Source organism: Uloborus diversus, chromosome 6, assembly GCF_026930045.1.
Source record: "Uloborus diversus isolate 005 chromosome 6, Udiv.v.3.1, whole genome shotgun sequence".
Taxonomy (NCBI): domain Eukaryota; kingdom Metazoa; phylum Arthropoda; class Arachnida; order Araneae; family Uloboridae; genus Uloborus; species Uloborus diversus.
Genome location: NC_072736.1, coordinates 161,518,611 through 161,659,801, shown reverse-complemented (window position 1 = coordinate 161,659,801; position 141,191 = coordinate 161,518,611). Strand labels below are relative to the sequence as shown.

The 141,191-nt window shown below is 33.1% G+C and overlaps 1 protein-coding gene across 1 annotated transcript; it reads right to left on the bottom strand.

The window, feature by feature from the left end:
• Positions 1 to 27,240: 27,240 nt before the first annotated feature.
• Positions 27,241 to 119,342, bottom strand: LOC129224431 (CREB-regulated transcription coactivator 1-like). The gene is made up of 14 exons (XM_054858885.1): positions 119,213 to 119,342; positions 108,655 to 108,756; positions 89,707 to 89,832; positions 88,140 to 88,201; positions 84,512 to 84,603; positions 82,352 to 82,413; positions 77,798 to 77,856; positions 73,761 to 73,996; positions 71,165 to 71,403; positions 62,664 to 62,822; positions 57,881 to 58,090; positions 46,913 to 47,255; positions 34,132 to 34,182; positions 27,241 to 27,470 (listed from the first exon to the last, which is right to left on the bottom strand). The coding sequence occupies exons 1-14, from the start codon at positions 119,321 to 119,323 to the stop codon at positions 27,241 to 27,243; spliced, it is 2,082 nt and encodes a 693-aa protein (XP_054714860.1). The 5' UTR covers positions 119,324 to 119,342.
• Positions 119,343 to 141,191: the final 21,849 nt, after the last annotated feature.

Here is a 141,191-nt window from a genome sequence, read left to right as displayed (position 1 = left end):
TTAACAATGATTTCCCCCCAAAAAGGGAGCAAAAGACCCTTTTAGAAACACCCGAATGCAACCAAAAGAGGAGGTGCACAACTAGACCCCACTAGGAGTCTACGTACCAAATTTCAACTTCCTAGGACATACCGTTCTTGAGTTATGCGACATACATACGCACATACGCGCATACATACATACGTACATACAGATGTCATGAGAAAACTCGTTGTAATTAATTCGTGGATCGTCAAAATGGGTATTTCGGGTGTCTATACGTTCCTAGGCATATATCCACTTGTGGTCGGGTTGAAAAATAATCTCAACATTCATTCGGGGGCGAGCAAAATGGAAATTAAGTAATGCTTCAACAGTATCCGTCCACATTGCGTTCAAACACTTAATGCATAAAATGTAAACGATTGCACTACAATTCATTAATTATTTTTGAAAGTTAATATTTAAACTACTACTTCGTTTCATTGCTTATGAAATTAATTTGCAACGTTTATCCCCAATTAGGTGCCTTATTCCTGTTCGATTTGATGTTTTTCATATCCCCCAAGCAGTTTCAGAAATTTTTCGTACCCAAAGTCGTAGGTTCCTTCATGGGGGGGGGGGGGAGAGCAATCATTCGGGGGGCTCTTCCCATCCCCTAAAATGGTTTTCTGTGTCCGTCCCTAGATCCATCTCTACCAATTAAACGAGCTGATGTGTGCATCACATGACTTCCTTTTACGCCAATTTAATGATAATAGCGCCTTGGAGTAAGAAAGGAAACGCTAAATATTTTCACCTATAGTTTCTTGCGAACCGAAGCAAAAAAAAAAAAACGTTTTACACAGATTTATTTCCCCATTATTGGCAATTTTAATGTGATTCAGAGGTTAACTCTTTAAATGTCACCAACATTGGCCGAATTAAAACCAGATTTAAAAATTTAAAAAAAAAAAAAATCGCCAAGTTTTTTGCCAAGTTGGTGACTAAACTTGGCGGCCAAAAGCTTGGCGATATATCGCCAAGTGTTTGACAAATTATAACACCACTTGAGTTAGCATTGAATTTAACAATGATTTCCCCCTAAAAAGGTGCAAAAGACCCCCCTTAGGAACATCCGAATGCAATTAAAAGGGAAGGTGCACAACTAGAATCCAATAGGAGTCTACGTAGCAAATTTCAACTTTCTAGGACATACCGTTTTTTAATTATGCGAGATACATACGTACATACGCACATACATACGTACATACGGTCGTCACGAGAAAACTCATTGTAATTAAATCAGGGATCGTCAAAATGGACATTTCGGGTGTCTGTACGTTCCTGGGCATATATCCACGTGTGGTCGGGTCGAAAAAAAAACTCAACATTCATTCGGGGGTGAGCAAAATGGAAATTAAGGCCGATTTTTGAGTGAAAATTTTTTTCGCGAATACAATACTTCCTTTTTTTTAAAAGGAAGTAAAAAACAATCAGTTAAATTGGCTCACCCAGTTGTATGGATGCAACAGCTCGGGGTTATGGAGTCGGAGTAGGACTGACTTTGGGGTGTTGAAGTCGGAGTCGAGAATCGAAGGTTTAAAGTTCCACGAGTCGGAATCGGAGTCAGTCATTTCCCCTCAAAGTCCGGAACTCTGCCAGTGCTTATGTCCGCCTAGTCGGAAACTAGGGCCCCGAGCCTTTGAGGGGTGGGGGGGGGGCGACACTGACGCAAAAGGAAAGAAAAAAGAAAGGAAGAAGGGAAGGAAAAAAAAAGAAAGGAAAAAAGAAAAGAGGCGGGGAACTCGGAATAAGAGAACACGTAAAGATTAAGTAAAATGTACTCTTTTTTTTTCTGTTGTGGCACTTAAAATAGAGTTAATTGTTTTTCTAGTAAGCAGTTTTGATTCTTTTCTTCCCCTCCCCCTCCCTTTTTTTCTTTTTTCTCTTCCTTTTCTTTACCTCTTTTCTATTAAATTTCTTCACTTTTTTTGGGGGGGGGGGCGGGAGGGGCCCGGTGACACAACTGGCAAGGGTTGACAACCTTGGCTCTCTACGGCCCTGGTCGGAGGTACTAAAACTTTCGGAGTCGGCCATTTTTCCTTCGACTCCGCAGCTCTAGCAACAACTACGGACGAGCAAACAAATAAACAAAAATCGTACTGTACTGCATGTTAACCTCTTAATTTTCAAAGCCAGTTAATACAAAAGAAAATTCATGAATGTAGTTGCCACGGCTTGTCCCTCGATACCTCAAATTCAATCTTTAAAATCAAAGAATAAAAGAGAACTTTACAGCAAACGCCTTTTTTGGATCCATTCTATTTCTTTGTTTTCAACATATCAAGCACTTCTCAGGAAACACTGCTAATTGATCTTAGTTAAAGTTTGTTATCGGGGAAAAGTTTCTTTTTACCATGGAGCACACAATTTATTTAATTAACTCAGCTCATAGTATTTACATACTGTACACGCTTTTTGGATTCTGAGTTGCTAATTATGTACTTAAAAGAAATTGCATTTGGTTCTTTGTTCTCTCAAGTATGTAAACATAATATTCCCTTGATTTTCTTTAAAAAGAGTTTTAAAGAGGAATATTTATTTTGTCTCCTTGCTGAACTCCTGAATGTTTAAAAAAAAAACTAATTTGTTTCTGGCTAATTAAGTTTTTCGCAATCAAGGATTTCAGCCAAGTTTTAAAACATTGTTTTTCATATTTTTGAAAAATTTCTTTTTCTCATTAGGAATTTCTATGTTTTTCAGTTAAAAACTCCGCATATCTAAAAATTAGTTATGCGTAAATTTCACACTATTCTTTCTTTTTATTATTATTTTTTTTAAATTTATTTATTTTATTTTATTTTATTTATTTATTTATTTTTAAGCAATCTTGATTGCTTATTGTTCTCACTTGACCGTCCTTGACGTTGTGGTTCCTTTTTCAGCTTGGACCAAGGGTCTCTGCAGCACCACCGCCTACCGGCCTTTGCAGGGGCGGCGTTAATACAGACTCACAGTGTGAGTGTATCTCTCACACATACACACATATACATACACGCCTACGTGCATACACACAAGTATACGCACACACACACAAGCATACACATGCACGCACGCACCTCCACACACACGCGCACACCACTTACACACGTAACCTTCCAGGAAAAGAGGCAGGTTTGGGGGGACAAGAGCCGTTTCTAGAAACAATAACTCCAATGAGTAGGGTCCTGTCGCAGCTCGTGATTGCGAAAAACAATTTGAATTCAAAATTTCAGAATTTAAATTAAGTTTAAATAGTTTTTTTTTTTTTTTTTTCACTTGACCGTTGAATGACTTCCGTCCTTTGATTTTATTTTTCTGTGCTTACAATGCAGGCGTCAATTTGCGCCTCGAAATCGAATCTTTATACATAAATGGCTACTTCTGTATGTACGTATGTCCGGGGTATTTTTCAAAACTACTGGACCGATTATAACCACTTTTTCACCATAGATAGCTACATTATCAGGGAGCAACTTAGGTTATAATTTATTCCTAAAAAACTTAGTTTAAAAACATTATGATGGAAAATAGTAAATGTCATGTAATTTCCCCATTAAATGATTAAATATAAAACCCATTGTTACAAAAATTCGTTGCGTTACTACAGCAATATTAAAAGTAATCATAATGAAAATTTTGAATCACGGCTTCTCTGGAGCAAGCATGACTTATTGCTTTCTTAGGATTTTTATCCTCATCTATATACATAAATGGCTACTTCTGTATGTATGTCCGGGGTAAACTTCAAAGCTACTGGACCGATTTTAAACTTTTTTTCACCATAGATAGCTATATATATTATCAGGGAGCAACTTAGGCTATAATTTATTACTAAAAACATAGTTTAAAAAAGTTATTATGGAAAACAGTAAATTTCATGTTTCATGTAATTACCTCCATTAAATGATTAAATATAAAACCCATTGATACAAAAATTCGTTGCCTAACAACAGCAAAAGTAATCATAATGAACATTTTGAATTAATTCTTCTCCGGAGCAAACATGAGTTTAAAGTCATTTAAACATTTGGAAACTACTTTTTGCACTTACGGAAACATAGTAGAGAGTTTTTTTTTTCTTTTTTCGTTTTGTGTGTGTGTACTATTTAATTAAATAAAGCGCACGTTTTTTTTAGTGATCTTTGTTTTTGTTAGTTCATATTTTGAAAATTCTTCAAATTTGTAAATGCTTGAATTCGTGCTTTCGTTTCTAAATGAATACTCGTTCGTTCTTTATACTTATTGCTATTTTAATTTTATGAGTAAGGAAGAAGCTCGATTTTTAATCACGTCAAAGCGGTGTGTTTTGAGTTCTTTCAATTAAAACAAAAAACGAAAGAAAGTAGCGATTTGTTTCTCACAACTATTACTGATCCAGGCACCGCCCGGTATTTTTGCTAGCTATTTATAAACTACCTTCTCGACTCTACACAATCCTTTTTACGCGAAAATGGTATCCAGCGCACAATGTCCAGTCCCTGGCATTCATTTGAATTTTGACGACATGAATTCTCAAATTATTGATGAGATAAAATCTATTAGTAGAAACATGAAGCTCAACGAGTAGGGTTCCATCGCAATTCATGATTGCGAAAAACATAATTTGAGAATTCAAGATCTCAAAATTCAAACTAATTTTCTTTTTTTTATACATAAATGTCATACACTGCTTAATTGTTACATTAAAAGCTCTACTTTTGTGCATGAAGTAATCGTCAAAAAATAAATTATCTATGCAGGCATAAATGTAAGCAATTGTAATTTTAAAAACAAGTTTCATTTTAAAGCCGAATTTATTTAACCTTATCTGATCGTTTAATATCAATTTAGCGTGGCTTACGCTCAAGGAATGTAACAGGGATCACAAAACGCACCCCTGCAACACAACTTTTTTAATGTGTTAAAACAAAAGCATTTTTAGGTTAAACTTTCTTTTTTTCGTACTAGGAACTAAGCAGCAGCGTACTAAGCCACAAATGAGTACCGGGAAAAAGCACTTGACCGGCGCCCAGTCCTATTTTCGTAACTCTTCCCCCCCCCCCCCCATACACCAAAAGCTGAACTAAATTAAATTTACCTAACTTCCTATTAGAGGAGTAGATAATCTTCAGCGCCCTGGGACAACTAAAGCTTTTGCGCCCCCTCCCATTTGTCGAAGCGAGAAAAAGTTTTTATTCCCATTACAGCTTTTATTTTACAAGTAACACAGTCTACAAACTAGTATGTTGTGGCCATCACGAAACTTTCTTCTATATATATATATATATATATATATATATATATATATATATATATATATATATATATATATATATATATATATATTCTGATCCCTCCCCATGCTTGATGAGGAAGCAATATTCCCAACAAAAACAAAATTACACATACAAAAACTTGACGACCATCCCAATGTCTGAATTATTGCAAAAGCAAAGCAAAGAGCGAAAATTGAGTTATTTTTAAAGCCTTGCTTGAATTAATTACAAATATTTTATTTGTTAACAAACATAAGATGGCAACAGTTAAAAATTTTAAATCATTGAGATAATATTTCCTATCATTTCCATACAATTAAAATCACGAGAAATACGCAGACGACAATCTATTACGATTTATCTTTCTTATTGTTGCATTAATAAAGCTATTTTTATTGGCCAAAAAAAAAAAAAAAAAATCAACACCTCTTGACTCAACGTTAAATCCCGGTTATCACAAATTTGCCATTTCAACTGCGCTTGCGCGCGGACTTAGCTGATTTCAAAACTCTTGCTCAAACTAATTAAAAACATTTTAAATTTGTTAATAAATATGAGAAGACAACAGATAAAAATTAGAAATTACAATGCTTTCTTTGATTTAGTTTTTACATATCGGTAAAGATTGAGTTTTGCGTCTTAATTAATAATGGATTCGGAATCTGATTTTTCTATCAAACAAAGACCCTTTTCAGGGCCAAATTTTTAACTTCAGAAGAGCGTACTCGAATTGCAGCATCACTTCCAATACAAAGTCGAACCCTCAACCTAAATACAAATGTATGATACTAAGCAGTTTACATATAACGTAAAACATCCGCAAAAGACGGATATCTGTACTAATATTCCAATCATTTTTGAAGTACACAACGTGTTTTACGTTTACGTTAAATAAATATTGCCAAACCAATAAATATTGAAGTGTCATTTTTCTCTTTTCTTTATAAAGATTATCAGTTGTTCATATCCGTAGTTTCATATAATGTATCCCGAAATCGCTGTGAAAATATTCTAATCGCATTCATTATTTTGTTGGGACTCTAGCTCAGCCTAAATATAAACAAGCAACACGAAATCTTAAAACAGGAAGCCCAAAAAGCAAAGTCCGTGCGCAAGCGCAGTTAAAATGGCAAATTTGTGATAACCGGGATTTAACGTCTAGTCACCTCTTGGAGCGATTGGTGTCAAAATTGAACCGAAGTGAACCATATGGATTCACATATACTCCAAATTTCAACCAGAACGTAGCATTACTTCTTGAGATAGGACACTCACAATGGAAAAAAAGAACGGGTGATTGCGCTACCCGCTTTTTACTTTCTTCTATATCTAATATATAGAAGAAAGTATTGGATTCGTGCAAATTTTCGAATTTCGAATTTTGACGGATTCGAACGTTTTGAGGTGTGCTAAGTCCATTTCGACCATTTTTGGAAAATGTCTGTCTGTCTGTGTGTGTGTGTGTGTGTGTGTGTGTCACGTCTGTGTGTGACCAGTTTTTTGTGGCCGCTCTACAACAAAAACTACCGCATGAAATCGAACGAAATTTAGTACACATATGTGCCCTATGTGAACTTGTGCCCATTAGTTTTTGGCACGAATTCCTCCAAGGGGGGTGGAGCAATGGGACGTTTTTCGAGTTACGCGTGCTTGCTATTCCTCAGGAAGTAACTGGCGGAATCAAACAAAATTTGGTCCATATGTTGGTATTAACAGGAACAGGTGCTGATTCAATTTTGGTGTCAATAACTCAAACGGGGGTTGAGCTATAGAACGTTTTTGTCGTCAATTGTGACTGCTGTATCTCAAGAAATAATGAACGGAATAAAAGAAAAATTTATCGGCAAGTAGCCCTTAGTGGGTATAAGAACTGATTTTATTTTTGTGTCAACAGCTAAAAAGGGGGGTAGCGCAATCACCCGTTCTTTTTTTCCATTTTGAGTGCCCTATCTCAAGAAGTAATGCTACGTTCTGGTTGAAATTTGGAATATATGTGAATCCATATGTAAACAGGCTTTGGTTCAATTTTGACGCCGATCGCTCCAAGAGGTGTTGATTTTTTTTTTTTTTTTTTTTTTTTGCGAATAAAAATATTTTTATTAATGCAACAATAAGAAAGATAAATCGTAATAGATTGTCGTCTGCGTATTTCTCGTGATTTTAATTGTATGGAAATGATAGGAAATATTATCTCAATGATTTAAAAATTTTAACTGTTGCCATCGTATGTTTGTTAACAAATAAAATATTTGTAATTAATTCAAGCAAGGCTTTTAAAATAACTTTCAATTTTCGCTCTTTGCTTTGCTTTTGCAATAATTCAGACATTGGGATAGTCGTCAAGTTTTTGCATGTGTAATTTTGTTTTTGTTGGGAATATTGCTTCCTCGTCAAGCATGGGGAGGGATCAGAAAAAGAAAAATATAGAAGAAAGTTTCGTGATGGCCACAACATACTAGTTAGCTGTTGACACCAAAATAAAATCAGCTCTTATACCCACTAAGGGCTACTTGCCGATAAATTTTTCTTTCATTCCGTTCATTATTTCTTGAGATACAGCAGTCACAATTGACGACAAAAAACGTTCTATAGCTCAACCCCCGTTTGAGTTATTGACACCAAAATTGAATCAGCACCTGTTCCTGTTAAGGGCAACATATGGACCAAATTTTGTTTGATTCCGCCAGTTACTTTCTCAGGAATAGCAAGCACGCGCAACTCAAAAAACGTCCCATTGCTCCAACCCCCTTGGAGGAATTCGCGCCAAAAACCAATGGGCACAAGTTCACATAGCGGCACACATGTGTACCAAATTTCGTTCGATTTCATGCGGTAGTTTTTGCTGTAGAGCGGCCACAAAAAACTGGTCACACACAGACGTGACACACATACACACACTTACAGACAGACAGACATTTTCCAAAAATAGTCGAAATGGACTCAGTACACTTCAAAACGTTCGAATCCGTCAAAATTCGAAATTCAAAAATTTGCACGAATCCAATACTTTCTTCTATATATTAGATATAGAAGAAAGTAAAAAGAACTTTTTTTTTGTTACATGTAGAAAAATACCTGATGATCTTAGTGTAAAATGCTGCGCTGAATTCAAATATGCAAACAGTTTTTCTCCATCACCCACAGATTTTTTGTAACATTTGACTTAAATTTTGAAAGAAATGCGCATATTCACATGCCTGATTAATACAAAAATGATGATCAAAAACTTAGCTATTGTTCATTTCTTTCTGTATTTGGTATCAGAAACATCCCTCTTAAGTGTCTAGCATTCATCAGCAAGAATTTATTCACTTGGACGATGGGGGGGGGGGGGGGGGGTCCTCCAAAAACACGTTTATTTAGCTTTACACTAAAAATACATAGAAAAATTCTGGTTTTAAGTATTCAAATTCAGCACCATTGTTGCAAAGTCTCTACAAAGTTTTTAAAAGTCTGATTTAATATAAAAAGCCTGTAGAATAACAGGTCGTCTTTTTTTTTTTTTTTTTTTTAATTTAAATTCTTCTTGCCGTTGCTTTCCCATTTGCAGAGGAGAAAACAGTATTGTGTTAAAACCAAGCAGTTCATAAAATTTATTTAATTCAATTTTTGGCCAGAAATAATTGACCCATGATATGTATTGTACAAAAATCTTATCTAAAAAAAACTTAAAATCTCCATATGTTTCTTTCATTTTGACTGAGTATGCTTGTCATACCGAAGGCAACGTGTTCTCAATCATGCAATAGTACAACTTTTAAACTAGTTTCGAAAAGTACCAAGCCTCATCTGTTCAATATTAAAATACGAACATATCCATTATAGAGTCAATACTATAACAGCATTCTAAAACATTTTCTTTAGAGTAAAAATCTATAAGTTCGGTATGTTCGCATTACATAAAATGATTCAATTCATTTAGACTAGAGTATATCACGAAAACGGGTGCCATTAAGACTGACCACCATGTTACCCCTGCAGTACTAGCAAACCTGACTATCTCTCTCCACATTTCTAGCCTTAATGACAAGATTTTAATTGTTAATTATAAATTTTTAATCATTACGTGATACAGGAAAACACGGGAAAAAATCACTTAAAACCTATGATTACACAAAAACTGTGGGTGATGGAAAAATTTTGATTGGATATTTGGAATCAGCGTCTAAAACTGCCCTAGAAACATGTTTCATGTAACAAAATCTTTGTTTAATTAATGAAGAAAAAAAAAATAACTTACTTTCTTTGAGTAACTCCTTACGTAGTAAAGTCAAAAATTACACTTCCTTATACAGTACCTCAGTATCAAAAAGCACTTCGACAGGTGTTGACATCAATGGAAGAATTACAGAAAATCAATATTCATGATCTTACTCTCTTTTAACCCTAATCCAAAGGTCTCCTACGGCCCGCGGGCCAAATCCGGCCAGTGAGCAGATTTTTCCCGGCCTGTGGGAAGCTTACGAAAATGATTTTTTTTAAAAAAAAGGTTTTATTTGATAAAAAAATTCTTTTAAGTGCTAAAGAAAACAAAGCCCATAAAATCTCAAAAATCATTTCTGAGCACACTCGTAGCCAGGGGAGGTAGGGAGAGGCAACTAAACTTCTCTAGAGGAGATTGAAAGTCACCACAGATCGTTTGAAAAAAGCATTTTCGGGGAGCTTCAATTTTAAAAAAAAAAATATGGAGGAACAGTTGACCTGCCCTTTTCACCCTCATTTGACCAAAATTGGCTTAAAATGGTGCTTTGAGGATTTTAATTTCAAACCACTTCGAAGAGAGCCACCATCTCCTTCCCGAACGTCTCAACAAATATATAGTGTTACAAATTCTGTAAATAGTAATTATTGTAGGAACGTAACCTGTAAATAGTTTCCCGTAATGAATATACAACCCCTTTTCATATGGCTAAAGTATACGATCCCTATTTCCTTTTTGTTCATTGATAAAATTTGATAACGATCTACTACTTTACAGAAGCGTGTGGAATATTTGAGAAATTTCTTTTCGGTGTCTATATAAGCCGTTAGCGATGGATAAACAGGGGAGTTTCGATTGATATTTCGAACTGGGAGAGCATTTTTGCTCTGTTTATTGCGAGGCATTTCGCTGTGTTGTTTTCGTATTTGGAAGTAAATACGTGTGTAAACGTTGAGTTTACGGTGTTGTGTGATAATTGCTTAATTGCTGATGAATAATTTAGCAGTTGTTGAAGATCTTTCCTGTACATAGTGTAAATAAATTTCCTGTGTTTTTATCAAGAACTGTGTCTTCATTGCAAGAAAGTGGAAGTCGCACCGAATCCGTTACAATAGCTTAAAATTGCGCTTTTGAAACTTCACTCTTAAAAAAAATGGTACAGTTCCTGACTTATGACCATTCTTCTAAGATCAACAAAGATATCCCGACATATGTTTTTAGGACTTCATTTACAAAAAGTTTCCGAAGAAAGCATCTGAACCATCCTTATTTCTTTAACATCACAAGTGACCAAAGATTGTCAAAAATTGCGTTTTTAAAACTAATTTGTAAGCGGAAAAAATTTTGACCTCGCCAAAGATAACCTTAAATTGACTTTATTTTTGAAAAAAAAAAAAAAAAATGGAGAGAGAGAGAATCGCAACCCCTATTTCTCCTAATTTTACTAAGATTGCGTAAAAATGTGAATTTTAAAAATCCCTCCGGGAGTAGATTCTGAAACTTCTACCCCCCTCCTCTCCTAATCTAACGCCACCAATGATGGATTAAAACTGCGTTTTTAAGACTTCGATTTGATAAATTTTCGGTGGATATCACTTGCTTCCCCCGCTTCGGTTCTTCTTCTGATTCAAAGACAGCCTACAATTTTCAAGGACTTGTAGCTTTTGGCATCTATCTTTTCTTCAAAGCATTAAATTGTACATAAACAATTTCTCTGCGTTAAACATACCTTAAATTTTATAATTCACTCACTTTTTTATAAAATAAATGTTAATGTGGGAAACTGAAGCAAGATTTGTAAGGGTGGCAGATAAAAACCGCCACCTTGTTGTGTCTTGCCTTGCCCCTTCCTTAAATCTTAGTTACGCCCATGTTACTGAGCGCTCGTTCAAAAAAAGTCGTGGGTGTATGAGGGGGGGGGGTAACTAAACCATCTGAACTGAAGTATTGGTCCGCCTCGCCTCCAAAAATTTGCAATGTAGCCCTTGAGTTAAAAAGGTTGGAGACCCCTGCTCTAATCCCTACTCCTCAGTTTTTTCAAAATTTAATATTCAGTTTATAAACTAAGTATTCAACTAACTTTTTTTTTTATAGTGAGTGGAAGGGAGGGGGGGGGGGGCTTTCTCAAGTTTTTCTAGTAATTTTATTTTCAGTTATGCAGTTTTATTTGCTTTAGAGCAAATGATTTTTTTCTTTCATTAAAGAACTGATTGACAGTATTGTATCTGCATTTACTTCGAATGTGAACCATTTGCTAGCAGCATCAAGATGATACGAGGTTCATTTATTTCTTTACTTCAACTTTGAATTCACACAACAGATTAATTAATGTAATATTTTCTTTTGAGCATACTTAGAATTTAATAACAGCAATAATAAACAATTTTTTCTCATTAACTTAAATTTTACATTTAAAATTAGTTTTTGACAAGACAGTTTTAAACATGGCTTAAACCGGGGCCCAATTTCCCAATAGGCCGAAGAGGCAGCTGTCTAGGGCGGCAAAATTTTCAGGGGTGGCAAGTTTTGCTTTAACCATTTTTTTAATGATTTTTTTTATTCTTGAAAGTAAAATATTAGCATTCTTTCATTTTTCACAGAAATTTTTTTTCTTATAATCTTATAATGATTACTTTCACGCATCTTACAAAAATCAAATGTTTTTCGACCATGGTCATTGATCAGCGTAAAATAGTAAGTGAAGACGAAAAGTGGGTGTCGATTTCAGAAAGTGTCGTTGCGTTTATCCAGAAGTCGCAACAAGATTGGAAATTGAGTAAGATTTTAGGTGCAATATGTACTGAAGTTTATTCAGTACTGGTTTCATCAGTGATTGACGTTTATTCTCTTTTTTACATTATTAATACTTAAAAATTGTTTTTTGTTAGTATTAATGCAGGCAATTGAAAAGGAGAGGAGCGAAAAAGGATGAATGACTTTAAATGAAGGAAACATGCCCCCCAAACTAAACACCGAAGAACAAAAAAGTCTTCAAAAATTTTTGAACGTGATATATTTTTTTTTAATGGGCAGTTTTCAAACAGGGTCATGAACACCCTAAACAGTCGACAATATATTATCTGTTCATATTGTGTTCAAACACTTCATGAATAAAATGCAAACGATTCGAGTAAGCTTTTCAACTCATTATTTTTAGAAGTAAATATTTTACTTTTTTTTATGTATTATGAAAATAATTAGTAACATTTATGCCCTATTAGGTGCCTTACTCCTGGCCGATTTGGTGCTTTTTATTGTCACCCAAGCAGTTTCAGAAAAGTTTCGCACCCCAAACCATAGGTGGAGAGTGGAGGTCATCCTTCAGCACGACCACCCACTTAAATGGTAGTCCGTATCCGCTCTTGGTCATGTCGTAGAGTGCGCTATTGAAATTTTTAGGGGAGGAGTTGTTTTGAGAGGTATTTTCTCTTTTCTTGGGGGGGGGGGGGCACCCTTGGAGGAGGTAAAGGTAAAAAGAATTTCAATGATTCAACTTGAGATCCTTCCTTTTCTTCTGGATGAATTAAAACATGAAACTTCTTATATTGTGTCCAAGACTTTCTAGCCGCGTTTTCACGAGACTTTTGCTCCTTTTATTTCCCCGTTCCAACTCTGAAAAAAAAAACGGATAGAAAATACACCGATCACATGAGGGCCATTTCCATAGACACTTTCGACCCCGGAAAAAACCTGCTTTTCACCGCATTCCGCTTATTTGCGGGGTATATGTGGAATTTTTCTCCTCCTGCTTCCTTCTGAAGTGAAGGCGGAGTTTTTACCCAGAATGCATTACGCGAAATGGAGATTCGGCAGAGTAGTATTTTGAAAACTTTCTTATTTTCAAGCAAACTAGAAAAAAGAAAAGAAATAGAATGAAGGGGAAGAAGCTGACCAATTAGTAGAAATTAAAGTTTTTTCCAACGTCATTATTTTTTCCTTATTAAAATCACTTTGTCAGACGCGTTCCCCCCCCCCCCCTCTTCAGTAGTAAATATTTTTGAACCTCTTTTTACATGGAAATGGGGAATTTTTCAATCCGTTTTTTTTGTGGAGCCGGAGCAGAGATTTACGGGGTCGAAAAGTGTGTTGTGAACGCGGCTATGCAAAAAGAACTTGTACCCTGCATCAGAGAAAACGGATTTACCAGCATCCTTCACGGTTATACCCAGCTAGTAAACAAACTCGGTTTGCGAAGTGCATTCTGGGTAAAAACCCTGCTTTGACTCCAGTCTATATATAGCAGGAGGAAGAAAGATCCACATTTACCTGGCAAATTACGGGAACATGGTTAAAAGCAAGTTTTTCCCTGGTAGAAAAGGTCCATATGTACGCGGCTTCGGAGAGTAACTGGGTATGAAAAAACTCGACTTTATGATCGTTGACTAGGGAATGAAATCAAGTTCACTTTTACCCCAGAGACTATGGGGTAGATAGAAACACCCCATTTAACTCCCCCATGATGTAGGTAGATAATTGCACCATACGCAATCAGTTTAGAAGCATATAAAGTTCTACACCAAAGTCACATGCAAACCTCTGAACCTTCGAATGCAATCTGATATTTTAAAAAAAAAATTTAATTATGCACAAAACTTATGTAAAATACACACCAAAATGTAGTCGACATCAAAATTTAATCTTGAGAAAAAAATAAGAGGAATGAAAAACTAATTGTTCCCTTAGGCTTAGAAGGCTAAAAATGTACAGTCTTGAGCAAAGAAGAGACCGAGGGGACATGATTCAGTTCTTTAAATTTATTAAAATGAAAGATGTTACGGGGCTGAAGTTTAGCACTGAAAACAGGACAAGGGGTCATTGTTTTAAGCTATTTAAATCTCAGGCTAACGTGGATATTAGGAAAAATTGTTATTTTAGCAGGGTAGTGGAACCTTGGAACAGCTTACCGGAAGAGGTGGTAATGAGCACGGGAGTAGATAGTTTTAAGAGGGCCATTGATCTTTACTGGGGATTGTAAATTGACTAGGACCAGTCTAGCTGGGTCCAGAGCCTGTTGCTGGTCGTCACTTTTGTATTTGTATTTTCATTTATGGGGAAAATAGAAACACCTATATTTCGCAGATTGAATATAGCTGGGAAGGTGAAACTCACAAATAAATGGCTCAAGTAACCTTCAACATGGCGAGTAAAACAAATTGAAACGAGTTTCTTAGCATTCTTATATTTTTAGAAAATGTAGGATCACTAAACCTTAAAAAGCAACTTTTTTCAGTGTCATCTTCAAATAATGATGCCTATACAGTTGCTTGGAAACTGATAAAATCCTGATAATATATATGCTACGTCTGGGTGCAATACGGCTACAAGAAATTAACGCTCATAATTTTATCGACATTATACCAGGGAGGATAAAAGCAATAATCAACAAAATTTTGGTTCGTGGTTAGTAATAGTAATAATTAAGAAAACTTACTTTATGAAAATTGCTATCTCAAAAATGAACCCTTTGAAAAACGAGCTGATGTGTGCATCACATGACTTCCTTTTACTCCAATTTAATGTTATTTCCCCATTATCGGCAAATTTAATGTGATTCAATAGTTAACTCTCTAAATATCACCAACAGTGGCCAAATTAAAACCAGATTTTTTAAAAAAAATCGCCAAGTTGGCGACAAAACTTGGCGATCAAAAGACTGGCGATATATATCGCCAAGTGTCCGCCAAATTATAACACCACTTGAGTTTGAATCGAAATTACCAATGATTTCCCCCAAAAAGGTGCAAAAGATCCCTTTAGAAACACCCGAATGCAACCAAAAGGGGAGGTGCACAACTAGACCCCACTAGGGGTCTATGTACCAAATTTCAGCTTTCTAGAACTTGCCGTTCTTGAGTTATGCGACATACATACGCACATACAGACGTGACGAGAAAACTCATTGTAATTAACTCGGGAATCGTCAAAATGGATATTTCGCGTGTCTATACGTTCTTAGGCACTTATCCGCGTGTGATCGAGTCGAAAAATAAAACTCAACATTCATTCGTGGGTGAGCAAAATGGAAATTAAGGTCAATTTTTGAGTGAAAATTTTTTTGCGAATACAATACTTCCTTTTTACTTTCTTCTATATCTAATATATAGAAGAAAGTATTGGATTCGTGCAAATTTTCGAATTTCGAAGGATTCGAACGTTTTGAGGTGTGCTGAGTCCATTTCGACTATTTTTGGAAAATGTCTGTCTGTCTGTGTGTGTGTCACGTCTGTGTGTGACCAGTTTTTTGTGGCTGCTCTACAGCAAAAACTACCGCATGAAATTGAACGAAATTTGGTACACATATGTGCCCCTATGTGAACTTGTGCCCATTGGTTTTTGGCGCGAATTCCTCCAAGGGGGGTGGTGCAATGGGACGTTTTTTGAGTTACGCGTGCTTGCTATTCCTCAGGAAGTAACTGGCGGAATCAAACAAAATTTGGTCCATATGTTGCCCCTAACAGGAGCAGGTGCTGATTCAATTTTGGTGTCAATAGCTCAAACGGAGGTTGAGTTATAGAACGTTTTTTGTCGTCAATTGTGACTGCTGTATCTCAAGAAATAATGAACGGAATGAAAGAAAAATTTATCGGCAAGTAGCCCTTAGTGGGTATAGGAGTTGATTTTATTTTAGTGTCAACAGCTAAAAAGGGGGTAGCGCAATCGCCCGTTCTTTCTTTCCATTGTGAGTGCCCTTTCTCGAGAAGTAATACTACGTTCTGGTTGAAATTTGGAATATATGTTAATCCATATGTAAACAGGCTTTGGTTCAATTTTGACGCCAATCGCTCCAAGAGGTGTTGATTTTTTTTTTTTTTTTTTTGCGAATAAAAATAGCTTTATTAATGCAACAATTAGAAAGATAAATCGTAATAGATTGTCGTCTACGTATTTCTCGTGATTTTATTACTTTCTTCTATATCTAATATATAGAAGAAAGTATTGGATTCGTGCAAATTTTCGAATTTCGAATTGTGACGGATTCGAACGTTTTGAGGTGTGCTGAGTCCATTTCGACCATTTTTGGAAAATGTCTGTCTGTCTGTATGTGTGTGTGTATGTGTGTGTGTATGTGTGTCACGTCTGTGTGTGACCAGTTTTTTGTGGCCGCTCTACAACAAAAACTACCGCATGAAATCGAACGAAATTTGGTACACATATGTGCCCCTATGTGAACTTGTGCCCATTAGTTTTTGGCGCGAATTCCTCCAAGGGGGGTGGAGCAATGGGACGTTTTTCGAGTTACGCGTGCTTGCTATTACTCAGGAAGTAACTGGCGGAATCAAATAAAATTTGGTCCATATGTTGGTATTAACAGGAACAGGTGCTGATTCAGTTTTAGTGTCAATAACTCAAACGGGGGTTGAGCTATAGAACGTTTTTTGTCGTCAATTGTGACTGCTGTATCTCAAGAAATAATGAACGGAATGAAAGAAAAATTTATCGGCAAGTAGCCCTTAGTGGGTATAAAAACTGATTTTATTTTTGTGTCAACAGCTAAAAAGGGGGTAGCGCAATCACCCGTTCTTTTTTTCCATTTTGAGTGCCCTATCTCAAGAAGTAATGCTACGTTCTGGTTGAAATTTGGAATATATGTGAATCCATATGTAAACAGGCTTTGGTTCTATTTTGACGCCAATCGCTCCAAGAGGTGTTGATTTTTTTTTTTTTTTTTTTTTTTTTTTTTTTTTGCGAATAAAAATATTTTTATTAATGCAACAATAAGAAAGATAAATCGTAATAGATTGTCGTCTGCGTATTTCTCGTGATTTTAATTGTATGGAAATGGTAGGAAATATTATCTCAATGATTTAAAGTTTTTAACTGTTGCCATCTTATGTTTGTTAACAAATAAAATATTTGTAATTCATTCAAGCAAGGCTTTTAAAATAACTTTCAGTTTTCGCTCTTTGCTTTGCTTTTGCAATAATTCAGACATTGGGATGGTCGTCTAGTTTTTGCATGTGTAATTTTGTTTTTGTTAGGAATATTGCATATTGTCAAGCATAAGGAGGGATCAAAAAAAAAAAAAAAATATATATATAGAAGAAAGTTTCGTGATGGCCACAACATACTAGTTTGTAAAAGGAAATAAAAAAAAGAATCAGTTTTTTATTCATTTTAGTCACTATGTCACTAAAATAATAGCCGATAACTTTATGACTCCAAAATTGTCCTTTCTGACTACATATTGGCTAAAATAGTCACTTTTTTAGCTGCCAGTGACAGCCCTTAAGATAAGAATTAAAGTAATTCGACACTCACAAAATGCCCTTGAAATCCAAAATCGTATCTTTAAAAACTGAATCTAACAACCAAACGGCACAACCTTGAGGGTCACGGATTTGGACAAAATTCTAGATATAGGTTCATTCTCGCTATATATGAGCTCAGGTACAGCGGTTTGACTGCATAGGCCCTAGTTTGGCTGCAACAAGAGTGCAAAGTGGATAGTTTGGTCCCAGAAATGCAATGGCGTTTCCATTGGAATTTCAGACTTCCACGCAATGTTCGTTCTCCCAACACATTTGGACTCTTTTGTTAGTACAACGAGTAGAAGGGAGAGCACCTATTTATTTATTGGCATCATTTAAGTTACTGGATAAGTCAAAACATTTTTTTATATTTTTTATGTGTCATGTGCAATAAATCGGAGTTTTTTTCTCCACTTCCATTTTTTTGCTTATCATTGTGGAATATCTTTGACAGCAGACGATAAATATCCAGTTTAACTAAATGTTATTCGCAACTCCAACGAACTATAGGGGGCACTGAAGTCACTGTCTAATGGCGGAATGGGAAACTAAAACAAACGCACATGGTAACGAAGAAAATGCTAAAAGTGTTGTGATTTTTGTTCGTACGTATGATTTTTTCGCTTTATTCTTTTTAAATTAATTTTCAAAGTCTTGTGGATATTCTGGCCCACGTAGAAAGAAATGAGAATTCAAGAAGCATTACTAAACGTCAAACATTAATGCAAAGTACGTAGTTCATAGTTCTAAGCAGCCATTTTCACGATGTTGAATTCGATATTTATCAATTCTTGATAAAACTAAATAATAATTGTGGCCTGACAAGAATAACAATTAATGCTAGAAAATTTAATATGACATTACAAATTATTACCAAAAGAAGATGATACTTCTTTGCTTTGCTTTGGCTAGCACTTGTTTTCCATTTGTAGCTGAGTTATTTCTCTTGAATTCCCGAATCGGTTCATTTAAAAATTTTCTGTTTCGATTTTTCTAATTTCTGAGTTACGATTTAATTGTGTCATGTTATGCAAATCATCAACAAAATTCTCACGGATATATGGTGGTAGTTTTCTTTTCAGTTGATTGACCATTATTTCCTTTCACTTATCAAATTCTGTAATCTTACTACCATTTTATTCCACTCATGATAAAAATAAAAAATGGTTTAACTAAAAACGCGAAATCTCGCCAAGGCTACTTTGCTCGCACTATACTAAAACTATAACCCTAAACAAATTTGGCGAAACCTTTCAGCTGAGAATAAAAGGAATAAAGTAAATTCTTTCTCGGTTATTCATTTTGTTCTACGATAATATATTCAAGAAAATATTTTGCATACTGTCCATTCCAACTAAATGCTGCTGTAAAATATGGTAAGTTTAATTAATTTAAGATAAAAAAAACCCATATTCTTACGAATTCATACAAAACAATAAAATTTTTTACCTTGTATAACGTTATCCAAGTTTGTTAATCCAGTATTTTCGCTTTTGCCAATTATTAAGGAAATAATGAAAACTAACATTATTTTGAGAAGCTCGAGAATACTACTAAGTGACGAATTAATTTCTGTAGCTGAAAGCAAACTAAGACACATCGATTGCGTTAATAAATACTCAGAACAAACTGCCTGTGTTTACGTCAACAGACACACGTGGAACGCTTCATTTGCAGTTTTGTAAATCACCGCAAGGTAGCGTATTCGAGCGCTGGAGTTCCGAATTAGAAAAACGATAAATACTTTGTATTAGCAGACGATTAATATTCAACGAAAACAATTAGTTTCATTTGTAAACGATAAATATCCTGTAACTATGTTATTTTGGCAATCACGTTTTTGAATTTAAAAGTAGTATCCAATTTAAATTTGAGAACTAGTTATTAAAAACTAGTTTGCAAAGTAATTAATTCAAAAATAAGTGCATGCAAATGATTCGCATTGGAGTACAATTGCGGAAAAAGGAGTAAAAATAGTTAATTCTAAAGGAAACTCCATTGCATTTCTAGGTTCAAATTATCAACTTTGAACCCCCGTTGCCGCCGAACTAGGGCCTATGCAGTCAAACCGCTATACCTGTGTTCATACCTAGTGGGAATTGACCTATATTTAGAATTTTGTCCAAATCCGTGACCCTCAAGTTCGTGCTGTTTGGTAGTAAGACAAAAAATAAATACATTCATAGTTCAAGTTATTTTATGAAAGTAACCTAATAAATGATGACAGAAAATACAGCAGTTTTAACAAAATAAAATTGTTTTATTAACATAGTGATATATTTCCATTGTTTTCACACATGTAACAGTTCCATTAATAGTAAAGTATTTTGAAGAATTATAAATTTCATTGATGATTTTTAAAAGATTGGTTAAAAGTCTTCATTAGTATAACAAGAAAATATATTTAAAATTCAATTGCATAATATACTATATGAATAAAAACAAAACATGATTGTATATTTAAAAATAATTTCTACACAAACAAATTCAAAGCAATATAATTTAATGATCAGAAATAAAATTAGGACTCGTGGTTTAAAAACTTACTTTAATAAATCAATGTACAAATTCAAATACGTTTTATACATTTCAATCAACATAATGTATTTTTATACCTTCTGATTCAAGCGTGTCTTCATTTTCAAACTAATTTAGCTCTCATGTTCAAATGCATATGAAATCATAGTAAAGTATAATAAAAACTTTAATCACTATTTACAAAGAAGTGAGACTTAAAAATAATGATAAATAATCCATGTTATCCAATTAACTTCTGAAAATGTCTTGTTAAATGCACTCTATTAGAAAAAGGTAAACACGGAGAAGAAATTCTTTTTCTAGTACAGAAAGCAAATTACATGCAAAATATTTATAGATGATAAAAATTTATCATATAACATTTTCATTAGTTTGGAACAAAATTATTTTCATACATACATCTTTCTTTCAGAATAACATATGACCTTGGATTTCTATCATTGTTTTCATGTATGACTTGGTTGATAAAGAATACGCTATCAGTATCTGAATAAGGGTAAAAGACTTTTGCTTTTTGCTTTTCAGTATGTCACCCTGGCATTTCTTAATTATCTTTGAATAAGGGTTGAAAGATTTTTGTCTTTTGCTTTTCAGTATGTGACCCTGGCATTTCTTAATTATCTTTGAATAAGGGTTGAAAGATTTTTGTCTTTTGCTTTTCACTATGTGACCCTCGGATTTCTTCATTATCTTTGAATAAGGGTTTAAAGGTTTTTCTGTTCGTAAGGTCCCTTGCATTTCATAATGAATAAATTTATCCCCTTTTCCAGTATTCTAAAACCAGTTTTTTGTTCAATTTAATTTTAGAACAGATTACTTTTTATTATATGTATCTGCCTGGGAAGTAAAAGACAAATTCAATTTGTTCATTTTGAAATAATTAAAAAAAAAAAAAATCAAAACTGCTCAAACTCAAATGTCCTAAGAATAATAAATATATTTTAATTTTGAAATCCTTTAAAAGACAATGTAGCAGAAAAAAATTATTTGTTTTTCCAAGGACACTGATATTTTGTTTTTGTGCCACAGTACTCTTTACTTACAAGATATAGATATATTACTTGATACTTCAAACACCTTGCAAGTTTCAAATACATTTTAGAACTGGAGTGAAAAATGTAAATAGGGAATATCACAAAAAATAGGGAATAGGGAACAATTGTGCAACCAGAGCTTTTGTCAGGGAGTGGTTTGGTTTGCAACAACTTTATACATGAACATACCCGAACTACTCATCATGGCTCGTGCCCAACTGTTTTGGAAGGGGCGAGGGTGATTATAAAAAAAAACTATCTTCAAGCGTTCACGATAATATGTCCTCTATTGGACAATTTTTTCATTTAAAATTATAATCAAACCACAAAAACAGCAAAATTGCTATCTGAATTAGTAATTTGTTTAAGTCTTTAAAATTTCAACAAATGAAATGATACTATCGCTCAAAAATGTTACGATTCTAAAATATTTTGAATTATTATTCCATTTCAATTTAAACTAACAATAACCCATTTCTAGAACATATATTAAGTCCTTAATGAATTTTTTATATCAGTAAAATTATTGAGGAAAAAGAATTATTATTATTATTTTCATGAGGAACTTTCCCAATGCATTGCTGCGGACACATGATATTGATTTTTTTTAATGGAATTATTTTCCTTTCTCTTTTCCAGAAAATACCTGTTGATATCTACTATCCTTCGAAGAAAAATTCATAAGATGATTATGATGCACAAAATTTATTTTTCATTGTTACAATAGACCCTTATTTTACACGGGTTTATTTTACACAGATTTGATCATACACGATTTAAGATCTCACATCTTTATTTTGTTTTATGGGGATGAGTTTTGACTTTATGGGCGAGTTTTGATTTTACAATGAAGTGGCACAGCAAACAGAAAGTTTTCCCTTCTTCAAAACCCAAACTTTTGAAATGCCTGACATCATGCAATAAACAATATTTTGGCATGCTAAAGTCAGTTTAGGTCACTACAGACTTTCTTTTCTTTCTTGTGATTAGTTATAGTGACGTGAGAAATCATGGATGCATTAATGCTGTGCCAAGAATGACACTGAAAAATGACTGCCAACAGACAGACTATCATAACCATTTTTTTTTGAAATAGTAAGTTTTTTCATGTTTTATTTATGCACCTCCGGCAAAAATATCGAAACAATTACACATTCAGTTTATTAGGTATTTATATATCACAAGACTAAAGAGTTTTTTTTATCTCTAGAACGTAACCCCTATTTTAACACTAATATAAGGTCTTAATTTACGTTATTTTGAATTATGCGGCATTTTCGAGGTTCATAACTCCCTCCTAAAACAAAAGCTACTGTATTCAGGGAAAAATAAGGATGTTTTACTGTCTCCCTCAAAGTGAAATCATATGCAAGTCCTTTTTGTTATATACACATAGAATGATTAATTGCAGTATGGAATAGAAGAATAAAAACTAAATTATTAAATTTTATTTTTTGGAACAACAAGGATTGCAGGTGAAATGAGGGATCATCTTCACCAAAATAATTTTACAGGGATTTTTATTTTTCTTTTCTTCAACATTTTTTATATAAAGCAGACGTGTTTGTGATCAAAAAATTTTGGGTTGCCGTTCCTGAAAGTTTTGGGCCGACAACACATTCTAAAGCTAAAAAAATTATTTTGAGAAAAAAAAACTTTTAAACTTTTTATTTTCCCCAATGATTTTTGTATGCATATTTGAAGAGTTTTTATGGGGGGGGGGGTTAGCTCCCTTATAGTTTCCGAAAATTTCAGTCTTCAGAAAATTTTACTTGAGTCCACTATCACTCCAGATATAAAGGGGTTTTTTCAAAAACTGTGAGATTTTCATTAGAAATCGGGAGGTCTTGAGCAGTGCTGAAAATTCAGGAAACTCCCGTAAGAACCAGCACAGTTGGCGAGTATGTCCTACTACTTAAAAAAAAATATCTTTCAAACTTCAAATCACGTTTTAAATGCAAGGGACTTTACCCAGGGCCGGATTTGGAAGTGTGGAGGCCTCTAATCAGGGTTCGAAAATATCATCATATTTTCGAAAATATCCGATACTTTGATATATATATCCGAATATTTTGATATATAATTATATATCCGATATTTTCCATCAGCACTTTAATAGTAAATACATCCTGAAGTTACTGCTATTTATTTTTTTATATTACTATTATTATAATTTATAGAGTAGAAAAAACGTAAAATTTGCTGACCCGTGAAAGTTAGGAAATTTTGTAAAAATTTTATTGTGGGGGCCCCTTTGTTGTGGAGGCCCCGGGGCAGTAGCCCCGCCTGCCTTCCCTTAAATCCGGACCTGACTTTACCGCAGAAAAACTTCTTAATGATCTTCAAACTTTGATCAAAATTTTACACCACAGACTATATCAGAGAGCTTCAAATGGCATAATAAGACTATATCATTGAATTCATAGATACTTGTCTACTTATTGTTTTACATCTTTCAAAGGAAAAAAACAACCATTAAGACATTCGTGACTCTTTTCATAACTTGAAAAGATCGACTAATAATAAAATTGTAGGAACAAGTTTGCGGTAATGAAGCATTTTACAAGCTTTTCTTAAAATTTCGAGCACTCTGCTGAAGCATATTACTAGACTAGAGAAAGTTCAAGAGTTTAGTGTTCAATAATAATATTGAAAAAGAAGGACTGTACGAACATTTTGTTTGCCACAAACATCCCCATTTCTTAATACTCGCCATTTTGATTTTAATTTTCAGAAGAAAAAGACTCGAAAGCAGCAATATTAGAAGGAATAAACAACGTTCAAGCGCCAAAATTGCATCTTAAGAAGAGCAGTCATAAAAATTATTTAATATGAAAGAATGAAGAAACTATATAAAAGACTGGAAGGACATCCATCTATGTAAAAGCACATCTACAATTAAGAGAAAAAAAAAATTACAAATTTGGCACATGGAACACTGATAGCTTTTAACACACAAAGTTAACATTTGATATGTGATATATCTTTCAGATGTCAAAACACCTATTTTTAACATATGGCAGAAGAGCTTGAAAATAATAAGAAGTTCAAAAGTTTCGCTTGAATTTTGTATTTAAAAATTGAATGATGTGCTTTGTTATCTTATTGTTTTAAATTGTGGGACAATTTTAATAGAAAGCATATTAATAGTTGACTTTAATCTGTGAAACTTACAACAAAAAAAATTTAATGTACAAAATTCTAAAACATATATAGTAAAAATATTTATATATATAATATATTCTAACTATCCTGAAAAGAAGCAGTGGATCATATTGAAAAATTCGAATACTGATGCCATCGTAAGCTTAAAAATGTATAGCTCTGAGATTAAATTTACATTCAAAATAGAAAAGCAGTTCAAATGCATATTATTCAAAAATGTGAGACTAAGAATTATCTCTGAGTTAAATAAAAATTGGGAGGAATATTCAAAAGAAAAAAAAAACTGTCCTTAAATGCTGACATAAAGTTTTTAAAATTGTAATGCTGCTCAGAATAAAATGAATGTTTTCGAACTTGGAACAAAAATTTGAAGCTATGTATTTGCAAGCAGGTATGTTCCTTTTTATATTTCTGTTAAAGTATTTCAGATTTTAAAGAAATGATAAATAAATAATAAAAATAAAACATTGGTTTCAAAACAAAAAGGTTATAATATAATAATATCAGCAATATTACTGCTGACTGGTAATTTTTCTTCCAAATTAAAATTTAAAAAAAGTAAAAGTTTACGGCTACAAGTTAACTACGCCTTACATAGCTTTGGAGTACAAATAAACTGCATATTAAAAATTTGCATTTCAATTTTGGTATTGATTGTGCTTTGTGCAACAGTCAGAATAAAAAGGCACTTCTTACAGGGGTTCCCACAGCGGCATGTTTCTTTTCTGGGGGAGGGTTTTTTTTTTGGGGGGGGGGGAGTTGCATTATTTTTGGAGGGATGGGCACCCCTGCTTCTTATGTTAACTTTTTAGCAATGCCATGTAGTGAGAGGCAACAAATGTAGAATTCTGAGCAAAAGGAAGCAAAAAGAATAATGACAAGATTTAAACTAAATAAATTAATGCATCAATTTTGCATCTGAAGTCCTCATGAATAAACAAAAAAAAAAAAAAAAAAAAAACTTTTTAAAAAATAACCTTAAGATTCCTTTTTTTTCTTTCTTCATTCATGCATTTTTGTAGGCTGCATGAAAAGTCCACCTGACTTTCAATGATTCCCAAAAGGTTTTCAACTATAGTTTACAAATCAAAGGCTGTTTGGTTTTATACATACAGAGATAATTTTTAATCTCTAACTAATATACGAGGCGTGTTTTTAAAGTGAGGTCCGTTTTGAAATAAAGAAAGAACGAGTACAGATAGAGCAAAGAAATTTATTGCACAAAAATCTACCACCCTTACGCTATTTTTTGACATTGCTCCCGTGATTTTCCAAGCATTTGTCATAGTGTGGTACAGGTTTTTGTACACATTCGTACAAAGTTTCCGCCTGTGTAGTCACAACCATGAGGACTCTTACAGGGATTTTACTGGAACGTTTTTGAACATCCTCTGGTCCAGTCTTGCATAATATAGACGAACGGCGTTCACAGAAAAAATGTTTTTCAACTTGCTAACGTCGATTTAAAAAATTTTTTTTTTTTTTTAGGGAATTTTTAAGAAAATCCCAGTTTATTTCTGTTAAAGCATTTCTCCAAAAGCCTCTTAAAGCACATGTGTAAAAAAATAATGGTTTTGGCAGTTTTCTTCAGTTGGTGAGAAATAAGCAAACTATATGTTATTGTAAAAAAAAAAATTAAATGATTTAAAGCACTTTTTTTTGTCTCTTTCATGTTTGAATATAAATTTAATTTTTCATTCAAGGGTGAGTTAGGCAAAATAATTATTTGCAGAAAATTCTCCAGTTAGGATTTGTGTTCGCAGAAAGCTTTTCATTTTATCTAAGTCTGCTCTGGTCTGCCCCACCCCGTTCGCAGGAACTTTCATTTGTTTCGGCATCTAAAGTCTTTCCTAGGTGGTCTGTGGCGCAACAGCAATAATGAGCTCAGAGAACATGTTACCCCATGGTCAACTATACAGGCGGCAATATTCTACGAATAGGTATACAAAAGCCAGTACCACGCTATGACAAATGCTTGAAAAATCACGGGAGCAATGTCGAAATATAGCTTAAGGGCGATAGATTTTCGTGCAATAAATTTCTTTGCTCTATCTGTACTCGTTCTTTTTTTATTTCAAAACGGAACTTACTTTAAAAACGTCCCTCGTATGACTTAAAAACTAATTCAAAATTAATTTTTATTCAATTCAAATATGACTCGACAAATTTAAAATGAGTTTTAACAATGAATTACAGTACTGATATCACAAAATCATGCTAGAACACAAAAACTTAAATGAGCAAATAGAAATGTTAATGTCTTATAAACAAAACTCCAAAAAACACCAACACTATAACAGAATGGGGTATGACATGCATAATTACAGTATGTTATCCAAATTTCTCTCGAAATGGTATGAATTTGTACACATGAATTCAATATACACAATGATTTGAGGCCATTTTATGGTATTCAGAATCGTAGAGTAATACTGGAGCAAACTGCGGGTTCGTCATCCCCTCGATCGCACCATCCACGGATATGTACAGGTGCCACGACTTGGCAATTGGCTTCAGTAGTTTTACTCAACTCAATCAACAACAACATCGCACTCTATGAGTGGTAAAGATTCTGTACAAACCACAGCAAATAGTAAGGAGGTTAGGTCACTTTGTTTTGTTTCAATAGTAGAAATGCGTTTTCAAAATGAGATGGAAATGTCCGGATATTACATTGTAATATAACAGCAGAACAATGAGTGAAAAAGGTGAATGGTAAACACGACTCGCAAAGCTTTCTGCGAGATTTAAAAAAGTACCGATCTCGCACCCTCCCTCGAGAAGACGTTCCATCACTATGATCCTTCCAGATGAAACGAGTCTTCCGCGGAAGGGTCGCTGACCACCGGGATGTCCGGTTCCGTCAGTATTTGCAATCCGTCAAAGTCAATGGGGCCCAAGCCGGCCCTCAGGGCTTCCTCTGGGGTGAAAAAGTCAGAATCGAAAGAGCCACACATGTTCGATATTGCACATCCTAGTTCTTTTGCAAAGTCCTGTCTTAAGATGGGTTCATCCCCACTCGGTGCTGAAACAAACCGAGAAAGAAGTGTGAGAAAGTAACAACCGAAGGCAATTTTTTTTTCTTCCCCTTATATGTAACCAAACTCACTATAACAATCAGGCACTCGCAACTGTTCATGCACCTATTTAAAAGAAAAACGAGCTGTTGTCATCACATGACTCGACTCCAATTTAATGGTAATAGTGCCCCGGAGTAAGCAAAGAAACACTTTAAAGATTTTCACCCCGAGTTTGTTGCAAACCGAAGCAAAGAAAACGTTTTATACACATAAATTTTCCCAATACTGGCAGTTTTAATTTGATTCAATGGTCTACTCTTTAAATATGGCCAAATTGAAACCAGATTAAAAATTAAAAAAAAAAACTCCAAATTTGTCGCCCAGTTGGCGACAAAACTTGGCGACTAAAAGCTTAGCGATATTTTGCCAAGCGTTTGCCAAATTATAACACCACTGGAGTTTGCATTGAAATTAACAATGATTTCCCCCCAAAAAGGGGCAAAAGCCCCCTTTGGAAACACCCAATTGCAACCAAAAGGGGAGGTGGACATAACCTTTTGGACATAACCTTTTTGAGTTATGCGAGATACATACGCACATACACACATACGTACGGAGATCACAAGAAAACTCGCTGTAATTAACTCGGGGATCGTCAAAATGGATACTTCGGGTGTCTATACGTTCTTAAGCATATATCCTTGTGTGGTAGGGTTGAAAAAAAAAACTGAATATTCATTCCAGGGGTGAGCAAAATGGAAATTAAGGCCGATATTTGAGTGAATTCTTTTTTTTTTTGCGAATAGAATACTTCCTTTTTTGTAAAAGGAAGTAAAAAACGTTATTATACCTTTTACGCAATTGATAGTTGCAGGGGCACAGTTGAAAAAAGATCAAAGTCCACCACACAACAATTTTCATTATTATGTTTTTTAAGTTTGAAGACTACATTCATGCCCATAAGATCCAATTTTTTACCTGCTATAACTCAGTGACCATAATCTTTCCTAAATGCTATTACAATTAAAAACTGCCTATGGTAACTCATCAGTTCTTGCAGTAACCAGAGTAAGGCAGAAAAAAAAAGGACCTATAGTTGGGGCAAATCTAACCTGACAGCGTCCTAATGCTGTGATTAGGATCTACATAGCTAGGTTAGGTTTGCCCCAACTATAGATCATTCTGGCCTATGGTCCTTCAATTCCTGTATTTGCAATCAGGACCAACAGGAGGCCATGTCAGCCAAGTCCGAAATCAGGGACAAACCCTTGGGGGAAAACCTGACTCAGAGTGGGGCAAGTTTTATCGGGGGGGGGGGCAACGAACAAACTGACTCTCAGTGGCCCTGTTTGCAATTATTTTCATTAATATAATTTAAAGTAAAAACTTCTGCATGAAAAATTAGGAGAAGCACATATAGTGCAGCTCTGGTTAGTTGAGCTGTGACCTTGACTATGTTTACCTGTTTTAGGGGAGTTTAGTGAAAAATAGACATGTGATTGGCTTGGATTTTAGTGGGAATATTTTTGAAAAACTACTAAGAAAGTTTCTCAACTCAACTTAGCGTCAATTACCCCTCCCTATTTTCCGAAACAGAGCTAAATATTGTCAGAGTCGGAGCTCAACTTCTCAGAGCCTCACAATACATAAATGTCTGTTCAACTTGTTAAAACACAAATGAAATGGGTTATTGAGATTAAATAAAACAGCATTAAAAGTATGGTTGACAAGATATAAGTCAAAAATGTATACCAATATGTCAACATTGAAAAACTTCAGCAAATATATTTTTCAGTACACATTTCAGACAGAAATATGATTTATTTTAAGCAGTATGTTACCGACCCATAGTCAGGGCTAAGGCCACCCTGAGGCAGCCTGTCCCTGGATGGGATAAACCGTGCTGTCAGAAAAATTGCAGGTAAGATTTATATTGATTCGTAACGATAAAGACCGTTGAATTTTCAAAAGAAAATTGTCTTCACACTTTTGTCTCGCAGTCCTCATGTTAGGTTCCTTTAAGCTCAACAGTTTGCACACTCAGTTCTTTGCACTTAAATTTTATTGATAGGCTGCTAACTGTTGATGTCTGAGATGAGGATGAAGATACAGTCGGACCCCGATTTAGCGAACTTCTATTTAACGAATTTCGCGAATTCTTCTTTTTCCACGACTAAAATGAAAGTAAAAACCCCATATACCGAACAATAAACCTCATGATAAATTAATTTCAGAGCCAAAAAAAAAATTTTTTTTTTTGTTAATTTGAGTTAGGAAATATTGGATTGTTTTCTAAATGTTACATCCATATTATCCGAAGCAGAGGAAGACTTTTTTTTTTTCGGAATCAGCAATTTTTGACGGGCGAAGAGGCAACCAACGAATAGTGATTCTGATGAAGAAAGCAATAGTGAAACTCCCATGAAAACTTACTTTTTCAAATGCTTTACATGGCCTGGAAACTAAAAACATATCTCATGCAGCAGGCTATAAATGACACAGTATTTTCTTTTCTCCATAAAGTAAAAAGAGAATATTTCGACTCAAGTATCAAGGAAATTGTCAAACATCTATTAGTACTCAATACTTGAAAAATTCAAGTTAATTAGTGAATATTGAGTTGCGGAATGCGGAACAAAAAGTGTTAACTTTCTAATGATATGGATATTTTTGCATAGTTGCTTATTAGGGGGATTTAGATAAGATAAGTGCATTTTTTGACCAAAAATTTTCACACCCCGATATTACGAAAACCCACGATTTAGCGAATAAAAGTTTTGGCCCCCATCAATTCGTTAAATCAGGGTCCAACAGTACTAGTGCTGTTTGATCCAGAGATCGGGGAATGCTTCCTTGAAAGCGGTGTCACTTGCCATACTGATGAAGGTCATTCAAGCTCCTTGGCTTGCATCCCCTCAAGTAGCCAGAGCCCGATCATCTTGACATTGGACATGGGGCACATTTCTATTTCAGGGCACCTCTAGGGCCCGACTAAGATTTTTTAAGACACTGGGCACGAAATTCATTTTATGAACCCCTCCCCCCATTCCGGCTTTTTTTATATGTTGAAAAGCAATAAAATATTTCGAAACTTGTGTTTTTACACAACCATACTAAATTTGGTGGTACCACAATATAATGCATACATTTAAAAAGTAGAAAAGATATAGTAGTATAAGATAAATATATAAAATGTGGTTAAACTTTGCCTGTTGCAGTAAAACATAAATACCAAAATTATTTATGTTAATAGTAAATACAGACTAAATTTGGAGTGGTTTTCTGATTTGCAAAGACATTTTGAAGGGGAATTTTTATCAACAAATAGATTTTTTTCCTTGTTTCGGCATTTGCAAAACTATCAATGATATCATTGTACTCTAGATTCTGAGTGAAATCATTATTTTTAATTAGCATGATAAATTAAGGGGATCTTGGGCCCCCTGAAATCTAAGAGGAGGGGCCTGTGCCCCACATGCCCCTGCGGTAATCAGGCTCTGCAAGTAGCCAATGAGCAGGGAGAGAGTGATGTACGAATCAGATGGGATCATAAGGTATGACCTTGTGCTGAAGTTGTGCCGTTCTACAGGCATGGTGGCATCTGTTTGCAAGGTCAGGACACCCATAGAGGCAGGGGTTCGAAAATATCAAAAATATCCGATATTTTGATATATATATCCGATATTTTCAATCAGCACAAACTAAAGCCTTCAAAATAGTAAATGTATCCTCAAATCACCCTTTATTTTCTTATATTGTTATTACAATATGTAGACTTAAAATTAAAGTTTCTTTCATTATTTATACCTAATATTTCATTTAACATTTTAATCAATTTTAATGGAGTTAATTGAGCATTAGCTGTTTTACTCATTTTTCTTGTGTTAGCTACTTTTACACAGTTGTATGATTCAGAAATTTAAAAAAAAAAAAGCATTTGCCAGTGCACAGCCATAAGACATTCTTTTTTTGACCAATGTTTAATATTTAACTAGGCACTTTTAATATGAATTAAAATTTTGCCATGAAATGATTACAGAAAAAAGAAAGAAAAAAATCTTTATTACTTTGTTTTGTAAATGACAAAAAGCAATAACTTTCTGAAGGAATTTTATTTATTTTCTTCTATGAATATTTTTTTTCTGCAATCTTATTTCATCAGTTTTTCGACAACATAAAGTTCGAAGCAGATTTCAAATATTTGCAAGTTTAAAAACATATATATATTTAACACAAACTGATACAATAAATTTGTTCAGTTCTAGTAGACAATCTGGTTTTAAGAAGAACCAGAGCATTTAAGTATAATTTGCAATAAAAATTGAGCTGCTTTTCTGAGAAAAGCAGCTTTGTGTTTCTATGTGATTTTAAAACATTTTATGTTTTCTAAGAAAATATAACTAGTAATTGGTGTTGTCTTTTTATGTTTTCTAAGAAAATACAACTAGTAAACTGCATTTAAAGCCATTAAAAAATCAATTCTTCCATTGTTTTTCCAATTTTTACATAAAAAAGACTGGATTTTTTTTCGATTGCATCAAAATTTCCGGAAATTTCGCATATTTAGACATGGGAATGTGAACAGAAAACGTAAAAATAAGATTACTTAGCTCAGTGGTGGTATATAAGTGGGACCACATCAGTAAAGGAAGAGCTGTTTTGAGGCATATAAACTGTGCCAGTGTGGTCTCAATTAAACTATCAAAAATTGTTTTAACAAACTTATTTCAGTAATAATAATGTAAAAGGTGTGCATACGTGAGAAACAATTTTCAGAGTTAGGATCAGGTTGTGAAACTGAATGCTAAACTTTTACATGTTTGCATTCTTCTTTGATGCTCTTTCTTCTTTATTTTTAAAAGAATATTTAAGGCCATCAAAATTTCTTTCATGTCATAACAAAAAGGTTGTAAAAATCTTGACATATGTAGAATGGTTATACATTTTACCTAGTTACAGGGTTCATACTCAATTTGAATAAAAAATTTCCATGACTTTTCCAAGACTTTTTCAGGACTTCATAAAATTTTTCATAACCTTGTTACACAGAGAAAATAGTACTATTTAATGTAAAACTCTTGACAATTTCTGGAAATGGGCATTAGAAAAACTGTTACGTGAGTACCATTACCTCATTGAAGCACTTACTAGTGACTGAAAAAATATCAGTGCATGCTTCAGAAATTAATAAATTATTCTTATTTGTCTTTATCATATAAATTCAAGCAAAATAAAAATATAGTTAATGCAATACAACTGATGTTTAAATGTCTAATAAATGTTTAATAAATAGGACCGAATAGTAATGAATGGGACAAAAATTGAATAAGTCATTACTAAGTTTCCAATAATAAACTTACTTCATAAAAACATTGTCCTTTGGTGGCATTAGTGCATCTAATCACCCATGTAACTTGACAGTATATGCTTTCATCAAAGTAAAGTCACGTTTTTCAGTAAATTCATTTTTCTAAACCAAATATTTCAGCTGGCCACAAGGATCAGTTTTGCGAGCTGCATGTTGGGCACCACTGTTTTAAAGTATTAGAATTCCCCTATTTCTATGTTCTATTGCCTGACTAAAGTCTTCATTTTCTAAAACCTTCAACATATTAAGATAAAACTCTGGTAAATTTAATAATGATTTTTTTACAAGTAGTTGAAACGAACTCTGATGCAATTGAATTACACTTTTTGAGAGGGCGTGACAAAATCAAGAATATGCAAGTCCACTACTACAGAATACAAAATATAAGAAGTGCTGAAAATAATGGTTAATTCAAAATTAGTGACGCCCCAGTAGTAAAATCACATTACAAAAAAAGGGGAGCGGCTGTTACTGAAGCAGATGAAATTGGATTTCAAAACTCGGATTTGTTTTTGAGATCGTTCAATTTATATGCAATATTACTAAATCACTCAATATTTCTAGCGCTCTTTTAGCTATTGTTATTTTCTTACTACCCAAGACATTTTTCCATGACTTAAAATAAATTTCCATGACTTTTAATGAAAATATCAATTTTCCATGACTTTTCCAGGTCTGAAACTTGTTTATTTTTTTTTCCATGACTTTCCAGGATTTCCATGACCCGTACGAACCCTGCTAGTAAGGATAGAGACCCAGTTGCTCAGATTTATCTGAGCATTTAAAACCGATAAACCGAGCAATTGGTAGGTGCGGGTGGTTTCTGAGGGTGTCAAGTGTTAACTTTACAGTTCTTTAAAGATTCCCAATCACTAACCATAAAATAAACTACTCAACACTTTAAATTATAATTCGGTAAATCAAAAGGATGTTCACACATGCAAATTAGTAGCTGATAAAACTCAAAACACTAGCATTTCCAAAAAACAGAACAATGCCAGACACTGCATTAAAACTGGATTACTATGAAGCATTATATATTTTGCAGCATATTCACAAACACACATCTCTTTGCAAAAAACCATAAGACGAATACACTACACAAATTCAACTTTAGGTTCACATCACTGGTAATAAAATTAATATATTTGCATGACAAAATCAAGCTACAAGACAGGAACTAGGCAACTGAATCAATGCACAATTTGATACTACATAAGCAGATTAAGTTTTGCTCATTCTAGTACATCTACTAGTGCAGTGTCTTTTCTGCCAAGAGGGAAATAAAATAAACTCACAAGCCTCATGTCTTCCGCTCATTTCAAAGTCAGGACTGCTAGCAAGTTCTCCTGAAAAGCAAGGGATTAAAGAACGTTTGTCTATAAATAAAACTTTTGAAATGTGCCTTTTTTTTTCTACTATTGCTAACACTTCCACTTTTCAAATGTTTCATGGCTTTGTATTATCATCTACAAACAAAATTTTGCTTCAATGGAGAATTGTTTTTCCTACCTTAATTATTGGATTATAAAATTATTCACTGATTTAGTATTTCCCTTAATTTTTAGAAATTCCGAACAAAAATGGTCCCGCGCAAAACAAATGCATATTTTACTCTTCAGAAAAAACAAGTCATAAATAAAATGAGTGTAACAAAATAGTTTGTAAAGAATTTGACTTTTCCCAGCAACGTTTCAGAATGTGAAAGACATAATTTTGCACTGTATCACTCAAAGTCATTTTTGATTTACTCATACTGTTTATTAGATGTCACGTCAGGCAAAAAAAAATTGTATCAATAAGAAAAAAAGAGCAACATTTTCCCCTTTACTAATGGAAAATTTCGACATGAAGTTCCATACTTCTTTTACATTTTTGTTTTACACATGGGAGCATCTTCCATTGAATAAGATAACAATCCCTTTTTGCCACTTTAATTGAGATTGATGATCACTAACAATTCAAAAATTTAATCTATTAAATGCAAAAATAAGAAGTAGCAGCAAACAAATATGAGTGAATAATAATAATGAGCAATCATTCCATTTAATATGTTTTTCTTCACTATACCTAAAACTAACTCCTAGTCACAAACTATATACTGCTCAAAAAAATTAAGGGATCAAGCAAAAAAAGTGAAGAAACCTTTGCTTGGTAGCCTAGGACGGGCATAAAATGAAGACTACATTTGTAACAAAATGCAATACAGTAAAAAAGAAGCACAAAACATTTGTACAGGAGCTTTAATTCTTCAGAATGGAGAAATTAGCACAAAATGATGCTTCAACTTGAAGCCTTGAATCAAGGCAACAATGCATTTACATGTAAATGACAAAAAAAACGTTTTTAGCAGAACATTGTTTGGCAGAAATACAGAATTACTGCAAAAGCACTTATTTTTGCGAGTCGAAACTTTCACAAAAATGAAGGTATCGGTGATCTTGTGAGCTGGAAATTTCCCCAAGTTTTATATGCACAGAAACTAAAGTTGAAAAATACTCCACATAAAAATAGTTTGTGTGGCATAAATTTTCGGCATTACTATGGGCTCGTGAAAATTAAAGGCTAGCAAAAATAAGTGCTTTTACAGTACAGAACATGTGGTCTTCTTGAATTGCTAAGATTGCCACACACCTACGATGAAATGGATGCAATGAGGCTATTGCTCAGATCTTTGGGATACTGTTCCACCCTTGAAGAAGTAGATCTCCAAGAGACCTTGGTCTTGCGGTAATGTGTTGTCGATCCCATTGAGATCAGGACCGCATGCTGGACACTCCCTACCCTGTACTGTTTCAGCTTCAAGAAAGTTCTCCACAAGACAAGCTGTACGATGTCTGATGTACCATGCCTAAGCAGAAAGGAATCACTAATTGTTGCAGTGTGTGATACAATCTCTCAGAGTCTTGTACCTTTAGGCCATCCAGACGCCAGTCCGAATGACAGGTTGGTCCATACATCCGTCTATGCTGATTAAAATGCATTCCATCAAACCACTCTGTCTGTAATGTGAACTTTACCGAACAAGGATAGGGTTATTCCAAGTGTCCCTTTCTCAACATACCAAAACAATATACCAAATCTGGACTCTTCAGTAAGCAGCACTTGATTCCAATCACTTTGCGTCTATGTTCGATGTTCAGTAGCCCCCCTTCAAAGGTCTGCAGAGTGTCTCTGTCCACAGATCATTGGACAACGTTAATACTGATGAAGCCTATTGCAAATTGTTTGGTTTCAGATCTTTCGCCTTGTTGCCAAGAGAGACCGTCTTCACCGCTGGATAGCATTAGTTGTTAACTCCTGACGAGCTATTAAAAGGATATATCTGTCATCATTTGCTGTGGTAGCACGTGGATGACCTTATCATGGTCCAGGCTTCACATTTAGTTTCTTAAAATCCATTCCACAGTCCCCCAAATGGCAATTCTTGCCCCTCCAATATCATATGCTACACTTTTTTACGTTTGCTCGAATTCCAGACTTCCACAAATATGGCAAGCAGGGCCGTATGCAAGGGGGTGGTATATAAGGTTCAAACCCCCTCCGAAATTTTTCATCCAAAGAAATGCTTTCCATTATTTATTCTATTTATTTATTTATATTTTGATGAAAAAAATAATATTGTTGTTATTATTATTATTTCAATTTTATTCATGAAATGAAATTAGTATGACTGAAAAAAATGTACAAACTCATTGTGTGTTTATGGTAGTTATTGAGAAAGTCATTTATTATGTAACAATATGGCATTTTGTAAGAACATCCTCTTCCTCCATTTAGATAATCTATTGTAACAAAAATCAATAGAATACACATTGAAACCAAATTTGATAGACCATATAATGTGTTTGGTAAAACCCCCTCCGAAACAAAAGCCTGGTTACGGCGCTGATGCCAAGCCATGGGTTTCGGTAAATCATGTTGTTGTGACATTTTCCAGCAACCTTTTCTTTGAAATGAAGACGACTGGTTGAATTTGACCGCTGAGATAGTAAAAAACAAGGCTTTTGTACTTAAATCCATTTTTCTGGATTTTGACTTCAGGAATGTTGAGTCTACGGTATAATTACTCGCATAGTTTCGTTAACACAGTGCCTTCCCTAATTTTTTTGAGCAGAATACAGGGTATTCCGTTTTAACCTGCAAGACCTTTATTTTTGCAACCGTTAGTCCTAGATGTATACTTCCAACTGCAAAAATGTTCAAAATCAAATGCAGGGTTAAGATATTGAAAATTTGAAACAAAAATAAAAATCAGTCAAAAAATACAAAATTTAACTTTTTATACTGGCCCCAGGTCCCCCAACTCATGTTTTGGGAAATAATCTCCATTGAAAAATAATTCCAACAAAAAAAGTTTGAAATTAATACGACCAATATTCACCGAGATATGAAATGCAGCGTTTTGTGACTTAGACCACTTTTCACTTGCCATCAATAACACCTTTTGGGGGGAAATATAGCGGTTAACAAGTGTTTAAAATGATATGTGTGTATAGAGCGTGGTTTTTCAAATTGTTCGAGGTTTTGTAGTGTGTTTTTGTGTATCACGGCATAACATTTGCATTTTTTGGAACAGCAATGAAAAATATAATTACCTTGTTTTTCTTATTTTGATGACCTGTCATTCTTTGGAAAGGGCGATATGTTCCAATCTCTTCTTCTGTATGGTCCCTTAAAACTTTGAATTGGAATATCTCCTAGAGTTTTGATCGCACAAATGTCAAGTTTTTTGGGTCAGGAAAAGTTTTCAATGGAGATTATTTCTCTGAATATTAGTTAGGGGACCTGGGGCCTGTATACAAAGTTAACATTTGTATTTTTTGACTCATTTTTATTTTCACTTCAAACTTTCAATGTCTTAACTCTGCATCTGATTTTGAACATTTTTGCAATTGGAAGTATAAATCTAGGACTAACAGTTGCAAAAATAAAGGTCTTGCAGGTTAAAATGGAACACCCTGTATAATGAATTTAACCATACAAAAATTTATCACAGATAGAAGAATACTCATTCTGACATTTCAAAATAACCAATTGCTCACATCTAGCTCATGGCAAAGTTGAAACATGACAGTTAACATAGGAAAAGTTCATTTATAATCCATTATTCACCCATAAAATTAATGAAATTGACTTTTATCTTTTGTTGATTAAATGCCAGTCACAAGTTTTCCTCCTCTTTTACTGTCCGTTCTCGAAAGCAAAGACTACCACTCAGGACAGATTCCATTTCAAAAAGGGGCGATAGGTTGAGGATGGGCACTTACCGCTCGCACTTGCTGTCTTTGAACACGTTATTTTGAACCTTTTACTTCCGGGTTTCCCTCCCTATTTTGATAAAATCACAGCAGACCTGACGCATGCGCAAATTGGCGCTAAGTCGCGGCTTAGGAAAACAAACAGTAGTAGTAAACCCTTAACATTAGTAGGAGTTCCTTTAACAAATAAAGAAGAAAAAAAAGATACTTTTCTCATCTTTCTTTTACATGTGAGAAATATGTCCTTGAATAGCTGTAGAAACTTATTTTCATGGTAGCAACAAATGAGGTAGAGAATTCAATACCTGGTTTCACACATACACTATACTACAGATCAGTTTGTTGTTTCAAAAAAAAAAAAATCATACAATAACTGTACACACATACAAAATTAATTTTGCATGGTTTGTTATAAGATGATCCTCAGTAAAATTCCTAGAATTAACTTCTTAAAATTATAATCTTAATTTTCTTCAAATTTCTAAATCTATTCATTAATTTGAACAGCTTTCATGTAGCTATTGATTAAATGCAAAAATAGGTTGAAAATGAGCAGTGTATTCGTCTTGGAAGCATATAAAACAAAATTAAAATGTTTTTACACACAACTGTCTCAGTTCATAAAGTGTAGGAGAAAAAGAATAGAGAATAAACACTTAAGCAGCGCAATTTCATTTTCAAAAATTCATAACATCATTAAGTACTTGGCACATGACAATAAAATATAAGTTTAATTTGTATAAACAATTATTTTTTAAAAATTGGGAGAACTTTTATGGTTCTGCATCAAATATTTTGGGATTTGAAATGAAAATAAGTGTAACATCCCCCCCTCCATTAGTGGACAAACCTAGCATTTTCCAATTTTATATTTTTTAGAAATTTGTAGTGGGAAAATGCAACTGCCAATTGAGGCAGTGAGAAGCAAGGGTATGTAAAAAGACATTTTCAAGTTCTGAGTAAAATGTGTTTAAAGTTTCGGTCCTAGGCATGGCGTTGCCACAGAGGGGGCGGGGAGGGGCAACTGCCACTCCCTAGGCAAGAACCTCAGACTCCCACGCTCTTTCCAAATGTTACCCAAGATAATTTAAAATTGCAATTTCAGGACATCAATTTCAAAAAATTTCCTGGGGGCTTCCTACATAACCCCTTTTCTTCCCTCATCTGACCAAAAATAGCATAAAATGTTTTTTTAGGGAGAGAGGAAGGCTTGCTTTCTATTTCCGAGGTCCATACCACAGGGAGGGGGGAAACTAAAAACCACTACCGTATATACTCACGTATTAGCCGATCTCCCGTATAAGTCAAACCCCCCCCCCTACTATTAGGAGAATGGGGGGAAAATCGAAAACCTGCATATAAGTCGACGCCCTGCTTTCAGAAAAAATTGGAAACGTTTTGCCACTAATTTTTAATATAATTGTTGTAAAAAATGGGAAAATAAAATGCAATGAACATTGTTATGCTTGATAACGTCCGACTATTATTCCTTTTCACCGAAAGGGTTCACTTTTGCGATTGAGATTTTTGCACAGGGTTCGATTTTGCTGTTACGATTTTTGTTACTTATTGCTTTTATTTTGAATAAATATCAATAAAATTTGGCACAGTAGCCATATCATACATTATTTTTCAAAAAAGGAGCATTAATTCGCAATTATTTCGAATTCCCGCACTTTTTGCGTAATCGTCCGTTTACTGTAATTATTGAGTCTTGATTTCACAATCAGACCATGTTTAATAATCGCAAATTGTGTAAGCATTTACTTCTATAGCATCTGCTTAAAAGAGTTGGACTAAAATTGGGAAAATGTTCCCGTTTTCGGGCGTTTTTTTTTTTTTTTTCCAAGATTTGATTGGGAAAAATTTTCGGAAGTTTTGCCTCGCGTATAAGATGACCCCCTGACTTTTAACCTCATTTTTTGTATTAAATTTCTCGACTTATATGCGAGTATATATGGCATCTTGTTGTGCCTGTGCTTGCTCCTCCCTAATGAAAACCCAGGCTCCCCCACCAGGGCTACTAGTACTCTCTCCTGCCCCAAAACAGAGATGAGGTTCACCAACTATTCGTACTCGTTAACTCCAAATTTTAAATTTCAACACTTACATCCCTTTGCTTCTCACTGCCTCAATTAATCTAAGAAAAAAAACTTAGAAACCTAATTCTTTTTTAAAATATATGAGCTTTTTATTCACTGGGGAGGTATTCTTTCACTGGTTCTCCTACACATCAAAACTTCTGTGGGAAATCATTCCTATACCAGAGTTTCCCAAACTGTGGTCCGCAGACCCCCGGGGGTCCGCGGTGCTATCCAGCTAAAACGTTAAATATAACTGAGATAGAAGGACGAGTAGCGATATTTTAATTCAAAAAGAAATCGCATTTATGAGGAATAAAAAGTTCTTGGTTAAGTACATGCAGGAAGCATACAGCTCAACTCCCCCATCAGAACTCTTGGAAGTAAACACACTACACATTAATTTTGGGTACATGACGTAGTTCATATTGTTACAAAACTATACGAGGGGGGACCCAAAAATAACCGGATTTTTGTTCTAAAATATTTATATATTAGTTTATTCACAAAATTTCTTTAGTCTCCTTCAAAGTGTTCACCCTTAGATGCAATACGCTTGTTAATTCTTTTTTTCCACTGTTAGAAGCTCCCCTGGAACTCTTTAACTTTGACCATGTCCAGTGCCCGTTGCGAAGCAGTTTTTATAGCCTCATCAAAACGGTTCACTTTCAGAATTTTTTTCATCCTCGGGAATAGAAAAAGATCACAGGGGGCTAGGTCTGGCGAATACGGAGGTCGAGGAACGACTAGCCACCCCTGAGAGGCCAAGTAGCGGTTAATAGGGAAGGCTGTGTGTACGGAAGCGTTATCATGGTGTAGGAACCATTCTTCCGATCGCCCGCGCGAGCTCCAACTGACTTTTGTTCCTTTTAAAGTTTCGTCAATCGTAAAACGACGACTCTCATGGATTTTTTTCAACCTTTTCATCATTTCGAGATGTTGAAGGGCGCTCAGAGCGAGCATGATCTTCAATATTCATGCTACCTCGTTTAAAGCACCTAAACCACTCGAAAACTTGTGTACGGCTCATAGCATCGTTCTTGAAGCTTGTTGAAACATTTGGTAAGCTATTCCGTTGCCGACTTTTCAAGCAGGAAGCAAAATTTCAAGCTTACAGCTTGTTCTTTTAAATCTGCCATAACGAGTTCGCAGACGGAAAGCAACAACACCTGAGAAAACCAACACCACGATCAAACATTATCAACTTCACTGACGCCACTAGCACAGCTGGTTTGTGAAGGTCTCTACTTGAGCCATCTAGCTGGAGAACACTCTACTATATCTAGGATTGACATCGCACCATTAGTCCGCTTTCTTTTGGGTCCCCCCTCGTATTAAGTAAAATGCAAACATTAAGGCTCATTTTTAGTTTCCGGGGACTGGTGACAGACAGTGAGCAGACTATAATTGAGGCAAACTTAAGCAGGCAGCATTGTGAAGGCTACGCATATCCTAATCACAGCTGCCAGGGCAGGTTTGCCCGAACCATAGTTAATAATTAAAATCCTAATAAGCCATAAAAATACAACTCATATGAAAAATTAACACACTTAAACTAGGCTAACAGTGTTTTGTTCACTGACTTCAAAAGTTCATTTTTATAAGCAAACTTGTTGTAAGAATTTGGTGATAACATTTTTATTCCTAATTGAATTTCAAATATAATTTTACTTCCATAACTCAATATAATAATGTAAGAAATGAAAAACAGACAAGAGCTCTGAAACATATACAGAACAATGAATAAATAAATTTAAAGGGAAAAAAGTGTAAAAATGTATTAGAAAAAATGGATTTAACTGTTGCAAATCATTTTTTCTTGTGCAAACCAGGGGGTCCGCAAAGTTCGGAATTTTTCCAAAAGGGGTCAGCGGAGGTCTGAAGTTTGGGAACCTCTGTCCTATACAATTGTTACCGAAACCACTACTCATGATAGAAGTCCTGACGCTTAAATTTGTGACGCATGCATAATAACATTAAAATACATCTAACCAAGAGCTACCCAACTGCTTGATGTTTCTTTAGGCAGACAACTTTCATATGTTGCTTTTATCATTACTATTATTAGTACTAAACACATAAATAAACACAGTCACACAAAGTTAAAAGCCATGCCCTGCTTAATTCTGAAAGTACTCTTTGATTTCTATGGTGGAAAAGAAAATACAATTTTGTGTTAAACTGAAAGTTATGAATTGAATCATTTATGTTAAATCAGACTTAGGACAAATCACTTAAAGGGGATGAGGATTTCTGCGGACGGACAGCGTAGTTACACCAACTTTTGTCCTCATTGCCCAGATGACATCCTACTGTCTCGTCAACACATCTTCAGCTGTCCAGCAATCCAGGCCAAACTTTTTAACATCGGCTTAGAAGACCCAGTGGACCTACTCTATACAGATAAGGCTGTCGAAGTTGCAAAGGCTGTCTACGACAGCTTCGGAGCCATTATAAATGCACATTATCATAGACACAGCATCATCATCATCAGACACTTAATAACTTTTTTTTTTCAATTAATAGAGAATAGAGAGAAAAAAACGACAGGTAAGTAAAAAGAGCAATGATTTAAAAAAACAAGATTTTGTTTTAATCAACCCTTCTATGCATGATGATACATAAATGAATCTACCATTTTTTTACATTGAATTTAGCATTGATGAAATTGAAAGTATGATAACTGAGGAAAATAATTGTTACCTGTTATTTTCCCCAGTGCAATATCAGTGTAGCATCAATGTAGATTCATTAAGATAAAAATCATCTCTGAAAACCGTCTGTTCTGTGAGGTTTACAACACTTAATTCAGAGCAAAATTAAAAAACATGCTTTTTTTTTTTCAATTAAAAGAGAATAGGGAGAAAAAAACGACACCTTGGTAAAAAACAGGGAAAAAGACGACACATTGGTAAAAAAAAATTGGTATGATCATTGGAAAAAAGCACTGTAATTTGTTATTTTCCCCAGTGCAATCTCAGTGTAGCATCAATATAGATTCATTAAGATAAAAATCAGCCCTGAAAACAGTCTGTGTTGTGAGGTAGGTTACAATACTTAATTCAGTATAAAATTAAATTATGCATTTTTTTTTTCAATTAAAAGAGAATAGGGGGGGGGGGGGGAACGATACCTTGGTAGAAAACAGGGAAAAAGATGACATGTTGGTAAAAAAGCAACTACAGTGAAGCACCGTTTATACGTTTTTGAAGGGACTGTATGAAAAAAGCGTACAAATGAAAAAATGTATAATAGGTATAGCTTAAGGTGTATTAGACTCTGCAGGGACCAATTTTAAAAACGTATAATTGATAAAAACGTATAAAAGAGAAACGTATAAACGGTGCTTCACTGTATTTATAAAAATAATAGATTTTGTTTCAATCAACACTTTACTGCACAGAGATGCATAAAAGAATCATACAATTTCTTTTTTACTGAATTTAGCGTTGATGAAACTGATAGACCATAAATGGGGAAAATAACAGGTTACACATCAATGTGGATTTATTAAGCTAAAAATCAGCCCTGAATCCGGTCTGTTTGGTGATGTTTGCAATGCTGAATTCAGTACAAAATGATGTGATTCATTAAGCCTAACCAATCATTGAAGGGATGAAGATGGATTTTCCCTCCTAATGATGAACACAACACCTCTTGCAATACAAAAATATTACAGGTATGCAAATTATATGTCAACGGCAGTGTTGAAGCATGCATAACAAATGAGAAAAACAGTTCAGATTGTGGTCCCTCAACGAGAAGTTTCGTCAGAGTAAAGCAACATAATTATACGATGAAATTATTCAAAAAGAAATTGTGGCACATATTGTACCATAAATCCCCCCTATAATAATACTAATATCAAAGTATGATTTGAAATGCATAAATTAAAAGCAGGGAAAAAACATGAGAGGTCTAAAAAATTATCCATTACGAATTAAATTTTGCCGAAATTTTATGAATCATACAATTTACACGGAAATGAATTAAATGGATAAAATATGAAATCATCACATTATCTACCAATACATAGGACTCTCAAGATTAACTGATAAAATTCTGCACACGGGAAAAAGATTCTTTATTTACTATCAAAAGCACGGTTTACTGACTTTTTATTGAGAGAACAGAATACCAACAGAACAGCAGAAACTGCAAACAGTATTGTTCCATCCTACTCAAATGCCACCATTATAAACAATTCCCAAGCCTGAAAATTTGCCAAAATTATTGCAAACGAGCAGTGGCACCCCCCCCCTCATTTTTTTTTATTCATTCCGTAGCTGGGGGGGGGACAAACCCTTTCCCCCCGAAATGTTTGTCTCAAAAAAAAGGAGAGAGAGAAAGAAAGAAAAGAGAAGAGAAAGAAAAGAGAAGAGAAAAAAGAAGAGAAAAAAAAAGAGAAGAAAAAGAAAAAAATCAAAACGACTTTTTTCTAAATAATAATGGTCAAAAATTCACTTCGCTCCCCCCCCCTTGTGCCATTGAAAATCAGCTCCATGAGTGACCCTCAAGCGTAAAGACGCCTCATTCCTCACTCTGCTGCGACATTTTTTGATAATTGAGTGAAATCTTACACTTCGCTTTAGAAATGAGATTGATTTGTTAAATCCGCGTATAGGTAGCCTTTTTTTGTCATAGATTCTGCAAATCGTTAAATATGTTTAATTTTATGAGCGGCACAGTGGGAATATTACATACAGTTGAATCTGTATACTTCGAATTTCACAGGAAGGAAAAAAAATGAGATAAAGAAGTTTTAAGATACGAGGGCTTTAAAAAACTTTATAGAAATTTGGAATACGATGGTGAAAATTTGAAATCCATACTAAGGACAATATGGGCTCTTGATCAAAATTACCCCGTATTAATTTTGTTAGGTCTGAATTCTATTTTTACATTATTAAGGGGAGTCAGAACCCCGTATACTGTCAGTGTTAATTTGCACAGGTTTTCTAAAAATCTATTAAAAATACAATTAAGAAATTTTTTCTTTACCTTAAGTAGACTCTTTTCTCTATACTGAAGTAAAATTTTACAGAAAGAAAGCTTAATTTTTTTTTTTTTTTAAATTCTAATGTGTAAGTCAATGTCACGTTTAGTATGGTGCCGGACTAGAGCGACGTGGATGACAGAATGGCGAAATGTCGTGTTCTCAGATGAATCCCGTTTCTGTTTATCCAGTGATAGTCGCCGCATATGTGTGTGGCGTCCACGTGGAAACAGATCTAAACTGGCAGTAACTGGAACGTCCCACTGCACGACAACGTGGCATAATGGTTTGGGGCGCAGTTGCGCACAATTCCATATCACCTCTCGTTCGTATTCAGGGCACTATGATGCCCCAACGATACTTGGATAATGTACTGCGGCCGGTGGCAATCGCTTACCTTCAAGGGCTACCTAATGCAATTTTTCAGCAGGATAACGCCCGACCCACACAGTGCTCGCACCTGCCAACATGCTCTCCAAGGCACACAGATGCTTCCCTGGCCACCCTATTCTCCTGACCTGTCACCAATGTGTGGGATGTGATTGGACGCCGTTTTGCAGACTCTGTCCCTGCCTCGTTCAGAAGACGAACTGTGGCAAATGGTTGTAAGGGAATGGAGAGCCATCCCTCTGGACACCATCCGCCCCCTTATTGACTCTATGCCTAGACGTGTTTCTTGGTGTATCTCTGTCGCGGTGGTCCTACATCCTACTGAGCCGACGCCGTTCTCGCTCTGTATTCTGCCTATCATTTTGAAATTAAGATCATTTGTCATTCCTTGCTGTCTCTGTCTTTTTTTTTCAAATTTCATCCCTTTCTGACCACTCCTTCTTGGTGTTGCATTTTCAATGTCGAGCAGTGTATATATTTTTGCCGTAGTGGTATTCACCAGTTTATGTTTTATATTTTTCATCTTTTACTCTTATTTTCATGCATAATCATTTTTTCTAAGATATTGTTTTTTCCTCAAGGTTATTGTAAAGCTAGCTAATTATGGGTATAAAATACTGATATTGCGCTCTTGACACTTCATTTGATATTTTCAAGTACATTTTTAATTGCATTTAAATTCTTCATGAAAAAATTAAAATTTTTTCTTTGTTTCACAAATCATAAGTTAAAACAATTTACCCCTCTATTTCAAGAAGATTTAGCTCTGATATAAATGTTTCTCAAAGAACTCGTGGATCTAGCTGCAGTGTTCTGAACTAGGATACATTTTAACTGAACCAATGAATATGATTTCAGTATCATGCGCACACTTTCTGCAACTGAATTATGTGCAGAAAAAGAGTTAAAACAAGTTTTTCTATTGCTAAAAAGGCAATAACAAATTCGGGTAAAATTGCTATAATAGTAATCAAAAAGAACAAGTAATTAATACAAATTTCATATTACAATGTCAGAGAGAGAAAAATGATTTTGCTACAGGAAAAAGTTTTTGTGGTAGAAAAGGGGAAAACAAAACTTTGTAAAGAGATGAGAAAAGTAGAAATTAAGTACCAGAAAAGTGTGAAGAATAGGGGGAAATGTACCAGTTCGATACTGGCCGATAATTATAGTCATAGATACTTTTTTTAAATATTTGAAACTGTATTCGCAAACACAAAAACATCACATTTCAAAAGAGGAAGAAAAAAAAAAATATATATATATATATATATACATAATTTGGCAATCAAAAGACAACACTGGAAAAATATTAGCACTAAATGAAAACTGAGCATCGGAAATCACTTACCAGTTAGTATTATATCTGGAATACTAGTTGGTGTTTGAGGTGTCTGTGGTGTAGTTTGATGACTCGAAATGACTGAGGGTTTAGTGTACAAAGTTGGAGACTGTAACTGAGGATCTGAACTAAGAGACGCTATTGAATACAGCATAGCATTGTCCATGTCTTGAACAGTATTGATCCCAGATGAAATCTGATTGGAAAATGGGAGTCCTCCTGTTTGACTTAAGAGCGAGATGTCATTGTCGGTAGGGGGGCCTATGCCCCCACCACTGTCCACAGTCGCAAGAAACATTGCAGTGTTATTCTGGGAGCCTACATTGTTTGAGTTGGAGCAATTATCAGACATCTGTATAAAATAAGAAATTTATTAATAAAACATGAGTGGTGGACGTTGGCCACAATTATTAATGAATAAGTATCACAGAATACAACAATTAGAATACAGTAGAGTCTTGAAAGTTCGAGGTTCAGTTTAATTCTAGGTGCTTTATATTCTCATTTACATTTTTTAGTTCCAAACAAATGATTTTCATAAAAATCTGAAATTTTTTTCCTGCCGTTACACTTATTTAACTAGATACAGTAATTAATAAAAAAGTCATTGAGAGGTTGTTGTCAACGACACTCCTTAAGTGGCACGATATACGTGTAGTCATTAGTGTTCACTCTAGGAAAAAAAAGGGCAAGGTGCTGACCTTTGAAAGGGGCACTTTTTTAAAAAAGGGCACTATTTCAACGCGGTGTCCCCCCTCCCCCCACCCAAGACCAATGATGCACCACTCAAAAAGTACTGAGCGCCCTCCCCCCCCCCCCCCCCAAAAAAAAAAATTGAGAGGAGAAATAACACTTAAAACACCTTGCAAAAATTCAAACAGTCTAGTCTGCACCCATGATCACTCCCCCCCCCCCCTCTTGATCGCCGTCACCACTCACTTTAGTATTAAATATGATTTCATCCAGAAAATGCACTTGTCTGCAGAATAGAGTTAGCTCACCCCCGCCCCCCACACACACAAATGCCAACTAAGCTAAGCACATTTTCCACACTCCATAGGAACATTTAGCTAATGCTAAAACTTGGCTTTGGGTGTTTTTCAACACTTTTCAGGCCATAATTTTAACTACCTATAAGAGTAAAAAAAAATTCTAGGCATTTCAAAACCCTTTGAATTTCAATTTAAGGAGAACACTGTTTAATTACTGATCTCCTCTTTCTACCAAAGAAAGTGCCTAGTAATGTGCATTGTGCGATTGAGTATTTTAGTAGACATCAAAATCGTGATGAGTGTAAATTCTCCTTTTTTAAATATACTACACTTCAAATAGAATAATTAACTTAAAATACTGTGTGCAGTGCTTCAAAATGCAGTGGTAGCAAGTTGCAAAACTAAAAAGACTTTATTTGAGCTCTATTTCCTAGTCTTGGTGTTGTTCAAATTCATAACACAAATGTGTTGGCAGATGTATGCGCTCCTAAATGCAATACATAAGCAGCTTGGGCCAAGCTAAGATTTTTATCTCAGACAATTTTTGTGAAAATTTAATATATCGGCATTTTAATTTTGTGATTTTTTTAAAAATCAATTGTATAATATTTATGAAGGAAAAAGAAACAGTGCAAGATCATTTTAGTTAGAAAAAAGCACAAGTATGTCAAAACTATGGTTTTTATTGTGTCAATAAGTGTTTTAAATAATTTGTTATATGAATCATATAGAAAGATAATAAAAATTCTTAGCAAAAAGAAAAGAATTGAATGAACGCCCAGTCAATGCGATATTTTTCCATTTCAAACGGTTTTTAGGGGGGGCTGGGGATGGGGGTTAAAAATCTAAGATATTGAAAAAATACCCTTGCATTTTAGCCCAGTAAGCTTTGTACTATGTTCTTCTTAGGAAACAATCAGAAAGTTAACTTTAAAGAAACAGATGTGAAAAGATTGCTATCCAATCACTAGCAATGCGCTAAAATTAGCTAGGCCTAATTTCCACGTGCAAACGAAAAACGAACACAAAGAGCTGAAATTTTAGGAAAATGTACTATTCCCTCTCATTGTTGATTCTCAGAAGATCAAGAATGGGAAGGAATGAAACAAAGATCTCTCCCTTCCCAGAGGACCCTACTCCTTCCCACAACCTTTCAAATACCCACCCTCAGTAGAAGGAAGAACATGCCTTTGTTGCCTACTGATAAGCCTGTTTGAATTCTGAGAATCTCATCCCCTCTTTGCCTAGGTATTTGCTTCCCCTTTTGTTTATGGGGCCGTTTTCAGGGTGAAATTCTGGGAACAAGGATAAGACATGAGCGTTTTTGCAGACGATCGCTGGACAAATAAAATTGCCCCGATATCGCGGCAGGTCGAAAAGATGGTTGAGGCATCTTTTTAAAAACACAGGGTGCAATTTCTTATTTTTGAAAAGGGCGGGGCGCATTTCGCGATCTCAAAGAAGGGCAGGGCGCATTCTGCTGATATGGAAAAGGGCAGGGCGCTGCGCCCTTCAAAAACGGCCTAGCGGGAACACTAGTAGTCATCGACTGCACAATATGAACTAACGAAATGCCTTGAAGATGATAACTTGATGTGTGAAAGTAACATTGATTTGCCGCAAAGAACATGTAAACATGCCTTTTGGAATATTAGAATACCTGATGATAGTCAAAAAGGAAGGTTCAAAACATGACGCCTCACGAGTAATGTATACGAAAGACGAAGCAGAAACCTTCTACAACTAACCAATTTTGTGGTATGCAAGATACATATACTCGCAAAAACACAGATACAAACGTTATGACAAAACTCATTAAAATGGATTCGGGGAGCTATTCGGTCAAAATATATGTTTGGTTGCCTACAAATTTGCTCTGGTAAATACGTACATACAGACGTCGTGGAAAAAAGTCCAAATTCGTTTAGAGGTAATTAAAAACGAAATTTATGTTGAAATTTCAGTGATAATTTTTCACAACAACAATACTGCTTTTCTTTGTATAAGGAAGTAAAAGGGGCTACTCCTTATGTCATTGGAAAAGTGTAAAAAATTAATCTGGAAGAATGTTCCGGATAATCCGAGTTTTCAGTAATCCGAGGTGACATGAGCCCCAATTACCTCACATTTTCGAGACTCTTAATGCATGAGGGCCATTTCAAGGAAAAGGTAATTTTGTCACACACATGATGCTTCATCTATTTCATTGATTCCCAACTGGCGGTTTGCGAACCACCAGGGGTTCGTTAGGTGCAAGAAGGGGGTTCGCGAAAATAATACTCTAATGGCGGCTTTTTCTGTAGCTTTTTATCGAATAATCTTATTTCATAAAAACTTGATAATACCAGGGCTACTAGTACTATCTCTTGCCCTAAAACAGGGGAGAGTTTCACCTACCATTTACCTCAAAATTCTTTATTTTGTCACTTACATCCCTTTGCTTCTCACACCCTAATATGCGGACGGATGAAATATCTTTCACTAACTTTTAATGAGTCTTTTCTGAACAGTTTGAATCAAAATATCAGTAGAAAACTATCAATAAATACATTATTTTCTTCAGAAAAAGTACCACAGCGAAACTTATCACAGTATAAAGTACGCAGTAAAAAAATTGTTATGGAAGAAAATGACCCAATATGATTTGGCATTATATCTTAATCTAGCAAAGGAATTCCTTTTATTTGTGCAGTAAAATACTATTGTATCAAGAGAGAATCAAAAATATTTTTGTTTGAAAAAATTACTTTTTTGGGCACTAATTAGAGCAAAAAGCATAACCTTTTACAAAATTATTTTTCAAAGAAAAAAGGAAAAAAATGCTTTCATTACTTGTTATGAGTTTTTGAGCAACTGAAAACAAAAAATGTTATCCAAAATTTGTTTTTTTTTTTTTTTTTTTTTTAAATTATTGTTATTAATTTTAAACTATTACTGACTACAAGGGGTTCGCCAGATTCTGCAATATGTTGAAAGGAGTTCGTTAGAGGAAAAAGGTTGGGAACCACTAATCTATTTCATTGAATATAATAATTTAAAAGGGTAATGAACAAAATTTTGTTGCTTAAGAAGTCGCAAAAGTATTTGTGATTTCCAAAGCAAAACATTTCTTCGTTTAACCTATTACTTTTTAATGAAATCTATGAAGTGTCACGTGCAGGACAAAATGGCTACTTTACGTGGAATGACCCATAAAAGTTTTAATAAGCTAATTTAAAAAAAATTTTAAACCCAAATCCATAATATATATCATATAAATCTTTTCGGAGTTATGATTTTGCAACTATTTTTCTAATTAATATTGTCTATTTTATGGCATCCTTCAAGTTCTTTGATTCCTGTCATCTAAATCAGAGAGTGCCATCTTTTGGTGGAACAATCATGAGGTGGAATGGTTGAATTTTTAAGCTGAGAACCATCCCCAGCATACTTGATGGTGGTTTGAGTGTACAGAATTTTAATTAATTTTTTATTTATTTATTTATTTATTTTTAGACAGCCCAGAGGTACAAATGATATTGTTTTTCAGGCAATGAGTAGTTGCCGAAAAACAATAACACGTGAAAGGGACAATTAAGCAGGGAAAATGGATGCATCTATTAGTTTACAGGGGTGGTAGTTTGTTTGTTACAGATGCGTTATTTTCCCTCTTAATTATTTACAGCAGTGTTGTAAAAAAGACAATTTGCTCACGACAATATTTCTGAAAATATTAACTTTTTTCGGTCTATATTCTCGTTAAAAAAATTGATTTTTTTATTTACAACATAATTTGAAGCTTACTATTTTGCTTTTTCTTTTATGGACAAAAGGAAGACATTTTATTTTCTTCTTGTTGTTTCCAAAGAAACTCATTTTGTTTCTCCTCATTTTCAGCTTAGAGAATGCAATAAGTCAATGAGGCACTAGTGACATTACAATACAGATAGAGTTGTCTTAACTTGGCTGCTTGCTAGATTCCAAATCTTTCATGGCTGGACTGTATGTGTGAATTTGTATGATGTTTTTTCACGAACCTGCTTTTACGAGCACTGGGATATAACAAGCAAATATTGCAGTCCCTTTGCACTCATTATGGGAGAGTTTGACTCAATAATACAGTAGAGCATCAAAAATCCAAACTAATTGGAATCGTAGGGAGTTCAGGTCTTCAAATTGTTCAGATTTTCAAAAATAACCAAAAAATACCACTTAGGGAAATAATATACCATTTAAATAAATAAAGTGGTTACACCTTAGGTATGTACATAACATACAATACAATGGACTTTTGGCACTCGGATTTTTAACGTTCTACTGTACAATTTTTAAAAACATAAACATAAATTAAGTTCCAAAAACTACCCATTGAATAAATTTTTTGCCGCTTGAAAGCATGTAAAAGATGAGCAAAGCAATATTTTCTGTAACTGTTGTTCAGAATGCATCAAAATAGCAACCATAGCATAGCATAAAAAATACATATTAAAGTAAACTAAAACTTCCTTAGTTTTAATCTTCTTACGTTATTATTATTTTACTTTTATTTATTTTGCAAGAAATGGCTATAATAAATTAATTCTACCAATCTGAAAACCAAATTATGAATTTGATACAATATCCCTGACTGAGCTTTTACTATTCATCTAGAAATAAAATTAAAAAGACAACACAATCCTGAAATTTACTTCCGAATTCAAATGAGATTATAAATTTGCTTTCATTTTGTATGAGAATTTTTTCAATTTGACTCTGAAACCAGAGCAATAAAATATTTTTAATCATAATTATAACAAAATTAAAACAAAAAATCAAAACAAGATTACATGCATTACATTTTACATAATACAGGTGCATAACAACATTAAAAGTAACACAAAAGTGTAACACAACAGAATATCAAAACCAGAAAGGAGAAAGGAAAGTAGAAAAAGAATACAGAATAAAGTAAGGAAATAAAGGATTTTCAAGCAAAAGGAAAGGATGCATGGGGAAAAAGCTAAATACTTTGTATTTCTCAAACCAAGTAACAGCAGTAGCATAAAACTTTATATTTACTTCTCTTGTAAACTTTTAAAAATATAAAGCGCTCTAAAATAAAACTAACTAAAAAGGGCTTTTGAATAAACATGCTATTTGAACGTAAGAATATAACCTATAGTCTAGTCAATGAATGGTTTGAAAAAACAAAAAAACATGTAGTTTTGAAAATTGGCACACACGTACAAGAAGGGCTCCTGATGAACACACTAAAAGTCCCCGGTGGTAGGGGGGAGCTCGCAGCGCCACCTAGGATTTTATATATATATATATATATATATATATAAGTGTGATTTTTCAGTTTTCGTCTAATATCTCAAAAACTATTCACTTGCGAACAAAATTGTTTTTTGATGAACTAAAGAACGTAAAATTATCTTTAAAAAGCTTTTTTTATTTATTATTATAGCTATAATAGTTTCTGAGATATTAAAATTCAAAGTTTGCAAATTTGTGAAATATTGACCATTTTTTTACTTTTCTAATTTTGGAGCCTCCTCAGTGATTCATTTGATGTGATTAATTTCTCTTTTCAGTCTGAAGTAGTAAAGGTCATTATGGTGATTTGATTTATTGAAACTGGAAAGCAGGTGATGGTACTTTAAGTGCCCGGTGGTAGGGAAGGGCACATGGTAGGGAAGCACATCCATTTTGAAATTAAAGTGCGTGTTTTCAGTTTTTGTCTTATATCGCAAAAACTATTTGCTTGCCAATAAAATTGTTATTTGATGAATTAAAGAACGTACAATTATCTTTAAAAAGCTTTTTTTACTTTCATTGTATCTATAATAGTTGACGAGAAATTAAATTTCAAAATTAGTGAATTTTCGGAAAACTGACCATATTTTCGCTCTTTTCTATTTTTGGAGCCCTTAGAGATTTATTTGATGTGATTCTTTCATCTTTTTGGTCTGAAGTAGTGCAGGTTATTAGGAGGATTTTATTTATTGAAGTTAGAGGGCAGGCCGGGGAGGCGAGTAATGCAGAAAGACAAAAATATGTGCAGGTGTTCTTTTCATTCATTTTTTTCCTTCCACCATAGCCCAGCAAACAAAGACTAAAAATGAGGGTAAAAAATAAACGTTTAGTTATAAAAATTGGCACACATGAACAAAAGTCCCCGGAGATAGAGGGGTTTTGAGGGGAGCTCGTGCCGCTATCTTAGAATTCCGTTTTTTTCGGTTTATCTAGGATTCCGTTTTTTCAGCTTTCGTCTTATGTCTCACAATCTTCTTTCTTGAGAGCAAAATCATCATCTGCTAAATTAAAGAGCACAAATTTACCTTTAAAAATGTGTTTTTGTTTTTTGTTATAACTGTAATAGGTGGAGAGACAATGTTTCCAAATTCGTGAGATTTTGAAAACTATTGAATTTTTCCCTTTTTTCATTTTCGGGAATCTGCGAAAGACATATAGTCTCTTGTTTTTAAATAAATGGATTCTTTTATGTCATTTACGTCAACTAATACCCAAAAATGCATGTAAGAAACAAACGTGTACCCTTGTGCGATAAGGATAAATGATAAAAAATTCAAACATGCAAAAAGGGCATCTTCTTCCTTCGTTGAACTACATTTCGGAAGCGTTCTCCAGGCCCCTTTCTACTCTAGATCAGGTAGCAGAGGCGAGCCAAACATTTTTCTTGGCCGTGCATGGGGATGTTTTAAATGCAACTTCTCTGGATAAACACAGGTTTATATCTTTCCAGAGACGGAAAAACCACATTTTGCATCCTTGTCTCCAGGTGACGATGGCAAAAAAATTTCATATGCTATGAGTATACTGACACATCTAATAAAAGTGGTTGGGAAGACCACTACCAGCTGATCTTTGGGATGAAAAAAGCACTTCGGTGAAACCCACTTCATGTCATTCTGCTCCTTACTCCATTCTCTCCGGATATTTCGTTCATAACGAAAGAAAGGATGTATCACAAGATGTGGCTGCAGAATATTAAGTGTAAACTGTAGCATTGCTTGCATAAAATGCCGGGATTAAATAAAAACTGACCTTAACGGTTTATCACCAAATAACACCGCCTTAACAATCTGGGGAAGACGATGCCCTTTTTGCATGTTTGAACTTTTTATCATTTATCCTTATATTTATCCAAGGGTTATTATTTATCCAAGGGTACACGTTTATTTCTTACATGCGTAGAGGTCTTTTTGGGTATTAGTTGACGTAAATGACATAACAGAATCCATTCATTTAAAAACAAGTGACTAATATGTCTTTCGCAGATTCCCAAAAATGAAAAAGGGAAAAAGTTCATAGTTTTCAAAGTCTCACAAGTTTGGAAACATTGTCTCTGCACCTATTACAGTTATAACAAAAACAAAAACACATTTTTAAAGGTAATTTTGTGCTCTTTAATCTAGCAGATGATGATTTTGCTCTCAAGAAAAAAGATTGTGAGACATAAGACGAAAGCTGAAAAAACGGAATCCTAGATAAACCGAAAAAACGGAATTCTAACATAGCGGCACGAGCTCCCCTCAAAACCCCTCTATCTCCGGAGACTTTTAGTATGTCTGTTAGGAGACCTTTTTGTTCATGTGTGCCAATTTTTATAACTAAACGTTTATTTTTTACCCTCATTTTGGGTCTTTGTTTGCTGGGCTATGGTGGAAGGGAAAAAATGAATGAAAAGAACACCTGCACATATTTTTGTCTTTCAGCATTACTCGCCTCCTTCCTCCCCCACCTGCCCTCCAATTTCAAGAAATAAAATCCTCCTAATAACCTGCACTACTTCAGACCGAAAAGAGGAAAGAATCGCATCAAATAAATCCTCGAAGGGCTCCAAAAATAGAAGAGAGCGAAAAAATGGTCAGTTTTCCGAAAATTCACTAACTTTGAAATTTAATTTCTCGTCAACTATTATAGATACAATGAAAGTAAAAAAGCTTTTTAAAGATAATTGTACATTCTTCAATTCATCAAATAACAATTTTGCTGGCAAGTAAATAGTTTTTGAGATGTAAGACGAAAACTGAAAACACGCACTTTAATTTCAAAATGGATGTGCGAGCCCCTTTCCTACCACCGGGCACTTAAAGTACCCTCACCTGCTTTCCAGTTTCAATAAATCAAATCACCATAATGACCGTTACTACTTCAGACTGAAAAGGGAAATTAATCACATCAAATTAATCACTGAAGAGGCTCCAAAATTAGAAAAATGGTCAATATTTCAAAAATTCACAAACTTTGAATTTAATATCTCAGAAACTATTATAGCTACAATAAAAAATAAAAAAAGCTTTTTAAAGATAATTTTACGTTCTTTAATTCATCAAATAACAACTTTGTTCGCAAGTGAATAGTTTTTGAGATATAAGACGAAAACTGAAAAAAAACCCCCTAAAATCCAAGGTGGCGCTACGAGCTTCCCCCCCCCTACCACCGAGGACTTTTAGCATGTTCATCAGGAGCCATTCCTGTACGTGTCTGCTAATTTTCAAAACTCCTTTTTTTTTTGTTTTTTTCACCCTTATTTTGGCCTTTGTTTACTAGACTACTACATATTTTAAAGGCCATTCGGGAAAATTTGCCTAACTTAAAAAACGGAAGGATTACCGCAATGGCAAATGATTTTGGTTTAAGAATCCCGTACAATTGTAGTAGAAGTATTGCCTACCTTTGCCAAATTGAAAATAATACTTTTGGCTCAAATGAGATTAAATAGATATTATGAACTATTAAATCATTCATTAAAGCTCTTTATTCATTTTTTATTCTTATTTATTTATTTTTTTCATGTTAAATAAAATTATGTTCCCTCTATAAAACCAAAAAAATAAATATAGAGCCATCTTACTGCTTCCTCTTTCTTGCTTAAAAGAAGTATCATAGAATTAAAATATTGAACATCTAAAAATAAAATAAAAATCTAACATTCACAGTTAAAAATTTTCATGGCAAAAATTGTACTTCTTTAAAACATGATTTTCTATTAAAATATTCATACATTTTATTATTGTTAAATATATTTTTTTTTTTAAATTTTCAATACAACATGACTAAAAGCTATTGTTTTTAATTGTTCTATCGTCATATAGTGCCGAAAAAAATCCATTGATATTAAAATGACTCGCTTTTTAACCCCCGACACACAAAGGACAGGGGGTTATAAGTTTGACGTGTCTGTGTATCTGTGTGTCTGTCTGTGGCACTCTAGCGCCTAAACGGATGGACCGATTTTGAAAAACTTTTTTTTGTTTGAAAAGGAGAGTTGCTCGAGAGTGTTCTTAGCTAGGTTGCATCTTTGAATGACATTGATTAACGAAGATATTAATTAAAAACCTCTAAAAGGTTTTACGTGATTTTTGCAGTGAAAACACATTTAAAAAATTTAAAATTTAATACCAAATAAAGAGAATTTTTTTCTGTGTCTGATAGAATGTGTTTGGAACTTCCATGTTGCATAGAATTCGAATTATAACTTTTTTTAAAGCAGATTTTGATAACGGCTAAGCCTTTATTCATGAGATTGATAACCGAATTCATTGTTGGACGACAAGGAAATAAAACGCATTGATTTAAAATTTTTATCTGCTGCCAGTTTCTATTTGTTAGCAAATAAAATACTTGAAACTGATTTTTAACAGTACAAGGCTTATAAAAGGACTTTCAATTTTCCCTCTTGGTTCTACAGTTGCGACTAAGTCGGGGGGGGGGGGGGTGAAATTTTTAATTTAAGACGATCACTTGTTGTCAAGAAAAGATAAAAAAGCTAAATAAAGCTTATTTTGAAAACAATCATTTCATTTATGAAAACTAATAATGATAAAATAAATTGAAGTTCCAGATTCCCAAATTTCTCTTACAGTTCCTTTACCCTCCTAATTTTTCTAAGACCGAAAACGTAGCTACGCTATCTGGGCATGCAAGGCAAGAGGTTAGTCAGAAGGCTTAGAGAAGTTACCATGAAGAAGCATTCACACAGTTGTAGGTCACCCACCATCTTGAACTGTTCGAGTTGGTGCTGAAGCGCATTGGTTTGTTGGTGTTGCATATAGTAACTGGATTCGTTAAAAGAGCTGTTACTCAGAGTCGTGTTCGAACCCAGGCCGGGAGAGCTTGAAGGAGAAATGCTGTGGGAGACCGGGGACGTCGGAGCACTGCAAGAGTGGTCAGCGGGACTCGTACTTCGGTATGAACCTAATGGAATCTGTAACAAGAATGTGTCAGTTAAGTTTGTTGCACTTTCATACCTGCCAACATTCAAAGAAAAAAATCCAGTAGATTTTTTCATTGTAGCGCAATATCGCTTTTTTCCATGTTATTGAGGGGAAAATAGGGATTTTTTTATTATCTCTTAAAGTGCAATCATATGCAAGTTCCTTGAGTCATATACACAGAGTTAAATTAATGAAAATATTAAATGGAAGAATAAAAGTTAAAGTAATACTTTTTGAATGAAAAGTTATTTAGGGGAAAAAAAGAATTTCAATTATCTGTAAAAATTTAATCATAGACAAGTTTTTTCAGGTCTTCAACAAGATTTAATTTACTTTTTTCGGCCCAAAGTGCCCGATAATAGCGGTCGTTTTATGTACAAGAAGAAATGTTGTAATTAAGCAACATAGGCTTAGCGATGAGTGCGCGAAGCGAGATCACAAACGTAAACAAGGACTGATGTTGCCAGATTCCAATGTGCTAAAGTTTGAAATTGAGTAGGAAACTTTCAAACCATGGAGTAAAAGCGCTAAAACGATGTAAAAATTTATTTTAAAGGGGTTTATTTTTTTCATTTTCGAGAAAATCCCTAAATGGAGGGATTTTTTTTAGAGATTAATAAAAACCGGGAGATTTTCAATAAAAATCGGGAGACCGGGAGAAATGTCAAAAATCCGGGAGTCTCCCGGAAAATCCAGTAGAGTTGGCAGGTATGCACTTTGAAATTCTTTTCATGTAGAAGAATAATCAATACCATATTTTCCTGCGGATTATCTGTTGAAAAGTGTAAAATTAATGAGGTTGAGGACAGGTAACGATTTACACACTTGGGTGCCCCGGGGCACTGACAAATATGGTGCCCCCCCCCCCCCCAAAAAAAATATGAAGATAATTTTTGGATATTATTTTGATAGAAAGAAAACTCTAAAATAAATTCCTGATTTTCATGTAAGAAATTTTTTTACAGTCGCAGATGGAGAAACTATGATGGTTAAGGTAAATCATAATGTGCTTTCTGCGTTCCTTTGTTTTCTTGTAGTAAATTCATCTATAATGTCCTTATAACCAAGTTTTGCGGTCAAACCTCCTTCTATTGATAATAGAGCTAATGAAGATAATTTACTATCAGAAATGAGAGTACGCAAAGGACACTTCAATAGCGAAAATGATCGTTCTCCACTACAATTGGAGATTGGCAAAAGTATACATTTAAAAAATTTATGGATTTTTTTAAACTTTTCGGTGACTGAACTTTCTTTTCCGATGATTGAACTAATATGAATAAATTCATCAGGAAAAGATTCCCCCAAATCACAGGAATAAGATTTTTGAAGATCTTTTGCACTTTCTCGAATATTTTGCTTGTCGCATTCAAACAAGCAAGATAATTTCCTTAATATGCCACCATAGGCTGACATTCTGAATTTCAGTTTTGTAATCAAATTATAACAGATTACATAAAAACAGGAAACCTTGAAACTTTGCTTAGAGTCTAATATGACTTCTTCACATTGTCCATCATAAAACTGTTTTGGAGTTTTTTTCTGTCTTTTTGCTACAAAAAAAAAACAATGATGACAGAAACTTGGTGCCCCCTTTACTTTGGTGCCCCGGGCCCCGAATGCCCCGCCGTAAATCAGTCCCTGGTTGTGGATTATAGGGTTTTGCTGATTATCTATGCTTTTTCTTTTCTCAGCATCAAAGCACTGAACCTCCATTTGCAGCAGGATTCACCAATGGAGACTGTTTCATGGCCTGCAGGGCTGCTTATTTCACATAACTTGAATTTTTTCTCTAGCGCGATTCAGGCTGCGTGAAATAAACATCCCTGCAGTAGGGGGGGGGGGGTTCAAAAATACATGTAAAAAAAGGTTCTCCTAGATACCAGGACACCCCTCAATATTTTTAGACTTGTGGATAGCAATATACTGGAAGAATTTCATCTTCCTATTTCAGCTGAAAGAGGGTGCTCAACCCCCTCCCCAAACTTTAATTGTATGGGGAGTGGGGTTAAAAAAACACATTGAACTGAAAAAACAATGTTACATTTTATATTATACACTAGAAATAAGCATATACATTGCAATAAGACAAATATTTACAAAATCAGGAAAATAAATGTTTCTCAATTTGTGGCATTTTCTATGATACGGCTAATGTTAAATGAAGGGGTCATTGAGCACCGTCTTAAAATTTGAGTAAGAAGCTAGAACTTTTACAGCATAATGCTATTAGTAAGTGTAAAAAAAATTGGGGGTGTCCTGGACTCTAGCTGAAAAAAGTTTTTTTGAACCACCCTACCCTACAGTCATAGAAAAAGCAGTCTCCATTTGCACTAGACTAGGCTGTTTAATCCTTTGTCTTGACTCTCTGTCTTTATGTAATTAGAGTTATTTTTTGTCACGATTTCAAGAAGAAATCATTAATTTTTAGATTAAGTTTGAATAATAAATTAAAAAATACATTAAATCTTCACATTTTTAATTTAGATGCTAAAGTTGCACAAATCAAAAAATTTATTGATGCTAGTTCAGACTAAAAGCAACAGATAACAGAAATCGTATTCGCAAAATCAAACCATTTAGAAACATCGCAAAAACGAACTTTTATCATACAGAAATATGATCATTGCTCATTCTAGATTATAAACATGATTGTAAAATTTCATTTTTTTCCTTAGTTAAGAGTTAATTTGCAACAAAAAAAAAAAAAAAAAAAACGGAGAAAACGTTCCTGAATTTTTTCCAAAAATCAGGGATAGATTTAAGCGAGAGATTCTATTTTCTTAATTTTTCTTTTAAAGTTAGGGGATAGAGCCACACATGAGTACAGGTGGAAAATTCTTTCTATTCTTTCTTTTTGATGAATATTTGTTGTCCTGATATACCATGGTTGAGTTAATGATCAATTTTAAAGAGTGGTGTTTATGGCGATGCAGCGTTTCTGACCATTGTAATTTTTTCGCTTTTTCCGGGGTGGGGCAGTTACGCCAATGCTGCGTTTCTACCGGAAATTACTGTAGCTTCAGGTTACAAATGCTTTACTCCCAAGGCAAGTTTATTGCACTTAAGTTAATTAAGAGGCATTTTAAAAACAAAATTTTATGAAAGGAGTAAATTTAAGATGTAGAATTTTGTTTAGGGTTTATTTTCATTGAATGGAATTTTGTATGGAGCCATTTGTACGACATACAAGACACAGAATTTTGTATGCAGGTTACAAAGAGAACCCAGTTTATGTCTGGATCAAACCCTGCTTTTATACTGCTGCCAAATACTCAGGCAGGGTTATTAATAGGAGTAAACATCCTGTTACATGGATTTTTTCTGATGAAAACAACCGTATGTGAATTTCTGAACTTCTCAGGATGTCTGTGCCAAATTTGGCAAAGATCTAACGTAAACTGCAGATTTGAAAAGGAAAATTAAAACACAACCACACACAGCCATTTTCATACAGGGCATTCCGTTTTAACCTGCAAGACCTTTATTTTTGCAACCGTTAGATAGATGTATACTTTCAATTGCAAATGTTCGAAAACAGACTCAGAGTAAGATATTGAAAGTTTGGAGCAAAAATAGAAACAAGTCAAAAATTACAAAATTTAACTTCTTATTCAGGCCCTAGGTCCCTTAACTAATATTTAGAGAAATAATCTCCATTGAAAAGTATTACTAACACAAAAAATTTGACATTTGTGCGACCAAAACTCAAGGAGATATTCCAGTTTAAAGTTTTAAGGGACTATACAGAAGATGAGATTGGAACTTATCGCTCTTTCAGAAGACTGACAGGTCGTCAAAGAGAAACAAGGTATTTATATTTTTCATTGTTATTCAAAAATAAATGCAAATATTACGCCGTGATGTTCAAAAACATACTACAAAACCTCGAACAATTTCAAAAACCACTCTTTGCACACATATAATTTTAAGCACTTGTTTACCGCTATATCCCCCCCCCCCCCCCCAGGTGCAATTGACGGCGAGTGAAAAGTGGTCGAAGTCACAAAACGCTGCGTTTCATATCTCGGTGAATATTGGTCGTACTAATTTCAAACTTTTTCTGTTGGAATTACTTTTCAATGGAGATTATTTCCCTAAACGTAAGTTAGGCGACCTGGGGCCGTATAATAAGTTAAATTTTGTATTTTTTGACCTATTTTTATTTTTACTGCAAACTTTCAATATCTTAACACTGCATCTGATTTTGAACAATTTTGCAATTGGAAGTATGCATCTAGGACTAACGGTTACGAAAATAAAGGTCTTGCAGGTTAAAACGGAGCACCCTGTCTACTGTAAAAGCACTTACTTTTGTGAGTCATAATTTTGGCAAAAAGAAAGATATCTGTGATTCAGCAACCTTAAAATTTTACAAATTTTATATAAACATAAAAAACTTGCTGCAAAAAAAATATTTCACAGCAGATTTTTTACATGCATATAAAATTATTTTCGTAATTATGACGAGCTCGCAAAAGTCATAGATTCTCAAAAATAAGTGCTTTTACAGTACATGGACTGGCTTAGACTTAAAGCAACCCATTTTATTAAATGAATTACCTGAGGTAAAGTTGGAGATGTTGGGTTTGAAGTTTCGTAACCAAATATTTGAGTCTTTGACGGTTGTGGTGATGACTGCTGCTGAGGATATACACCAAATGTTGTTTGCTGCTGAGGATAAGTTTCAAGTGAGAGAGCATTGGTATCCATGGTCAAGCCCTAATAAAATTGCAGTGAAGCAGAAAAGAACGTACAGAAAAACAGAATGAAAAAGCAACTATCAAAGACAACTAAAGAGATCAGAAAAAGAAATGCAAATCATTAAAGCTTATGCATCCATGATTTAATTCTCTTGGGAAAATAATAATAAAATTCTACTTTGACCAAGCTTTAGCAAACTTTTGAGACAGCAAAAAAAAAATAATAAAGAATAAGAGTGCGCAGAAGTGAGCAGTAACTAGTTATGCCAATCAAATATAAAGAAGAGATAATAGTTACTTTTCATAGATGTCTACATGCAAACAAGTTAGAAAACAAATGCAAAAACGCAAATAAATTCTGCTGCTTCAATTTGCATTTGGAAACATGAAATATATTACAGACAATTACTATCATGTTAGGGTGATACTCAGTCAAAAGTAAACATAAAGTAGCATAGTTCTAAACTATTTTCAACTAATAAATCGCAACATCATATAAGTTAAATTTCGAAAAAATTATGCTTTAAGTATAAGTTACTGAACAACCAAAACACTGACTTATAGCCTAAAATTTTACAACAAAAGTATCACCCCAGCAACACGTTTGCGAAAGTTTTAGGTTTTGATTAAAACAGTAAAAGCATAGAAAAAGTGGACAACAGATGGAGGTAGCACAGAAGCACAAGAGATGGAAAAGTTTTTTCAGAGAAATGTTAGTAGAGATGAAAATAAGAGCGATAACTGCATATACATACACAAATATAACATTTAACTAAGAACTGAACATATTTAAGTTTTAAATTAGCATTTCCTGATCATTTTTCTCCCCCTTTAGCTTCTTGAGTATGGAGTGGTACAGCATTTGTACCAGAAGTACTTTGTCGCCAGAAGACATGTTGAAGCTTGGATGAATAGATTTTTAGTCCTTGAAATCGGCAATTTCCTTAAGATTTATACAGTACAAAGCAAGTAAAATCCAAAGAACCAAAAATAAACGAAATAAATTTTAAACTTTGATTTCTAAGAAGAAAAATACTTTTGTACAAATGCTGTACACTATAGACTTAAGATGGTAAAAGTAATAAAACATTTTTTCATTTAATTTCACATCAATAACTTTTTTTTACTAAAAAAAATAAACAAAACAAATAGTACCTTTCATCTTTGTGTTATCACACGTTGTTTATATGAAAAATGGGTTTTGTAAGACACTGAACAAAATGCTATTAAATTATAATACATGTAAAAATGATATTTGCAAGATCAATATCAGAATTCAGATTTCAGGAGTAGGAAAGATTAATCAGAAAATTGTTCTAACTTAAAATCTTATCTTCATGCAAGCGACATATCTATAGCCGGAACAGAAAATTTTGAAGACCAGGTACTTAAAAAGTCATTACACACTTAATAGGATTAAAATTGTTAAATACGTCCTGCAAAGGGTATAAAAGCTAAAAATAAAAAGGGGGCAGAGACGTTTTTCGGGTGATTAGGGCGGGGTTAATTACTTCCCCAAAGATTCTAGAAACCATGTAGTTATGCATTTTGTTGTTTTCCCTCTTTAAAATCCATTGCATTTAGTACATATGACAGCAGCTATCGCACCTTGATCCTGCTCTGGATGCACCCATATGAGGTAGTGAGAAGCAAAGGGTTGAAAGTATAAAAAATTAAAAATCTGGAGATAACCAGTAAAAATGGTAGGTAAACCTCTCCCCTGTCTTAGGGCAAGAGATAGTACTAGTAGCTCTGGTAGATGTTGCTGTATAGCATGATTTATAAAAAAAATTCAATGAACGCCTACCTAGGATCTGATCTTTTAAACGTGTTTTACTTGAAACTTAAAATAGTCCACTTGCATCCCTTTGCTTCTCACTGCCTCATATGTCCAGCTGGTTAAAGTATTTTAAAACACAACGACAGACCTCATGAGAATTCACCTTTTTTTTTTTAAACATTTCACCAAGCATTTAATTTCAGCAAAAGAGAATCCCATTGCAAAAGCAGTGTTTAATTAAGCAATGTTTTCCTTTTGCTAATGAAATATTCTTCTCATCAATTTTTTTGTAGTCTTCCGCGGAATGATGCAAAAAACCTGGGATTACTAGATTCCTGAAAAAATATATAGGTGCCTTCCTTTTTTACCCATTCAACCTCAAGTCGATATTGAATTAGATTCGTAATCAAACTTGGGTAGAAAAGAACCGACTTGCAAGATAGTAATTACAGACTTCATTTGTTTGTCAATCAAAATAATAATGATTGAAAAAATTGGTTGGTGCAAAGAATCTCAAGCTAAAAAATGTCAACATTTACTTTAAGTGAAAAAAACTTATTAAAAAACAATATTGTACCAACAGAAATTACAAAGCATACCACAAATAATTACAAGAAACCCTTTTCGATGTAAAAAAAGGTTTGAGGTTCCAGGAACTAAGCAGCAATTGGATTGGAACTAAGAAGCGATTGGGAATTGCATTTTGCAATGCCCCAAAACTCACATATACATTTGTACTTTGCACCATGTGTTGTACAATAATGTTTTTTTCAGAAATATTTCACTTATTAACATGAAAAAGACAGAAATTTTGGATGTTAGCAAAAGCAATGCCTTTTGCCGAAAAGGTGCTTTTTGATTCGAGATGGGAACTCAAATCACGACTTGATTATTACAGTGAACTCCCAATTATTCACAGAATAGTGTGGCACTGTAACCGACGATAAAGCGAATTTGCGGAGATTCTGCAAAATAGGTTTAACACGATATTTGTGTAACAGCTTACCGCATTACCTCGCATTAGCCGGCATGCCACAAAATTCGAGGGTCACCAGATTTTCAATAACACTTGCCTGGTCCTTTCTGGCATGCCGGAAAAATCGAGCTTAGGAAAAGACTTAACACTATAAAAAATATATGTTCAGCTTAAAAATGAATATAAGTTCGATACATATCTTTTTAGCATTAATATAACAGTTTAATTTTGTAAAAATATTTACTAACAATGTCATTTGTTATTTTAACAGGAAATACTGTTTAATAACAAATAATTTTATAAAAATTAAATTAAAACTAAGCAAACATTTAAGCAGTAAGTTACCATCTCTAAACCAGTGCTAAAGAATTTACTATAGCTATTCAATAAATCAAAATTAAACTTACATGTCTAAAAGGAACCTAACATAAATTATTTTTAAAAAAATATGAAAAAATTGCAGTAACAATGATTGTTTCTGAGTTGATTACTTTATTCGCATACTAGCAGTACCCGCACAGCGATGCCCGTGCTAAAAATTTAATGGAAGTCCGTTGAATTAAAAAAATTGAGGCCCCCTCCCCCTCTAGTGTGAAATGATCATTTTTCTTTGTATAAAATGCATACACACCTTTTCAAAAAAAAAAACTATTTAAGTTTCTTTGGAATTTAAAACTTTTTGTCAAATCACTAAATTAGATTTACAGTTGCTTTAAAACTCTATTTAGCGACTGAAGCAATTTTTACTGCAAATTAAAATATTTCGCCAAATAAACAAAAAAAAAACATCAAATAATATCTTTCATATGTAAAAATAATTCCGCAACCCTATTGTTTATCGCAAAACTTGCCCAGCAACCATGCTATCATAATGGATCCGTCTAACGAAAAAAAAACATCCCGTGGAACATTCAAAAATCGTCGTCAGAAAAAAAAAAGAAAATGTCGTACATTTCACTCGGATAAAAAAACAAATTAAAAGCTTCTTTTCTTTCAAAACAAATCGCCAAAACAATGAATTACATTTACGGTTGCCTTAAAACAATAATCCTAGACTGAACTGCTCAGCGCCTAACGCGCCAAGCGACCACGCTACCGGAACCCAGCCCTTTTGCGAGTGAAGCGGATGTTTTTTCTTTGACAATAATAAATGTTTCGCCAAACAAACAAAACGGTATAAAATCAAATTAACAATAGCTTTCAAATCTTTATATATTAAGAGCCATTGTCTGTAAGAATCAGGCAGTTTTGAACATTTGTAATTGTTGACATTTTTAATTTTTTTTATTTTCACATAGGTTGTCCCTTATCATGAATGTAATGTAAATCCGAAATTTGAGCTTTGTCTGACTCACCGTTTTTGAGAAAACAATTTTTTTTGTTTAGGGGGCGTGGCACATTTTTGCTGGTTTTTCAAATTTGCAGATTTTAATGTGCTTCTTGCTTGAAGCGTCCTTATAATGACATGGATTTTTTAATTCCATATTACTATAAGATCTTGTTAGATACTGTTAAAGCTGTCAAATCGGTGACACTACGAGGGCGACGCCCACAAACTCTGTTTAAAAATGACCGAAAATGAAATTTTTTCTATATTCAAGGCCAATTTTCTCGAATCGCCTTCATGATGACACTAACATTTTTAGATCATTTTCTAGCCACATTTACATACATCAAAAATATATATCAAAATTGGTGCCAATATAAGGACGAAAGAAGATATTGGAACTTTTATTCGATAAATTTCACAAAAACAGTAATATTTAGAATCTAATCACAACTGTCGCCCTCATAGCAGAGATCTGATACTACATTAGGTTGATAACCAACATGTTTGTCTAACATTTGCACACAAAAAATCGGTGTCACTCCTATTATTTTTGGAAATATAATCGTTCCAAGTTAGTACGTTATGGCGTTTTTTTTTATATTTATTTAATATTTTCACACCCAGATTTTTTTTTGAACATATTTATTTTTAATTTAATACAAAGAAGTGTACCTTATAACATAAACAGCTTTGGGCAGCAAGAGAGTCTTTTTCTTGAACAGAAAATGCCCGTTTTGATATAGGTACCATGTGGATCTATTGTGCATAACATGTCTAGATTATTATACCAATACTCGTCTTGTTTTTCCGGCCAAACAAATTTATTTATTCCAATTGTTCTTGACATGCATTTGACCTAAACTTGCAAATGGTCAACTTCTACTATTTTTCTGGAATACCATGTTTTCCCATGCTTTAGTGCTACAAAATTAGCAGTTTTCAATAAAAGATGACCGTCTTTCTGAAATTGGTTAATTTGATTCTTAATGTTTTCTTCGTTTTGGTCTACGTTACCTCAAATTCAGTTTCAGATTCTGAATGTTCGCTTTCTTCAATATTCTCATTTGATGCATTGAGAATGCATGCGTTTTTTTTGTTTCCTCCATCGGAAAAAAAAGGGATAGGATTTGGTTTATAGTACAATATTCTGAAGCAACGAACAGTTTTTTCCCCGTTACGAACTGCATTTCTCATTAAGTGTGCAACTTGACAGGGATACTGTTTTTTCCCAGTATTTTCACCAATCGTAAATTGTTCTTATAAATACTGCTTCTGCTTTGAAGTGAACTTGAACTGAGCTCGTAAAGATAGGGACCATCCAATTTCATTAAATTGAACTTTTGGCAATGCAGGGGTATTTATTAGTTGAAAATTTGAAGCATTTATATAAGATGTTTGTAAGAGCTTCTCTCTATACATCTGTCGTATAAAATCCATTTTCAAGTTAAGGTCAAATGTATGTCAAGAACAATTGGAATAAATAGATTTGTTTGGCCGAAAAAACAAGACGAGTATTGGTATGATAATCTAGACATATTATGCACAATACATCCGCCTGTACCTATATCAAAATGGGCATTTTCTATTCAAGAAAAAGACGCACTTACTGCCCAAAGCTGTTTATGTTAAAAGATGCACTTTTTTGTATTAAATTAAAAATAAATATGTTCAAAAAACTATCTGGGGGTGAAAAGATTAAATAAATAAATATTAAAAAAACGCCATAACGTACTAACTTCGAACGATCATATTTCCAAAAATAATAGGAGTGACACCGATTTTTTTCGTGCAAATGTTAGAAAAACATGTTGGTTATCAACCTAATTTAGTATCAGATCTCTGCTATGAGGGCAACAGTTGTAGTTAGATTTTAAATATTTGTGTTTTTGTGAAATTTATCGAATAAAAGTTCAAATATCTTCTGGCGCCCTTATAGTGACACCGATTTCGATACATATTTTTGATGTATGTAAGTGTGGCTAGAAAATGATCTAAAAATGTTGGTGTCATCATGAAGGCGATTCGAGAAAATTGGCCTTGAATATAGAAAAAAATTCATTTTCGGTCATTTTTAAACAGAGTTTGTGGGCGTCGCCCTCGTAGTGTCACCGATTTGACAGCTGTAACAGTATCTAACAAGACCATATAGTAATATGGAATTAAAAAATCCATGTCATTATAAGGACGCTTCAAGCAACAAGCACATTAAAATCTGCAAATTTGAAAAACCAGCAAAAATGTGCCACGCCCCCTAAACAAAAAAAATTGTTTTCTCAAAAACGGTGAGTCAGACAAAGCTCAAATTTCGGATTTACATTACATTCATGATAAGGGACAACCTATGTGAAAATAAAGAAAATTAAAAATCCCAACAATCACAACCTGCCTGATCCTTACAGACAATGGCTCTTAAGAGCTGCGTTGCCCGGCGTAGCCCGGTCTACCTTGAGAGTAAAAATTGTGTCAAGTGACATATATTCAACAATCAGGTTTAAATAAAAGAAAAAAAAACACCATGCAAAGTTACCCTTCCAAACAATGACGACAGATATTAAAATACTTTTAAGAAATTAAAATGCGAAAGATGGGTTTTAAAAGCGTAACCATGGAAACACGAAATAAAATGGTTGATACCCTGAATCAAAATAACATTTTTCGAATTTGATTTAAAAACGCTTGTAACTTTTTTTCCTTTGAAGATAGAAACTAATTTTTTCGAAAATAGGTCGAGAGAGATCTGGAGTAAAAAATGTCGCTTTTTCCAATGGTGTCAAAAAGAAAACTGTGGGACAATTCCTTCACTTTTTATTGATAGATTTAATGAAGAAAGTAGTGCCTAAATTTCAGCTAAGCCTAAAAAAGTTCGAGCTAAAAACGCAAATTACTCCCGCCGTAATTAAGTTAGAGCATTGAAACAAATTGTTTAGAACGCGGAAAATTCTACCCTTTTCAACGATACATAATATTAATATGTGCAAGTAATTTTTCACTCCTTTTAATAGGCAATAATAGGCAATTTACGTGAAATTTGAGCCTAAATTGGAATAAAAAAAAGAACTATTTATCGAATTTTTTTCGAATTATAGCCTATGTTACTAAGTAAGAAAGCACCTTTCATATAGTGAAGGAATTTTTCAAATAGGTGCAGTGATTCCGGAGATTACTTCGAACATATTAAACACACAAAAATCCGCTCTCTCTCTTTATAATATTTGTATAGATAATTAAATCCGTTAATAATGACCAACCATAAATAACAAGCACATATTTATACAATACACACTTTTTTGAAAGAAGGTAAATTTCAGGATTTTTTTTTTTTTTTACAGTGGTTTGCTTTCTTATTGGAACTGAATAGGGAAATTTACTTTTGTTTTGTTGCAAAATAAAAATTAAAATTATACGTCATGCTGGAAAATTTGAATTTCCCAGCATGTTGGTCAACCTCTCTTTTTTCCGGCATGCCGGATAATGCAGGGCAAGATCAATAACACTTGCATACTTTAAACTTTAGTTAAAATGGTAACAGTTTAAGTAAAAAACACACACACACACACATGCCGTAAAAGCTAAAAAAGAATTAATCATTATTGCAAACGGATCAAACAAGAGAGCAAATCGTGCAAACAGATTAACTGTAATAGATCAAGCTAGGTTACACTAAAAGTACCTGGGGGGTGGCGAATAAGACTGGTTCGGTCACTTGTTTACGCGCATAAGTATTATAAATCTAAATATCAGTAAGTAGTGCAAATCTGAAACAGTAACTAACTAGTGTAGATCTTAAACAGTAACTAGTGTAGATCTAAATTAGTAAGTAGTGTACTTTTAAAAATCAGGTTTCAGCTACTCAGGTTTCGGTGACCATTGAAGATTTGATGTCATTGGAAAGGAATGGGATGAAAGAAATAGGAATGTCTAAAAGAAAATTTTGGACTTGTTGTTGCAAATTTTGCACAAGTTGAAATGTGGGCATTTATATATACATACAGTTAATCATCAATAATAGTAATAATAATAAGCGTGAAAGGTTGCAGAAAATCGCAACCGTGGATAAACCACTCGCAGATAATCGGAAGTTTACTGTAAATAATATTTTTTAAATAATTACTCTAAAAATAATTGTGATACTCATCAAAAATAAGAAAATCAGGATTTTGAACAACTTCAGTCTCTATAATAGTTTGGCGTATAAAGCTTATAGGGGAGAAAAGTAGGAAGTTGCTATTTCAGTAATTACTCTACAAATGCAATCCATCTCTGGTTCTGCTTTACCTCCATGTTCATCCACGATCTTTGGAGATTATGATGTCCGGTAGATTTATAACGTACTTGCTGTTGCTGCAAATTGTGATGGCCATGATGTCGAGGACTACCACTACCAATGACTAAGTTTGTTAAAGTGTGGTGATGACGTCTCCTGGAAGAAGGGGAGGGTGAAGGGCCTGGACTGGAGTGCCTGCTTCCACCACCTGAAGCAGAGGAAATAAGAGTTCCTCCACTTAGAGAAGTACCTACGTAAAAAGCATGTAAACATTTCTAAACGTTGTTAAATAATTAATTTCCCTTTTTTCAAAAAGATTTTCATCTGAAGCAGTATGGTCAAAAACATAGGGTAAGTTACTTTTATTCTTAATTTTGACTTATTTTTTCTGTTAAAAACATTCAGTAGCTGTTTTCATTTTCGCTGGGGTCTAGGGTTACTAGGGTTACCAGAACGAAATTTCAGGACATTGCCAAACTTGGTCAAGTGAATATTTTATTTAACTAACAATTGGAAGCTTTACTTGTCAAATCGATTAACTCCATAAAACAAAAAGTCGAGAAAAGTGATGGAGAAGATAGTGTTATCCATAGGAGTGAATAGGCCCTCGTGCACCATTTTCTGCCATCACAGGATCAGAAATGTACTGAACCAAAACTTTAATATAAATTCACATGCTAAGCATTGATTAGCACTATTAAAACAGAAATGAGGATTTTTTTTAAATGTGGAGTTAATCGATTTGGCAACTGAGGCATCCAATTATCATTCTGTTAGTAATTGCTCGTGGTGAAAAATCACCAAAAGGCAATATCTTGCCAGAAAAATCAACTAGATGATACTGTCCAAGATGGCTGTTTTCACTTGTAACGTCACACGATGAAACAGCTTGGTTAAGAAATCCGACACTTTGAAAAATTAATTAAAAACTAAACGTTGGGGGAAATAAAAGTATTTTCTGGCTCCATGCAATTTTTTTGGCTTATTCTATCAATTTTAGTGACTAAAAGTGGTACTTTTGACTGGAGGAAACACCCCTTTTATGAAGAAAACTTCGTGAATGGTTTAATGAACCATAATGTTTACAGACCACCACCATTTAGCGTTTGTAGAAAAAGTTTAATTGTAAAGGATTACTTAATTTATTCTTTTAAATTACACTATGAAACCAATTTAAAAAAAAAAAATCTGTTTCTAGTTGGGCACCATTGTTTTCTGTTTAATGAAGCAGTAAATATATAGAAAAGATTAGTTTAAACCCCTCAAACCTTATTTTTATAGTTGTCCCATTGGTACTGACGTAACTGACAAACTTCATGCTTTTGTCTTCTTTTTTTTAACTATTTTTCTCAGAATTTTTTTTCTAATATAATTATCAAACAGTCTTTTTGAATACGTTCTTTGTCTGAAGGTCAGCAGAGACACTAAAGCACATTGTAAAGTGCAGTATTGTCCTTGCTAGGGATCCTATAATGAACGCACCGGGTAGCAGAAACAGCACAACGCTGTGCCATCTGCAGACTATTTCTTAGTTGGGGGTGAAAATAAACTAATTTCTGGATTCATCATGATAATGCACTCCTTACACTTTTGTTGCCAAAATATGCCAAATGCTTCTACTTGTACATTAATTCAAAATGGCTACCTGTTTCCCAGGAAAATTTGCTTTTTTAGATTTAAAAAACAAAATAAAATATGAGTTAGTAACCAGCAGTTAAAGCGCGTACTTTAAGGTGGTTCAAAAATACATGCAAAAAAAAAGTTTCTCCTAGATACCAGGACACCCCTCAATATTTTTACACTTGTGGATAGTTTTTTCTGGAAGAATTTCAGCTTCCTATTTCAACTGGAAGAGGGTGCTCAACCCCTTCCCTCAAACTTCAAACGTATGGGGAGGTAGGTTAAAAAAATACATTGAACTGACAAAACAATGCTGAATATTATAATATACACTAAGAATATGCATATACATCGCAATGAAACATTTATTTACGAAAAAACAGCAAGGGAAATAAAATGTTTCTAAATTTGTGGCATTTCCTATGGTATGGCTAATGCTAAATTAAGGGGTCATTGAGCACCCTCTTAAAATGTGAGAAAGGAGCTAAAACTTTTACAGCATGATACTATTAGTAAGTGTGAAAAAATAGGGGGTGTCCTGCACTCTAGCTGAAAAAAAGTTTTTATGAACCACCCTAGCCTACTTGCTTTAAAAATGAAATATGAGGGGCACACTTGAGTTCTTTTACTAAGCATTATATTTTCAATTTTTTTTTTTTTTTTTTGGACAAATAATCTCTTTAAATTTATCTAAACACAGAATGTTACTTTTTTTTAATCTTAAATATGATTCTAATCCTTCAAAAATGTTGGTAAACTTTTATTCTGTTGCTTTAAAGTGTTTTTGCTTGAAAAGTGAATATTTTTTTAGTTAAAAAGAAACAATAGCAAATCAAACACATGTTAAGTTCAAAAACTCTAGAAAGCCTACATATTTTGAATGCTTAAGGACAAGAATCCCCCACAGTTTAAAAAATCACCCATAACAGGAAAACATAATCCAAACGAAATTTCATGACTGAAAATAGATCAAATAGTGATACAAACCTAAAATATGAGTTTGATGCTGTAGTGATGATGGGTTCAATGAAATATTGTTGGATGGAGAATGCGGTTGTTGTGGGCTGCATGAATTTCCTGAAGCCATTCCTCCTTGGTCTTCTACATCCAGAGGTGTAGTAAGAGGCGGTGGAAAATGGAGATTGGTTAAGTCAGGCAATGATCCTGTGTTGTTTGAAATTGGCACATGTACTGATCCACATTCCTCTTGGGTGGGGTAAATGCTTTAAAGATAAAAAAAAAACAGGAATTTAAGAACATAGCTGAGCATTTATAACATTAACTTTTTTTTTCTTTATAATCTTTTAATCAAGCAAACTAATATTATAATAGGGATCTCTCCAGATTTCTATTTTTAGGTCTGCATTTTGCGAAAAAAAAAAAGAAATTTTTGAAAACTTTTTCCTTTTTGTGAGAAAAAAAGCTTTTCTGGGGCATTTTTCTGTTTCTCAATAAAATGAGGTGTTAAACTGTTGAATAAAATCAGTTTAAACTTATGCTTCTCATAAATTACCCCCCCCCCCCCTCTTGAAAATTCCCAATGGAGGCATTCCTAAAAGGGGCCAGTAGCTGTAAAAAGGTTGAGTGGGAATGAATTGGAAAAGAGAGTTTTTTTTTTTTTTTTTTTTTTTGACAGATATTTTGCTTTCAGACGAATTGAAAGAGCTTTAACTGATGAAAGTATTGTTTTTCCCAAATGAAATTTTATGAAAAGTCAAACTTTTAAGATATGAAATCTTGTGAAGCGGCTGCTTTTACAATATTGAATCTTATGAAGGGGCTGCAAAGCGAACCCAAGTTGCATCTGAATTGACCACTGGCATAAAGAGAATAGTATATATGCATAATAGCAATACCCGTATGGAATAGGTTTATATGGCAAGATTTTCATATAGATCCATTGCACATAATTCGGATTACAACATTACAACCTGAATATTTTTTATGTTTTCATATTACTGGACATTAAATGCACTTTCAATTAATTCTAAAGCATCCAACAAATTTAAATTAAAAATTTGAGAGAAAGTGGTACAGTAAAAGCTATTTGTACAAAGCTGTATACTGCCTATTTCTTCTCTTATATTTTTAATTTAAATGTTATTGGTTGCTTTAGAGTTAACCTTAATATACAGATACAGTCTAACTTCCTTATAGCGAGCTCTGATTTAACGAGAATTTAGATTTAACGAGGAAATCAGAAATATTTGGTTGATACAATATTATATCTATGGGAGCATAACTCGCGTTTAACGAGCAAACCCCATTTAAAGCAAGCAATATTCTTGTAATTCATAAATTTCAATTGACTTCCAGCTCAGTTTATGATTTCTTAGAAAAATTCTTTTAATATTCCGAAGTTTACCGAAAGTTAGAGATGGGTCAGAGATTCTGAAACAAGTGATCACGGCCCATTTTTCAAAAATGTGTGAAGCAGAGAAGCATTTGAGAACTATAATTATTGACATAAATGTTTATCACTTCCGAGGTACTTACTTCTAAGGATACTAAAACTCAAATTTAAGCCAATGCATGCGAAAAATGAAATGGGAGGGGGGGGGGGATGATAACGACGAATGTGAAAAATTTGAGGCTCAGCTACTCTGTACAAACTCGATGGCTTTAGATGTGCAGAAAAACTATTTTCTAAAATAGGAGTGTAAATGATGATGTCTTTTTTGCTATGAATGTTCCTCAAAAAAAAAAAAAACAATAACACAAGAATGAGACATTAATAAGACACTTCAAAGCAAATTACTCAACTTCTTTGGTATTGTCCCGAAATAAATTACTTGTTAACAAACATAAGATGGCAATAGTTGAAAATTTTAAATCATTCAGATAATATTCCCAATCATTACCATTCAATTAAAATCACGAGAAATACGCAGACGACAGTCTATTACGATTTATCTTTCTTTATGTTGCATTAATAAAGTTATTTTTATTCGCAAAAAAAAAAAAAAAAAAAAAAAAACAGCACCTCTTGGAGCGATTGGCTCCAAAAATAAACCAACGCCTGTTTACACATGGATTCACATTTATTCCAAATTTCATCCAAAACGTAGCATTACTTCTTGAGATATGGCACTCACAATGGAAAAAAGAACGTTCGATCGCGCCCTCCCCTTTTCAGCTGTTGACACCAGAATAGAATCAGCTCTTATACCTTCTAAGGGCTACTTGTCGATAAATTTTTGTTTGATTCCGTTCATTATTTCTTGAGATACAGCAGTCACAATTGATGACAAAAAAACGTTCTATAGCTCAACCCCCATTTGAGCTATTGACACCAAAATTTAATCAGCACCTGTACCTGTTAGGGGCAACATATGGACCAAATTTTGTTTGATTCCGCCAGTTACTTCCTGAGGAATAGCAGGCACGCATAACTCAAGAAACGTCCCATTGCTCCACCCTGCTTGGAGGAATTCACGCCAAAAACCAATGGGCAAAAGTTCACATAGGGGCACATATGTGTGCCAAATTTCATTCGATTTCATGCGGTAGTTTTTGCTGTAGAGCGGCCACAAAAAACTGGTGTAACACACAGACACACATACACAGACAGACATTTTCCAACTAGTATGTTGTGGCCATCACGAAACTTTCTTCTATATTTTTCTTTTTTTTCTTTCTGATCCCTCCCCATGCTTGACGAGGAAGCAATATTCCCAACAAAAACAAAATTACACATGCAAAAACTTGACGACCATCCCAATGTCTGAATTATTGCAAAAGCAAAGCAAAGAGCGAAAATTAAAAGTTACTTTAAAAGCCTTGCTTGAATTAATTACAAATATTTTATTTATTAACAAACATAAGATGGCAACAGTTAAAAATTTTAAATCATTGAGATAATATTTCCGATCATTTCCATACAATTAAAACCACGAGAAATACGCAGACGACAATCTATTACGATTTATCTTTCTTATTGTTGCATTAATAAAGCTATTTTTATTCATAAAAAAAAATCAACACCTCTTGGAGCGATTGGCGTCAAAATTGAACCAAAGCCTGTTTACATATGGATTCACATATATTCCAAATTTCAACCAGAACGTAGCATTACTTCTTGAGATAGGGCACTCACAATGGAAAAAAAGAACGGGCGATTGCGCTACCCCCTTTTTAGCTATTGACACCAATATAAAATCAGCTTTTATACCCTTTAAGGGCTACTTGCCGATAAATTTTTCTTTCATTCCGTTCATTATTTCTTGAGATACAGCAGTCACAATTGACGACAAAAAACGTTCTATAGCTCAACCCCCGTTTGAGTTATTGACACCAAAATTGAATCAGCACCTGTCCCTGTTAATGGCAACATATGGACCAAATTTTGTTTGATTCCCCCAGTTACTTCCTGAGGAATAGCAAGCACGCGTAACTCAAAAAACGTCCCATTGCTCCACCCCCCTTGGAGGAATTCGCGCCAAAAACCAATGGGCACAAGTTCACATAGGGGCACATATGTGTACCAAATTTCGTTCGATTTCATGCGGTAGTTTTTGCTGTAGAGCGGCCACAAAAAACTGGTCACACACAGACGTGACACACACACACGGACACACATACACACGGACACACACACAGACAGACAGACATTTTCCAAAAATAGTCGAAATGGACTCAGCACACCTCAAAACGTTCGAATCCGTCAAAATTCGAAATTCGAAAATTTGCACGAATCCAATACTTTCTTCTATATATTAGATATAGAAGAAAGTAAAATTGTAGTAAAAGAAAAGTCTATACTAAAGTGATAGAAAGAACAAGCCAACTAACATTATTAGCAAAATGAAATCAAATACAGAAATAAATTAAAAAACAAAACCTAATTTGTCAAGTCTAAACTAATTTTAGTTTTTTTTAAATATAACAATTTATCTGATATTTTTATAACTGCAATGCAAAATACACTACATTTTTTGATAAATTAGCTTTTTCAAAATGATCATTCAAATGTTTAACTAATAGAAACATTACAGAACACAAAAAAATGCTAACTCAAAACATACTTTATTCCTGGAACTTCACATGACTTTGGCCTTGACTGATGCAGTGGCATAAGTTGTTGCTACAAAACAAAACATAATGCACTGAAAAATAGCATCAATAGGTTTTCACAAATTCAAACCATTGAAATTTACAACAGAGGTATCTTCAGTTTTTTTATTCAGTACTTTATTTTTATTTAGGAGTTTCTAAATCTGAGGCATTTCAGCAGCAAACTAATAAAATAAAATAGCAGCTTAAAGTATTTAAGCATAAAATTAATAAAATTGACAAAATACCTTTAGAAAATTCCAAGTACAGGGGTCTGTCCAGGATTTTTTACAGGATCCGTTTTTTGTGAAAAATCAATTAATTTTGCAAAAAATCAAATAATTTTGCTTTTTGAACCAAGACACTGTTAAAGAGCACAGAATTTTGTTTAAAACTTATAAACTCCATGATTTTTACACAAAAAAAAATTCGTACTAAATATCGAAAATTCGAAAAATCAGATTCCCATAGCGGATGCAAAGAGATTGCAATCCTCAAAAGGCATCAAAAGTATAAAAATGGCTTGTAAAACAAATATTTTTGATAACATTATTTTAGAATTGCATTTTAGAGTCCTATGATAAACATATCATTAATATCTGGACACAGTTGAAGCAAAAAAAATATAAAATATATAAAATAAACCATCGATCTAGCATTTTAAGTTTGACTCCATAAAAGAAAATGGAATTCCACTTTAAAAACTTGAAATAAGCGTTGTTATAAAAATAGACTTTTCATTTATTTGCATCCTAATAAAGCGAAGTTAGCTTGGAAAAAAAATAAAATATGATTCTCATATCGGATGTAAAAAGATTGCGTTTTTCAAAATGTAGGCATCTAAAGAAAAAAACGGTAAATATAAGAGTTTATTTAAAGTTGATTAACCTTTTTAGCATCGAAAAATCAAACCCATATATTTTTCTTTCAAAATAAGTTAAACATTACACCGCCAGACACGCTAAGTAGCGATAAGTTTGAAGTTGGTAACCCTATCTGAAGCTATCATATTTTCCCCCCACCCCTACTATCCTTTGCACAGTTCTAAGTTCATTTCTCTGTATATTCAGAGAAGGTTGACACTTTTTCAGAGAAGTTAACAACAACACCGCTGCATAAAACAAACAAGCAAAATTATAAACCAAACTGACTTTCAGCTATTAATTTCTTTCAAAGAAACCAACAAGCATTATATTTATTTGGCGGTAGTAGTAGTAGTTATTTATCGGTAGTAGTAGTTATTTATCGCTTGTAGGAGCATCATCAAAAGGGTGCCGGATTTTTATTTTAATTTTTTTTTTTTTTTTTTTTTTTGCAAAATTAGCAGATTTTGTATAAGCTAATCCCTCTAATTTAACTTCAAAGAAGGTTCCAAACATTATCCTTTTTATACACAGGAAATATGCTGCGTTATTTTGACTTGAGATTTGCTCTTCCAGTAAACAATTTGTAAAAGATCCGTTTGTGCTTATCAGAATTTTGTGAAGGGTCCATTTTGGTTGATCGGGATTTTGTGAAGGGTCCGTTAACGGACCCAAATTTTCTCTGGCCAGACCCCTGAAGTAAAGTCCTTTAAGTTGTTAAGTTATTATGTAAAGACTTGGATGTACTTAGAATTTTTTAAACTAGAAATTGAACTGACATGAGGACTAAATGTTCAAACAAAGGAGAAACCCACAACTAAATTTTTTAAAAAAAGATCGAAAGAGATTTTTAAAAACTTGGAATACATATTAAGAATAAAACTATCTATGTTATTATTCTAAACTCTAGGGGAGACAATCAGCTTTCAAAAGTTCTAGCATTTGCTTTAGTGCAGTGGTTTCTCAACATTATCGCTACTGAGGACCTTGGTACCCTTTCGAACCCTAAGTGAACCACATAGGACAGAAATAATATATTCATAACAGTTATACTAGCTTAAATGAGATGAATCAAAAAGTTTTCTTTAATAAGTTTAAATACAACTATAAAAATGATAGAGTTTGCACGTTACTAGTTGTTCCTGAACCACATGAGAATTGCTTCTGGACCACCAGGAGAGAACCACTGCCACAGTGGAATAACGAATACATATGACATACGAGTACATATCGTTGTCTCAGAGCAGCAGTAAGACATCTAACAGTAAGATATCCTACTGTTGCTTCGAGGCGATGATATAACAACTCAAATTAATTAATGCACTTATTCTGCTTTTCACAGTAGTCCGAAAGAGTTCAGTAACGCTGCACTTTTGCCTCATCTACGATGTGCTTAAAAACATATTACAGTAGAGTCGCAAAAATCCGAGCCTTGAAAGTTGGAGGTTCCGCTTAATCCGAGGTGTTTCATTTGTATTTTAAGTAAATTTTCTTAGTTGCTAAAAGTTTGATTTTCATTAAAATCAGAATACAGAAATAGTTTGCTACTGTAAATCTTATATATTTACCACATGTAGTAAATAATAAAAATATATTGAGAGGTTTGTTTCAACAACACTCCCTAGATGGCATGAAATATTCATAGACTGCAAGATATGGATTAAGAGATAGATGCCTTGGACATAAGATTGATAGGTAAAAATGACTTTGATTTCCCCCAAAGAACGTTTGAACATTCCTTTTGTAATATCTGAATGTAACAAAAAAGGAGGTGCACAACTTGATTCCACATGAGTAGCATATACGGAATTTAAACCTTACTTCAGCTAATCGTTTTTGTGTTACACACAACCACACGATCATTGATACAGTCGTCATGACAAAACTTGTCGAAATGGATTCGGGCACAGCCGAAATGCACGTTTTGGTTGCCTTGCACACATAAATACGTAAGGATATCGAGAAAAAATTAAGTTAAAATTCATTTAGACGTAATTAATAGGAAATTAATGTTGAAATTTAAGTGATAAATGTTTCGTGAAGACAATAGTTCCTTTTCTTTTTACAAGGAAGTAAAAGGTGCTCCTCCTTATGTCATTGGAATAGTGCAAATTTTTAATCTGAAAGAATTTTCCGGATAATCCGAGTTTTCAATAATCCGAGGTGAGGTGAGCCCCAATTACCTCGGATTTTTGAGACTCTACTGTAGTTTCAAAAAAATATCCAGAAAACAAAGTTAAGATCTATAAATTTCATTTATTAAGCTGTTAGAGAGGGGTTTTTTTTTTAAACTGATTTGTAATAGAGTTGCAAATACTCAGCAACTTATGTTCTTAGAAGAAAATACGTGGTGTCAACACAAGTTCGATTCCGGCATTTAAAACAGCATGGGGCACACACAGCATTCTAGAAATTCTAGTAATTGATTTTAATAAATATGTAGCCACCTCTTCCTTAGAGAATGAAAAGTTAGGACATTCGCATAGATTAGGCCTCGTTTATGTGAGCATAATTTAATAAATATGTCCACATCATTTATAAAGCTTAAGTCATCACAAATGAGGCTTGTGATCATTCTTAAAAGCTTGCAAAAGTGTTACATTTGAGTTCTTATGCACTAAACTCAAAATTAATAATAATAATAATTAATAAATAAATAAATAAAATATTGCTGATAAAATCAGACCGTTAGAATAGTAATAAAAAATCTTAACCATCTGGTGGTCATAGGTCATGAGTAAAATGCGTGAAACTCTTTCCCATGAAAAAAATTTTTTGAGTAACTTGCAGGGTTTCCGCTACGGTCGCATTTTTCGCATAACGCGAAAACACTATCTGAATTGCGAAAATAAATCAACGCATTTTCGCTTTTTTGCTCAAATAAAAAATAAATAAATTTAAAAAAAAGAAGAAGAAATGCATGATCCTAGAGAGGAAGAATGCATGGCGATAATCAACTTAATCTTTTTTAAATCTTAGCTAAGATGTTGAAACTACAATTAAGTTCAATAACTATTAGTCTTATCCAGCATTATGTCCGCCCAATAACTGCTTTATTAGGAGGAGGAGACTGCAACGTTCTAAACACTAATCGTGTTTTCTTTTTTTATTTTATGTTTTAAAAAAAATTGCTGTTGTACTTATTTATTCAAAGATGTCACAAATGAAATATGAATTTTATTTTCAACTGGAGATGAAACACACTGAGGCATACATAAATCTATGAGAATGTGTAACATTTTTAGCATTTTGCTAACATTTTTCCATCAATTTTAGCTTTTATGCTAAAGAACTTTTGAACCCAGCTTAAACCCTGGTAACTTGACATGTAAATCAAAAGCCCTGTCTTCTATCAATGCCCAGCTATCGCCCTGTGTCTTGGACCGTTTGACAACGAACATTTAGCATCAAAAAAATAAGTGTAAAATGCTTTTGAAACATGCTCAATAGGGCGTGATAAGACGTTCAAAATCATCAGAGAGTTAAGCAATGATATTCTACTGAGTTAAGGAAGAAAAATAACTGATTTAAAACAATGGAAGCAATTATACATAACTTAACATTTTAAAACTGGAAGAGAAAACATTCAAATTACAAGAAAAACTGCAGAATTAAAAATGAAATATTCAATAAACCATCAATGTAGACAAAATTTAATATTACTTTCTTTGGATCCCAATAACTATTAAGTTGATCATTTTCCTGCAAAACTACTCCATCAACTTCTGAAAGAGAAAGGATTTCATATTATAATGGAAAATCTAATTAGTATAACCAAAAGATGTACCAAAGAACAAAGTACACAAGCAACATGACTCTTACATGCAAATTGAGACAAACACGCAAAAATATTAATACAACCAAACAAGTGAAAAACAAAAGCTAACATTTAAATATTACAAAATAAAGCTCCAGACTATTACTTCTGAATAGTAGCCACTGGCTACCAAAGTCACCAAAAATAGTAGCCACTTTTTCACTTATGGTAGCCATTTTTTTTTAAGTATATACACTGAGGCTCTGTGCAGGGGTGCAGGTGGACTCAAGTAAAGTTTTTTGAAGACAGTTTGAAATTTTTGGAAACTCGAGCCCTACTCCCTTTTTTCGTAAAAACCCTTCAAATATGCATACAAAAATCATTGAAATCATGGGAGGAAAAAACATTTTAAAAGTTTTTTTTTTTTAATACAATTTCTTAGTTTTAGAATGTTGACAGACCAAAATTTTCGGAAAAACGGCAACCCAAAATTTTCTGAAAAGTCGGAAATTTTGGATCACAAATACCCCTGGCTCTGTGGCAACACAGAAAGCAAATAACCTATTCGCTATCAGCAATAATATCAATCAACAAGTTAAAAGATTATGATACTCTACAAAAACAACAAACAAAATTTCACTGGATTTATTTTTTCCAAATTGTGTTAGCTAGGTGAGGTCGACTGATGCACTGAAGGAGACGGATAACAGCAAGGACAGGATTGGGAGTGTGTTGTCATAGCACGATATTATTTTTCTTTACTAATAGTAAAGCTCAAAGTCTCTCTGTCTGGATCTCTGTGACATGCACAGCGCCTAAACAGTTCGGTCGGTTTTCATGAAATTTGACAAAAAACTAGTTCATAGCATGGGGTGTGCACCTCGAAGTGATTTTTAAAAAATTCAATTTTGTTCTTTTTATATTCTAACTTGCAAAAATACCCAAAGTTGCCTGGGTCAGTAATAATTGTGAGAAACAATCGCTATTTTCATTCGTTTACTGTTTTAACTGAACGAATTCAAAACACACCGCTTCGACGTGGTTAAAAATAGAGCTTCTTCCTTACCCATAAAAGTAAAATAGTATTCAGTTAGAAATGAAAGCACGACATTTAAGCATATAAAAATTTGAAGAATTTCCAAAATATGAACTAACTAAAACAAAGATATCTAAAAAAACTGTGCGCTTTATTTATTTAATTAAATACATACACACACACACACACACAAAAAAAAGCTCTCTACTATGTTTCAGTGTGCAAAAAGTAGAGTTTCCAAATATTGAAATGACTTTAAATTCATGTTTGCTCCGGAGAAGCCTTGATTCAACATTTTCATTATGATTACTATTAATATTGCTGTTGTAAGGCAACGAAATTTCATAACAATGGGTTTTATATTTAATCATTTAATGGGGAAATTACATGACATTTATTGTTTTCCATCATAACTTTCTTAAACTAAGTTGTTTAGAAATAAATTATTGCCTATGTTGCTTCCTGATAATGTAGCTATCTGTGGTGAAAAAATGGTTTAAATCGGTCCAGTAATTTTGAAGCTTACTCCGGGCATCCTTACATACAGAAGTAGTTACTTATGTACATAGATTTCAAGAACATTTTTCCGAGCAAAGTATCACAATGTGGACGAGTAAATTACCAAATTATCATAACGTGGAACCGTAACAGGCAAATTAAAATAACAAATTGGCGAGAAATTCATCATTCATTATTTGTAAATATACAGGCGAACCAAATGACCATTTAATTTTCTAATACGGGCAAAGCCGTGCGGGTACCACTAGTAACAAAACAAAGAAACACACAGCTGCCACTTTTGGCAACTGGGACTTGATTCTTTGGTAGCTATTTTCAATGAAATGATCGCCCGTGGGTGACAGGCGACCGTTAATCTAGCGCTTAGGTAAAAAATCATAATTACGTTTAAAAAAATTTTAAGAGCAGAAACCATTTAAACAAGACAAAGAAATGGCAACAAAATTTAAATTTATATTGGTAAGACATTACTTATACAGCAATTGATAAACAAATACTGTTAAATACTTACCATAAGTTCGACTGTTCGGTGGTGTGTTAGCACCATGGAAATTTTCCTGTGGGTTTACAGCACTTTGGTGAAGGGCAGAATCTGAATTTGTCCTACAGAAAGTCGACAATTTAAATCAATTTCATTGTCGACTATATACATAAAAAACATTTAGTTGATTTTTGAACTTTCGTTTTGTAAGAAACTAAAAATCTGAAAAATGCATACAACAAACCGATCCAATGATTCTTGAACTGAAGGTACATCATGTAAATTTCTACTCCCAGTAGTTATAATGATAGAAAATATTAGAAGAGATGACTTTGCTTATAATGACATTGGTGATTTCATAGTATTCATGACTATAAAACCAATATGCCATTATAAACAATGGGTATTTCAGGCATTGAAGAAAGCCATTAATTACAGACAAATAGGACTATGCACTTTTAGACAACCAAATTACCTTCAAAAATTCAACAAAAACTACATTATGCAAAAAATGCGAAAAAGACTTTTTATTCATTTATTTATTTTTATTAATTAATTATTTATTTATTTTTGGCAGATTAAGTCTAATGCACCAATATAGTTCCCTCAGTTCCTCCAAATCATTTTTACCAGTTGTTAATATCTTTTGCCGGTTTTGTAAAATTAGAAAGCTGTTTGTAAAGTGTTCAAAGCTTCTGTAGTAGTAGCCAATTACACCACAGCTTTTGTCTGAATCAATGATTTCGTAAAAATATTTTACTTCATGATTGATTGCACAGTCAATTACTTCTTTACTTGTCTTCGAACATCATTCCTTTGATCTTTGACACATGGACTAGTTTAACTCTCTACATATTAATCAGAAATTCTAATGGTTGATTTAATTCATTGAATACATGAATTCAGTTTGGGAGAAATATAATTCAAAAATTTAGTTTCAAGATAATACAGACACACAGCAAAATTCCTTGACTTAAGTCCAAAGCAATGAACTCCTCAAAAGTATGAACTAACACACATCTCATAAACATAAATTAAAGTTGTTACTTTTTGGAAATACCTTCTCTATCCAGAAAGCAAAACATCTTGCCTATTTGCCCAGTTTAGGATGGAAACATGCATTCTTTTCTTGAAGCATCAATGAGAGAAAAGAATTTGTGAGTGATTAAAATAGAAAAAAAAAGGCAATGATAGGTTTATCGCTCATTTCTTTGGAAATATCTGTACACTGCCTGCGTTGAAAATATCTAATTACAACCTAATAATAATAAATCTAATATAATCATTAATATCAAAATAAGTTGGTTTTAAATAACATCTGTAATTTTGTGACACTATGCCAACAAGCGAAACAAATAATGAAAAACAGACTGAAGAGAGTCTGTTTGGGATTTTTTACAAGGTCTTTTCAGTGAAAAATCAAATAATTTTGCGAAAATAGCTTGAAATTTCATGGTTTATACATATAGTAATGTTCACTGAAAGGAAGGGGCATGGCAAAAATTGTGCCTTTAAAATTTTTAGGAGTATTTTTTCCGTTGGCAAGGAAAATTTTTTTAGAGAATTTCATGCTTTGGGGGGGGGGGGGAGCGGCATTGATTTTGGGGGGAAGGGCACCACTTATCTATATAAAATTCACAATTTTAAAGATTCATTCAAAAAATCAGGAAAATACTACATGGGAGATAATTGGCTTGTTTCACCAAGATGTGTTTTTTTTAAGAGTCTATGTAAAACAAAAAACCTAGATTTAGGGTAAAAAAGAAAAAAAGATTGAAAAATGGAATATTAAGAAGCATAACTTACAAATAAATGATATAGATTTTGATGTAGTTTACAAATTCTTAGCATTAAAGACAAAACAAGCACTTTGAGACACTAAGCTTAATTTCATTAATGCTGAAATTGAATCCTATATTACAATCGTATCTCTTTCCATCAATCACTAATTTCACCTTTTCTCGATGCATTCAATTAGGAATGTTTAAAAATGCTACATTTTGCCTGTTTACATATTGAAATGGAGAAAAGTTAATGTCTGTTAAGTTTAGCCTCAAAAGTTCAAAACTTACATAATTTTCTTCCAAACATTACTAAGATTAAGCAGTAGAACCATAAAGGCAAAATGTTGTCAAGCTGGTAAAATGTTTAAAATATTTTTGAATCAAATCCCAATAGAAGTTTAACGCCAGACGCTAAATGGCAATAATTTTAAAGCTGTAACCTTATCTGAAGCTAGCACATTTTTCTTGGTATCTCATCTTTTCTAGCTATCCATTTGTACTTCTAAGTTCAAATCACTAATTTGTGCATCTTATTTTTAAATTTTATGTTTAAATCATGTACTAAGAAATGAGTCTTTTCAAAAGGCAATAAATTGCGTTTTCAGAGAAATATATAACTACAACACCACGGCTAACATTTCTTATCTGTTGTGCTAAAACAACAAGCAAAATTATAAAAACAAAATAACTCACTTTGTTTAATGTTAAATTATTTTTAAAGAAACAAACTACAAAAGTAAGAAGCGCTATAGTTGGCAGTATATAGTGATTTACCATAGAAGTGACAACTCTCTTTTTTTTTTCTTTTTTTTTTTGGCAGATTAGATCGGTATATAAGCTGGACCCTAGGGTGGTTTAAAAATACATGTAAAAAAAAAGGTTCTCCTAGATACTGGGACACTCCTCAATATTTTCAGACTAGTGGATAGCAATATACTGGAAGAATTTTAGCTTCCTATTTCAACTGAAAGAGGGTGCTCAACCCCCTCCCCCAAACTTCAATAGTATGGGGAGGAGGGTTAAAAAAATACTTCAAACTGAAAGAACAATGCTACATATTATAATATACACTAGAAGTATGCATACACAGAGCAATAAAACAATTATTTACAAAAAACAGCTGGGGAAATTAAATATTTCTCAATTTGTGGCATTTTCTATGCTACGGCTAATGTTAAATGGAGGGGTCATTGAGCATCCTCTTAAAATTTGAGTAAGAAGCTAAAACTTTTACAGCATAATGCTATTAGTAAGTCTAAAAAAAATAGGGGATGGCCTGGACTGTAGCTGAAAAAAAGTTTTTTTGAACCACCCTACTGAACCCCTTAAATTAACTTCAAAAAAGGATCCAAAAATTATTGGGCATACACAGAAACAAATGTTATTCTCAGGTTGTGCCACCTTGGGGTGATTTGACAAAATTAGTCAAAGAGATAAAACATTTCATTTTTGCGTGGACAAGGCAGACGTCTGTTTGGACATTTGTAAGTGAGTGGGTCTTCATTTTACCCCTTTCATCAGCCATTGGCCAGAGACTGCAGCACCCACTATTGTTTATTTGAATTGAAAACTTTGATTTCATAGTTGCTTTTCCGTAAAAAAAAATTGTGAAACGTCTGTTTCGGCGGATCGGAACGTTGTGAAAGGTCCGTTATGGTCGATCAGATTTTTATGACGGTCACGTTTAAGTTGATCAGATTTTTGTGAAGGGGGCATTAAAGGACCTTAATTTCTTCTGCCCAGACCCTTGTTTAAAAGTTCTCACTACTAGAGAATTGATCATACATTTTTTTTTTTTTTCACTTGTTTAAATTTATGCTGCATATACTAAAACCTAGTAAAAGAAATTTAAACAGAAAAAAAAAACAAATTACCTTCTCCAATTAGTATCAGGAGGTGGTGACAGATAAGATGAGTTGTATGGTGAGACATCAATCTAAAAAATTTCATCAAAATGTGTAACATATTTGAGCGCATAAATACCTGTAAAATTATTCAAATAGAAAAAATAATAGTTGATAACTTGAAGCACTGTCTTAAAATATAAACAATTAACACCAAGTGTAATTTAGATCTAATGCAATTCTTAATTTCTCACAATTATTTATCATGTAATAATCACAAATACATTGTGATTAACACACATACATTGCGTATAATGTTACAATAACAATTATTACAATATATTTATCATGTAATAATCACAAATATGTATCATGTAATCATGTATTTTTAATTCAGACTATTACATCAAAAAAATTTTTAGAAAATAAACTTTGAAACCCTACAAGTTTTGAAAATCATCTGGTATAAGCCTTTTTTAGTTAATGAATTAATAACTTGTTTTATAAATGAAGATTAATTCACGAGCTGGAGCTGTACTTCAAGGACTTAAAAGAATAACAATAAATAATTTTTGATTCTAAGTTACACATTCAGACTTGTTATTTTACCCAATGGAATACTGAAAAGAATACATCATAGTATTTGATAAACGTATAGTAAACCCCAATTTAAGATCTCCCCCATTTAAAGTCTTTTTTCCCATTGGTCCCGAATTTCTTTAATGCTGTTAGTGTTATTTCTTCCCATAAATTACGTTTCTCTATTGCCCGCATTCCCGCTTTTAACATTTTTTACCGAAATAATGCCAACTTGGTTTTGCACATTTTTCTAAAACTAACTGCCCGTTATATTTCTTTTGAAACTGGGAATATGATTTAAACAATTTAAACTATTTTTCAGACTTCTTTCCGTTTAGCCCACTAAAAACTGCATAGGATATGAAGATTAAGGGTTAGAAACACTGAATTTCACGTCCTCTGCAAGGGAAAATGCAACATTGCTCATTTTTTCAGGAAATGTGGATTACTATTAACATGATCCCAAACTGTATAAAGGAAATGTAATACAAAATTCCTTTATAACAAAATTTCCTGTTTGAATAAGTAAAAAAAAAAAATTACAATAAAGTAAAAACAATGCTGTACAAAGAAAGACAAATTGTATTTAGATAATAAAAATAAAATTATTTTTTACTTAAGGTCTATTTAGTTTTTTAATCATTTCAAAAAAATAATAATAATCAAGGTTTAAATGTAATTAATTCTTGTTTTTCCTTTTTTTAGTTGCTAAGAACAATGAATTACAGCGATTTTAAAATTTACCGATAAAGATATACATTAATAATTATTTATATCAAAATCAAAATTATTTGATGCTTTCATACTTAAAATCCACACACACACATTTCACTTTGCTTCAGTCAATCAATCACTATTTTGTGTCAATGTTAAGTCTACCAGAAATAGCATTTAATATTTAAGGAGAGCAGACACATAAAAAAGCAGAATAGATCACATATTTTTAATAGTTCAACAACTATTTAGTAATTTAAAATTCATAGAAAATTGTGGCAAAAGTACAATAAAGAAAAAATACCCTTTTGTTTTCAAATGCAAAACGGCGACTTTGGTGAGGAATAGCATGACGTCCTCTTTCACGGTGCACTCTATCAGCAGAAACTTCTCGACCTTGTTTCATATCCTCTAGACTGTTCAAAGCACTCTAAGAAAATAACGAGGAAATAAATTAAAACCCAGTTATTTCATACAGCTGGAAAGAGGAAATATCCAAATGGAAAGCAAAAGAGACATTTACAAGCACACATGCTCCAGTAAGTACGTTGGTATACCTGAATGATACTCTTAAGATACACTTTACATTGTAAAAGTTTTCAGCAGTAAATTCAAATATTAGCCCCACGGGTGCAGAATATGTCCGATCCGGCGATCTAGGATTGAGGGAAATTCAAACCATTTGGGGAAATTTTGCAGCTTTGATTTTTCTTTTATTTTTAATTTTCCGATTTTTTTCGCAAGTGTCTTTTGAATGCATTTTCTTTTGCATCACCACTCTCTATATTTTCATTAACTATTTGCTGGATAATAATTTACATTTAATAATAAATAACTGATAGGAGATTTTAATTATAACTTACATGTATTTACTTAATTTACTTTTTAGATACCTAGTTCTACGAGTTACCAGTTCATTCTATTAGTTTTAAAGATGCATTTTTTTACCCAAAATTATCTATACCAATACTAACAGGAATGAATTTTTATCTGAAACATAAAATACATTGTAAAATTTTTGAGAACTTTTCATATAGATTGGGGGAAATGTTGGCAGTAAAAACATTTTCTGCACCCCTGATTAACAACCACCCCCCTCTCTTTCAGCAGTAACAAAATTTATACAGAATCTAATGCACAAGAATCAAGTAGTACTTAATTCTGTATCAAAAACTAGATATTGAGCATATTATTTGAAACTATATAAAAAATAAAAAACTTTAGAGAGGTGTTGATTCAAAACCTTTGCGGATGGTACAGAAGAATAGAATAAAGTGGTACTCAGTAAAAATAGGTTTTGTAATTTTAATACAGCTACATAGCTTAAAATAACTTTCAGATTTTATACAAAGCTAAACAGTAAATCAAACAATGTTAAAATAGTTTTAAAGTCTCCAAGATCTAGTTCTTTAAATGTAAAGCATAGAGTTTTGAATGAAGATAACAGTGTGTATTAAAATAACATGTTGCAAACACACCACTGATTTTATACAAAAGTATATGAATCAGATTAGGATTTTTTTTTCATGACTTTTTATATACAAGGATAGCTGGCTAAAGCTCAGACACAAAATAAACTATGCTAAATTGTTACTTTAAAATACCTTAATAGACAGGTTGGGGTGAATTCAAAATCATAAAAAGATAAGTCTTGATTATTATTAACTTAAATTAAATATTTCAACAAAAGTATTTAAAAAAAGCCTATCTAATTAGAAACAGGTTTTCTATCATTTACATTCTAAAAACAGAGAAAGCACAAACAGATTTGACAAGAGAAAGCATTGGCTTAGATTTGACAAAAGAAAGCACAAATATATTTTCTATGGTGTAATGCACAGATTGTATTATTAACTTAAATTAAATATTTCAACAAAAGTATTAAAAACAAAGCCTATATAATTAGAAACAGGTTTTCTATCATTTACATTCTAAAAACAGAGAAAGCACAAACATAGATTTGACAAGAGAAAGCATAGGGTTAGATTTGACAAAAGAAAGCACAAATATATCTTCTATGGTGTAATGCACAGATTGTATTATTAACTTAAATTAAATATTTCAACAAAAGTATTAAAAACAAAGCCTATATAATTAGAAACAGGTTTTCTATCATTTACATTCTAAAAACAGAGAAAGCACAAACATAGATTTGACAAGAGAAAGCATAGGGTTAGATTTGACAAAAGAAAACACAAATATATCTTCTATGGTGTAATGCACAGAAACTCAACTAGATGCATCACCACGTCCCAGACCAACATTAATCAATGTTCATTTACTTTTTAATGACATCATGCCCACTCCCATTACCTCTTTGTTTATTGAGGGGGGGGGGATTCTTATATTTTATTATTAACACTAAGCTAGTAAAGAATAAAGATAGTTTACTGTTTGTTTGAGTACTTGATTCCAATGGGGTTGTTTCCTTCAGTCAAAAGTACTACTTTTAGTCACTGAAATTGATAGAATTAGCAGAGAAAATAACATGGAGCGAGAAAATACTTTCATTTTCCCAAGTTATTTTTAAATTACTTTTTTAAAATATCCGATTTTTCAAACAAGGCGTGGTCTTTATGACGTCACAAATGATGCACTTGGCGCATCTTTCTATTGCGTTGCCACGTTATGATAATCAACAAGCGAATTAAATAATGCGCTCTACGTTTGCTATCAGCCACATCCTTGCTAATACATGCGAGTAAAGGTCCGAATTAAATATTTTGCTCTGTGAATAGCAACAGTGAATAGCATTTCATCATTTGATGTCATCGGCAGAAGCGTAAAAAATGAAAGCGCACCAATTAAAATAATTTTTTTTAGATATTAAACTTAAACAAATTTTTTAAAAAATGGTCAGATCCTATGTTTTTAAGCATGCTGTTGCAGAAAAAAAATACTTTTAAATTTTGGAAACAACCCTATTGTGAGCAGTTACGTCATGTTTTTGAGTTTTTGACATGTTATGTCAAAACCAGGTTTTTGACTAACATTAGTTTTAACATCAAAAACCCGGCCCTACAGTTGACTGACAATTTAATATTCTTTTGATTTATCTGCATTTTGAGAAAATATAGGTAAGCAGGAACACACAAAGCAGTGAAACAAAACATTTGGCATCTGATATTTTCAGATGATTCAAAAGAAAGCAATACACACTATATTGATTAAACTTCTAGTCAATTAAAGATTTTCAAGTAGTGATGCTTTTGTTTATAATAATTTGAAGCTTTAAAAACCCATACCTCTGGAAATACTAATAGTCAATGAATTAATCATACAATCAAATAAATTACTGGTTAACGCTTTTGGATACTTGAATTTTTTTTTTTAATTATTTTTTAAAAGTTTGTAGCTAACAGTAAATTAAACTTAAAAATAATTTGCTTCCCTTAGTTTTTTAATATAAATGAACATTTTTTTTTAACCATGTAAAAATTATCATTTGTTAATCATGAAAATTCATGATCAATGAATCATAATTCATTAATAAGAAATTTCATGATCAATGAAATGAATATTATCATTGATCATGAAAAACTATCATAAAAGGTAATGAATGACCTTTCGGAAAAAAGCTTACACTTAATAAAAACTCACTTTTTCATCCATAGAATTAAATACAAACTTTGGGCAAATGTTACTAAAGTAAAAATATTTCTTTAAAAATGATCAAAGTACAATACGAAACTACACAGATGAGTTTAAAAGACAAAAGGTTTGCTAGAATAAAAATCAAAATGAAAGAAGAAAATAAAAATTTGATATAAAAATGAGATTTTAAAATAAGAATCTAAAAAAATATGAAAAGTTGATTTCAATGACTTGTCTCGATGGTGATTAAAATTGAAAAAATGTCCAGTTATGTGCCTGTGAAATATATTTTTACTTGAGAATATTAATAAATACAACAATTTTAAGGTTTTCAAACACACCTTGAAAAATAAGCTTTTGTTAATGTCTCAGTTTTAATTTCATCTTTAATATGAGGCAGTGAGAAGCAAAGGGCAGTAAGTGGCAAAATTAAGCATTTTTGGATAATCAGTACAATTGGAAGGTGAAATTCTCCTCTGTTTTAGGGCAAGAGATAGCTTTATTAGTTTTTGTAGGTGCTGCTATTCAGAGTGATTTAGAAAAACTTTTCAATAAAAGTTTACTTAGGACCGCAACTTTAAACGTGTTTTACTCAAAACTTGAAAATGTCCACTTAACATCCCTTTGCTTCTCACTGCCTCATATGAGTATCTTTAACAAACCAAAATTCCATTTTATTTGTTTATTTAATTTGTAATCTTTTTTTTGAAATTGAAAAATGAATTATGTAATGAAAAGTTATATTACTGTTATTTTTGGAAGAATACCTCCTACATTAGTTTTCTATTCAAATACAAAGTGGCAAAAGACACAGCTATTTGAGGATTTAGAGAGCCTCTTCTTCTATGCATTAGTATTCTACTGCGCAAACACAACAAAAAAAAAACCCTGGAGCTATGTAATCACAGTTAAGAGCAAAATTAAAACACACAAACACACACAAAAAGGAGCATCAAGACAGCTACATGCATTTCACTAACAAGTACAACTTGCATAAGTGAATTGAAATAAGCATTAAAATGTTTTAAATCATCCAGTAATTAATTCTGATCCTTAATCAAAGCATTTTAACTTTCTTGAAACATAAAATTCAAAATATATTCCATTTCTGAAATGTTCTTTGTTTTTTGGTGCTAAAATGCAATTTACAGGCTTTTGCTTTTTAAATTAAAAGGTTAAATTATATCATATAAAGTAGATGAAATACTATAAAAACTTTCAAATTGCTCAAGAGTTACTCATAAAACAAAGTTTTTAAAAAATCCCTCTCTTTTGGAACATCTTTTATTTCAAACAGGGTTCGTTGATTTAAATCAGCTTGATTTAAATCGCGATTTAAATCAAGTGATTTTTTTAACAAAATCATTAATTAAAATAAGACTTTATTTTTTTAAATTAAATTTGCATTTTTAGAATGTGTTGCTCTACATTTAACTACACTGCATTACACTATATTAACTTCAACAGGCAAAACTACATAGATCCCTCTTTCTGTGCGTGTAACAGATTTTTACTCTCGCAATACTGCTTTTACTCCAAAATTACAGTTAAGAACAAAATAAATATTTGCAGTTTTTCTTATACACTATGACTAATATAGTTAAGAAAAGTAATTGTTTAACATATTATTTGACAATAAAAACGTACATGATGATGGAAACCTTAAGCAAAGCATAAAACGAAACAAAATCTTATCTAAGCGTTAGAGCGTATTTATAAACCTTAAAAATGTATTAAATAGTTAGTGAACTTAGTTTTAAAAGTAAGCTGAATGAAATCATCTATTGTATGAAATATATTATGTTTAAACATGTAAAGTAATTAATATCAACAAATTTTTGAACATTAAAAAAATTTTTTAAAAAAATCTGATTTAACCCATTTAAATCCGATTTAAATCAAAAAAAATCCGACTTTTTTGATTTTTTTTTAAAAATCAAAAAAATCACGAACCCTGATTTCAAATATCTTTTTCACTCAAAATATCCCTATCACGGCCCCTTCACCCAGATTAAATGACAGCAATTGTCCAGTTAGCTCTCTTTGTCCGTATTGTCCACTTCACTGTTTAAATTACTGAGTCAGAAAGGGTAAAGTACGAGGAAAACCAACTGGATTGTTTATCATATAAAAAAAGAAATTAACTTTTAAATATTTATCTTATTAATTTATTTTTTAAAAAGCTGACAGGGGTTTAATGCAGCATGCTGCAAAATGCAGCTAAATAATCCTTAATAATTTTAATGATATTAATCATAAAATTGCGATTTTGAGTATAAAATTACATTTTCCTTTCTTTAAAAAAAATAGACTACCAAAAAGTAACTTAAGAACAAAAAATAATACAGATCTGAATCTGTAGCGCCCAACCTACAGCCAAAAAGCCATATGTGGCTCATTGTAACATTCAGCGTTGGGAATCAAAAAATATATTCCGGAACATTTCAAAGCAACTGACCGTCTTCCTTTGGTGATACAAATGATTTCCAAAATTTGAAGCCAACCAGTCAGAAATTACGTTTTTAAAAAAACAGATAGATACCCCGTATCAATAAAATAAGCATGTAGTAAAGATTCTGTTATTCTAGGTTTGCAAGTCTCTTTCCTTCTCTACATTTTTCCATGTTATCTAAAACAGTTTAAATATTTGTTACAAATTCTTTTAAATAGTAATTATTTTTGTGATTAATTTGTTGTAATCTGGTTAAATTTGGCATTTATTCCATTATTTTTCACCTAAAATTATCTTAGTAACGTAACCTGTAAATAGTTTCTTCTAATGTACATACAACCCCCTAACATTCGACTGAAGTATACAGTCCCCCCATTTCTGAATGATAAGATTTGTGAATGGAATAAAGAGAAAATATGAAAAATTGGTGGAACATTGTAGGATTTTCTGGATATTTCTTTGCTAGGTATAAAACACCGGGCATCTTGTGAATGAGGGAGAGTCAGTTTTGCTTTCTAACTGTTTAGTCTCGATTTTCACTGCTCTCTGTGAATGAATTAGTGCTTGCGCTGTGATTTTCGAATTGCTGTTCTTTTCACGTATGTTGGATTTAAATGTGCGGTGTACTGAGCAATGTACAGTGTTTAACGATATTCGATTAATTGCTGGATCTTTGCAATTGTTACCTGCTCTATTATTAATATTTGTAAATAGATCTCCTGTGTTTTCTCAAGGACTGTGTCGTCATTTCAAAGAAAGTTTGAAGCTGCACCGGACTCGTAATAATATATTTTAATTTTTTATGTGTTCTTGCTCCTAGATTCATCCTGGAGGCGTGGACCTCAGGTCAATAAAAGGGTGAGCACCACTTATTTCAGTATATTCGAAAAAATGATTTAATTTCTAAAGAGTTTCATGTTAAAACAACCTTTTAAAAAATGCATGGGATTTATCAATAATATTTTAATGTTATCTTTTTAAGTAACGGTTTTGCTAATCAATCCAATGAAAATCTACAAACTGAAATGGTTGCTCTTATGTTGATTGATTGAAAAACTCTAAATAGTTTGGAACAAATTTGCAAAAAAAAAGCCAAAATTTTCACTAAACAGACAGTGTGAAAGCAAAAAATATATATATATGCAATGAAATAAGTGCATTTCATGAAAATATTCTTAAAAGACTAAATATTTCTTTTGAACCTTCAAAATAAGCACAGAATTTAATCGTAAAGCATTCGATTTGAATTAAATTGTGTTCTAAATTTTGTTTTGCACCGTTTGTGTTCCCTGGATTCATGTGTGCAGAACATACTACTTATTAACTCCTAGGTAACCACCTTTTAGGTGCTTCAGATTACAGGAAACTATTTTTTAATAAAGAAAAGTGTGAGTTAAAGACATCGAATAAAAAACCTATACTTTTGTCAAAAGTCTTAGCAAGCATAGACTCACACCTTTTTACATAGAAAAAAGGAGTTCCTTGTAACCCTAAAACACATGTCAGCAATTTTGCACCTTTTAGAAGGTTTAACATTATTATAGACTTTACAGAAAAAAGGATTTTTTTAAATTTCTCTTTTTTCGTAGATAAAAACAGTCTGATAAAACCAACTTCTGATCAGCATCAATCAAAATAATTCTTTCATGTTATTACAAAACTCAAAAGCAGTTTTTTTACAGCAAAAATGCATTTTTTAAAACAAAAAGTAAGCAAAGCGTTTCAATTTTTAATAAGCTGAAATAAAATAATCCTACCCCACGAGGATAATAATAACAGCTAATATCTCTATTCTGATATTCTTGAGCAAGACACTGAAATGAAAAGATTTAAATAATAACAAATAAGTTTTAAAATAATAAATTTCAACAAATGTTTGATCCCAGCAAAACTGCAAATCAAAATAAAAAGCTTTTAATTTTGCAACAAAAGTCTTAGATGCACTTCAACACTTTCAATTTTACTATTACAAGATGATGCCTTTCACATTTACTAAAATACTATTCTCAAAATCAAGAGAGAGAAAAAACAAGGAGCTTGAAATCAAATCACAAAAAATGTCCTATTCTAAACAAATTTTTGATTGATTATCTGATAAGTTGTTAAAAATATTTTGAAATATCAGGAGAAAAAAAATATTGATACACAAATCATAATAATCAAACAAAAATATTGAAGAGATTTTTTTTTTCTCTCTTGAAGGTACCTTAATCAGTGCTGAAATTAAACCAATGAATGAAGTTAACAATAACAAACCACTGTAGTGGCAGATTCACCATGTTGCAACTTCAGGGTCCCCCACATCATAATGGTCCTAAAGAGGGCCAAAAATATGCAGCAAAACATTAATTATATAAACAAAGGGTCCCCCAAAAGTACATTGCAACAGGCTTCCAACCTTGTAAATTCGATACTGAATGAAAGTATACACCTAAATAATTTAGTACATTACCTTACAGACAACATGGTTTTATTAGTATGCATGGATTAATAGACTGAATATTAAAAAAAAAATCAGTCAAGTTTTACATTATGCTTTTATTATTATAAGTGCTACTTTTTTCTTTCTTTAAAAATGTCAGTCTTCAGTAATTTTTCTGGTAGCACATTTAAGTACAGTCGAGCTGGCCTATGAAGTTCAACATTGATTTGGTATAGTTTTTAGTGGCAGTTTAATTAGTAGATAGTTTAAATACCTATACAATGGCCCCTTAAATTTATGGTTTATCATCAAAATTATACTGACAACTATAATGATGCATGAAATACAAATACAATCAATATAAATTTAATCTATAAAAGGCAGCCTTTATACACTATTACTATAGCAATAAAATATACAAGGTGGTTCAAAAAGAAAGGGGAGGTTTCATAACGCTACCAATTTGAGAATATTGGACCTAGAGCTTGAATGAGAGAGTTAATTGTAAAATTTTAATTGGCTACCACTAGATGTCTTTGAATGTTATCACAAGTGTCCCATTTGCTATTAATCCTTCAGTTAGTCCAACTGGCGATCAAGATTTAGCACTCTATGGTTAGCCACCCAAGGTCACCAGACCTAACATCATGCGATTTTTTCCTGTTTAGACATCTAAAGAGTATTATGTTTGTACCCCCTTTCCAGCTAATCTTGAACTGAAAAATTGGATCACTGCAGCAATTGCCTTTGTATGCTATTTAATGCTGCAGCTACAGTGTGCATGGCTAGGAGTTTGAGTAAAGGTGGGATATTGCTCAGGTGTCAGAAGGAACGCATACAGAACATCTTTAGAATGATTAATGCAAAAAAAAAAAAAAATTTGTACCATTTTTACTCTAAGAAATATACACTTTTGGAACCTTACCATTCTTTTTGAATCACTCTGTATTTAACATATATCCAACTCTTATATTTTCCTTTTAATGAACTAAACAGTGTTTGAAAAAATCTTGATAGAATAATCATTTTAAAACTGACAATATTCTTCACCATTATACTTAACTACATGATTTTAACAATTTAGTATCAGTGGGGGAGCTTTGGGAGAAATGGGACACCTATATTTATGCTAAAATAAAATGAAAAATTATGTTTTGCTTATCCAGTAAATGTTGAAGATTACAATTTAACAAGAGTCTAAAGCTGCTACAGCTACTGGACAAGCTATAAAAAAAAAATTTTTATTTTGTTTCAGTATAAATGTAGCTGTCCCATTTCTCTCAACTCTCCCCAACTACCAATTCATCTCAATGAGGATGCAAATAATAATGACAGTTTCCAACAAATTCAATTTAAATTTTTAGTCAATGTATTTTTTTATTAATTTAGTGACTTTCAATTATATTTTCCATTCTTTTTTTCTTCTCTTTATATCTAAAAATATCTTCAATTCTTTTATTTTAAAAAGTAAAACCCAAAGCTCTAGGTTGTATTTATTTGTGTCATATGCACTCATTATTAAAGTATTTTGAAAACACACTAAAAACCAATCGACATACTTTTACACAACAAAAATTAAAATGCTAAGTATATATCAGGGTTTAATTTGTATGAGAGCTCACAGTAACACAGTTCCTGTCAGATTGTAAAAAAAAAGCTATGATTTCAATTTCTTTTAATTAAAAATATCTTTTTAAATTTTGTAGTAAGTTACCGCCCTAAAGCCAGGGCTAAGGCAGAAAAACTTAAAAGACACCGCCAGCTCAGTTATTCCATCCGAGGACTGCAGTTTCGTGCTTTTTAGCACTCATCAGCCCGGAATAGGAATCACATGAGCTGGAGGCGAAAAATCTCTTAAGGGAGCCAAGAGAGCCAAACAAACTGGTAGCTAATGCAGAATTAGCAAACCAGATGAGCGACCGCAGCAATGGTGCGGTTCAACTCAAAGATTGATGGCAAAGCTAAGGTATTTTGTAGTAAGTTTTGTAGTAAGTTCAACTTTGAGTTGAACCGCACCATTGCTGCGGTCGCTCATCTGGTTTGCTAATTCTGCATTAGCTACCAGTTTGTTTGGCTCTCTTGGCTCCCTTAAGAGATTTTTCCCCTCCAGCTCATGTGATTCCTATTCCGGGCTGATGAGTGCTAAAAAGCACGAAACTGCAGTCCTCGGATGGAATGACTGAGCTGGTGGTGTCTTTTAAGTATCTTTTTAAATACTATAGTAGTTGATCAATTTCTAGGGATTCAGATAAGGTAGGATCTAGTATCTCTGACCAACATTTTAAGTGGGATTTTTAAAATTGAAGTGGGAGACATATTACTTTTATTGCTGGAACATTTTGGATAAATATTTATTTGAACAAAGTATTTGCATATCATGTAGCAAAAAACGCATTTAACAAGCATAACATTGCAATTCAACGTTCCATTTGTTTGATAGAAACAATGTGCATCTCATTATTGTAGAGATAGTGATTGTTTTTGTCAAATAAAATCTCCTAATTTTTGCAACATAGGCAAGATTCTTTTTTGAAATCAATCATTTACTAAATGGTGTGCTAATAAAGCACTTTCAATAGTTATCAAAACGGTATCTATGGCTCTAAAAGAAAAAAAAAGTCAGAAAAAGACTTTTTTTGCCGATGAAAGCATTTTGGTACAGCTTCAACGCAAAATAAGTTGAAAATACGTTTTGTTTTGTGCAACTACGAGCATGAGAAATACACGAAATTCCAAAAGGTGCTTGAGCGTTCAATAACCCCAAAGAATAAAGCCATTCTCGACCTTTTCTTTCTGCTTCTTTGTGACTAAATTCCTAGATGCTTCTGTTCATTGATTCTGTTAGCAGTTGAAAATTATCGGAAACCATTCTATTTATATTGGCTATCTTTTTAAAGAAATATGAAGATAAATTTCGCAATCTTTTTCACATATATGTCCGCTGATGGTGATCAGGGAGAACAGACTGCAAAGGGCGTTTAGGAAGAGTTGCTGGAATCGTGCAATCTCGCACCCTAGTGCGAACCCTGTAATTTACAATCGTAACAATAACTACATTTGAAACTGACGTTTTTAATAATTGCAAAAACATTATTGTTTTAATGTTACTTTACCAAAATACTTTCATAATGCGATGTAAGACCAACTTTAACGGCATTGCATGTGATTCAAATCGAATTTAGTACAGATGGCACAGTAGTAGAGTGCAATTACAGAAAATAGGGGGAAATTAACAAATTGAGAAATGTTACCTGAGAAGAAAATTAAATAAGAGTCAAATAAATAAAAAGTCCCCCCCCCCCCCTCCCAATTTTAAGTAGATTTTTTTGCTACTCATTATATAAAGAGCTAGTATCTTAAAATCAGACAATTTGCAGATTTTTACTTCTCCACTTTGCTGTAAAAGCATAAATTTAATTTATACGTATAATTACAGAATATATTTTACAATTCTCTTTTTAAACTGAAAGTTTTTCATTTGATAAAGAATTTTTTAATCTCTTTTGGTTTTTTAATTTACATACATCATGCCTTAATTTTTTTTTTTTTGGGGGGGGGGGCTGATAGTTGAAGCAAAATTTTTAAGTTTCCTATTTTTCTCTGTTTTTAAAAAACATACATACAATTTAGCTACAGTTTTCATTTTCCAACATTCTTTCTCACACCCACCTTTTAGGGTTGAGCCTTTTACAATTGCTTAATAGCTTTCACTTTTAAAAAAAGTCCTAATTTTTAAAATTTAAGTTTTTACTAATAAATAAAGAAAACAGTTGCTACTATCTTAAAGGTGCCGTAACTATTTTTTTCCCCAGAGTGAGTAAGGAGGAAGACTTTAAATAGATAAGAATGGTCAGGTGAAGATAAACTAGAGGGACAAAATCAAAAATAAAGAAGAAAGATTATAGAAGAAGGCAGAATTAATGAAATTCAGAATTTTCAAGGGGATCTTTAGGTTTGAAGTTGAAAAATGAATTGAATCAATGCGGTTTTTTTAATTGATCTAAACCGTGACTGAATCATTGATACCGTGGCTCCTGTTTTTTTCTTTTTTTTTTCAACGAATGTTTAGATTAAACAAAATTTTGGACAATTGAAGCACTAGTATATGAACTGAAGGATAAAGTTCTTTAAGACAAAATCAGTTCTAAAATACATAAACACGAACAAGATTTTTTTTTTTTTCGAATTTGCATTGCAATTTAAGTTACTACATCACCTGTGCTTCATTTCTACTGGTAGAATGGAGTACAATTGAAGACCTTGGTGGAAGAAAAAGACAGCCCCACTTTTTGCCCGGCTTGTGTTTTACATTGAAATTTATGAAGACAAAATTTGTCATTCATTCTGTACAACAACCTTTCTTAATTTGCTTGATAAGTGGAACCCTTTTGAATGTCAACTTTTTTCGTGGAACCCGTTTTTCCCAAACAGTATAGTTTACATGTGTGGGAAACCCATAAATTCATCAGCAAAAGGAGAAATCCCAATAATGCAATTATGGAAACCCTAATTGTGCAACCACTTGAACTCCCACAAGGCTAACTGAGAATCTGCACTGGCAGTCAGAGGATGAATATCACTGGAAGAGTGAACATGTGATTTCATGTATTGAACAGTGATTTACTAAAAACCGAGTTATGTAGTAAATATATCTCTCTTCTCTCTCTCTCTGACACCACTACACATGTAACAACATTCAAGGAATAGTTTGTTTTCAATAAAAGCACTTTTTTTTTTGGTTTAAAAAAATTTTTTGTTTTGACTTGAAAAATGTGATTTCATAATTAACAAATTTCTCTAAACATCAAAAAGAAAAAATGCAAGTTTCCTGAAACCCTTAAGAGATATAAATGGAACCTCCATGGAACCCTGGGGTCCCACGGAGCACAATTTAAGAAACGCTGCTGTACAAGCATGAGACATCTCTAACCAATATTCCATGAAATACCAAAGGAAAGGAGCTGTAACACAGGGGTGCCCACCTAGGGGTGGGGGGAGGGGTCATGGCACAGACTGAGTCATTAAAATTTTTAGGGGGGATGTTTTGAGGGGTATTTTTCCCCTTTTTACAGGTAGCTCTTGCTTTTCGCAGGGCGGTCTTTGAGATATTTAGGGACGTGCACCCTTGCTCTTAGGGGGAGTGGGCACCCCTGTATAACAGGCTACGTTTTAGGAGAAAGTTAAGAAAACCTTTTCCTCTTTTGCTGTATTGTTTTCCAATTTCAGTGTTATTAATCGCAAGACTCGCTTTATTCCCCTATTAAAACCATACATTATTTGTATTACAGTAGAGTCGCTACTATCCGAGGTAATGTAGACCACGACTAACTCAGATAAACGAAAAACTCGGCTAAAGCGAACAGTACAATAAAAAAAAGAAAAAGAGCAGTTATAAATCTGTACTAATATTATAAAGAGAGAGGCAGACTTAGATAAAATGAAAAGCTTTCTGCGAACACAAATCCTAACTGGAAAATTTTCTGCAAATAATTATTTTGCCTAACTCACCCTTGAATGAAAAATTAAATTTATATTCAAATATGAAAGAGACAAAAAAATAGTGCTTTAAATCATTTAATTTTTTTTTACAATAACATATAGTTTGCTTATTTTTCACTAACTGAAGAAAACTGCCAAAACCATTATTTTTTTTTTTACACATGTGCTTTAAAAGGCTTTTGGAGAAAGGCTTTAACAGAAATAAACTCTGGGATTTTCTTAAAAATTCCCTTTTTAAAAAAAAAAAAAAAAAAAAATTTTTTTTTTTTTTTTATTAACGTTAGCAGTTTGAAAAAAAATTTCTGCAGAGCCTAAAATTTTCTGCGAACGTCGTTCGCAGCGTTCGTCTATATTATGCAAGGCTGGAGAGAGGGCGGGTTTTTGTGTGTTAATATGTTCGAGGTAATCTCTGGAACCACTGCACCTATTTGAAAAATTCCTTCACTACAAAAGGAGCTTTCTTACTGAGTGACATAGGCTATAATTCGAAAAAATCTGATAAATAGTTCTTTTTTTACTCCAATTTAGGCCCAAATTTCACATAAATTCCCGAGTATGGGAGTGAAAAATTACTTGCACATATTAATATTATATATCGTTGTTAAGGGTAGAATTTTCCCGAGTTCTAAACAATTTGTTTCAATGCTCTAACTTAATTACGGCAGGAGTAATTTGTGTTTTTTAGCTCGAACTTTTTTAGGCTTAGCTGAAATTTAGACACTACTTTCTTCATTAAATCTATCAATAAAAAGTGAAGGAATTGTCCCACAGTTTTCGACACCATTGGAAAAAGTGACATTTTTTACTCCAGATCTCTCTCGACCTATGGTTGAAAACTTAGCTTCTATCTTCAAAGGAAAAAAAAATTACAAGCGTTTTAAAATCAAATTCGAAAAATGTCATTTTGATTCAGGTTGTCAACCATTTTATTTTCGCGTTTCCACGGTTATGCTTTTTGAATCCATTGTTTCTTTCCTTATTTTGCATTTAATTTCTTAGATTTATTTTATTTAAGGCTACTGTCAATGTGATTTTATACTTTTTTATTTTTTTGGTGAAATATTTATTATTGCCAAAGAAAAAACATCCGCGTCACTCGCAAAAGGGCTGGGTTCCAGTAGCGTGGTCGCTTGGCGCGTTAGGTGCTGAGCTGTTCAGCCTAGAATTGTTGCTTTAAAGCAACCGTAAATGTAATTCATTGTTTTGGCGATTTGTTTTGAAAGAAAAGAAACTTTTGATTTGTTTTTATCCAAGTGAAATGTACGACATTTTCTTCTTTTTTTCTGGCGATGATTTTTAAATGTTCCACTGGATGTTTTTTTTTCGTTAGACCAGAGTTTCTTAAATTGTGTTCCCCGAAGCTCTCTTAGGGGTTCCATGAGACTTGCATGCTTTCATTCCACAACTTTCAAATTTATTGCTTAATATATCGATGAAAACACTTTCCCAAAATTAAAAATAAATTTTCTTTTGCTTTGGTATACTAATCTGAGCTTTATTACCAATCAGCGTTAGGCCCTATAGGAATAATTTCATTTGTCGCCTGAAATTGTGCCTTTAAGATTCAACTTCGAAATTTTTCCAAGATGAGTCATAAAGCACCACTTTCTCACTTTTAAGCACTTCAATTTCGAAAAAATTCCGGGAAAAGCTACTGACCCCCTAATATCCCCAAAGGTAGTTTAAAAGTGACTTCAATGTTGAAAAACTTATGGAAGGACACCCCAAATTTCGTTTCTTGCATCATTACCAAATATTGCCTAAAATTATGATTTTTGACGTAAATTTCAAATAATCTACTAGCCACTCTCCCAGTATCTATGGCAGCAGCTGAAAGCAGAATTTTAACATTGAACGAGTGAGGAACAGGGCCCAATTTCCCAATCTGCAGAGTAGGCAGCTGCCTAGGGCAGCAAAATTTTCAGGGAGGGCAAATTTTGCTTTAGCTACACATTTTTAAATGATTTTTTTATTCTTGAAAGTAAAATATTAGCATTCTTTCATTTTTCAGAGACAATTTTTTCTTGTAATTTAATAATGGTTACTTTCACACATCTAATGAAAATCAAATGTTTTTCAAACATTGTAATTGATCAGGGTAAAACAGTAAATGAAGACGAAAAGCGGGAGTCAATTTCAGAAAGTGTCGTTGCGTTTATCCAGAAGTCCCAACAAAATTGGAGTTAGACGAAGATTTTTAGTGCTATACTAAAGTTTATTCAGTACTGGTTTCTTGAGTGATTGACATTTATTTCCTTTTTTACATTTTTAATATATTTAAAAAATGTTTTCTGTTAATGTTAAGTCTTGGAGGTAAATAAAAATGAGTGACGAGCGAAAAAGGCAGATTTTAAATAAAGAAAACATGCTAAATTAAAAATCTAAGAACAAAAAAGAGTCTTAAAATTTTTTAAAAAGTGATATATATTTTTCAAATGGGCAGTTTTTAAAAGTGGAAACTTAGAACTCTTTGCAAAGTAATCCAGTTAAATTTACTAATAAAATTCTATTAAACAGTGAGGAGTGGTAAGAACATAAATAAGTGAACGTAATAACAGAGGAAATTATTCAAATCGTTGATTCGCAGATGGGAAAAAAATAATAACAGGATAAGGTGCTGTTATAAATAAAGATGACAACTCATAAAATGGTTAACGCACAAGACATTAAAGTTCAGTGCTCATCAAAGATTCAGTCATATAGATATTAAATAACAAGGCTAGAGTTTCGATTTCAAAACAAATTCTAATTTTACCGAATGATAAAACATGAGCCCACACGCATATTATACATACGTACATAACATCTAATGCGAAGGAACGTTAAGTATCATTAAAAAACAATTTTAAAAATTAAAAAAAAAGGAAAAAGAATATGCAGCAGTATTATCTCCAAATTTTCCTAATCGTCAGCAAAATTTACCGAATAAAGAATTTTTCGGGAGATTGCGATGACCTCCCATCGGGGCACCCCTGAATGTAAAACGTCTTCATTTCTTCATAAACTTGACAATTTAAATTTCGGGAACACTTTTTTGCTTCTTTTAGGGGAGAGGGGGAGGCAGATTTTAAATCTGTCTAGCGGCGGCACAGAGATAAATTCGACCCAGGTGATCACCAATTTTAATCAACATAACATACAGTGACATCAAAGTCTCTGGTTTATAAATAACTTTAAAAAATTTTGTAAAAGAAGAGACATTTTAGTTTTTAAGTTAAAAAAACTTTTTCTTTGTAAATTTTAGTGAATTATTAACACTATTTTAGGTAAAACGCATCAGTATCTCTTTTCCTAATCAAGAAAATAATTTAATAATATAGCTCATGCATAAATTCTGAGGTTATTAATCCCTTTTAAAAATACTCAGAATCACAAATAAGCATATCCGGCTCATACAAGGGAACAAGGGGGGCAATTGCCCTCTCAATTTCAACATTAAAGGGACTTCGCCCCTCCACTTTTCTAAGTTTAAAACTAAGGGTTGAATGGAAAATTATAGTTATGATCTATTCACGTGTTTAAAGAAAGCACTGACATAACAAGTGCTTGTTTTTATGCTTTTTTCATGTTATTATCTCGTAAAAATTAAAATGGAACTTTGATTTTTGGGGTGGAAGGGAATCTTCTGTGGCCATTTGGTCCTGCTTTTTGATTCCATTTCTCGAATTTTAGGAAGAAGGTGAATTCATTAATAATGACGTAAAAATTTAATTGCTCAATTTTTGAAGAAAAAAATTAGCTTTAAGGGTGTGTAGCCCACCAAACTTCCCCTCTTCCCCCCGCGCCTCCTTTGACATCCACTTTTTTGGGGCACCAGCTGCCTATGCAAATAGGAGTGTTTTGGTGTTTTATAATAATAAATAATAGTTAGCAGTTAGCAATAATTACCATGGTTTATAATTAAGTCTATTTAATTATCAATTTAATGACAAATGGTTAATGTGATAGTCTTTTTGAGATAAGAACCTGGGCTCCTTCTCAAACAGAACCTTAGCTACGCCACTGCAAACTATTGACAAAAAACTAAGGGTTCCACGAAAAAAGTGAGCATTTAAAAGGGTTCCACTGATCAAAAAAATTAAGAAACACTGTGTTAGACGGATGGATTATGATAGCATAGTTGCTGGGCGAGTTTGGCGATAAACAATAGAGTTGAGGAACTATTTTTACATTTGAAAGATATTATTTGATGTCTTTTTTTGTTTATTTGGCAAAATATTTTAAATTGCAGTAAAAACTACTTCACTCGCTAAATAGAGTTAGTTCAAAGCAACAGTAAATCTAATTTAATGATTTGATGAAAAGTTTCAAATTCCAAAGAAACTTTAATAGGTTTTTTTTTTTTTGAAATGTATGTACGCATTTTACACAAAGAAAAATAATCATTTCACATCAGAGGGGGAGGGGGTGCCAAATTTTTTTATTCAACGGACTTCCATTACATTTTTAGCACGGGCATCGCTGTGCGGGTACTGCTAGTGTAATATACTTAACAAATATAAAATTTGCACAAGTAAACCACATACAATTCATATTATAATCAAAAAGTTTACAAAAAAACACTTTTAGTTTCTCGTAAAGAGCATACTTTATGAGAATTAAGAGTTTTTACATAAAAAAGTCCTTAATAGTTTTTTGTAAATCGAAATATGAAATGTTTTATAGCTCGGTTAAAACGGAAACTCTGAGCTCGGATAATTAAGAATTTATTGTATTATTAAAAATGCATTGGGGGGGGGGATGATTATTGTATGTGCTGCAGCAAGAACAGGACAGATCCAAAACATAACAATTAATCACTCAAAGTAAAATTTCATTAAAATGCCATTGAATTAGTTTCTGGCAAATCCTACCATAATATTAAATATAAAGACAAAATCTTTAAAAAAGAATCTTAAAATTTTTTTTTTATTCTTAATGTCTTTGAAAAATGGAGCTGTCTTCTTCTAGGACCGAAATCTTCAATTGTGAAACATAATAAATTTTAAAATTGAAATGAAAACTGAAAAGCTCAAACATTCAGTGTAAATATTTTCTTCAATATAAGCAGATTCAGTTTCATTTCCTAAAATTGTATGCTGCCTAGAAATCACTGGGAAACAAAAATTCAAAATTTTTGAAACACATCATTTTCCCACCTTAAAATGAAGAAGTGCAACTAAACCGAATCTTTCACTTTACAATTAATAATGAACACAAACCATCGAAACAAGTCACAACATAGTTTAGAAACAACAAATATTTTCTTACTAATGTGGAACTAAAATAAACATCAATATACAGACCTGCAAATCAATGCTATTGTTACTGATTTGGTTAACATTTGGCAAAGACCCAGCACGATATGCTCCAAGGGACTGATTAATGTGCAAATGATGTTTTGGCCCCTAAAAAAATGTTCAAACATATTATGAAGAAAAAAAAAGAAATAGATCAGAGCATTATTTTTTGTGCTTTGAATGAAACATAACACATTACTAAAGAAAGAACATCTTTTATATAAGAATAAAAATGGCACATTCAAGACATAAAACAAAAGCGAGGTCAAATGCCCTAAAGTTGACATCTTTAAATAAAATAAATACTTCAAGCATTATCAATTTTTGAAAATAATTTAAAAAGAGTTTTTCTAAAGAAGGAAGATAGAAAAACTAAGCTTTGGAGCACTTTATCTTACTGTTGCATTATTTGACACAAAAAAATCAAAAATATTGCGCTGGAAAAAGTATAATGTACAGTAAAGTGTATCAAAAAAATTGGTCTTAGAAATTCAAAATGTCAAGTTTTTAAAAAATACTCTACAGACCTAAATACAACAAAAAGCTTTATATTCAAATCAAAAAAACGTTTAAGTATACCACACAAAGCTTAAAATATTGAAAATTTTCTACAAAAAAATCATTTTTCTTAAAAATTAACAAAGTTTTTTCAAAAAATTTCATGTTATCTGATGTAAAAAAAACTTTTGTTTTTATGCAATATTTAGGTCTTCCACGTTCAAAAATATATATATATATATATATGCTTTTCTTTAAGTTAAAAAGTCAAATTTTTCATTATGAACAAATTAACTACATTGAGAGACATGAAAAACGTTTCTGACACTATTCCTGCTGGTTCTTAATTTAAAATGACCTCCTGACTCCGAATATCAGCACTGTTTTCTTCCAGCACCCAACACTTTTTAAAAATGGGGCCTCTATTTTTTTTTTTTTTTTTTTCAGTTTTCGACAATCAAATCGCCAGCAATAGGGCTGGGTGATGTAGGAATTTCTACATCATGATGCATCACCAACCTTACATCGCGATGTTGCGATGCATCACGATGTCGTTTTTTTTTTTTCTTTTTTATAGCACCAGCAAGAAATAATAAAAAAAAAACAGCATTGAAAGTGCAAGATAGCAATAAATATTACAGACATGTGTTTTGAGATTACAATGAGTCTATTTTTTTTAATGCAAAAAGATGTGAGTCTATGAAAGCAATCTCTCCTTGTGTATGTGTGCATTTAAAAAGGGGTTCCTTCAAACACCAAAATACGTGTATGCAATCTTTGTTGCTATTTTGCGCTTAAAGCATTGTTTTTTTTTTTTATTTTTTTTGGTGAATGATTATAAGATAAACTTTGTTCATATCATTATATTTTCCATTTATGATCTTCCACACAGAGACGCCCAGAACTTAAATTTTTGGTTGGGGGGGGGGGGGAGGAATTCCTAATTTGCCAAATGATACTCTGAATTTTATTGAATGACAAAATATGAGCCTAAACAGAAACATGTATCGTATCTAATGAGAAGAGACATTAAACATCATTTTTTAAAAAGGTGATTTCACAATGCCGTCTACAAATTTACCGATTCTTGAGAAAAAAAATTGTCGAATAAGGACATTTTTTGGTAGGTCACAGTAACCTCCCATAGGGGTGCCCTGATTTTCACTAGCGTTTTGAAACAATTAAGAGTCCAAAGCGGCAACAATTGTGGACTGGTGTCTCTACATCGGTACTTGGATTTGTAGTCGGCGCGGTATCGATGCATCAGTTTAGAGAAAATTTCTAAATCAGTTTAATGATGTGGGATGTATACCGGTTATTTGCAAAGCATCACTTAGCCTCAGTCGATAATAATAAAATTGAATTTTATTGCCATTATTTTGATTTGAAGAGGAGCAAAGCATTACATAACCGTTAATATTCTTCTGGGGAGCAAGAGAGATAAAAAGTTCAAAAGCATGAACATTTGTAGCAAGTTAAAGGATTCATGAGGGAATCCCCTCCCCTACACACAGACATACATTTAAAAAATCACCAAAACAATCGTTTTTTCTTGTTTTTTTTTTTCATAATGTATTATGCCAACTTTTTGGTATAAAACCAGAGCATTAGCCTCACTCGTATGAGCTGCAAATCTAAAAATATGTTCAGGTGTAAAAAAATTAAAAAAAAATAAAAATACTGTTGTATACAAATCAATGCCTTCAGTAATAAAACTAACATTCATAAATGTAATTAAGACTGAAAATGAAATTTTGTGTGTATATAACATAAAATTAATGTACATTCATATTTTTGTTTTTGTATTGAGTTTTCATGCTCAGTTTTTGCAAAAATATACTACTTATAAGAATTTTTGTAGAATTACATTTTCCACTAGAAATATTCTATTCACTTTTTTTATAAATATTGATTTAAAATTATTTTGTAAATAAACTATTTTTCTAAAAGTTTTTCGTTCCTTTATGAAAAAAAGCATTTGTATTTTATTATTATTATTTGGTACTACAGCCTAGGGCAGGCCAAGACCATCTCAATCCGTTTCCTCCATCCCGCCCAGTCAGAGACAGATTTCCTCCATCCACTGAGGCCAACAGTTTTTAAGTCTTTTTCGGCACAGTCGAGCCATCTGGTTGGTGGGCGCACCATCTGGATTTGTGAAGGTGACTTTATGGGTTGGGTCCCTACTACCTAGTCTAAAGAGGTGCCCCAGCCATCTAATGCGATTGGCTTTAATAAAGTGGATAATATCTGGCTGTTTATAGAATTTTTTATATATCTCAAAATTATAGAGAGTGCGCCATCTGTTGTTTTTCTGTGGACAGCACCAAAAATTCTTCTCAAAATTTTCCTTTCAAAAACCATCAATCTATCTTCTTCTGCTTTAGTTAACCCCTTCAGTCGGAATTATGAAATATTTGACCAAAAATGTTGATATTTGGTACACAGTGTACTATGGCAAAGGGTATCTTATATACAAAATTTTGAGTTTGTAGGAGAAAAATTAAAAGAGTTATGGCACATCCAATATTCCAAACTTATATTTTTGAAATCAATATTTCATATACAAAAACGATAAAATACTAAACAAACTTCATTATAAAATGTTCTACAAACAATTATAAAACATAATACAGTGAAACCTGTGTAAGTTGACCACCTGCGGTGCACTACTTCAGTGGTCAACTTAAACAGGTGGTCAACTTACAGTGGTTGATTTACATGATAAGGGCTGATTCCGTGCCTGAAAAAAGCGATCAACTTAGACAGGTGGTCAACTTACAAGGGTGGTCAACTTCACAGGTTTTACTAAGCGTTTGAAACGATTAATTAAAGATTATATATTTTTTTAAAAATCAGGAAAAAAACCTCGTTTCTTCAGATGAAAATCCATGGTTGCAAAAATGAGCCACTCTCTATCTCTCAATCCCAAAACGAAAAATTATTTCACAGATTATAATAAGCAGAATGTAAAGAGTCAACTACAAAAAAAATCAACTAATTAAATCAATTATTAAATGATTAGCAGCTGTTTAAAGTGGTTGTCTGGTATACCGGACACCAGGTCTTTGAAGGGGTTAAAGCCCAACACTCACTTCCATAAGTTAGGACTGGTCTTAAAAGAGTCTTGTATATGTTTATTTTTGTACTTTGACGAAGAAGTTTACTTTTTAATTGGCTTTTCAAACCAAAACCAAAATAGCATTTGTTTGCCATAGCCAGGCGGCAATTGATTTTAACGCTAATATCATTGTTTCTAGCAATGACACTTCCAAGATATTTAAACTCCTCAACGGATTCAAATGAGTGGCCATTAACAAAGAATGGGGTAGAATCAAATGATTTATGGTTTATTTAGATATATTTGGTTTTGTCAGCATTAATGCTAAGGCCCATTTCTTTAGAAGCAGCCTCAATAGCGATTATTATTATACTGTAAGAAAATAATTCCATTATCCAAAAGCATATTATTACAGGAATAGAATATGAAAACTCAACACAAGAACCAGAAATATAAATATATATTAATGCTCTATACTATAAACTCATTTATTTTCATTTTCAATCTTAATTATATATATATATATGAATGATCATTGGTGCGATTTCTGTGCAACGGTTGATGCATCTATGATTTTTCTTTCTTTTTTCAATTTTTTTTAGGACGGGAACATAGATTCAGAGCACATACGAGTGAGGCCAATGCTCTGGTTTTAGCTGGGAAAAAATGTTTTAAAAAAACCCAAAAACAGATGGTTTTGAATAATTTTCTAAATATATTTATTAGGGGGGACTAGCCTCTCTATTCAGGAGTTTTTTTTATTTCTCTCAAAATAATTAATTTGTTCATAATGAAATCTTTAAAAATCCTTTACTATGTGGGAGATCTAAATTAAAGGGAAATCTTTAAAAAAGTATGTAAACAATTAGTGGCAGAGATTCGGGGGGCAAGGGGGGGCAACCCCAACCCCTTTTTTTTGGTTTATTTTTTTTTCCCCAATTTAGAAACCAAAACTAGAAATTATTTAAAAAAAAAGCAGAAATGCCAAAATTTTCAGAGCATAATTATTTCAGTAAGTTACTGCCCACTATAGCCAGGGCTAAGGCAGAAATACATGAAATACACCGCCAGCTCAGTCAATTCCTGTGCCGGGCTGATGAGTGCTAATAAGCACAAAACTGCAGTCCTCGGCTGGAATTGACTGAGCTGGCGGTGTATTTCATAATTATTTGTTTTACTTTGTATATCTGTTTATGAAACATTATTTAGCACAGGCAGTAATTTTTAGTTTATGTATCAATTGTTTGGATATTAGTAAATCAATTGTTTCACTTAAACAATACATGCTTAATGAAATAAATTATCACCAAGCGTTTGTGACATCTCAAAATACTTTGGGGTAAATAATTGTAAGTCTAATTCATGTCTACGTGTTTCTTTGGGGAAAGATTTGTGTACAAAATTCATCAAAATCCTAATGAAAACGTGGGCTAAGTTGTTTGATTTACATCAATAACCACTCATCTGCTCTCTAAACCAGCCCTAGCAAAATTTTGTATTTTTCAGTCTTTTTTTCATTTTTTGGCTGCCGCTAAAAGTCCTATGGCTTTTAGTTGTTGTTTTTTGTTTTGTTTTTTGCCCCCCCCCCTCCCTTTTCAGTTCCAATCGCTGCCTCTGTACGCAGTGCAAAATGTAAATAACTTATTCGCCTATTAGAAAAAAAGTAGGTCAATTATCCAGAATGCTTGGGACCATTGTGATCCAGGATGTCTTTATTTTCTGGTTTTCTGGATTGATAAAAAAGCTGGTTGCCAATTGTTTATAAAGCCTAAATTACCATAAAACCCAGTTCTGCCTTTCGGAATGAGAAAAAAAACAGTAAAAGAAATATTAATGAGTTTGGAAACTTTTGAAGAAAGAACCATTTAGAAGCAAAATATATATACTATACAGTATAACCTCGATTTAATGATTGCAAAGGGACTGGTAAAAGTTATCATTGAATCAAGGAGCACAGACACTCAATGCAGTCAAATCCGGACCAGTAGAATGTATCATTAAGTTGAGGAAATCATTAAATCGGGTATTGTTGAATCGAAGTTACACTGCATAATATATACATATTTTTTCAAGACAAAAAAATAATAAAATAAAAATGCTATCTTTCACTAATTTCTGGTAGTATAAATGTCTTAAAAATGAAATAAGAATAGCACATTTCCGAGTGGAAATAGGCAATTTTCGTACTATTGTATGAAAATATATAAAACTTTGGTTTCTAAAATCTTGAAGACTTATAAGTATCGTTAAAATAAATAAATGAACTCTGCACGATCCACTATGCCGAAAATTCAAATAGGTATATTCAGATTTGTCCTGCACTTTTGTATGAGTAGACTTTTGCACTAAAAGGATTTAATTTATGGCTATAAAAACAAAAATTATATTAGAATGCATCAATATTCATTTCTTTAGTGTTCAGTTGGAACGAAAAAGAAAAAACTTCAGGCTTTTAAGTGCCCTTTTAAAGTTTTGTTCAGGAAACATTTTCGGCAATTTTGCTCGCTTGTAAGCTGATCCTCCGAGTTTAAATTTCATTTCTGTACTAAATTTCCTGAATTATATGCTTGTGCACAGGATATTTTTACAGATATTTTGGAGGGGAAAAAAAAATCCTTTTTTTCTTTAAAAAAGGGTGGGAAAATCGGGAAAAAATTTGCCGGTTTTCTAATTTCCTGCTTTTTTAGATAACCGGTAAAAACTTTCTGCACTGTATAGACAACAAATTAAAAGATTATGATATCCTACAAAAACAACAAACAAAATTTCACTGGATATATATTTTTAATATAAAGACAAAAGCATAGGGGAGACCGGGATAAATTGGGGACACCAGATAGAGTGAGACAAATAACATTTTTCCTATAACTCAAGCATTTAAAATTAAAAATGTTCACCATATTTTAAATAACCTGTATGGAAACACTGGGGTCTCGCTCCTGCAACATTTTATCATGAAGGGAAGCTGTAGTTTTGCTGTACACCTTTAGCAAACATAAAAACCTTTTTATGTTTGCTACAATTTTGCTGTATTGTTAATTGTTACCAAGTCTTACTTTTTTGATTTTGATGCACAGCAGACCCTTTTTCTTACGCAGGGTTTATGTTCCACAAAAATGCTGCGTAAATCAAAAACACGTTAATTTCGACTTAATAGTATAAAATAGGGGTTATAGGTTCCATAGATAAAATATTCTCCATTTCAGTGAGAGATATATAATAAGTGTAATGTCTATTTCAATATGTATGGTTATGATAGTCTTTTGGCAATCATAAATTATTTTTCTCTGAAGTTTTAAGCTATTTAAATCTCAGGCTAACATGGATATTAGGGAAAAATTATTATTTTAGCAGGGTAGTGGAACCTTGGAACAGCTTACCGGAAGAGGTGGTAATGAGCAAGGGAGTAGATAGTTTTAAGAGGGCCATTGATCTTCACTGGGGATTGTAAATTGACTAAGACCAGTCTAGCTGGGCCCAGAGCCTGTTGCTGGTCGTCACTTTTGTATTTGTATTTGTATTAACGCATCCATGATCACTTGCGTGACTTCCATGACAAGATCTTCCTTCACTAACAAATCAGAAAAATCATTTGCCGTGGCTCAAAATTTTCAATGTGAACGTTTTTACTTGTGTAACATCGATCTTGGTATTCTCGTTGATTTTGCCCCCCCCCCCTTGTCTTTGCTAAAAGCTCTTCTTCCAGTGAGATTTGAGCTGTGTGAGTGTAATAATTTTACTTCGGAAAAAAGTTCTGGAGGCAATTGCAAAAAAATGTTTAAGCTTGCTTCTTTAATGCAGTTTATCGCATGTTATCTGCAATATCCGGAGTTTGAATTTTAAAAGAGGTGAAAATTTTAGTTGTTTGCAACGCCGCTTCGGAGTAAAAAGTAAAATAAAAAAATCAAATCTTTAAACCGTGTGTAATCAAATCCGCTTAAAAATGAACGTCTACTGTATTTAAAATTCAATGATCAATATCAATACCTGAATTTAAGCTGAAATTTTCATAATTGCATGCATGTAATTTTTCATTAATAAATTCTGCCAGTTTCGAATATTTTGATTTAAAAATTCTATTTCGGGGGTATAGTGCGACAAGTTAAAGGGGATATAGTGGGACAGTGCCCTATTGTTCCTCTAACAATCCCCACTATTCAGAAAACATATTAGAATAATGAAAACTCAACGTATTTTAAAGCATCAAGATTTAAAGTTAATTTATTCATGGCACACTCATGCTCGAAAACTTATTTCTGCAGGTAAAGCTTGACCATGGATAGATGGCGGATGACTTTGAAGCAAAACATCATTTGTATCATTCGTAATAGTTAGAATCTGCCAGAAAATACCGAATAGTAAGAGGTGCGGTCTCGTTAATCCTATCTATTCCAAAATAATACGAAAAAACCTATTGCAAATGATACGAATGATGTTTTTGCTTCAAGGTCATCCGCCTTCTTTTCATGGTCAAGCTATACTGCCATTTACCTGCCCATGGCAGTACAATAGGGATACTGTCAGCCTCACTTAATCGGGCAACGGATAAACGAATACCCCGCTTACAAGGGCTCCCATATAGGGGGGCAAGGTGGTCTTGAGCCCCCCTAGAAATTAGAACTTCCTTGCTTTTAGTACTTTTTTCCTTGCAAAAATATAAAAACATTTCTTCTCCAGTCATTAATGAATAAGTTATTTAAAATGTCAAATTTTAATGACTCGAATCTGTCCTGAAATCTGCTTCCATGGGGAAAATATCCTGCTAAACCATGGTTAAAATATCTGAGCCCTCTACCCCCTTACAATTTTGCATATGGGCGCCCATGCCTGCTTATACAAATAAAACATACCGGAAACCAATATTTTTCCATAGACGCAATGTTAAAGATCCCCGCTTAATTGAATAACTTCCCCGGAAAATCGAGAAATATTGATCAGCTTTCGCAAATATTTTTGCTTGGAAAAATTATGAATAAATTAGAAATAAATTAAGTAAGAACAATCATCGACGTAAAAAACATAAAGTACCTAATATCTTTTACCATCAACGGGGAGAAAAAAAACATTCATATTCTATCAAAACATTTTCACTAGTCTAAAATTTCTTGTCTTTGCCGTTACAAAAAAAAAACAATATATAGTGCTGTTGATAGTCGAATTAAATAACACAACGAAATATACACATTTCAGACGATAATAAATTGATAAATATCAAATGTAAAACATGATAGGGGAGGAGGGGGAAAAGAAAGTCAGAAAAGTGTTCCCAAAAGACCTTGAGCGAGCAATCAACTTTTATGAAATTTTTCAAAATATAATGTGCTGAAAAATGGTGCCAAAACAAAGATTACGTAACTCAAGTTGTAAGTTACTTTTTAAAATTTTCATACACACTTGTTGCATATATTAATTATTAAACTATTTTATTATTTATTTAGCTTATTTCAAAAACTTTTTACTAATAACATGTTTTTTCCTTGATACCAGCTGCTGATTTAATATTATTACGTTTCAAGACAAATGTTGTCAATTTTAAAAGGTAAGAAATATTTTCCCACCTATATAATCGATAATATTTCTTAAAACTGATAATAATCGATTAAGCAGGGCCGATAGTAGCTAGGATACGGAGAGAAAATTCTAATTCTGCAAAGGGTCAAACGGAAAACTTTTGAAACCCCTGCTGTAGGCATCAAACTTGACGCGTAGGTTTGAAAATCTAGGAGTCAAATCAAAATTTTTAGTCTTAAAATGTAACTAACGACCGGTTATTTCTAACACTGTACCTATTTGACCACAAAAATTAGTAAAAGAAATATTTTCAGCTAAAATACATGTTTAATTATACTTAAAAATATTTAATACAACAAAATTCAAAAAATAATTATAAAAATTTTCTTGGTGTGAGTATTTCCCTCACAGTGCGAGTTTTGGCGGGTTAAAAATATAAAATTTACTTTATTACCAAGACAAAAAGTAATCAAGTATGCTGGTCGCAGAATTGCAAAAGATGGAAATTACTCAATGCACAAAATTTGAGATTACCAATTCTTTAATTTACAAAATACTGCTCCACTCATTTGAACTTGAAGCTAAAATTTCAACTAGAAAATATAGGCTATACTATTATTATTAAAAATATACTCATCAAAAATTTTTTTAGTTACTTCAGAAATTTCAAATGTAACAAATTTAAATGCAAAAATACAAGAAATAGTAAGCTGAGAAAATTTACTGAAATAGAAACATAAATGCATTATGAAAGATGAAATGAATTACAAAAAATTTCAATAAAAAAACTTGCAATATGCATAGCAATTACATGTACAAACACTGAAAACTAAAAAGGTGAATATTTTTAATTTATAAGATTTCATCCATAAAGATTTCAGACTGTGCAGAATGAAAAAATAAGTATTGTATTTGCGATTCTACCCCCCTCCCCCCCATACACACATATAAAGATCAAAATTTTGCTCCGGGAATAATTTTAATGTTTACTTTTTCATGTTTTTCAAACTCTAGGATCGAAGTTGTTGTTGTTTTTTGTAATAAAAAAAATCGTTTAGCCGTTTGTTATTCTAGTATTAATGCATGCAAAACACTTAAATCGAGTATAATTTACTTATCAAAACAAAATTTACGACATAAAAAGAAGTATTTCTTTCTGCACCAACTTACCACCAAAATAAACAAATCACCTCAAGACATTGCAGTAAGGCAATTGAAACGGCGGCAAAATTTATGAAAATAGTGTTCGCGGATTAAGTACCAGCCAACAAATCAACATAACAAATACATACATTTAAAAAATATATCATTTTAGACGGAAATATATTTAAAGGATGTGTATTAAACTTTATTGGTTCCTTCCCCAACACCAGAATTGAATGTTGTGACAGCATAACACTAGACATACACAAACAAAATTTGTTGTGGTGTTCGAAGGCCAAGGATGAGGAAAACTTGGTCCATCACCATGTAAAGTGATATAATGGAACTTACTCTTGTAGCACCTATGACTTCTTTCATAATTTGTTCAAAAGCAGCCGTTTCTTCAGCTTGCTTTTGATTATGAAGAGCTATTTTCTCACTAAACTTCCTCGGATTCGCCATCACTAAGCTTTGCTAATACCTACATACTCTGCAACCCAGTAAATATGCCTCAACGTGAGAATCAATAAAAAATAAAAATACAACTGAGACGCAGTAAACAAATATGTATCCACACTCGTAGTGGGTTCAAGTTAACAAGCTTTTCATGACAATACGACATCGCTTCTTTCCTCTAGCAATTAAAGTCAGTGGGGAAAAAAAAAATACATGTAATAATTGATCTGTTAGATAAGGATTTATTTTTTTTAAATATCGAATCAAATTGGATTCTGCGGATGAAAAAGTTAAAAATGTGATGTTCAAATAGCTAGCTTTCAAATATTAGCAATCCTTAAGCGAAATTCAATATATTAGTAAAGAAATACAAAATATTAGTAATCCTCCGGAGGAATTCAAAAGATTCGCAATTCATAAAAACATTAGTAATGTTAATGAAATGCAAAAGCTTAAGAAAAATGCAAAATATTTGTAATCCAAGAGAAATTCAAAAGATAAGTAAACTTTAGAGGAACTCAAAATGTTAGTAAAGAGAAATTTTTTTTTGAAAAATTCTAAAAAAAACTGCGCTCTAGTTGAAAACAAAATATCTTCCTTTGAAGATGAATAGGTAAGGATATTTTAGAAAGAGCAAATTTTTCCGATTTTTGAAAGTTTCCAGTTTGAATTAATTCAAAGTGCTCTTTGTTTTCAACTAGATTTCTGTTTTCAGTTGAAATATATTTTCTCCCAAGATTATTTTGAAATTAAATTTTTTTGTATAAAAAAAGTCGTCAATAATTCTTGAAAATATGTGAAGACTTCATGTTTATTCACCACTTCATGATTTCGGTAATGGATTGAAACATGAAATGAAGGGAAATGTTGATGAAGGGAATAAGTAGGTTTAGAAAGACAAGTAACATTAAAACGTTTCTTCGACGTTTCATCACGTTGCTGATGGTTGATACATCGTTTCTGTTTTCCAATCAATGTACTAAAACGTTGATGTAAAGATTCGTTTTCGTTGCCATTTTACTAACCTTGAATATAAGACAAAAGAAACATAGAAACGTTTCAAAACGTTGCCTAAATTCCGTCAAGTCAGCTTTTTTTGTCTACTGAGATGATGTGAACCTGGAGTGAGCGCTTTGCGGTTACGTGACACAATGACAAATCAGGCGAACTTCCTTCTGCGTGTTTTCTTTTCTGAAAATTTTCCAGTTTTTTTTTACTGCAATTTTTTGAAATCTAATAATTTATTACTTCAAGCAAGTATTTCACCATGAATATACATAAGCACTTTAAATCTGAAATCGCGTAACAAGCCCGTCATTTCAGGATTTTTCGGGGGGCGGGGGGTGAGCAGAGGCGGACTGGGTCCCCCAAGAGTGCGCCAACCTTGACTCCCTAAGGGTACAAAAAAAAAAAAAAAGTGCACAAAGGTTTGAGAACGGCAAAAAAAAAAAGAACGAAAGCACACCAGATTTGAGGGCACAAAGAAACGAAGGCGCACAGCTTCAAGGGCGGAAGAAAGAAAAACGACGGTGCACAGGAGGCAACGAAAAAGAAAAGCTCGAGGGCGGGGAAAGAAATAGAAGTCGCTAGAGCGCAAAAGAAATAAGTCGCACAGATTTGAGAGTGTCCGAAAGAAGAAAAAAGTGAAGTTGCACAGGTTTGAGGGCGAGAAAAAGAAAAAAGGCGCCCGCAGATTCAATCAAGGGCGCAGAAAAAACCCGAAAGCACACAGGTTCGAAGGCCTAGAAAATATGAAAGCGCACAGATTCAAGGGCGCAAAAAAATGAAAGAAAGAAAAAAGCGAAGTCGGTCTTTTTGCTATAATTGAATAATCTGGTATATATTGTATAAGGTCGCACAAGTTTGAGGGAGCAAAAGAAAAAAAAAATTGAAGGAGCAGGGAATAAGGCTTTCGAGGGAGCAAAAGAAAAAAAACGAAGGCGCAGAGAGATACGATCGAGGGCGCACAGGCGAGAGGGTGCACCAGTCCAAGGGCCGATGAGCAGCAGGGTCAGTCCGCCCCTGGGGTAAAGGGCATGAATTCAATACATTTAATAGGAAAAACGCATCAAAATACAAGCAAAAATACATAATTACTTACGTTTTAAAAACCTGGGGGGGGGGGGAGGGGAATTGCCTCCCGTTTTTTAAATCGTAGTCTGAATCTAAAAGTCCATTTATTAACCTAGTACTGAATCATTTCCAATAAATAAATTAAGTACATCATATAAATAGATAAAATAAATAGATAATAAAAACGAAATGGCATACATCATTCTCAAAATAAGATGCTCATGCTTCTGTTATAAAATTTGATGCGAGTACTAAGTAGGGACCTGGGAGCTCCAAACTTGTTTCTTTAAAAAAAAAGATGGGGTTCAAAACTCCCAGTACATCTTACGCACATGATTCAATTTTGATTTTTGGTACAAGAATTTTTACTGGGTCCTCCGTGATTATGTTGTAGAAGCTTCGCTTCGCATGCCGAAGGTGATGGGTTTGATTCCGACTTAGCACCCTTGCCTTTTTGCTCCTTTTCATTTTGCTGTAAATCTTTTCTGAGTTTGTCTGGCGTCGGCGTCAAAGGTGCGCTGCTCGCGGTCCTTTATGTATGTGTGGAGCTGGTTAGTTTCTCGTAAAAATATAAATACATATTTTTATTTTGTTCGTTTTTGAAGTGCTTAATAATAATAATAATCATAATAATAATAATAATAATAATAATAATAATTACCTTGACTCTACAGAGGAATTTTTACTTTGAATGACCACATTCTGAAAGAGCTTTAAATATGTAATCTTCATTGGGGACTAATCTTGATCTTCATTGGGGACTAATTAATTGACTAGGACCAGCCTAGCTGGGCCCAGTGCCTGTTGCTGGTCGTCACATTTGTATTTGTATTTGTATTTGTAATGTAGAAAAGAGGATTGATTGTCCATTGATTATTTTATAGGACAGGTAGTTGTTTAACATTCAAAATAAATAAATACATTTTAAAATATAACAGAATTTTTTTAAAAATACTAAGCACTTTTCATAATGAACTCAAAGGGACTAAATAACTTTTCTGGGTCAGAAAGGACAATTTAAAAATTCCTGTAGTTTTCGAAATGTCCAAGAAAGTGACACCACAAACGAAGAAAAGTGCGGCTCAAGACATGTAGAGAATTCCTCTCTCTCTTATCATTATCTAGCTTTCAATCATAACTTGGAGTGTTCAAACACTCATATTTTTCTTCTTGGGAAGTTTGGTTTGAAATGACTAGAACCGCACTTTTCTTCGTTTGTGGTGTCATTTTCTTGGAATTTTCGAAAACTAAAGGAATATTTAAATTGTCCTTTCTGACCCAGAAAAGTTATTTTTTCCCTTTGAGTGCATTATGAAAAGTGCTTAGCATTTTTTAAAAAAATCTGTTATTTTATTCTTTTTAGTGTAAATGTATTTCAGAAATAGAATAATTTTACCATCACGACACTTCACCTTATTTTTCCATACATAAATGCTCGGTACTAAAAGGGAAAAAGTATACTAAAATTGTAACAATAGGTTTTATATTTAAACATTTAATGGAGAAATTACTTGAAATTTGCTGTATTTCATCCTAACCGAAATAATAATTTTATTTAAGAATTTTAATTTTTCAGCGCTAAGTTGTACCTTAAGATGAAGCAAATCATGTAGTGAAATCCCGAAGTCTTTAAGTGGTCTCTAGTTGCAGAGATATAAGCAAAACCAGGCCTCAGATTACTCCGTGACAAACAGGCCAAGTATAATAAAAGTGCTTAATAGCAATAAATTAATTACCGCCTTTGGAAGAAATTCAGTCTTTTTTTTTTTTTTTTGAAACAAACCACATTTTTAAAAAAAAGGGTAAACAATCCAAAATGACAAAATGTGAGATTATTTTGCTTAAAAAATATGAAAAATTTATTTCTAGCAAAAAAAATTAAAATAGGTGTAGGCTCTTCCACACTTATCGGTTCTATAAGGGAAAATTTGGTTCTAAATTAACGGTCTTAATATGGAGGACTTACTCTCCCCTTCCCATAAAAAAAAAGCTTTTCTTCCAATTCAAAGCTACATTTTAGTATTTATGAAATAACTAGCCGCCTACGGCGACCAGCTGCTTCGCCTTTGTACGCCGAAGTTGCCGCCTTCGGCGGCTGCTTGAGTAAATTTGGAAATGGTATAAATTCATCTATATTTCTCTGTATCAATATTATCATTCGCCTTTTTAGGCCAAGATTGCCGCCTTCGGCGGTTGCTTAAATAAATTTGGCGGCGGTATTAAATAATCTATATCTGTCCATATCAATATTAATTTGAATAAAATATTTTCTAGATCTATCTCCAGTTTTCAAAAACTGTGCGCTTTTTTGTTTTTATTAAATAGCTCAAAAAAAAAAAAAAAAAGTTCTCTCCTTATTCTCCGTAGTGTGCAAAAAGTAGTCCCATGTTTTTATGGCTAGTTCGCCGCCTACGGCAGCTCTTTAAATAAGTTTGGCAGCGGTATTAATTAATCTGTATCTATCTTTTCCGTATTTTCTGTACCTATATTTCCAGTTACGTTTCGTGTCATTCATCTTTTTACCATAAAGTTGACGCCTTCGGCGGCTATCTACCTAAACGATCTATCTCTATTTTTTTTAGCCGTCTCTATTTATTTTAACCTGTCCGTCCATTTCCTAATCTATACAAAACTCATTCAAAAAACTGCTTTATTCATTAAATTAAATATCGAGGGGGGGGGAGAAAAAAATAGCTCTCCTTGTTCCCCGTAGTTTGCAAAAAGTAGCGTTTGCAAAATAAAAATAAAAATCACCTCACTATTTTAATTAAATTAAGTACGCAAATATGTAACGTAAAATAGATACAGCGAAACGTCCGGCGGGGGAGGAGGGATTGAAAAAAGAAAGAATTCCTGAAGAAAAAAATGGTAAAGAAAAAAAAACAAGCACTACCGTTAGCAATAAACCAAAAAAAAAAAAAAAGCAAATCGAAATCTATGCATCCTTTGAATTTAAAAAGTTGTAAAAAAAAAGGCTATTGAATATTTTTGAAAAAAAAAAAAAAAAATTCTGAAGAAAGTGAAATGTCTTAACTACCACATACTAAATTTTCAGAAAGAAATCTCTCATACATTTTGTAGAATGGGTTTAGAAAGAATTAAACCCGGGAAAAAAACGCAAAATAAAGGTTTTTTCAAAAATTCATTAAAAATTCAAAAATTGATCAATCTTCAAAATTTTTTTTCATCGTATTTGAAATTAAATTCCCTAAACTATAGTACAAAAAGTATTTTCCTGCCGCGATTGGTTGGGTGTCTGTGACGAATTGAACACAAAAAAGGGCTAAAAATCCCATAAAACATTTAATTCAGAAAAAACTAATTAGAAAATTAGAATTTCGGCTTCGAGGTGCACGCTCCCAGGGTACGTTCGATTTTTGTGCCAAGTTTCAGAGCTGTAGCTACTGTGGGGGCTTCTGGCCATCGGGTAAAAAGAAAGAAGGAAAGAAACAAAGAAACACCGTCTGCTTTACAGAAATAGATAACTTGAGAGAAACATAAAGCACACACTTATTATTAAATTAATTCTTCTTTCTTTCAACACGTAAATCGATCAATTTTATCATTATCGATCGATCATTAATTTGGAGCACAAAAAAGTGGAGGGGCAAAGCCTCTTTACTTTTGAAAGTGAAGGGGCAGCTATTGCTATCCCTCCCCCAGCACTAGGCCCGGATCTATAAATTTTTGGCTTCCGGCGGCAACAAAAACTGCAGGGCCCCTCCCAAGAGGCCAGCGGTGTATATTTGCAACGTTAATAAGTCTTAGTGCCAGTTCTTTTTTTTTTTTTTTTCAATTTCTTGGGCCGTTGGGCCCTTGAGAACGTGGACCCCCCTGCACTACGGGTACGCAGATCCGGGCCTGTCTGCACAATCCGTCTATGCTCTCGGAGAAAGATTCGGGGAATTACCCCCCCCCCCCTTTTTTTTTTCTTCTTCTCTAAATTGGGTTCTGATAAACTCAATTATCCGCTAATCGTTACTCATGTAAGGGTAAAGGAAGTTCCAAAATCCTAGAAAAATCTCCGAAACGAAATTGTTAAGTAAGGAGTGCTCCCTGAAAATTCTGAGCTTCCCGAGCATTTTGGGTAAAAGCAGGAGTGCCTCCTCCTTCCCCAAGAGCTAGGGCGCACCCATCTAAATATTGTGAAGACCCCCTCCCAAAAAAGTGAAATATACCCCTCAAAATAGACTTCCTTAAAAATTTCAATGGTGCAGTCTGCGCTATGACCCCCCCCCCCCCTCCCTCCTTGTTGGACACCCCTGGTATCAGGCCAACCAGTCTAAAAAAAGTGTTAACATTTTATTAACTAGAAAATGAGAGAAGATGAGAAAAAAAAAATGAACTTGAACTCGGAAATTTCGAATTCAAATTATGTTTTTCGCAATCACGAGTTGCGACAGGACCTTACTCATTGGAGTTATTGGTTCTAGAAACGGCTCCTGTTTCCCCAAGCCTGCCCCTCCTCCTGGGCAGTTACATATGTGTAGTGTGTGTGTGTGTGTGTGTGTGTAGGTTTGTGTGTGTGAGTAGACCTCTGTGTATGTACGTAGGCGTGTCGGCGTATGTGTGTTAAGACGTGTGAGTAAGTGTTTATGGGAGTGCGTGTGTGTAGGACATGGACGCTATCGACCAGGAGAAGCGGATTCCGGGGGACAGTCGCGCCTGCAGAGGACGGTGGGGTTGAAAATTAACCGGAACGTCAAGGACGGTCAAGTGAGAACAATAAGCAATCGTGATTGCTCAAAAAGCGATTTATTTGCAATGAACAAAAGGAAAGGAAGTCGAATATTTTTGCAAAGTGAAAAAGGAAATACATGATAAATTTTTTCTTTCTTTATTTTTTATTTTTGTCATTTAACCGACAGGTGGCTTACAAATTGCAATTCAGTTTACAAGTTAAAAGCCAAATTTCCAGCGCCAAAAACAAACTACTACCAAATATCAACACCCATCCCATATATATTCCTAGTCTCAACGGCGACCATTTGCATATTCTTGTTGAGCAATCACGATTGCTTATTGCTTTCATTTGACTGTTTTGATGTCCCATGATTTTATTTTCCCGCCAGCACCCTCTGCAGCACCACCGTCAACCGGCCGCCTCACGATGCTGCTCCTCTTGCGAAAACCGTCTCCAGGATGCGTCAATATCCTACACTTACGCGCATACATACACGCACGTACACACACACACATACACCTACACAAACACACACACAAACGCATACCCACACACGCATACATACAGACAGACACCTACACACAACTACCCACACACTCATGCCTGCACACAGACACAAACACATATGCCTACACACACATACACATTCCCCCCCCCACACAAACACTCATACACACAACTACCCACACACTCATACCTGCACGCAGACACAAACACACATGCCTACACACACATACACATATCCCCCACACACACATAAACACACACGCCTACATCACACACTCGTGATGCGAATAACATAATTTGAATTCAAGATGTCAAAATTCAAATTAATTTTTCTTTCTTTTTGGATTCCTTGTTTTAATTCTGGAGATATGGAGTCACACGTGAAACACGTTCAAATTGAGGTTCACCTGCAAACTAATTTTTGTTTGAAACCTTGCATCTTGCTTACTGATATTAATCTCGCTTAGGGAGAAAAACGATCGAGTCAAAAATTGATCAGCACTACAAGCACTACTTCCCTTTGAAGTCCCAATCAACTGCATGATAATTTTTGTTTCAGCCTTTCAATTACTTCTTGAGCTATAGTAGTCACTTTTGACGTCAAAAAAATGTGTTTTATCGTATTTGAGTGCTATTGTTATCGTAAATACGGGCTTACCGTTGTGTTTAGAGCATCGAGAAGAGATAAAATGGAGGAAGTGAAGACTTTCATTCGTGAAACAAAGACACCAAATCACGTGATAGATTTTAAAGCGAAGCATTGGAAGAATCAGGTTTCTTTTGCTAGTTTCAAGAAAAACGTGTCAACCATTCTTCGTTGTTGAGCCACATGACTTGAGATCTTTGCCCAAGCTTTTGCTAAGCCAATGATTGGACTTGCTCCCTCCATTTATAATTCCTGCTCTGAGGTTTTGAGGCTGTCCATAAATTTGTTCAACATTTTTGACCCCCCCCCCCCCCCCCGTTGTCACGCATCACGCTATTTTTCATGAACATATCCTTATAAAAAAAATGCATGATGTCACACTTCTTCCTACCCCGTTCCTCCCCTTGGCACAAACTGTCGCAATTTCACAAGCCCCCCCCCCCTCCTCAACGCGTATCATCATTTGTGGACAGTCCCTTACAGTGTTTCATGAGTATTGTATCAATTGCTAGATATTTCAGCAGTGTACGTATTATTATTATTTTTTCGTGTGAATAAATCTGCTGTGTTTCTAAATGGACTGAGTCATTTATTTTCCCATTAGCTTCAAGGGTCGTCCACAAAAGATGTGATGCTTAAAAAGGGGGGGGGGGGTCGTGAAAGTGAGTTTCTGGCAAAAGGGGAAGGGAGGAGGTAACAAGAAGCGTTAAGAATCACACATTTTTTAATGAAAATAAGTGCATGAAAAAAAAACTTGACATTGACATGTGACAAAGGGTAGGAGTTCGGTGAAGTGTGACAAGAGAGGGGCAGGGGGATGAAAAACGTTGAGAAAAAAAAGACATCTTTTATGGTCAGTTCGTTATCTGAAGTAAAGGGCATGGAGCTACGTAGCTCCATGGTAAAGGGGGGGGGGACTCGTAACAATGTATTGGATGTAAAAACCCAGCTGTGAGGAGAAAGAAACACCCTCGAAATTAACATTATTCATTGTTTCTCCAAAATTTGTTTTTTTTTTTTCACAAACTATAAAATTTTTGGTATCAGCTTACCTTTTTTTTCTCCTCAGCAGTAAATCATTAAGCCCAAAAGCATTAATTTGTGTATAAGTCTAGAGCTAACCCGTGAAAATTGCGCAAAATTACTCCGAATCGATCGATAGCATATGCCATTGCTTAATATTTACAGAGAGCACTTCATGACGGTTGTTTGTTTTAGTTAAGGATTTATCGTTAACACACACACACACAGTAAAACTAAACATTTTAAAAAATATTATATTGACTTTTTAACTTATTTACAGAAATTAAAACAAAATATACTACAAATCTAAAATCATAAGTACTATAATAAGCACTGTACTTAAATTCTATTTTCTACGTCAGAGGGAGGAGGATTTTCTTTTAATTCTAATCGTAATGCATATTTTAACTTGATTTTAGCTAATGGACGGTTTAAATCTTCGCGAACCAAATGAGACTGCGAAAGAATCCTCGGAGATTGGTGGAGCTAAAGCCGTGGGGCGACCGAGAGCAGGGGGTGGAGTCTCCTAGTTCAATAAAATGATTGTTTTGGGCCGATAGGGATCTGAACTCACGACGTTCGCATTTTTAGCACGACGCTCTAACCACGAACGCGAGTGGATAACCCATTTCGGGATGCTATGCATTGAAGCAACGCGTAATAAGAAACTGATTAAATTGTGGGAGGGGGGGTTAGACGAAATAACCTAAAAGTGAAATGCTTCTTTATTTTTCGCTGAAAGAGGTGAAAAAAATCGTTATTATGACACACCTTTTGAGACAATGTGCAGGGTGAAAAGTGGACAAAATGACATATCGCAGATCAGTTGTACCAGGTGTTCGCAAACTGGGTGCCGTAAGAGGAGAGGAGGGGGTGCCGCGAGGTGTTCATGGTATCAATATATGCGTATATAACACAGAGTAGGGTGAATCATATTTCGTATTAGGATGAGCTATTTTTTATTTGTTTTACAAATAATGAATAATTTAATAACGATTCCAGTGATAAGATTCGTCATTTTATTATTCCGAAAATTCGAAATGGATGCTTACGTAAGAATAGGGGGGAAGGGTTTGAAAAATCTTACGTACCCTTACACGGGGGAGGGGGGGGGGGTCAAAAATTGCCAAAATCATCCTTACGTAATTTATGAATGACCCCTTAGCTGCAACGGCAGCGGTGATGCACTGATGCTCCTAATAAGTAAGCCATGATGAATGACAGATTACTAGAATTTATTGGGCTATCTATGCAGGATTTGTACATTTAATCAAAAAAAAAAAAAAAAAAGCTAACATTTGGCGCACTTATACTTTAGCTATCATAATTTAAAGTTATTATTTGTGTGAATATAATACTTTTTCTAAACTTTACAAATTAGATACGGATTAACCGGAGATCCACACAAACGGAGGCCGGATAAACGAGTTTCTACTGTACTTTATTCTTTTTTTCTTTCACACAGATCTGATGCTAAATAAATATTTTTCTTTATGAATTTATTCAGGACTAGTGGTACCCGCACGGCTTTGCCCGTAGTAGAAAATTAAAAGGTCTTTTGGTTAGCCTGTATATTTGCGAAAAATGTATGGTGAATTTCTCGCCAATTGGCTTGCCCATGTTACGCTTCCACGTTATGATAACTTGGGGTAATTTACTCGTCTATCTTATGATAATTTTGCTCGGGAAAATGTTCTTAAAATTGGAATAGAAAAAGAACAAAATCGAATTTTCGAAAAATCGCTTCCAGGTGCACATCCCCATGCTACAAACTAACTTTGTACCAAATTTCATGAAAATCGGCCGAACGGTCTAGGCGCTACGCGCGTCACAGAGATACTGACAGAGAGAGATCCAGACATCCAGCTTTATTATTAGTAAAGATAATTATAATTTAGAAGGGATTATATGGTAAAAATACCAATTAGTAACTAATATTTTGAAATCAGCATTCTCTGTTGTCGATTTTTGAAGAGTAACACGTAAAATTCGTGCCTTGTAAAATTCCATTTCCCACTTACTTCTTCAACCCACAAGAACTTTCAAAAAATAAATGAAGGGAGCAGTTATTGTGTGAATGATTTATTTCACTGCGTGAGGGAAATTGTTATTTAGAAGAGTTTTTCACCCCGATATTGCTGTTAAGAAACATGACAGTACAGATTGTAAAGCAGAAGTAATAAATTTTAATATAACTGTCAACTTGAACAGCTGTAAAAAAAAATATTTTTCATTAAAAAAGTCGCAATAAATTCAACAAACAATAAAAGCAATGAAAAAATAAATTCATTGTCTGTTTAAAAAATTGAACATGGTAAGCTTTAGAATGTCACTAAATAAAAAGTAAAAATCATAAGTATTCGCACATTTTTCTAAATTAATATCAATGCCTTATAAAAATGATGAGATCACCATTCATTAAAAAAAAATCTCTCTCTCTCTTTTTCCGTTTATGCAACAGACGAGTCTTTAAAATTAACTATTAAAAGTGGGGAAAGGGGAGGACTTCAGCAGATACTTTTTGATATGAGTTTAAATGAGTCCATATTAATGATAACTAATGTACTTTTTTGTTTTTTGAAGGTTAAAGTAAATTGCAAGATCTCTAGAAGAAAAAACAATTTATTTGGCCTTATTAAACATTTTGAAGCACTACTGTTACTTATATTATTTATTTATTTTTTTAACCGTAAAAAATAAGTGAAACTCAAAAATGATTTTATCTGAGAACTGAGACAATCAAGAAGTACTAATAACGTGATAAATACACCAGTTCTTTTTTCTTTATTTTTTAAAATTTTCGGGTGTTTTTACATATTGTCACCTCAGAACAACAGTAGGATAACTTCCTATTATTTCTGGGCTTAGATGACTTACTATTGCCCTGAAGTGACGATATGAAGAAAATTATTTACAAAAACGGCGTTAGGGAAAGAACTAGGGTTCGAAACTTTTCTTTCGAAATTGGAAATACACCAATTCCTTTCTATATCGCGCATTTGGATATATCGCGCTTTTCAAATTGCCTGCCAAAGATTAAAAGTAAAAAAAAAAAAAAAACATTAACTTGAATTCTGAAATTTTGAATTCAAATTATGTTTTTCGCAATCACAAGTTGCGACAGGGCCCTACTCGTTGGGGGCTATTGTTTCTAGAAACAGCTCCTGTCCCCTCAAGCCTACCCCTCCTTTTGGGCGGTTACGTGTGTAAAGTTGTGTGTGTGTGTAGGCGCGCGTGCGTGCATGTGTAGGCTTGAGTGTGCGTAGACCTGTGTGTATGCACGTAGGCTTGTGTGTATGAGCGTGTATGTGTGTGTGTGTTTGAGCGCGCGTATGTGTAGGACATGGACGCCCCGACCAGGAGAAACGGATTCCAGGAGGAAGTGCTAGGAGCCGCGCCTGCAGAGGCCGGTAGACGGTGGTGCTGGTATCCCTGGTCCGAGTTGAAAAAGGAACCATCAAGGATGGTCAAATGAAAGCAATTAGCAATCGTGATTGCTCAAAAAAAAAAAAAAAAAAACCTTTTTGCTTTAAATTCGGGACCACTGATGAAAAAATGTATCTCTCTCAGGAAAAAGTCTTTTAATGAACCAAACAAAACTGATATGTTTCACATTCGCCAGAATTTACTGTATCTTATGTTGCAACTTTTGATTCTCATTTTACCAGAAAACTTTCGAAACATTTGGAAAAAAAAAAAATAAATAAATAAAAAAAATTCGCCGACGTATAAAACGCAATTCTCTATAAACCGCACAACTTTTCTGAAGTAAACAATCCGTTTTGAAATTTAAAAAATCCCTCTGTTTTGCTTTGCAAACATAAAAATTCTTAGGCAAATTCAAGTTTGAAACAGTTTTTCATCTTTCCATCTTCATTCAAAGCTTTTAAAAATGAAAATTAGTACTCACAATAAATAAAAAATACCAGATGGCTCTTGAAAATGCAGCTGTTACGCAAACCATGAAGCTAGCAGAAGTGCAGGATAATTCACTTTCTTTTGATTGTGAAACACATTTATTTGTGAATAACTAATTGTAATGTTAGGACTTGAATACTCATTGTAGATAAAACTCATTCTGAAGTGCTAATATATAGATATATTGTAAATATAGTTTTAAAATTTGTGAAATGATTTGTATAACGCAAAAACCTATACAACGCAAAAGCTCAAGTCCCAAGGTGTGCGTTATAACGATCTTCTACTGTAGTCCCAATGTGATAAGTTGAATTTGCTGTAGGCGCACATAGCATTTATTTGGATATCAAATGAAATATTTTTTATGATCTCGTTTATATCGTATTTTCGGATACATTGCGTTTTTCTGTTGAGCGCCTGACAAAAGCGACATAACAAGGGGGTGCCCGTACCAAAAATGCAATTTTTGACGATCTTTGATTTTATTAACAGGGCTCCCAACATATTTTTTATTTTGTCCCTATTGGGAGAAAAGGGACCTAAATACTAAAAAGGGGGGGGGGGGAGGGACGAATTAGGGTATCTAATCTAAACTTTTAAAGTTTTAACTAAGAATGCACTGATTAATCAGCAGTAATCTGTAATTGGTCAATTCTAACTGATTCATTGTGACAGATTAGTTTTTCTTAGTTAAAATTAATCTTGCCTAAAAGAAAACCACGATGTATTAAGTAATTGCACCAAACCAATAGTTTCGAACTCAATCTGTTGTTTTTGTATTTAATACTAAATTTACAAATTATCGTGGCAAGGGTGTAAACAACATTCATATTTTTAAAAGAAAAATAGACAAATGGATAAAAGCGGTTAGAGGGAAAATACAAAAATTGAAATTTTAAAGGGAAGAAAGGAATTTCATCTTGGGGGGGGGGGGAGGGGGGACCTGACTTTTAAGGACTTGAAACTAAAAAAGGAACCAGTTGGGAGTCCTGCGTTAAGCAGTTCAGGTTCGGGGATTCTACCTAGGAAATTTTTCGAAAATGAACTCTTAAAAACCGAATTGCAGGTTCCCTCAGATGACAAAGGAATGTGGTTCAGAACTCTCCCTTTGAAATGTTTTCAAAACAAATTCCGAAAAGCCCAATTATGAGTCACGATATTAAGGGAGGTTTGAGACAACTCAAAATTCTTAGAAATTTTAACTTCTGAAAACGCAATCTAAGGCTACTTTTGGTGACGCAAAAGGGAGAGATTCACTTCTCTTCTCGACTAAGCCGCTTTTTAAAATTTTATTTGAAATAAAAATGGCTTGGGAAACCCTTTCAAAGTTTTTATTTACAAAAATCAAATGATTGTTTGGAAAAGTGATTTTCAATTTTCACCCTAATACTTTAATCTGTATTAAATACCATAAGTTAGCCAACCCAGAAAGTACTTATATTTTGGACTGAATTGGTATTTTGCAGCGTCTTTTCTCCACATTGCTGTGATTTTCAATTAAATTTTTATTTGAAAAAAAAAAAGAAAAAAAAAAGAGAGAAGGAATAGTGTTGGTGGTCCCTATTGAAAGCGATCATGTTTATCAACTTATTTACAGATTTGCATGGGGACTGAATACTTTTGTGCATTGAAAAACGTTTGAAATATAGATTTTGGTGGCTTTTAGTTTGGTAATTTTAGTAATACAACCTCTCGAAAATTCCCAAAAATTTTAAAATTGCATTTTTCTGCTTTTTCATTAATTGGCTCGTTTTCTAAATTTATTTATTTAACTTTTAACACAGCATTTTTTAAAATATTTTTTACATAATTAAAATAAAATTGACAGCCCCGTTTCTGAAACACTGGGGTGGCACCTCCACATCCCCTGGTGCTCACGTTTTTATTTTGATATTTCTAGATATGTATTTCAACTTAATGCTTTTACAAAATTATGAATTAGAAGTTTTTTTAGTTTTTTAAATTTTTTGTATAGCCTCTGTATGTTGAAAAGGATTTAGGGGGTGGGGAGCACTGGGGATGGCTTTCTTACGAATCAAACAGAAAATAAGTTAGAATATTATGCGTGTACAGAGCAGATTCATTAAATTGTTTTCTATTATTATTTTTTAGCTCTAGCATTGCACAGGCCTAAAAAAAAAATAGCGAATATACCAGTTTCAGGCATGAGAGTGTATGTAAATCTGAAAATGACACATAACCCCCAGTGGTGCATCCACGGGAGTGGTTTTGGGGCTAACCCCCCCCCCCCCCCAGAACACAAGCACATTCATTTCCTGTGTTAAAATCAAGGTAAAAAAAGCAGAGTATTTGAGCTTTTCCAAGCAGAATAGGTTTCAACAAAATACCTTACTGCTTTTGATGATCGGGAAGCAGCCAGAAATTACTTCTCAATTCTTAGATATAAAAGTTGTATTTCATGATGAGCACCCCACGTCCCTACTGGTATAATATAGCTAAAATGGTGTCAATAAAGCTCTACAGGGTATCATGGTCCATCAGTGCTTCCATCACCGCACAAATTCTTTTTAGGGACATCTAGAGAGAGGAAGCCTACCGCACCGGATATTCTGAGGCTCTTTTCATCGAAAGATCGAAACCGTTATCAGCTAGCATTTGACATTCATAAAGATAAGAATGTATTTGAAGAGGAGGTTTTAAATGATCTTGTGAAAAAAAACCCCCCAAAAAAAGGGGGGATATAAGATTAAAGTAAAACTAATAATAAATATTCTGTGCATTTTTCCACTTTCTTCATTTCATAGCGATATCAATACGAATTATTAATTGTTTTTAAGCGGTTACTTTGAATGAATAATTACTAATCTGCAGAAATTCTTTGATATTGAATAATTATGCATTGTAAATGAATTGGAACAAAAGCAACAATTTTCGATTTTGAAAACCCCTCCCAGAAAAATTTTCTGGCTGCGCCACTGATAACTCCCTTCCCTGCCCCCATAAAAAAAACCTGAAATCTTATTTTGCACAAAAATTTAATTCAAGTATACTTTTTTAAATTTAAATAAATGATGAAGACTATTTCTAAAGGTTTGAATACATTTTCGTTAAAATAATTTTATTGACACTAATTCCTGATTGTTCATCACTATTCTGTTCATTAAACAAAGTTCTGAAGTTATTTTAAAAAAACTGGCAGGACTTTTGATTCGTGAAATTTAAAGTAAAATGTTGGCTAATGTCTACATTGTACTCTGCTTGTTGTGATTATAAAAAAGGGGAAGAAAAAGGGGGAGAAGTGGGAATTTCTTTCAATGATTAAAAATCACAAATTGGCTCAAAAATTTGAGTAGTCTGAAGAATCTTTTCCATGTAACTGTTACATAAGAAGAGTTAGAGAGTAACTTTCTGATACACAAAATTGTAAAATATTACGGATACATACCTTTTGGGGGGGGGGGGTAACAAGAATCCCTTTATATCAATAAGTTATGAGTTTCTTATATATAAGTTCCCCGCAACCGAAAAAGATGGGCATATAATATAGTACAATCTCTAATGTCTTGGGAAGAGAAAAAAATTGGAGATGTCGAGTTTTTGAGTAATCAAGGTTTTGAAATAATTACCCACTAGTAACTCTCACAATTACACACACATACGCTATATATATACAGTCAATTCACGATAACTCAAAGTCCAATAACTCGAATATTACTATAACTTGAAGATTTTATCAAGTTCCGACCTCTTTGTCTTTAATTCCATGCTAATTATTCTCAATATCTCAAAGTTAACTTCCTTTAACGCAAAGTTTTTTTCAAAGACTCGAAATTCATTTCGAAAGAAAAAAAAAAGAAAGAAAGAAGCGACTTTGAGAGAAAAATTAATCCATCTTCAATTGCGATTCCTGGACAGTAGACCTCTAAAGCAAGAAAAGCACCTGTTGAGCCAATGGTGCGATAAAGGAGTTACAGGTGCGGAAAGGAGTTAGCTTGTTTCCTTTTGTTGTACTGTACTACTTACACTTTGACATGTTGCTGGACGATGAATTTGCTTTTAAGCTGTCAAGTCAACTGATTGTATCTTTATTCAAAGGCTGACCTTTGTTAAGATGCGTTCCCCTTCGTTAATTTTGGTTTGATCATTTGCTGAGAGACAGAGTTAATTTTCTTTACTATTAAAATTGTCTAAGCAAGTACTCTGTCAATGATATTAAAAGAAAAAGAGAAACTTCTAAAGCGGCAGAATCCATGAATTCTAATTAGAAACAAATAAAGATGCGCAACTTTCCTGAAGTAGTGTCAGCTCTATTCAAGTGGTTCCAGCAGTATTGAAATCAAAACCATATTTTTGATTTTTTCTCTGAATATTTTTGATTAAACTTTGCATATTGTGATTACAAATGTTTAAGTTCTGTAATTTTGTCTGTTACATGTACATATTAAAATATTCGATAGTTTTTTAATATTAAAATGTCGAGAACCAAAATGAGCGGTAAGTCGAATTTCAGATAAATCATAGTTTCTTGTCGGTCCCTTTAGATTCGAGTTATTGCGAATTGACTGTATTTATACATGTAACCACTTTGCAAGACAATTAACAAGTTATTCCTCGATATTTTATTAAACTTGAAATTTATTTACATCCCTGCAGCATCTTTTGATTATTTATTTATTTAATTTTGAGACATCAAGGGTTTCGAGAAAAAGAGGTTCGAGATATCAAGGTTTGTAAGCATTTTGCAATTTTTTTGTTGCTCTAAATTTTGTTTCTGTAAAATGGTACAAGTTTACTGACTGTCAGTCAACTATTTTCAGTTGAACATTAAATTTTTGCAGAACGGTAGAATGTTATCAAATCTCTCATGTAAAAATCATCCAATACATGTGACCTTCAATAACAAAATTAATTATACAAATCTAGGAACTTTTGATAACTAAGATCAAAATTGATGGTCCTGTGTACAATGAATGAATAAGAAAATGGATCAAGATAAAAATGTATGCTAAAAACTTAGCTAAGAGCACTTTCAATCAAGTCACCTTCCAAAAAAAAAAAAAAACACCTCTAAATCAAAGTCAGTTTATCTGTTTAGGTATCTGATGTTTATCAGTCTTGCCACAGACCGATACACAGGTCAGGTCGACGATTTTCTCTCATAACAACCCTGTTTTTACATTAGGAAAAAAAGGAGGCAAGTCTCAGATTCACACAATCTAAATTTAAATGGATGTTCTTTTCCGGATACAGTAAATGCTTAAAATAAAGTTCTTTAAAAAAAAATTAATAAATCTAGTCAAATAATTTCTTATTGAAGAGAAAATTGAACTAAAATTATTTCTAGATAAAATTCGACAAACAGTAACCACATAAACACAGCAGTTTTGTCACTGGTTTATTTTAAAACTCATCGACAAGTGTGACTAGGTAAACAGCTTCATAGTTTTGTTATAACAGTTTTGTTCGAAGCACCCTTTTGCTCTTGAAGCTACATTAATATTATTCCAACAGGTACAAATAACTTTACAGATTAGCGATTTACAAGGTACAGAATTGTGTACACATACAGTGCTTTTTTTTCCAGACGGTATGGGTAATGGTTAATACCTAAAGCATACTAATGAATGAGTGTACGGGCATGCTAGTTTAAAAAAAAAAAAAAAAAAAACTAAATGAGGATACCAACAGAATTAACAAATATTAGCAAAACATATCTTCATAAAAAAGCACTGCATAAATACATACACAATGATATACATCCAAGAATGTAAAACACAATGTTTTAAACTACACAATGAATCACATAGAGATGCATACAAAACGAAAACTACTAATTACATTACCAAAGTTTATAGACACCAGAAAAACAGCAGAAGACATTAACATTTAATAAACATGCCGTATAAAATACAAAGATCTAAAAGATAGTTTTTGAAAAATGAGATTTCTCATGCATAAATATGAACCTTTTTGTCACCCCTATGAGGCAGGCATGTAATACATTGAAGTCAGACTAATGTCATCTAAAACAGTTAAAGTTAGAAAAGTATAAAAAAGATAAAATACTTTTTTATTCCAAAAATTGCAGTTATTGCACTTCCTACATTGTTGAATACATACTAATTAAATATTAAAAAGAGAAAGATAAAGTATTTCACCATGCCCCATACAAAATTTTAGAAAAGAAATTTCTGGACTGACATAGCATGCCATTATGGACGAAAGTTTTAACATGATTATCAAAGTATATGGTTCATGGCAAAATGTTTTCTTACTTAAGAAGTTTTGAAATGCATTTCTAAAAAATAAGAAATGCACAAATAATAACTACACATAAAAAAATGAAATTATAATATAATAAGTGCTTAAACTAATGACGTGAAATATTTAAACTTAAAATATATACAAAACAAAGATTAAAACAACGGCCACTTTTGAGAATTTCATCAAAACCACTCTTTTTGAGAGGTGTATGGAATGATTCACAATACCAAACAGTTCAGAAAGTAATTTTCATCTAAATGAAACTCCCTCTAAAGGGCGTTATATCACATATAATTAAATATGGATCATTATATCACCCTTTAATATTCCAAAATCAACAGCATAAATTTGATATTTAAGAAAGTTATCTTTCTTTCAACTAACCATTTCTCATTCTCTAAAAATTTCGATTGCTGTGGGACAAATTCTGATCTGTTTATGAAAAAATAATCACAGCTGTGAATTTCTTGTTAAAATTTAAATAAATGCATTTACTTACAGATACAGTGCTAAGTCTAAAACTGGATGACTAAATTTCGGAATCTTCCAAAATCTGGATTTTTTGCTAAGCGACATTTGAATATTTTTTTTCAATAAAAAAGTCTCTGAACAATGAAAAATAAACTATGGAATTTATTGAAACCTAGAGCCTCTAACAGTTTGGCATCCTTTTAATTTTTATTAAGTCAACAGCTTTTTCTTTTTAAATATCAAAAATGGCTTTAACTTTTACAAATGTTCCTTTGAAATAAGTTGAAGCTAAAGACTATCAAAAGGAAAATAAGACTGTTTTAGAAAATCAATGTTGACATGCAGGAATTTAGGCTTGCTTAGTTCTGGACGAGTTTCTTGTTTAGTACTTCAACCACACTTCACATGCAAATAGAACATGGATAAATTTACATTGCTAGTGTACATCAGTTTTAAGATAAGATATATGTTAATGATCTAAAATTCGGAATAGCCGAGTTAGGAAGAAAACCAGATTTTTTGGGTTTTGTACTGCAGTTATTTTTGATACACACACATAAAAACATAAAAAGCAACTCAACAGTCTACACTAATCCATGAACAATTAAAAGTACATTTAGAATTAAATGTGTATGCCAATAAGGTATTAAAACTGCAGATATGAGAAAAATGTAATTTCTCTTCATAATTTAATGCAATGTTAATAATAACATGCAATTACTTTATAAACAGTTTCAAAACGGAAAAATCATGGTAATTTTTTACCCCCGTTTCAGAATAAAGAAACAAGGTCAATTATTTACAGATAATTTGTGAACAGGAATAAGGAAAACAAAATAAGAAAATTAATTTTGAACATTATCCCCCTGAACATGTTTTAATCGAGGAAAATATTTTTAGACGCCATTTTACATATAGTATTCATGTCACTTCTTTATAATATACATAAATTAAATAACTTAAAACTATGCTATGCATTAAAATAATGAAAAACACAAAAGTCATTTGTAAAATATACATGCATACACTGTTAAACTTGATTGGGTGAAGCACCAATTTCATTAGATTTGATAGTCCAAAAAATTTAAAATCCTATTCATACTATATATTGTTTCAAAAATCATATAAACAAAAATATTTTTAAAATGTAAATTTTGATTTGATTTCTGTACACTCATATGCCTAAACTAAAACAAGTAAAATTATAAACATTCAAACATAAAGCACTTATACAGGAACATATACTTACAAAAATGTACACGCCTTTGTAGAAAGCAAGTTATATGCCATACATAATTTTACAAACAGTAAATGAATGCATTAATTATGTATAAAAATAATAAAAAAATAAATATCTTTCACACAGGAGCATTGGCAAAAGAATGAACGCCAAACAGTTCAACACATTTAACAATAACGCTGTATAGTACTTGCAAATTTACCCTCAAAAATTCTTAAAATTAAGAAAAAGAAACAATAAATAAATAAGGACAAAAGGTCATTCTTCATGAAAAGTGTCCATACACATAAGTAGTAGTCCATACTAAAAGTAGTGTTGAAAGAGAAATTATAAATGATATTTTCACTAACAAAGTGCTTAAGCATATTAATTACTACAGTCAAATACAGTTTTAACGAAGTAGAAAGAACCACAGAAACTATTTCCCTGTAGTACTTTTCAACTTTTAGTAGTTATCTCTACATAGTATAAAATGAAGTCTCCAAGAAGGGTCTGTTTGTTTAAACGCGCAAAACTCAAGAACTGCCCGGCCGATTTCGCTGAAATTTTCACAGCATCTTTCTTTCAGCCCCGGAAAGGTTTGCAGATCAGTTCGAAAAAAATCCGACAAGTAGTTCTTTTTCTAATTCTAATTTAGGTCCGATTGTCACATAAATTCCCGAATATGGGGCTGAAAAATTACTTGTACATATTAATATTATATATCGTTGGAAATTTCCCACGTTCTACCCAATTTGTTTCAATGCTCTAACTTAAATATGGCGGGAGTTATTTGTGTTTTTAGCTTGAATTTTTTTTAGGCTTAACTGAAATTAGGTACTACTTTCTTCATTAAATAAATCAATAAAAAGTAAAGGAACTGTCCCACAGTTTTCTTTTTGGCACCATTGGAAAAAATGATATATTTTTCTCGAGATCTATCTCAACCAATGGTTGAAAGAATAAGCTTCTATCTCAAAAGAAAAAAAAGTTACAAGCCTTTTTAAATCAAGTTCAAAAAACCTCATGTCCCTTCAAATTGTTAACCATTTTCTTTTGCATTTTAATTCCTTAAACTTACTTTATTTTGTGTTTACCTGGTTACGCT

Excerpts from the sequence above, each read along its gene's own strand:
- LOC129224431 (XM_054858885.1), bottom strand. The coding sequence starts at position 119,323 with ATGGCGAATCCGAGGAAGTTTAGTGAGAAAATAGCTCTTCATAATCAA. Across the intron at positions 88,202-89,706 it reads TTGCATTTGAAAACAAAAGG|ATTGATGTCTCACCATACAA; the intron begins GTATTTTTTCTT and ends GAAATTTTTTAG. Across the intron at positions 27,471-34,131 it reads GAGCGGAAGACATGAGGCTT|CACCGAGTGGGGATGAACCC; the intron begins GTGAGTTTATTT and ends GGTTTGTTTCAG.